This window comes from Schistocerca americana, chromosome 1 (genome assembly GCF_021461395.2).
Source record: "Schistocerca americana isolate TAMUIC-IGC-003095 chromosome 1, iqSchAmer2.1, whole genome shotgun sequence".
In the NCBI taxonomy this organism is placed as follows: Eukaryota; Metazoa; Arthropoda; class Insecta; order Orthoptera; family Acrididae; genus Schistocerca; species Schistocerca americana.
Genome location: NC_060119.1, coordinates 351,905,607 through 352,049,785, shown reverse-complemented (window position 1 = coordinate 352,049,785; position 144,179 = coordinate 351,905,607). Strand labels below are relative to the sequence as shown.

The following is a 144,179-nucleotide window of genomic DNA, read 5'->3' as shown; positions in this document are numbered from 1 at the left end:
AGCACATTCTCCAGATCTCTCACCAATTGAAAACGTCTGGTCAATGGTGGCCGAGCAACTGGCTCGTCACAATACGCCAGTCACTACTCTTGATGAACTGCTGTATCGTGCATGGGCAGCTGTACCTGTACACGCCATCCAAGCTCTGTTTGACTCAATGCTCAGGAGTATCAGATCCGTTATTGAGGCCAGAGGTGACTATTCTGGGTACTGATTTCTCAAGATCTATGCACCAAAATTGCGTGAAAATGTAATCACATGTCAATTCTACTATAATAAATTTGTCCAATGAATATCCGTTTATCATCTTCATTTGTTCTTGGTGTAGCAATTTTAATTACTGGTAGTGTATATCAGTCCCGATGATGGGGGAGGGATGGGGGGGGGGGGGGTAACGAGGTTGTGACAGGAAAGGCGTATGGTTGCCCCTTAAAACTAACCATCCCAAATCTGTTAATAAGCTTGCTGCTTGGTGAATGTGCGTAGGAGCGAAAAAGAGGCGCAAGAAAATGACGATGGTCATCATACGACTCAATGCCAAAAGCGGGCTGAGGGTATTTCGGGTAATAAGGATGCCAAGTTTTCAGTTATACACAAGCAGAGAGGCGGGCTGCACAGGCACAGCCATGCTGGGCCTGTGACGCGGTGCGAGACGTAATTAAGCACGCTCACTCGCCTTAGCCGGCGCGGCGGCGCGGTACAAGCGTGGCTGCGCGTGCGCGGCTCATTCGCCGGTACGAGGGCCTCGAGCGCCTTTATGGTCTATTCTTCTTCTCCGCGCTGCTCTTTATGATCTTTGTGATTCTAATTATCCGTTTGTTGTCTAACACGGCCGTAAAGTCCAGAGAGGCAATAGGCCGGCCGCTCACACGGGGCACGCACAAAGGCCCGTCGTCCCACTCTGTCCCGGTAGTTACACGCCGCGCCTCGGGCCAGCGTTGTGCGCTTATCTGGCAGCCATTGCGCGGTGACTTAGACCTGCACCGCCGCGGACCCGTACGTAGCTGTGCCGTCCCTCATACCGGAGCTCGTTATTCTGTGCATCAACTACACTGTCCGATTCGACCGGTGATTACAGCCGGAGGGCAATGGAACTAAATCACAGATTAAGCCATCTGGCGTTCTGGGCACCTCTCTTACCAGCCACTTATCAATTACGCACGAACTTCACTGAACTACTGCTGCACACCTCTTCTGGCAACAGATATCAATCTTTTTTTATGTGATCCAATTTCCATTGGGCAGACAGAAGGTGAAATAGCGCTTACTTCCCGTAGTACGAGATACGTTCAAAGTGTTCGGTGACTTGCAACGAGAAACAGCAGAGCCAAAGAAAATCAGCGTATTCATGCAGAATAAAATTTCCAAAATACTCTTGTAGCAACATTTATGAAGGTTTCAGAGCATGCACTCAGGAGACGTCGACATCTTGCATCGATATTTTCGGTTGACTACGACACTACTGCCCATTAAAATTGCTACACCAAGAAGAAATGCAGATGATAAACGGGTATTCATTGGACAAATATATTATACTAAAACTGACGTATGATTACATTTTCACGCAGTTTGGGTGCATAGATCCTGAGAAATCAGTACCCACAACAACCACCTCTGGCCGTAATAACGGCCTTGATACACCTGGGCATTGAGCCAAACAGAGCTTGGATGGCGTGTACAGGTACAGCTGCCCATGCAGCTTCAACACGATACCACAGTTCATCGAGAGTAGTGACTGGCGTATTGTGACGAGCCAGTTGCTCAGCCACCGTTGACCAGACGTTTTCAGTTGGTGTGAGATCTGGAGAATGTGCTGGCCAGGGCAGCAGTCGAACATTTTCTGTATCAAGAAAGGCCCGTACAGGGCCTGCAACATGCGGTCGCGCATTATCCTGCTGGAACGTAGGGTTTCTCAGGGATGGAATAAAGGATAGAGCCACGGGTCGTAACACATCTGAAATGTAACGTCCACTGTTCAAAGAGCCGTCAATGCGAACAAGAGGTGACCGAGACGTGTAACCAATGGCACCCCACACCATCACGCCGGGTGATACGCCAGTATGGCGATGACGAATACACGCTTCCAATATGCATTCACCGCGATGTCGCCAAACACGGATGCGACCATCATGATGCTGTAAACAGAACCTGGATTCATCCGAAAAAATGACGTTTTGCCATTCGTGCACCCAGGTTCGTCGTTGAGTACTCCATCGAAAGCGCTCCTGTCTCTGATGCAGCGTCAGGGGTAACCGCAGCCGTGGTCTCCGAGCTGATAGTCCATGCTGCTGCAAACGTCGTCGAACTGTTCGTGCAGATGGTTGTTGTCTTGGAAACGTCCGCATCTGTTTACTCAGGGATCGAGATGTGGCTGCACGATCCGTTACAGCCATGCGCATAAGATGCCTGTCATCTCGACTGCTAGTGATACGAGGTCTTTGGGATCCAGCACGGTGTTACGTATTACCCTCCTCAACCCACCAGTTCCATATTCTGCTAACAGTCATTGGATCTCGACCAACGCGAGCAGCAATGTTGCGATACGATAAACCGCAATCGCGCTAGGCTGAAATCCGACCTTTATCAAGTCGGAAACATGATGGTACGCATTTCTCCTCCTTACACGAGGCATCACAACAACGTTTCACCAGGCAACGCCAGTCAACTGCTGTTTGTGTTTGAGAAACCGGTTGGAAACTTTCCTCATGTCAGCACGTTGTAGGGGTCACCACCGGCGCCAACCTTGTGTGAATGCTCTGAAAAGCTAATCATTTGCATAATCCAGCATCTTCTTCCTGTCGGTTAAATTTCGGGTCTGTAGCACGTCATCTTGGTGGTGTAGCAATTTTAATAGCCAGTAGTGTATTTAGCCATCTTCAGGAGAGTTTTGCACTGAAGATCGTCGTACACTTCGCTGTCTTTGAGCTAGAAATTAGCGCAGAGACACGTGTGCGTAGGTTTTCTCTTCATGACAGTCATCAGTCGAGTTTAGCGCCCTGTGTCTAGCACTGCTGCAGCTGAGGCGCCCATACGCATGCACCAAGGTGTCGACTTACGGGCCCGTGGAGTTATAATTCACTTGTCAAAATAATAAAATTAACCGTAAAATGTATTCGTAATTCCAAATATGGACAACCATCAGCTGTATAATGGAAAGACGACAATGAAAATTTCTGCCGGGTTTCGAACCCGGATTTCTCGCTTATCGCGTGCGGTAGCCTTACCACTAGGTCGTCCGACTATGCTCCACAGTCAGACTCGAACTTCCGTAAGTCGTCAACCTTGTATCTACAACCTGCGCTCGTACGTCGTTTTACAAGAGTAGTACCGTATAGACCGCTACAATAATTTTGTTTTATGATGATCATTTCTATAGACAGCGTTAGCGAATACAGGTTATTTTATGTGCAGCTCTTGGTGCTAGATATGCCAAGGGGCCCGGGTTCGATTCCCGGCTGGGTCGGAGATTTTCTCCTCTCAGGGACTGCGTGTTGTGTTGTCCTCATTATCATAATCACCAGTGGAAGGCAACGGGAAACCACCACTGGAATCACTTCCCTAGACGCTCATGCGGTGGACCTCTCTGACGAGGCTTCCCCCATGACAAGACCTGCCGTAAGGCAGAACACAGAATTTTTTTGGTGCTAGATAAATATGACTTTCTTTGAATGTTGGAGCAATACCTCCACCAAACATACCGAAGGGTCATTGCATTTTTGCGGTGAGCCTGAAGACTGATTCAGTATAGCGAGGTTGGAGCGAGCCCAGTGGACGTGAGGCGATTGGTCACCAGTAACGTCACAACAGGCAGCTGGAAATACGAAGACCAGGTTATCGCCAATACGGCTGTCAGTTACCACTTGACAGTGCTGGAGAGATACTCAGATGGAAGCTCATAAGAATTTAACCGTTTGACGCGACTGGAAGCTAGAGAAAATATCATTATTTCTTATCGGATCGAAACTATATATTCAACATCCAGGCGTTGATTCCACACGTCTCTTAACGTTCAGTAAGTATGCGAAATGTGTATGTTTTGTTATTCTGTCGAGAGAACGAAAGAAACTTGCAACACCAAATCTGGGCAGTTTAGCAGCATAGCTTAGCCAAAGAAGGCCTGCAGCACGCGGAGTCAGAGGGGAGGGAATATTGTAGTTAAACCAACTGCACTTGCCAGTGTTATAGACTTCTTGCCAAACGCATTTACATTTTGGACATTCCAGAATGGATCTTTCATTCTGCAGCGGAATCTTGGTCTCTACATACAGTTTGGTGATGGGCCGGACTGTTACTGCAGAAGTACATAATCAACACCTAGTAGCTCTCGGTAACACGGCTGCAGGCAGTTAATTTGAGTCTATCGACTGTCTCATCGGCTGTTCGTGAGTTCATTTCGGCAGCAACCACTCATAGTGTGATCTGGCAACCCGTCCCAATATTTTGTAATTACCTCGAAATCCTCATGGGTAGCAGCAGCAGCAGCAACCATTAGACGTCCACTGCTAGATTAAGGCACTGTATAGACTTCTTCGTGCATAACTGTCACCTCCTAATCACATCTAAATTGTTGCCTCATATTTTCCATTATTTCTTCAACTGATTCATTTCTTACCCCCTGGAATTGAGCTGAGAATTCTTTAGGTCCATCTACCTATCCAACCATCTGGCTACATGTCCAAACCACCTCCATTCTGTTTGCATTACAACCATACCACTCCAGGTGTTCCTTGATCCAATTTATTAGTTTGCTTGTTCTGGTACCGCGCGCCGCGGAATTTGAATCCCCGCCGGACGTCATGGACGTCGAAGACCCCTAGAAGTCTCTGCACCATCGCGCCGTAAGCTGTGGCGGCGCTCGCATCCTGGCCCGCTTTTAGTGTGAGGGCGCCACAGTAGAACACGTGGTTACAGCGGCCAACAGCGGCGCCCCCCGATAGAGTATTTAAGAGCCGGCCTCTCGCTCAACCAGCGAGTTTAATCGTTGCATGAGTCTCGACACATCGCCTCGACAACAGACAGCGTGTTTATCGTTCTTTGTTTTCATTAATAGTGGTCGTGTTGGATTCGTTTGGTTGTCTCTGTCACACCGTTACTTCTTGCGTGTTGTCGTCGTAAGATCTCTCTCCATCGTCCGTCGTTGTTTCGTGTCCGTCTTTTCAGTTCGTTTGTTTGTGCACAGGCCGCTCTCCGTTTCGTCCCGCCGCGCTTTCTCGGCTACCGCGCGACCGTTCCGGTCGCGGTCACAACAGGTTACGACACTTGTCTCTCATAGTAATTTTCAAACCCATCTTCTAACTGACCACTGGCCAATCGTCAGTTTTTGAATATTTTTCGCGTCAAAAGTCCAGGTCCCACTGCGACAAAAGAAAATGGCAGTACATAGTAGGTTTCAAATTACCTATTCAGAGACACAAGAAGTTTAGTTTTAAAAATCCTATTTAGATGATAAACAGCATACTAGCGCACTTTTAAACTTCTCTTTATTTCTTTTCCTGTCTCTTCAAACGTTATCTTCAGCTGTCCTAAATGCGAAAACACATCAACAGATCCTGTGAATTTATTGTTATTCTGTGCTATTTTATTTTCAGTATCATAGACGTATATTTTAGTCTTATTATAGTTAATTTTCAAGAGTAATTTCAAACTCTCTCAATTCAGTTCTTCGCTCCGTGGTTCAAGTTCATCTGTATTAGGTATATCTGTACAATGTTAACAGCAGAATGTGGATGATTCAAATATATTGCATTAATGTGTTCTTTCTTTCTTTCACTGGTGTCATGTCCCGCGCTGACGCAGAATCGGCATTGTTAGGAACGGATTTGGCAAGGTTAATGGAAAGGGGTGGCCCGATGGCCTTCCTACCGCCACCCCGTACCCCCTGTGACGGAATTAGTGTACCCCTGCTGTCTGCGACTAGTGTAAATCGTGGAATAGTGCGAACGTGTTCAGATGTCTGCGAGTCGTGTAACTGAGGGGGAACGTGGGCACCAGCCCGGTATTCACCTAAAGGGATGTGGAAAACCGCCTAAAGACGACATCCAGGCTGGCCGGCACACCGACCGACGTCGGTAATCCGCCGGGCGGCTTCGTATCGGCGTCGGTGCGCCTACCCGAGTCCAGTAAGCAGCGCATTGGCGCTCTCGGCTAACCTGGTGGGTCATATTGCATTTATGTGTATTCCTTCTTTTTCCCAGTTACAGCCGTAATAATGACCATACAATACAGTGATGTGCAGCATTGAAGGGAAGAAATTAAGTTCCACACGATATGTCAGTTCCAAGTAACATAGCTCGGGGTTCGAGTCCCGGTTCCGCCCAAATTTCCGTTGTCATCATTCTTCGAACTTTCAAATTCGATGGCTTCTTTCATTTCGGTAATCCAGAAACCTTTCTTTCTCGTAGTGACTAATGTCTCGTCGAATGCAATTCGATGTCCATTTTCTAACGCTTGTTCTGCCGCGGTTGATGTCTCGGCGTACCGTAGGCATGCGGCGTTGCTCTGCAATGCGCTCTGCATGCCCAACAGAAAAGCAGTCACTTTCACGGACGGGTTTTTTGAGTCCTATATCCGGCTTCACAAACCAGACGAGTAATTTAAAGGCAGTCATATTTATGTATCATGAGAAGTTGCAGATAAAATAATCTTTATCTGCTACTAGTTTCATTTGAAATGATAATCATCAGAAACATAAAACGGGTAGAGCACAACCTAAATGTTATCACTGTTTCAGTGACGTCAAAAAATAATAGAAAGCGAGTCATCATTGACGATAGTACGTCTTTTTACATTTTTTTTATTGACGTCACAATAAGAGTGGTACCATATATACCAACTGGTGTCCACAATTAAAGCAACAAATCGCTATTTCCCCGTCCTGTGTCTAATTGACGATGTAATCATACAAACTGTCAACGGATGTTGGTACGATCATATTCTGAACAAGAGATGGCATTCCGGTCAACGGACAACCACGCCAACAATGAGGTCAGGACAACTATCAAACGGAGTGGTGTTTGCCGGGTAGTCACACATCCACAATCGCTGTATGACAATCACAGACGGTGCAGTATGGCACAGAGAAGATGTCTACCAGACTCTCTGCGGGGAGTACCATAGAAAAAATGGAAGCAAGAGAGTCGCAAACTGATATGGTCGATGGCTTAATGTGAACTGTTCTGTGTTTGTTGAATGTGGCAACAGGTTATAAAGACCGAAAGTGTATCCCAAAGACGAGAGCAGGGCTGACCACGTGTGCATCAGAGAGAGAGGACCTTTATTTGGCCTTAGTACTGCACGGCAACTGGCATCAGACCTCGCAGCGTCCACTGCGTGTGTTGTATCGAGGCAAACGGTGTACAGAAGGCTTCGGCAGAGTGACCTGCTGTATGTATACCTATGAGGCATCTTCACATAATGGAATGTCTAGAGTGAAGTCGTCAACATGCTACCTACACGGTCGAATAGTGGGAAAGCGATTCTCGACAGATTGTCATCTGGGGGTGACGTGGAACACGATTTATGGACCCAAACATTGTGGAAAGGGACATATCGAGGAGGATCCCTAATTGCGTGGGCAGTGATTGCGTTGACCACACGAACACCTCTTTATGAAACTGTACAGGGGTGTCGGGAAGATTTAACTGCTGTCATATATCGAGACGAGATCTTGGGACTTCATGTGCGGTTGTTGCTAGGTGTTGTCGCTCCATACTTTGTATTGATGGACTATAACGCTCGACCACACAGAGCACGGGTGGTCGATGTTTTCTTGGAAACGTAAGATATTACACGTATGCCGTGGCCTGCTGGCCCTCCCGATACGAATCGCGCAGAGCATGTCTGGGATGCACTAGCGACACAAATTGCGTCACGTCAGCATCCACCAATTACTCTCCAACACTTGCGAGCAGCTCTGCAAGAAGAATGGACATTATTGCCTCTAAATGAGATTGATGACATCATTCACAGCACGTCCTGTCATCGGCAGGCCTGTACTTATGCTAGAGGTGATTAGACCTCATACTGAGCACATTAACCAGTTGTCGAAAAGTGTGTGAAAATCCATTAAGCTGAAAAAAACGAACATTTTTGTATGTCGTTCGGCATGTTGCTTTGTTTACGTTCTGTATTCTTTACATTGTTTCTATTTACTACCAACTGTTTATACTGCTTTGTGGCAAAATAAAGGCAAACTTGAAATATTTCCGTTTATTGCTTTAATTGTGGACACCAGTGTAGAAAGAACTCCTACAGCATAGTACAAGAGGTAACTCAAAGAAATATGCAATGAGATGAACAGAAATGACACTTTTATTTAAAGACGATAGTTACGCTGGACAACCGAGCTATATGATGAGCTCCTGAACATTACAAAAGATGAGACATTGTTCTTAATAAGATGTGAGGTCACCACGGCCGGCAATGCATTCTCTGCAACGTGCTTCCACGCTCTGCACTAGGTTGGTAAGGATGAAATGATAATTAAATTAAGACCCTAAGCTGTCGACAGGCGCCGGCTGGAGTGGCCGAGCGGTTCTAGGCGCTACGGTCTGGAACCGTACGACCACTACGGTCGCAGGTTCTAACCCTGCCTCGGGCATGGATGTGTGTGATGTCCTTAGGTGAGTTAGGTTTAATTAGTTCTAAGTTCTAGGGGACTGATGACCTCAGAATTTAAGTCCAATAGTCCTCAGAGCCATTTGAACCACTGTGTCGACAGGCGTTAATATACATCAACGGGGACAGTTGAAATGTGTGCCCCGACCGGGACTCGAACCCGGGATCTCCTGCTTACATGACCGACGCACTGTCCATTTGAGCCACCGAGGGCACAGAGGATAGTGCAACTGCAGGGATTTATCCCTCGCGCGCTCCCCGTGAGACCGACATTCCCAACTTAATGCCCACACACTACATTCGTAGTGCCTCTGCCCATTACACTCATTACTCGCGCAGATAATCTTACCGAGTCCCGTAAGAGTTCGGGCAAAGCGTGTGCATCCAGTACAGAAGAAGGAGGTCAATGGCCGGTTAGCCTTAACTCTATGAAGATGGTATCTGTTCTTTCGGACGTGTCCGAAAGAACAGAGACCATCTTCATATAGGTTGGTAAGGAGTTCTTGTGGTACGGCGTTCAATTCCTCCAGCATCGAGGTTAGCAAATGCTGGATGGTCGATGGCTCATGTGGACGCGCTGCAATACGTGTTCGCTGGAGTTTAAGCCAGGGCAACGGGCAGACCAGTCCATTCGTCGAATATCCTCTCGTTCCAAGAACTCATCCACCCGCTCTGTCCGACAGGGTCGCCCATTATCAACCATCAAAATGAAACCGTAGCAGAAATCAGCCCCGAAAAGACGCACACTCGGGAGGAGTACAGTTCAAATGGTTCAAATGGTTGTAAGCACTATGGGACTTAACATCTGAGATCACATCCGTCTTCTAGACTTAGAACTACTTAAACCTAACTAACGTATTGACATCACACACATCCATGCCCGAGGCGGGATTCGAACCTGCGACCACAGCAGCAGCGTGGTTCCGGATTGAAGCACCTAGAACCGCTCGGTCACAGCGGGCGGCGAGGAGTACAGTGTCACGATAGCGTTCACCGGTAAGATCTGTAGGTCAGAACGCCCACACTATAACACGTGGGCCACAAAAACGACCATTTTCGACAACGCTGGACGTACCCTCACACGGCGAGTGGTGGGAACGCGTAAAGCACCCAGGAACATGTGTGTCTTTCCAGGGCTGCATTCACCTCTGACTTCATTTGCATGGATATCAGTGTGCGACCGCAGTGAACAGTGCAGGTGAGGGAACTCTTGGAACGAGAGGTCATTCAGCGATTGGACTGGCCTGCCCTTTCAGTCGACTTGTACCCCAATGAATACGTGTGGAATGTGTTGTGGAGGCGCACGTTCACATGCACCAACGGCCATGCTTAGCAACTTTGTGGTCAGCATGAGAGCACGTAGCAGAGCATGCGTTGCCGTCTGTAGTGATCACACACCCTATTAAGAATCATGTCCCATATTTTATGATGTCCAAAGAACCATCGTCAATCGCGGTGGGTTCAGAGTAATTACTGTCTTTGAGTAAAAGACTCGTTTCTGTTCGTCTCCTTGTACACACATCAAAAAAAAGTTTTACATCTCCTCGGTTCCCAGTACTCCTGAAGATAGACCGTTTCTGTGGATGTTGTATCACAGACACAGTCCCATTGACTGTTCAGAGACGTCACTAAACCCGCCCAAAGATGTAAACAACCATGCATGAGCAGCGCCTATTAGACGGAGAGGGTCCGACAGCTGACCAGTTCCAGTCATTCCACCAGGAAGCAGGTACACGGCTCGTGTTGTCTGTAGTTCAACCATGCTTAGACGGTCAGTACAGCGGTTCGATCGCGTCCGCATTGTTACTTTGTTCCAGGAAGGCACAAGGGAAGAGTCCAGGCGTCTCGGAGTGAACCAAAACTATGTTGTCCGGACATGGAGGAGATACAGGGAGACACAAACTGTCGATGACAAACCCCGCTCAAACCGCCCAAGGGCTCCTACTGCAGTGGATGACCGCAACCTACGGATTATGGCTCGGAGGAACCCTGACAGCAACGCCACCATGTTGAATAATGCTTTTCGTGCAGCCATAGAACGTCGTGTAATGACTCAAACTGTGCGCAATAGACTGCATGATAAGCAACTTCACTCCCGACGTCCATGGCGGGGTCCATCTTTGCAACCATGACACCATGCAGCGCGGTACAGATGGGTCCAACAACACGCAGAATGGACAACTCAGGATTGGCATCACGTTCTCTTCACCGATGAGTGTCGCATATGCCTTGAACCAGAGAATCGTCGGAGACGTGTTTGGCGGCAACACGGTCAGGCTGAACGCCTTAGACACACTGTCCAGCGAGTGCAGCAAGGTGGAGATTCCCTGCTGTTTTGGGGTGGCATTATATGGAGCCGACGTACGCCGCTGGTGGTCATGGAAGGTGGGCGACGTAACGGCTGTATGATACATGAATGCCATTCTCCGACCGATAGAGCAACCATATCGGCAGCATATTGGCGAGGCATTCGTCTTCATGGACACCACCATCGCGCACATCTTGTGAATGACTTTCTTCAGCATAATGACATCGCTCGACTAGAGTGCCCAGAATGTTCTCCAGACATGAACCCTATCGCACATGCCTGCAATAGATTGAAAAGGGCTGTTTACGGACGACATGATCCACCAAGCACTCTGAGATATCTACGCCGAATCGCGGTTGAGGAGTGCCTTGATGAACTTGTGGACATTATGTCATGACGAATACAGGCATGCATCAATGCAAGAGGACGAGCTACTGGGTATTAGAGGTACCGGTGTGTACAGCAATCTGGACCACCACCTCTGAAGGTCTCGCTATATGGTGGTACGACATGCAATGTGTGGTTTTCATGAGCAACAAAAAGGGCGGAAATGATGTTTATGTTGATCGCTATTCCAATTTTCTGTACAGGTTCCGGAACTCTCGGAGCCGAGGTGATGCAAAACTTTTTTCGTTGTGGGTATATTTGTTTCAGTTACCGTCTGTACAATACGGTAGCAGTCATTTATATGTATGGCCCAAGTTTAATCGAACTATGCCGGCCGAAGTGGCCGTGCGGTTAAAGGCGCTGCAGTCTGGAACCGCAAGACCGCTACGGTCGCAGGTTCGAATCCTGCCTCGGGCATGGATGTTTGTGATGTCCTTAGGTTAGTTAGGTTTAACTAGTTCTAAGTTCTAGGGGACTAATGACCTCAGCAGTTGAGTCCCATAGTGCTCAGAGCCATTTTTTTAATCGAACTATGTTATTTTGCAGTGACACATTTTGCGGAAGTCACTTTCAAAAAATGGCTGCAATGGCTCTAAACACTATGGAATTGACATCTGAGGTCATCAGTCCTCTATAATTCGAAGTACTTAAACCTAACTAATCCGGCCGGGGTGGCCGTGCGGTTCTAGGCGCTTCAGTCTGGAACCGCGTGACCGCTACGGTCGCAGGTTCGAATCCTGCCTCGGGCATGGATGTGCGTGATGTCCTTAGAGTAGTTAGGTTTAAGTAGTTCTAAGTTCTAGGGGACTGATGACCACAGATGTTAAGTCCCATAGTGCTCAGAGCCATTTGAGCCTAACTAACCTAAGGACATCTCACACATCCATGCCAGAGGCAGGTTTCGAACCTGCGACCGTAGCAGCAGCGCGGTTCCCAAGTGAAGCGCCTAGAACCGCTCGCCACAACGGCCGGCGGAAGAACTATACTTGAATTTACACTTCCTAGTGCGTCCTTTTAAGTCGGTATGTCACTGACGGTACGTCTGTTCCGGCTTTTTCTTAAGGCGATAGAACTGAAATATGGCTACCGCGGCCCGAATCTGCTGATCGTAATACTGACTTAATGCACGTACTACTTATCATGGCAGGGTGCGTAGGGAGATGACGCAGAAGAGTTTTTGAACTAAGCGAAAGACGGGCGTTCCCGCGACGGACAGGAAAGAGCGCACACACACGCACAGACAGCCTAGTCAACAAGTAGCCAGGCCTGTAAATCTAGGGAAGTCGTGCCCTCGCTGTTTTGCTCGCCTTAAGTGGCAAGATTTCCCGTCGCGCAACGCGACATGTTATTCATGTGGAAAGAATGGCGATGTCCAGGCAGTTTGCTTCCAACAGCGGGAGAACACTACAGGTTGTAGCAGTAACTCAAGTCAAGTTGTGCCATCATCTCGTCGCAGTGCTGTGTGACGCCATTCCAACAAACTATTTGTAACACTACAAATTGCTGGCCGTCGTGTTGACTTTCAATTGGACAAAGGTGCTTCTGTAATTTTGCTTAATCGTGGCACGTAAGAACACTTAGGCTTACTACGCCTGTCAGAATCTTGAACGCACTTCACGGCATACAAGTGCCGTTCTGTTGGAACTACCTTGACGATATTGTCGTCTCAGATCCTACGCCAGAAGAACACATTATCAATTCGCGTACTCTTTTTCGAGTGTTGTCAGACGCAGGACTCAACTGTCGTCTCGAAAAGTGTGACTTTTTTCAGACATAACAACAATACTTATGTCATGTGATAAACAGTCATGGTGTGCACCCACTCCCGTCTCATTTGCTTGCAATCCTTGACCTGCCTGCTTCTCGCAATGCATCTGAACTGCAGTCAGTGCTAGGCAAGTTGACATACTACATTCGTTTCATTCCGAACGCTTCACAGGTGGCGCCCCCATTGCATCGCTTGTGTCGGAACATTGTGCCGCCTTTCGTGTGGACCGAAGAGTGTCAGGACGCCTTTCAGAAACTCAAAAATGCTTTGCTCAGTGAGAGATGTTTAGTACTTTTGATCCTGCAAAACCAGTTATTTTGCAATTAGATTCTTCCTCTTATGGAATCGGCGCTGTGCTTTCGCACAGAACTGGTGCACAAGAGGGACATATTGCTTTTGCCTCAAAGTCGTTAACTCAAACTCAGAGCAATTATTCATAAATTGAAAAAGAAGCTCTCGCTATTGTGTATGGTGTGACAAAATTCCATCACTATCTGTTTGGTCGCAAATTCTATTTAGTGGCAGATCACAAGTTTTGCAGTCCTTGTTTCGTCCGTCAAAGCCGGTTCCTACAAATAATGCTCAAAAATTGCAACGTTGGGCTTTGCTTCTATCCCAGTATCAGTACGATATTGTGTACAGACCTACAGCAAAGCATGGCTACGCTGAAGCCCTTTCTCGCCTTCCGATCGGCCCCGACTCTTTTTGAGTCCTCTGACCCTACTTGTTGCCCGAGCCATGCGCAGGACTCTCAATTACTGCAATCTTTTCCACTGAATTACAGAAAAATTGCACAGACCACGGAAGCGGACACTAATCTGAAGATTTTGTTGCATTACATTCACACTTCTTGGCCTCGCCCATTGAACAGTATTCAGAACTCAGTAGTGCACCGATACTTTGTTAGTCGGCATAACTTTTCAGTACAATAAGGTGTGATCTTAGTACAATCTGACAGAGGACAATCGCGTGTGCTCATTCCCACAGTGTTGAAAAGGATGTGTTACAATTGCTTCACCAAGGACATTGGGGAAAAGTTCGCACTAAACAGTCAGCGCGCCGCCACTGTAACTTGCAGGGCATGGACACCCACATTGAACTGATGATGTCACAGTGTCGCTCCGCTCCGCCACAGACATTTCCAGTTTCGCCTAATTGCGATGCCTATGAATTCTACCACGTCACGCAACACCATTCAAGCGTTGTCATGTTTTTGCATTGTAGGATTGCCTGAAGTTGCTGTTACGGACACGCATCTCAGTTCCTCACATGACTTTGAACAGTTTTGCAAACCAAATACACTCCTGGAAATGGAAAAAAGAACACATTGACACCGGTGTGTCAGACCCACCATACTTGCTCCGGACACTGCGAGAGGGCTGTACAAGCAATGATCACACGCACGGCACAGCGGACACACCAGGAACCGCGGAGTTGGCCGTCGAATAGCGCTAGCTGCGCAGCATTTGTGCACCGCCGCCGTCAGTGTCAGCCAGTTTGCCGTGGCATACGGAGCTCCATCGCAGTCTTTAACACTGGTAGCATGCCGCGACAGCGTGGACGTGAACCGTATGTGCAGTTGACGGACTTTGAGCGAGGGCGTATAGTGGGCATGCGGGAGGCCGGGTGGACGTACCGCCGAATTGCTCAACACGTGGGGCGTGAGGTCTCCACAGTACATCGATGTTGTCGCCAGTGGTCGGCGAAAGGTGCACGTGCCCGTCGACCTGGGACCGGACCGCAGCGACGCACGGATGCACGCCAAGACCGTAGGATCCTACGCAGTGCCGTAGGGGACCGCACCGCCACTTCCCAGCAAATTAGGGACACTGTTGCTCCTGGGGTATCGGCGAGGACCATTCGCAACCGTCTCCACGAAGCTGGGCTACGGTCCCGCACACCGTTAGGCCATCTTCCGCTCACGCCCCAACATCGTGCAGCCCGCCTCCAGTGGTGTCGCGACAGGCGTGAATGGAGGGACGAATGGAGACGTGTCGTCTTCAGCGATGAGAGTCGCTTCTGCCTTGGTGCCAATGATGGTCGTATGCGTGTTTGGCGCCGTGCAGGTGAGCGCCACAATCAGGACTGCATACGACCGAGGCACACAGGGCCAACACCCGGCATCATGGTGTGGGGAGCGATCTCCTACACTGGCCGTACACCACTGGTGATCGTCGAGGGGACACTGAATAGTGCACGGTACATCCAAACCGTCATCGAACCCATCGTTCTACCATTCCTAGACCGGCAAGGGAACTTGCTGTTCCAACAGGACAATGCACGTCCGCATGTATCCCGTGCCACCCAACGTGCTCTAGAAGGTGTAAGTCAACTACCCTGGCCAGCAAGATCTCCGGATCTGTCCCCCATTGAGCATGTTTGGGACTGGATGAAGCGTCGTCTCACGCGGTCTGCACGTCCAGCACGAACGCTGGTCCAACTAAGGCGCCAGGTGGAAATGGCATGGCAAGCCGTTCCACAGGACTACATCCAGCATCTCTACGATCGTCTCCATGGGAGAATAGCAGCCTGCATTGCTGCGAAAGGTGGATATACACTGTACTAGTGCCGACATTGTGCATGCTCTGTTGCCTGTGTCTATGTGCCTGTGGTTCTGTCAGCGTGATCATGTGATGTATCTGACCCCAGGAATGTGTCAATAAAGTTTCCCCTTCCTGGGACAATGAATTCACGGTGTTCTTATTTCAATTTCCAGGAGTGTAGCATTCGCAATCTAACAAGTGCTCTGTTTCACCCGCGGTCCAACGAGAAGCGGAACGATTTGTTTCAAACTTTAAATAACAGATGGCTAAGCTTCGCACCTCCCACACACGGGAACAGACGCTGAAACTCTTTCTCGCCTCTTATCGCTCCCTCCCACGCGACGGACCGTTACCGGCGGAACTTCTGCATGGCCGCCGCCACCGGACGCTGCTTCACTTGCTCCACCAACCGCAGCATTCGGCGCCGCCGATGGTCCGCAAGTATCGCTTTGCACCGCATGATCTTGTTCTTAACAGGGTTTTTGGCCGTCGTCAGCGCTGGGTGCGAGGCGAGACCCAGAAACGCGCTGGCACATACTTGTATTTAATTGCGGGTCCCGATGGTTTGCAGCGCCGTAACCAAATTGGCATTTGCCCCGTGATTCTGCTGCTTCTCTTCCCCCTGATAAACGACCTCATGGGACCACGCGGCCTTCGCAGCCGTCCGCTGCTGCCACCGCGACACCCCAGGACGAGCCAATGGACGTCGCGCCCTCGCCTCCGCCAACGCCGCTCTCCGACCTGATGGACCTGAGCCCGCCATCGCCGTCGCAGTCATCGCCCCAGGAGACGCCCTCAGAACTGGGCGTGTATCCTGAGGAGTGTTTTCAGGAGGATGTTGCTTTGCTCTCGCAAGCCAGATGGCGGGGTACGGCCGGGAGTACGCCGTTCTCCACAGCTAAGGCTCCCGGTTCATCTCTACGTCCAGCTTCCTGCCCTCCCCCCCTCCCCCTCCCGCCCTGATTGTCGTTCGCAGTAGACGACAACGGAGCGGCGTTTCTGGCTAAGGGGGGGGGGGGGGGGTAGGGGGGGAGAAAGTGCTGGCGTACGCCTTGGCCAGATCGCTGTTCGGCAATAGGAAACATTGTATAGCAGGCTCTGAATTAGGCGCGCTATGACAAAAGAAGACCAAGACACGCCCCAGGATACGAACCGATAACGCCGCCATGGCAGCGTTCATTTAAGACGACGACGACCGAGCTACCTGAATCTCGTAATCTCAGTACCTCAGTACGTCGCATCGGGACCCAGTTCGCACTGCACCTCACTACGTGGCACTGTATTCTAGGCTCCCACCGTGGTAGTCGTCACCTCGCATCTTACCTAGCAATGAGGGAACGTTAGTCATTATATACAGGGTGGTCCATTGATAGTGACCAGGCCAAATATCTCACGAAATAAGCATCAAAGGAAAAACCTACAACGAACGAAACTCGTCTAGCTTCAAGGGGGAAGCCAGATGACGCTATGATTGGTCCGCTAGATGGCGCTGCCATAGGTCAAGCGGATATCAACAACATTTTTTAAAATAGGAACCCCCATTTTTTTATTACATATTCGTGTAATACGTAAAGAAATATGAATGTTTTAGTTGGACCACTTTTTCGCTTTGTGATAGATGGCGCTGTAATAGTCACAAACATATGGCTCACAATTATAGGCGAACAGTTGGTAACAGGTAGGTTTTTTAAATTAAAATACAGAACGTAGGTACGTTTGAACATTTTATTTCGGTTTTTCCAATGTGATTCATGTACCTTTGTGAACTTATCATTTCTGAGAACGCATGCTGTTACAGCGTGATTACCTGTAAATACCACATTAATGCAATAAATGCTCAAAATGATGTCCGTCAACCTCAGTGCATCTGGCAATACGTGTAACGACATTCCTCTCAACATCGACTAGTTCGCCTTTCGTAATGTTCGCACATGCATTGACAACGCGCTGACGCATGTTGTCAGGCGTTGTCGGTGGATCACGACAGCAAATATCCCTCAACTTTCCCCACAGAAGGAAATCCGGGGACGTCAGATCCGGTGAACGTGCGGGCCATGGTATGGTGCATCGACGGCCAATCCACCTGTCATGAAATATGCTATTCAATACCGCATCAACCGGACGCGAGCTATGTGCCGGACATCCATAATGTTGGAAGTACTTCGCCAGTCTGTCATACAGTGAAACATCTTGTAGTAACATCGGTAGAACATTATGTAGGAACACAGCATACATTGCACAATTTAGATTGCCATCGATAAAATGGGGGCCAATTATCCTTCCTCCCATAATGCCATACCATACATTAACCCGCCAAGGTCGCTCATGTTCCACTTGTCGCAGCCATCGTGGATTTTCCGATGCCCAGTTGTGCATATTACGCCGGATTACGTTACTGTTGTTGGTGAATGATGCTTCGTCGGTAAACAGAACGCGTGCAAAAAATCTGTCATTGTCCCGAAATTTCTCTTGTGCCCAGTGGCAGAACTGTACAAGACGTTCAAAGTCGTCGCCATGCAATTCCTGGTGCATAGGAATATGGTACGGATGCAATCGATGTTGATGTAGCATTCTCAACACCGACGTTTTTGAGATTCTCGATTCTTTGTTGATTTGTCTGCTACTGATGTGCGGATTAGCCGCGACAGCAGCTAAAACACCTACTTGGGCATCACCATTTGTTGACATGTGGCTGAACACTTCCTGTTTCCTTAAATAACGTAACTATCCGGTGAACGGTCCGGACACTTGGATGATGTCGTTCAGGATACCGAGCAGCATACATAGCACACGCCCATTGGGCATTTTGATCACATACATCAACACGATATCGACCTTTTCCGCAATTGGTAACGGTCCATTTTAACATGGGTAATGTATCACGAAGCAAATACCGTCCGCACCGGCGGGTTGTTACGTGATACAACGTACTTATACGTTTGTGACTATTACAGCGCCATCTATCACAAAGCGAAAAAAGTGGTCCAACCAAAACATTCATATTTCTTTACGTACTTCACTTTTTTTTCACTAGCTGCTTATATTTTATGACCCACCGTCTAATTTCTTATGGTGGGTCGTATATTGCCACTTAGCCGCTGTGACTGGGTCCGGAGTCCGCAGTGACTGAAAGTAACACCACACCGGTTCCCGTCCCCACTCACACCGTCGCCCGTGTCCCGCCACGTGGAGGCGGGCTCTGTTTAGATCCATTTGATATCTTTTTTTTTTGTGCAGCATTAGAAAAACTTATGACTAATACAATATGTAATAAAAATGGGGTTCCTATTTAAAAAAACGCAGTTGATATCCGTTTGACCTATGGCAGCGCCATCTAGCGGGCCAACCATACCGCCATCTGGTTTCCCCCTTCAAGCTAGACGAGTTTCGTTCTTTGTAGTTTTTTCGTTTGACGCTTATTTCGTGAGATATTTGGCGCGGTCACGATCAATGGACCACCCTGTATAGTTTGGATATAGACACAGACAAGATTCAAGAGTTAGTACATGTTATTTGATTTCTGTTAACCACAGAACTTCAGACTGGACGTCATTGAAGACAAGTACCCAATTGGTCCCTACATTACGTTTACTTGGCAGCGTGACTAGTTGCCACAGTCAGTCTCCTCACACCACACCGGTGTTACTTATGTTTTAATGTTTGACTTTTTGAAGAACATTACGTCTTATATTTTAATGTATGACTTGAGCAACTATCTCTTAAATCACTGTACATCTTGGACGATATGTTCTTCATGTAAGTACTATTTGTTTTACACTCGTTTACATTAATATAAACATTTATTAGATAAGATATTTAATCTGAAATATTCACTTTAGGTAATTACCTTACCTTCTGATGAAGCCACCCTTAGAGGTGACGAAACCTGGTCAAGGTATATAGAAAAACGTCAGCCATTTTCAGAGTTGTTCCTGTAATAAAGTTTATTTTAACCAAGTCTGCATTATGTGTTGTAATGAGAGGAAACCGGCCACCCACCTATCATACCACCCTCTCCTCATCTATCCAGGAACCACAAAACATTACAAGAGGGCACAGCCACAATGCCTTCACCAAAAAAGACGAATTAAATATTCTAGAATTCGAATGTAGAACTAATGCCAACATGAGGAACTTAGTAGTAGGTCCATGGTGTAGCGAAGCAGCTTAAATCACTTAATAAAGGCAAGGCCTCTCATCCAGATTGTATACCAGCCAGGTCCTCTTCAGAGAATGACAACGTAGACGCTTTGCCGTTTTTGAGAAAACGATGGTCAAAGTTTTTGATGTACTTTGTGTGTCTTTTACCGAGTATACAGTTCAGTCGAAGTTGTGGCACAGTGGCTAGCGCCGCATCTTTACACTGTGGAGCCCTGTTTCGAAGACAAATTATTATTTTTATTTTTGTTTTTCATTTATCTATGCATGTCCGTAGTAGAGTACTACACGAATGGTTTCCGATTTATATTAAAACAACGTTGTCCTTATTCATCCACCAATTGTATGCCTTGTGAAAGAATGAAAAAATAAATTTATGAATGATAAAATTATTTGTAATTGTTGTAGGTGAAATTCTTTGATTCATAATAAACTGCAAGTGCCAGTTCTCGGAAAAGTGATCCGTTACATGTGATTTGCCGCGAAATTATTGCCAACGGGTGGAATCTTCAACAATGTTAATGAGATTCATGCTAAGAAATGTCACTGTGACAAACCTGCCTTCACGTTATGTTCGAAATTTCTACGTTTCGCATGTTTCTACGATCGGTATCAACCAAGGGACTGCATCAAATCTTTTTGAAAAATAAACATAGAAAAAAGGTAAGAACTGAAACCAGAATGAAACATAAGAATATGAGAATTTAAAAAGATTATAATCTCTGAAAATGCCATACATACGTATATTGTATAGTAAGTGTATGACTTTGAGGAACACAGTTGTTATTTTTAAATTAATTTAACGCCCTTGTGTCCCCTAAATTGGTAAGAAACAATGGCGTAGTAACCTTCTAAGGACATGGGTAGACAAATGAAAAAATAAAATAGATAATAACAATAATCGGGTTTCGAACGCGGCGCGCAAAAGTGACAGGGGCGACGCTGCCGACTGTATCATCATTCTACTGCGATTACCACGCTCTGAAAGTAAGCTAAATCACGTCGAAAATTTTGACCATCGTTTTCTCGGAAATCGAGTGCGTGTGTGACGGATGGCACACATGACCCAGTGTAAGCCTGAGTTAGTGTTTGAATGTGGATCCACCCCCATTATATCCGGAGTGGTGTCTAGAGTGGGGCCACGAGGCGTTACGTCCGGACAGGGTTCAAAGGTGGATACACCACGTGTTATATCAGGAAATGTGTCTAGAGGAGGATCTGCAAAGCGCTACGTCTGGGATAGGGTTCGAGGGTGGATCCACCGGCGAGAGGACTTGCTAAGGTTTATGGGAGCCATCCACGACGCTCCTATAGGCCTTTTCTTTCTTTCTTTTTTTTTATTTAGTCATCAGTCTTCTGGTTGGTTTGATGCGGCCCGCCACAAATTCCTCTCCTGTGCTAACCTCTTCATCTCAGAGTAGCACCTGCAACTTACAGTACGTCCTTAATTATTTCCTGGATTTATTCCAATCTCTGTGTTCCTCTACAGTTTTTCCCCTCTACAGCTCCCTCTAGTACCATGGAAGTCATTCCCTCATGGCTTAACAGATGTCCTATCATCCTGTCGCTTCTCCTTATCAGTGTTTTCCACATATTCCTTTCCTCTCCGATTCTTCGCAGAACCTCCACATTGCTTACCTTATCAGTCCACCTAATTTTCAACATTCGTCTGTAGCACCACATCTCAAATTCTTCGATTCTCTTCTGTTCCGGTTTTTAAACAGTCCATGTTTCACTACCGTGCGATGCTGTACTCCAGACGTACGTACATTCTCAGAAATTTCTTCCTCAAATTAAAGCCGATATTTGATATTAGCAGAGTTCTCTTGCCCAGGAATGCTCTTTTTGTCATTACTAGTCTGCTTTTGATGTCCTCCTTGTTCCGTCTGTCATTGGTTATTTTACTGCCTAGGTAACAGAATGCCTTAAAATCATCTACTTCGTGACCATCAATCCTGATGTTAAGTTTCTCACTGTTCTCATTTTTACTACTCTTCATTACCTTCGTCTTTCTTCGATTTACTCTCAGTCCATACCCTGTACTCATTAGACTGTTCATTCCGTTCAGCAGATCATGTAATTCTTCTTCACCTTCACTTAGGATAGCAAAGTCATCAGCGAGTCGTATCATTGATATCCTTTCATCTTGAATTTTAATTCCACTCCTGAACCTTTCTTTTATTTCCATCATTGCTTCCTCGATGTACATATTGAACAGTATGGCCGAAAGGCTACATCCTTGTCTTACACCCTTTTTAACACAAGCACTTCATTCTTGGTCGCCCGCTCTTATTATTCCCTCTTGGCTGTTGTACATGTTGTACATGACCCGTCTCTCCCTATAGCTTACCCCTACTTTTTTCAGTACAGGGTTATTACAAATGATTGAAGCGATTTCACAGCTCTACAATAACTTTATTATTTGAGATATTTTCACAATGCTTTGCACACACATACAAAAACTCAAACAGTTTTTTAGGCATTCACAAATGTTCGATATGTGCCCCTTTAGTGATTCGGCAGACATCAAGTTCCTCCCATACTCGGCGCAGCATGTCCCCATCAATGAGTTCCAAAGCATCGTTGATGCGAGCTCGCAGTTCTGGCACGTTTCTTGGTAGAGGAGGTTTAAGCACTGAATCTTTCACATAACCCCACAGAAAGAAATCGTATGGGGTTAAGTCGGAGGAGCGTGGAGGCCATGGCATGAATTGCTGATCATGATCTCCACCACTACCGATCCATCGGTTTTCCAATCTCCTGTTTAAGAAATGCCGAACATCATGATGGAAGTGCGGCGGAGCACCATCCTGCTGAAAAATGAAAATAGCTCCCTGCTTGCTTTATTCGTCGACTTCCGCGGGCTACGCGTGAAACTTGCCCGCACGCGTTCAACCGTTTCTTCGCTCACTGCAGGCCGACCCGTTGATTTCCCCTTACAGAGGCATCCAGAAGCATTAAACTGCGCATACCATCGCCGAATGGAGTTAGCAGTTGGTGGATCTTTGTTGAACTTCGTCCTGAAGTGTCGTTGCACTGTTATGACTGACTGATGTGAATGCATTTCAAGCACGACATACGCTTTCTCGGCTCCTGTCGCCATTTTGTCTCACTGCGCTCTCGAGCGCTCTGGCGGCAGAAACTTGAAGTGCGGCTTCAGCCGAACAAAACTTTATGAGTTTTTCTACGTATCTGTAGTGTGTCGTGACCATATGTCAATGAATGGAGCTACAGTGAATTTATGAAATCGCTTCAATCATTTGTAATAGCCCCGTATTTCGAACTTCTTGCACCATTTTACATTGTCGAACGCTTTTCCCAGGTCGACAAATACTATGAACGTGTCTTGATTTTTCTTTAGTCTTGCTTCCATTATTAACCGCAACGTCAGAATTGCCTCTCTCGTGCCTTTACCTTTCCTAAAGCCAAACTGATCGTCATCTAGCGCATCCTCAATTTTCTTTTCCATTCTTCTGTGTATTACTCTTGTAAGCAACTTGGATGCAGGAGCTGTTAAGTTGATTGTGCGATAATTCTCGCACTTGTCAGCCCTTGCCGTCTTCGGAATTGTGTAGATGATGCTTTTCCGAAAGTCAAATGGTATGTCGCCAGACTCAAATTCTACACACCAACGTGAATAGTCGTTTTGTTACCACTTCTCCGATTGATTTTAGAAATTCTGATGGAACATTTTCTATCCCTTCTGCCTTATTTGATCGTAAGTCCTCCAAAGCTCTTTTAAATTCTGATTCTAATACTGGATCCTCTATCTCTTCTAAATTGACTCCTGTTTCTTCTTCTATAACATCAGACAAATCTTCTCCCTCATAGAAGCTTTCAACGTATTCTTTCCACCTATCCGCTCTCTCCTCTGCATTTAAAAGTAGAATTCCCGTTTCACTCTTAATGTTATCACCCTTGCTTTCTTTAATGTCACCAAAGGTTGATTTGACTTTCCTGTATGCTGAGTCTCTCCTTCCGACAATCATTTCTTTTTCGATGTCTTCACATTTTTCCTGCAGCCATTTCGTCTTAGCTTCCCTGCACTTCCTATTTATTTCATTCCTCAGCGACTTGGATTTCTGTATTCCTGAGTTTCCCGCAATCCTTCTTTCATCGATCAATTGAAGTATTTCTTCTGTTACCCATGGTTTCTTCGCAGTTACTTTCTTTGTACCTATGTTTTCCTTCCCAACTTCTGTGATGGCCCTTTTTAGAAATGTCCATTCCTCTTCAACTGTACTGCCTACTGAGCTATTCCTTATTGCTGTATCTATAGCTTTAGAGAACTTCAGCCGTATCTCGTCATTCCTTAGTACTTCCGTGTCGCACTTCTTCGCGTATTGATTCTTCCTGACTAATGTCTATAGACACAGACATACAGAAAACAGAGCAAATTCACTGCATCTGTGTAATTTATGGTTGTAAGCGACTGGATGCATTCGAGTACAGTGCTATACTACACTGTCCGACTAATGTGCTCTTCTATCTTGCACATAAGAATAATGCTCACGAAGGACTGTCTCCCTCCATCCAACGGACATCTAACACACAAAATAACGGAATTGGGTTGATCAAGTGTCGTCATCGTGGCTCTTTAAGACTATAAAAGGAGGTGTAATGGGCGCAGAAGGATGCCTTGGTTTGTTGTTATTACTGGAGACTCTAGCCAATCTTGTTACAAATATTGTACTTTAACTTGCATCGAAGATGTTACGCTCCTCAGCGGGACGAATTTAAATGTGCTCACATCCCCTACAGAACCGTTTTGCGAAGGGTATTTCGCTATTTTCAGGGCTGTATCATTATCGAAAATAATGTATAATTGGTTGAAATCGAAACTTTGTGCTTGGTAATGTGCATGCAGAATCTCCATGTGTATGTGAGTAGAGCAGCGGCGGACGGTTAAGTTCGCATGCGGAACTTGCTAAATGTTCCTCTATAATTACGCTCCGGGGAGACGCACTTTGTAGGTAGAGAGAAGAGAAACTCTTACCGTCCGCGATGCTAAGTGCAGTCGACACAATGTCAACTAACGAATAATTTATTACTAGGATAAAAAAATATCCGCAATCTACAGCCTGTAGATATCCTGAGAGGATTGTGGGAACATATCAGAGCTGGAAGGTATAAACAAAAGTAGCGAAGCTCAACTTGTAAGCAATAAGAGCATATACTAATGGGAAAAATGTGAGAGCAGCAACAGAAATCAGCTCTCAACACATGTCAGCTCCCTGTTACAGATCTCTACAGTGTGGAGTGGAAGTCAAGTGCACAAGTAGAACTGTGTCAGATTTTGAGGCTCCATCAAGTGCGTCGCTAAATGAGTCTGCAGACAAGCTCTCAACGTGAAGCCAATCCTAAGTGGTCAATTCTGCATGTTGTTGGGCCCATCTGTACCGCGCTACATGGTGTCGTGGTTGCAAAGATGGACCTCGCCGTGGACGTCGGGAGTGAAGATGCGCAACATGCAGCCTATTGTGCACAGTTTGAGTCGTAAGACGTCCTGTGGCTGCACGAAAAGCATTATTCAACATGGTGGCGTTGCTGTCGGGGTCATAATCCGTAGGTATTGGTCGTCCACTGCAGTATTAGGCCTTGGGCGGCCTAAGCGAGGCATGTCATCGACAGTTCCTGTCTCTCTGTATCTCCTCTATGTCCGAACAACATCGCTTTGGTTCACCCCGAGACGCCTGCACACTTCCCTTGTTGAGAGCCCTTTGTAGCACAAAGTAACAATGCGGACGCGATCTATCCGCGGTATTGACCGTCTAGGCATGGTTGAATTACAGACAACACGAACCAAGTACCTCCTTCCCGGTGGAATGACTGGAACTGATCGGCTGTCGCCGGCCGGTGTGACCGAGCGGTTCTAGGTGCTTCAGTCTGGAAACGCGCGACCGCTACGGTCGCAGGTTCGAATCCTGCCTTGGGCATGGATGTGTGTGATGTCCTTAGGTTAGTTATGGACTCAGAAGTTAAGTTCCATAGTGCTCAGAGCCATTTGAACCATTTGATCGGCTGTCGGACCCCCTCCGTCTAATAGGCGCCGCTCACGCATGGTTGTTTACCTCTTTAGCGACATCTCTCAACCGTTAAAGGGACTGTGTCTGTGAAACAATATCGACAGTCAACGTCTATCGTCAGGAGTTCTGGGAACCGGGGTGATGCAAAACTAATGATGTGTGTATAAAATCTGTCAATTTCCCAACATCATTCTAGTTGGTTTATAAGCAGTCCGGGAAACGGATATACACCAACGATACCTTCATAGCGAGGAACTGTTCGGTCACTTCGTAGGACACCTGAATAGTGTAGAATGAAGTTGTTTTATCATCTTAAAGCTTGGCGCCATAGTGATTGGGGTAGAAAACGTGCACAATGGTTGTATGTCAGATGATGGACATATATTTCTTGCATTAGAGTATTAAGACCATTGCATTCCACATGACTAATACTTTGGAAACCATTTGGCTTTAACAATATAGCGTTTTTAAATGGAGAACCTTGTAGCCCTAGGAGTAAGTGCGTTTATGCTCTGTGATCACTTCCCTCTTGCCTGTACCGTATTGGTACTGTCTCAACACACTGGAATAGTACTGCAGAATTGATAGCACAGCTGATTTACATATAATGTTTCCTCTGTTTGCAGCTCCATCATGCATAAACCAATCATTTCTTATTAACCGTCTGTTATATCACCACAACTCTCTCATATCTTCTATACACCGATAAGGGGTACTAATCTCTTCGGCATTCACCCATCTGGAGAGATCTTGTGCACTTGGAAGAGGGCGCCGTAAGTAAGACTGGTGCGGAACAGTCTTTGCTGAATAGCTGAATAGCAGTTACGGACTCAGCTTGCACTGTTCCTTCATGAGACATGGAATGTAGTGGTTATAGTACCCATCTACTTCTCGCCAAGTGCAAATTAAATTGTTGCAGGGAGGAATGGTCAAAGGCAATGTAGGGAGATCTTTCAATCTCCGACTCTGTGACCCCCATCCACATAGGGGAAGGTGGCCAGTCGTAATCGTAAATTGCACACTATGATACTTTGGTGTATATGACCGAATGGACGTACTGTGCAGTCATCTACCTGCATTCGCAGTCAAGTTTATGATACTTGCAAAGTAGTGGAGTGGTGGTTTAGAGATGATACAGAAACTGGAAAGCATTCTGCTGTGTCATTGGCTGGTATTGAAATCACGGAAAAACTAGTAAAACAGCTACAACTGATCACACTATGAACTGTGGTGCTTATTATAGTACATCATTCGTTATTTACAGTGTCTTTTCCATCCCATCCGTCCACTGGTACTCTGGTGATTACCACATAATGATTGACTGACACCACTTGTTTGAGGTGGAGAGAGCCTTGATGGAAATGGATATCTGCTACTTGTCACTGTGGAATATTGGAATAAATGTAGGGATCATCACCCTCAGACAGCTGTTTGGAGACATTCCTCAATATTAACAGAATCTTCCGTCGGTTCTTGGTAGAACTACATTATAATAACAAATGAAAAGCACCAGTTTGCTTTTGTTCTACAATATTGTAGAACAAAAGCAAACTGGTACATTCCTCAATGTCACAGACTCGTCCTTTTTCAATATATTGCGATGCCTGCCACATTTTTTTTATTTTTACCAATAAAATAACAGTACCCCTTTTTATTTCTACTCCCTGCACATGTTCTTAACAGTACCTTCCAGTGATGGTCAACACTGGAACAATGATCATGCACATATCTAATATGAGGGTGTAGCGCTCTTGGCGTCTTCGAGAGGCATACCTTGATACTGTATCTGTTAACAGTTGCTGTAACACAAGAATCATTTATTGCGAGTGATAGCCGGCTGGGTATGATCTTTCCTGCACAGGTGACAAACTTTAGACATACATGAAATGAATGTAATGCCATCGTGAATGACAATTTTTGGTTTGAACTCGTGAAATACTCTCAAACCACACCGATTTTGCTCATAAAACTAATAGAAATCGACTGTGTCTATTCTCATGGAATCGTGACTGTTTTTATTATTATCGTAACATCGTAACGACTGTATGATTAAAAGTATGTATTACTGTAAGTCCTGTGTTATGTGAAACGTCATAACCTCTAATTATAAAGTATCCACCATTCGAATTATAGCTCGTTGTGGATGGCCAAATTGCTAATGAAACTACCACACAAGAACCTGCTGCTATTGCAAATGATGGTCTGCTGGATGTGGTCTTCTTCAGGTATGGGTGAAAAACTTTACGCACAGTTCTGTAGAGGCGAGTTAACGAGCAAATATGTCAGATTTCAGCATGCAGATAGTATTTGCTTTCGATGTAGCATTGGAATCTTATAGGGTTCTCTACTAGCGGACATTAGGAGGGTCTATTACAAGCCGTGCTCTCACGATTTGTTTTTTACATTTTATAAACACCAGCCCGATATACCATTACACTGGCAAAACAGAACCTGCCATAGAGTACAAGACAACAATGTCCTCTTGAATTAGAGCTTGTTGTTGCTGAACGGGTAATGACAGTGTTCTTTGCAATATGTGAATAGGCAATGGGAAAGACTGTATTCTGTAATGTTATTTCAGGTGTCTGGATTGTTTGTAATACCCACGTGCATGTTAGTTTGTTTACAGACACTGATTTGAACTCCAGGGACGCGCTCAAACCACGTTATTTTGTCCATCAAACTGAAAAAAATCGGTTAACATAAATGTTTTGTTCAGAATCTAAATTCTCACTTTTCCTTTACTCTGATGAGAGTTTCGAAATAACAAGGACATTCTGCAGTGATCGGTAGTTTTTGCAGCAAAAGAGTAGAAGTTTTTTCGATTTTACTCATGGTGGACATGTATAGGAGATGTGAGATAAGTTAGTTAATACATCTGTCAGGTGTATCACTGTAGAGCTCCGATCTCTGCAGTTTGGTCATCTGTAATCGGTGGCAGTGCTGCAGTTTTTTTTTTTTTCTTTTTTCGTGTCTTCGGACCTCACAAAACAACAGGAGGTAGGAAGAGAGAGAGAGAGATGTTAATTTTATCCTACAGTTGAACATAAACAAAGACTGTGTAAATGTCATTCTGTGTTGATAATTGAGTTGTCTGAAAAGAATGTAACGCTCTTGTGCGCAACAATTTATAATTTGATCTTGAGGAATTGTCTCAAACTATACCGATTTCGCCCGTAAAACTAAAAGAAAATAAATTACACCTATGGAAACAAGACTGTTTTTTATTGTCATCATGATTGTGTTTTTTTAATAGGTGCTCGCTTGTCTGAGGTGTGTTGACGTTAAATACAATTGTTACACTGAAATATTTCGCAGAGACAGGTGAGCGCCATTGGAAGCAATCCGTCGTGGAAGGGGAAGTGCTGCCAGAGCTGCACTTTTAGACAAACAACACACAGTCGTCTTTGTTCGGGACAACCATCATTTATCTCGCTTTGTTCTGTGGCCCTCTGAGGCTGCCCCCAGCCACGTGCTCAACTGGAGATGATCCTTCAGGCTATGGCTGATCGAAGATTGTGCTCTCAGCTATGACAATTCGCGGTGCATGGTGGATGGCAGTAACGAGCTGCAGCAGACATTAGAAAAAGCGTTCTGAAGAGTTCCCCAGAACTTCGTTGTTGTTCCAGAGGGAACAGTCTTTCCGACAAATACGTTTAAAACCTTGCAGGAAGGGTCCTGAGCCGGCATCTGTGACCGAGCGGTTCTAGGCGCTTCAGTTTGGAACGGGGTGACCGCTACGGTCGCAGGTGAATCCTGCCTCGGGCATGGATGCGTGTGATGTCCTTAGGTTAGTTAGGTTTAAGTAATTCTAAGTTCTAGGGGACTGATGACCTTAGATGTTAAGTCCCATAGTGCTCAGAGCTATTTGAACCATGTGAAGCGTGCTGCTCTTGAGCCTTTTGACCATCAGTGACTAACTACTGCAGACTGGAGACTGTATATTACTGCCAACAGACAGATCTCTTTGCGGACCATGAAAGACAAGATAGAACAGGCCTGTATCATTACCTACAGTGGAGAGGGAGGGATGGTAGGAGGTGAGGTAAGACTGGCTCTAAGCTGATTAGTCTGCGGCCGCACATCCAGGAGAAGACACATCCAGCTGCTTCCCCTCTCTCCCGATGCGATTTTTTGGGTTACTTTTTGGGGTAGTTGTGTTATTACAATGATTTTTCTCAATTCCCAGTACATGTGTTGCATTGTGACCTGTTGTTTACGAGTGATGGTTTTTTTTTTCACGATAATTTCGATGTGTTATTAGAACATTTTCCATCAGTTGTGGTGGCATGTATTGGCCTTTCTAACACTTCAGTGGCGGTTTACTGCTCTACTCCATCTTGGTATGTATCATTGTACAAGCTACACAGCAACTATACTAAGATGTCTCGTGAGAGCAGTGGAATAGGACAAAGCTGTCGAGGAATAAAGAGAGCACCGTTTTTGAATTTGGAGCACAAGGGTGTTTGTCGAGCATTGTAGCGGGAGGCGCCGGTAGCGAACTCAGATGTAAAACAGCAAGACACTCACGCTGTAGATAAAAAGTGGTGGCTGCGAGGGAGTGATGTGTTCTCCTGCACTGTGGATTGACCGGCCATTTTAGAAACATGAACAGCTACAGTACAGGCAATAATCTCTATGAGTTGTGAAATGTATCTTCAGTCCATCCCATTGCATCACCAGTATTCCGCCGGCCGCTGGTGGCCGAGCGGTTCTGGCGCTACAGTCTGGAACCGCGCGACCGCTACGGTTGCAGGTTCGAATCCTGCCTCGGGCATGGATGTGTGTGTTGTCCTTAGGTTAGTTAGGTTTAAGTAGTTCTAAGTTCTAGGGGACTTATGACCTCAGCAGTTGAGTCCCATAGTGCTCAGAGCCATTTGAATCATTTGAACCAGTATTCCCCGCTATGCTCGTCCATTATCACGTCCTTCCATTCCTCATGTAGGAGGCTATAGACACAGTCCTCAGCTGTGTGCTTACATGTAATACACTTATTAAACTCGTCTCTGTCCAACACCAACATCGCGTCAGGTGATCACATTTCCCATCAAAAGTGAAGATAGTTCCTTCCACTCCGGCTTTCTCGTGCCAGTTTACAAGTGGAACAGAGAGATTTATTTCGACTTGTAGGTAAAGGAATCTTTCCATACAGAGTTTATTTGGAACACATCTGCTACTAGTTTCGAGTGGTATTGTGAATCTTTTTTCCCAGCAGGATAGAACCAGTTGTATGACATTGCCAATTTTTGAACTGTGCTATTTTAGGCGCTCCGTTTGTTGCACTGTACATACCGGTGTGTAATTAGGCGCGATTTTTATGATTAATTACATAATTAGGACCGATCTTTACTTCAGTTTCTCACCCAAAATAAATAGACTAACCCAACCTTCCTCTCCTACAGCTTTGCTGTGTAGGGGGGTGCAATTGCGCTGTCCACCCAGAAAGACCGAGGCTCATGTCCCGGAAAGGGCATCAGCCATTTTTGAATTTCGCACCCGTTCCCGGGGTGGGGGTGGGGGTGGGGGGCGAGAGAGAGGTCAGCAAAGCCGAGGGCAAAGGAATTCCACCACTTTTAAAATACCCACCATTTTTTAATTTCCCTCCAAAACTCGAAATTCCTGCCAATAGGGTAGGTGGGAGAGTGAGAGGGTAGGGAAGGGAGAAGGGGTTGGTACCCACGTACTGGCTAGAGAAAACCATGATATCATCCGGAGGTGGAGGTTGTCAATTGACCCATCAATTAATTTGCATGTTGTTGTTGTTGTTGTTGTTGTTGTGGTCTTCAGTCCTGAGACTGGTTTGATGCAGCTCTCCATGCTACTCTGTCCTGTGCAAGCTTCTTCATCTCCCAGTACCTACTGCAACCTACAATCTTCTGAATCTGCTTAGTGTATTCATCTCAAGGTCTCCCTCTACGATTTTTAACCTCCATGCTGCCCTCCAATGCTAAATTTGTGATCCCTTGATGCCTCAGAACATGTCCTACCAACCGACCCCTTCTTCTAGTCAAGTTGGGCCACAGACTTCTCTTCTCCCCAATCCTATTCAATACTTCCTCATTAGTTATGTGATCTACCCACCTAATCTTCAACATTCTTCTGTAGCACCACATTTCGAAAGCTTCTATTCTCTTCTTGTCCAAACTATTTATTGTCCATGTTTCACTTCCATATATCACTACACTCCATACAAATACTTTCAGAAACGACTTCCTGACTCTTAAATATATACTCGATGTTAACAAATTTCTCTTCTTCAGAAACGCTTTCCTTGCCATTGCCAGTCTACATTTTATATCCTCTCTACTTCGACCATCATCAGTTATTTTGCTCCCCAAATAGCAAAACTCCTTCACTACTTTAAGTGTCTCATTTCCTAATCTAATTCCCTCAGCATCACCCGACTTAATTCGACTACATTCCATTATCCTCGTTTTGCTTTTGTTGATGTTCATCTTATATCCTCCTTTCAAGACGCTGTCCATTCCGTTCAACTGCTCTTCCAAGTCCTTTGCTGTCTCTGACAGAATTACAATGTCATCGGGGAACCTCAAAGTTTTTGTTTCTTCTCCCTGGAGTTTAATACCTACTCCGAATTTTTCTTTTGTTTCCTGTACTGCTTGCTCAATATACAGATTGAATAATATCGGGGAGAGGCTACAACCCTGTCTCACTCCCTTCCCAACCACTGCTTCCCTTTCATGCCCCTCGACTCTTATAACTGCCATCTGCTTTCTGTACGAATTGTAAATAGCCTTTCGCTCCCTGTAGTTTACCCCTGCCACCTTTAGAATTTGAATGAGAGTATTCCAGTCAGCATTGTCAAAAGCTTTCTCTAAGTCTACAAATGCTAGAAACGTAGGTTTGCCTTTCCTTAATCTTTCTTCTAAGATAAGTCGTAAGGTCAGTATTGCCTCACGTGTTTCAACATTTCTACGGAATCCAAACTGATCTTCCCCGAGGTCGGCTTCTACCAGTTTTTTCATTCGTCTGTAATTAATTCGCGTTAGTATTTTGCAGCCGTGACTTATTAAACTGATAGTTCGGTAATTTTCACATCTGTCAACACCTGCTTTCTTTGGGATTGGAATTATTATATTCCTCTTGAAGTCTGAGGGTATTTCACTTGTCTAGTACATCTTGCTCACCAGATGGTAGAGTTTTGTCAGGACTGGCTCTCCCAAGTCCGTCAGTAGTTCTAATGGAATGTTGTCTACTCCCGGGGCCTTGTTTCGACTCAGGTCTTTCAGTGCTGTGTCAAACTCTTCACGTAGTATCGTATCTCCCATTTCATCTTCATCTACATCCTCTTCCATTTCCATAATATTGTCCTCAAGTACATCGCCCTTGTATAGACCCTCTATATACTCCTTCCATCTGTCTGCTTTCCCTTCTTTGCTTAGAACTGGGTTTCCATCTGAGCTCTTGATATTCATATAAGTGGCTCTCTTTTCTCCAAAGGTCTCTTAAATTTTCCTGTAGGCTGTATCTATCTTACCCCTAGTGAGATAAGCCTCTACATCCTTACATTTGTCCTCTAGCCATGCCTGCTTAGCCATTTTGCACTTCCTGTCGATCTCACTTTTGAGACGTTTGTATTCCTTTTTGCCTGCTTCAGTTACTGCATTTTTATATTTTCTCCTTTCATCAGTTAAATTCAATATTTCTTCTGTTACCCAAGGATTTCTACTAGCCCTCGTCTTTTTACCTACTTGATCCTCTGCTGCCTTCACTACTTCATCCCTCAGAGCTACCCATTGTTCTTCTACTGTATTTCTTTCCCCCATTCCTGTCAATTGTTTCCTTATGCTCTCCCTGAAACTCTGTACAACCTCTGGTTCTTTCAGTTTATCCAGGTCCCATCTTTTTAAACTCCCACCTTTTTCCAATTTCTTCAGTTTTAATCTACCAATAGATTGTGGTCAGAGTCCACATCTGCCCCTGGAAACGTCTTACAATTTAAAACCTGGTTCTTAAACCTCTGTCTTACCATTATATAATCTATCTGATACCTTTAGTAGTTAATGTGCGTATCAATTTGATATTCGAAATCTTGATTTCATTAATCAATAAAGTGTTCAGACATTTGAATTAAATTATCCCATTAGTCTGAAAGATACTACACTACTTAAACTGCTTCACGTTGTCTGAAAGTCAAAAAACTGCAGAAAATGTTTTAAATTAGCTTGCTTTTGTTTAAATAAATATTATAAAGTCTCATTTATGTGCTATATATTTCTACGAGTATCTACAAAAGTGCTTCGTATTAAAGTGTTGCTGTACGAGCTATAACTGTTTTCGAACCTGACACTGTGCTGGAAATATTAACTAATTTCATTATAAAGTATTGTTTTTATTAAAATAGTCAGCTAGTAAACGCTGTACACGATGGACGGCAGGAAACTTTATAGAGCTGGGGAGTGACTGATGTCGTTATCAAGTTCTCGTCTGAGTCCATCGTATATCTGAGTTCTGAACATAAAGAAAGATAAAACTATCAACAGTTACTCTGAATTCATTGGCCCGATTTAGACTGGTCACATACTATTACTGTTGCTTAAGGATCCTAAGTTCAAATCCCGTTTGCTGTTTCATTCTCTCTCTTTAATACAGTGCTGTGTCACGAAACTAAGTTCAAAGTCAGAATGCTTTAACCCTATACACACGATCACGGCCAGTTAATCTTGTAAAAGTGGTAACACTAATACTGCATCACAGTACAACCGTAAAGAGTATTATAAGCACGGATTTAGAAGGCACTGCTCTTCCGAAACTCGGTTGGCCATTTTCTCACATGATATCCTGCGAACCATAGATGATGGGGAATAAGTAGATTTCATATTCCCAGATTTTTGAAAAGTGTTTGACACAGTGCACACAGCAGATTGTTAACCGAGGTCTAAGCATACGGAAAGGGCTTCCACATATGATATATGATGGACGTTGGGTGTTAATCGGAGGCAAAGTTATCGCCAACAGTGCCCCAGAGAAGTGTAATAGGACCGCTACTGTTCTTCATATACATAAAGGTACTGTAGTATATGGAGAAATTTCGTCGTCGAGTGAGTGCAGGAAGATACAGGATGACTTGGACATGATTTATATTTGGCGTAGTAAATAGCAGCAGGCTCTAAATCTGAAAAAATTATAAGTTAACGCAGATGAGTAGGAAAAACAATCATGTAATGTTCGAATGCAGTATTAGTGGTGTACTGCTTGACACAGGTACATTGATTAAATATCTACGTGTAAAGGTGCAAAGCGACAGGAAACGAAACGACCACGTAACGTCGGTCGTGGGAGAGGCGAATGGTCGACTTCGGTTTATTGCGAGAATTCTAAGAAGTGTCGCTCATCTACAAAACAGACCGTGTGGGTAACATTTCTGTAATCCATTCCTGAAATGAAATGAAATTATCGTATGGCATTTATTAGCCGGGATATCCCCTTCGGGGTTCGACTGCTGTATTCCAAGTCTTTTTACTTGACGCCACTTCGGCGACTTGCGTGTCAGTGATGATGAAAATGATGATGAACGACACACACAACACCCAGTCCCCAGCCGGGAGTCGAACCCGGGCCCCCTTGCGTGGTAAGCGGTAACACTACTGCAGCAATACGGAGGCGGACATCCATTCCTGAGTACTGCTCTCAAGTGTTTGAGAGCCATCCAGATCGGATTAAAGGAAGGCCTCGAAAGAATTCAGAGACGTCTTGCTCGCTTTTTAGCGGTAGGTTCGCTAAACAATCGAGTACTACGGAAATGCTCCGTGAACACAAAAGGGAATCCCTGGAGGGAAGAAGACGTTCTTTCCGGGAAACACGATTGAGAAAGTTCACAGAATCGGCATTTGTCGCTGACTGCGGAACGATTCTCCTGCTACCAAAGTAAATGAGGACTGCGAAGACGAGGTCTGAGATATCAGGACTCTTATGGAAGCATATAGAGAGTTGTTTCTCCCTCTCTTCATTTTCGAGTGGAACAGGAAAGGGAATGACTAGCAGCTGTACAAGGTACCCTTCGCCATGCATCCGGTGGTGAATTGCAGAGTATGTATGCAGATGTGTGTCAACAAAAGACTAAATAGTAATTTCTGACTACTAGTAGTTTCTTTCAAAATATTCAGTTTAGGGTCCTCTGCCACTTGTAAAATTTTAATCCTAAAAATACCCCGTGTAACGGGTAAAAAAAAAGTATCAACAATAAAGTTAATTGTGACTCACAGGTAGGTACTACTGTTTTTGTGAGTTTTTAATAAAACGAGGGAAAACTTATAGCCTGTGTGCTTCTGTCCTCGCTCTAGTCTCCCATCTCTCACACTTATGGCTGTGGAATAGTTTTACTGTCTGTCTCAGCTATAGATGCTCTTACACGTTCAAGCATCCATTTCCTTCGTGTTAGTGTCCACAGCCACCAAAACTAGTTTGAAAGAAGCAACGATTCCACTTGGGAGTGTAGCCTTACAGAAATGCTTTGACACTACCGACATAGTACGAAAATTTGTCTCAGATATGTGCGCATAAAGCAACGTATTTGTACTTTAAAGTTCACCTAGGAATGCAGTTTCAGTATAGCGAAACCGTTTGCAATAATAAAGAAATCGCCAATTACAGCTGTCTTTGCGATTCATTTTACTTCCATCCATTACGAAGCTTAACGGCTGTAGCTGCCCACGTTACGAAGTTTTACATGTAGTATGTTTTCAAATTTTTATTTGCAGCAGTATATGTGACCTTCTAGCAGAGTTATACAAGGTGTTTGAAAAAAAAGCATCTTGTATTCCTATCGGAGGCAGTATGGGTCAAAAGTAGAAAAAATGTAGGTTGTTGGAGATTCGCAGTCCACAGTTTTGTTTGTTTGTTTGTTTCTTTTCTTCTTTCAGATCCTCTAGAACTCACAAGAGATGGCATAGTAAATTGCCACCAACCTGCATCTGGGGGCAGATGCAAATCGTCGAGCAATCTTGGAAGTGAGGCATGAGCATCGGTTCAGTACCAATGTACAGGCGTGAGTTGTCGGCGACGGACTCATAGGGCTACACACTTCGGCTAATAGATTAACCTGTGCTGTGTGTCACCGATTACTGATCGGTGAATTACCAGCGATATTGGAGAACGTTACCCTTGCAGAAACGCAACGACCGTTTCATGAGCAATAGATTGGTCGAGGTGATCCAAAAGCATAGACTTCCCGTTCATCGGACCTGCACCCATTGTATTTCTGGCTTTGAGGACAGCTAGAGACACTGTTGTATATCCAGTCTATCAACATGTTCAGACGTTACAGAAGCGAGTGACCAGTGCATATGATGCTGTGGCGATGACTCGAGGTGTATTTGAAAGAGCTCGCGATCCGCTATGAAGAAGGGCTGAAGGGTCTGTCTGGATGCAGTACCGTCTGGTGTCTTCTTCTACGTAACAGACATGTGGAAATGAGAGGACGGATTAGCCCATACCTCAACAGCCATTGGTTCCTGGACATATCATTACAGAAACTTTTCTTCTAATTTTTACCAACACTACCTCCTGTAGGAAAACATGAAACCATATTTGATCATTATGTGCAAATGATCATTATAATGGCCATTGGGTCAAAACTAATCAGTACCAATTACGATAATTGAAACTTAAGGGCCGGGTGATGTGGCCGTGCGGTTCTAGGCGCTTCAGTCTGGAACCGCGTGACCGTTACGGTCGCAAGTTCGAATCCTGCCTCGGGTATCGATGTGTGTGATGTCCTTAGGTTGGTTACGTTTAAGTAGTTCTAAGTTCTATGGGACTGATGCGCTCAGATATTAAGTCCCATAGTGCCCAGAGCCATTTCTGGAAATTGCTTTCTAAATCACGTTAACAAAAAATGGTTCAAATGGCTCTGAGCACTATGGGACTTAACTTCTGAGGTCATCAGTCCCCTAGAACTTAGAACTACTTAAACCTAACTAACCTAAGGACATCACACACATCCATGCCCGAGGCAGTATTCGAACCTGCGACCGTAGCGGTAGCGCGGTTCCAGACTGTAGTCACGTTAACAGAATGTCTAAAAACAACACCAAGGCTTTTCATTCCCAACCTTACGCCTAACTGCTCCTTCTCATAGATTACACATAGACGGAAGGTTATCAAGTTGGCAATGATGCGTCTACCACCGATAGGTCAAATCAGCTACTTCGCGAACTAGTCGTACAGGATCCCTCCTACCTACGCAGTCCCTAGTTTTCTTCTTTGCCGACGGCAGACTCGTTTCTCTAGAGAGTAAATGATGCCCTGTTAGGCCAGAATAACGGTTACTTGCCGTGCACCAGCAGGCAGCTCCTTTCAAGCACAACCGGAAGAGGCCGTGTACGTCTGCCGTTAGGCACCCCATTAGCAGGGCGAGCAAATGCTGCACGCCACTATATCTACTGTAGAATAGAAACGTCAGTACTATCTGCTAGTTATAGGTTTACCTAGTCATAGCATTCACAATTACTTCTCAAGCAATGCACGAGATTATGTAAACTGAAGGTGGAGAGGGAGGAGAAAGAAAAGGAAAGGAACTGATGATATAAGCTGCATCGGGACCTTAAGCAGAATCAGCGGCGACCAGTGAAAATGTGCCGAACCGGGACCCGAACCCGAGATGTCATGCTTTCTGAGCAGCTCCATTCATTAACATCCGCGCCACCGAGATACAGTGTTTATTGCAAATGCGCAGACTATCTCGGTACGTTGCCCCGCCGACCCACACTCCATCTAGCGCCACCTATCGGCAGTTCCTGTCCATGTCCTCCATGCTCGCTAATTTTAGATTCCCACAGGAGGTGGGACGTAAATGTGCATCCATACGGAAGGTTATCGATTCACTGCCCATCGAGGCGAAAGAATTATATGAACGTGTGGCGTCTCTTCTTTCGGACATGTCCGAAAGAACTGATACCACGCATTCACACAACATACACTACTGGCCATTAAAATTGCTACACCACGAAGATGATGTGCTACAGACGCGAAATTTAACCGACAGGAAGAAGTGCTGTGATATGCAAATGATTAGCTTTTCAGAGCATTCACACAAGCTTGGCGCCGGTGGCGAAACCTACACCGTGCTGACATGACGAAAGTTTCCAACCGATTTCTCATACAAAAACAGCAGTTGACCGGCGTTGCCTGGTGAAACGTTGTTGTGATGCCTCGTGTAAGGAGGAAAAATGCGTACCACCACGTTTCCGACTTTGATAAAGGTCGGGTTGTAGCCTATCGCGATTGCGGTTTATCGTATCGCGACATTGCCTCTCGCGTTGGTCGAGATCCAATGACTGTTAGCAGAATATGGAATCGCTGGGTTCAGGAGGGTAGTACGGAACGCCGTGCTGGATCCCAACGGCCTCGTATCACTAGCTGTCGAGATGACAGGCATCTTATCAGCGTGGCTGTAACGGATAGTGCAGCCACGTCTCGATCCCTGAGTCAACAGATGGGGACGTTTGCAAGACAACAACCATCTGCACGAACAGTTCGACGACGTTTGCAGCAGCATGGACTATCATTCGGAGACCGTAGCTGCGGTTACCCTTGACGCTGCATCACAGATAGGAGCGCCTGCGATGGTGTACTCAACTACGAACCTGGGTGCACGAATGGCAAAACGTCATTTCTTCGGATGAATCCAGGTTCTGTTTACCGCATCATGATGGTCGCATCCATGTTTGGCGGCTTCGCGGTGAACGCACATTGGAAGCGTGTATTCGTCATCGCCATACTGGCGTATCACCCGGCGTGATGGTATGGGGTCCGATTGGTTACACGTCTCGGTCACCTCTTGTTCGCACTGACGACGCTTTGAACAGTGGACGTTACATTTCGGATGTGTTACGACCCGTGGCTCTACACTTTATTCGATCCCTGCGAAACCCTACGTTTCCGCAGGATAATGCACGACCGCACGTTGCAGGCCCTGTACGGGCCTTTCTGGATACAGAAAATGTTCGACTGTTGCCCTGGCCAGCACATTCTCTAGATCTCTCACCAACTGAAAACGTCTGGTCAATGGTGGCCGAGCAACTGGCTCGTCACAATACGCCAGTCACTACTCTCGATGAACTGTGGTATCGCGTGTTGAAGCTGCATGGGCAGATGTACCTGTACACCCCATCCAAGCTCTGTTTGATTCAATGCCCAGGCGTATCAAGGCCGTTATGACGGCCAGAGGTGCTTGTTCTGGATAATGATTTCTCAGGATCTATGCACCCAAATTGCGTGAAAATGTAAAAATGGTTCAAATGGCTCTGAGCACTATGGGACTCAACTGCTGTGGTCATAAGTCTCCTAGAACTTAGAACTACTTAAACCTAACTAACCTAAGGACATCACACACATCCATGCCCGAGGCAGGATTCGAACCTGCGACCGTAGCGGTCGCGCGGTTCCAGACAGTAGCGCCTTTAACCGCTCGGCCACTCCAGCCGGCGTGAAAATGTATTCACATGTCAGTTCTAGTACAATATATTTGTCCAATGAATACCCGTTTGTCATTTGCATTTCTTCTTGGTGTAGCAATTTTAATGGTCATTAGTGTACAAGAATTGTAAAAGCCGCGACACACGAAACGAGAGTTCTCAAAACGTATCTGTTTACGCTCGTATCGGGATCTTCGGCCGATGGTCGTTTTCGTTTAGCAGTTTGTATGAAGAAGAAATGCACTAAACAACTGTCGTCCGAAGATACTGAGACGAGCGGCTACAGGCAACACGTCAAGAATTGGCCGCGAGAACTTCAAAAAGTTTGTGGCTATCAAAACATTTGCACATTTTTCACGAACAAAACACTGAGTATATAAAAGCTTATACGAAGAAGCGTACTTACATGAGGTGGAATATAACACTGAATGTATAAAGTCAAGCACTCACGAGGAAACAATGGGACCCCCATGTCACGTTAGGAGACATTGCCATTTTTTCCTACTATTTGTTTACGAAAGTAGTAATTTCCTGAAATATGTGTCAGTAGAGTGCCAGATTAACGGACGTTGGTTAGGCACATCGACCTACATTATGGTGTAATTGTAATAAGGGGTTCTGCCAGACGCTAGGGTAGTAAGTAATGGATCCTTATATACTAGAGGAAGAGACAGCTTTGCCCACAGCTCAAATTTTTCCAGTGGTGAAAATTGTGGTCTCTAGAGATTCGAAGAGTTCCACTTCAAATGAGGAGATGTAGCAGGAAATCAGTCACTTTTTCTTTCCTAGGTAGCTACTATGTTTGTGTTTTAACTTAAATATGCAAGATTTTTCAGCAGCAGTCCTGTGTTACAGTATATGACTAAAAACTACTCATTGATGAATTTGGTCAGGTTTTAAAGTGTTTCACTCATGTGTTACTGTCCGATCTATGTAATTTTAAGTTCTCGAATACACTGACGTGGATTATTGTGGATTAATGCGTTTAAATAATCTTCTTCACATCCTGAAAGTCTTCCTGAACGTGGAGAGTCGCCAATGCCAAACCAATCCTCCTCAAAACGAGAACAATATCTTCTTGTCGTGTTCTGTCCAACGGCATTATCCCCATACGCGGTGCCAATGTTTCTCTGTCTGCCCCTCTATTGAACTCAGACAGAAGAGTATGCCGGAAATGCCCCGACTGCTCCACTTGACACACTATTTTGTACCGTCCACAGCTCTAATCACTATCTGCAAGTGACAAAATGACAATAACTATGTGAGCTCCAAAAATAACAGTGAACTACAAATAAAAGATGACAATCGATAAATAAACTCATAGCAACCGGAATGCCAGACTGCAAAACAAAGGTACAATGAACTTATGCACCATCCTAATTAACGAAAATTAAAGAACTCTTTGGAGAAAAGAGAAGCACCTGTGTGAATATTAAGAGCTCAGATGGAAAATCGGTCTAAGCAAAGAAGGGAAAGCTAAAAGGTGGAAGGGGTATATAGAGGGTCTACACAAGATAGATAAATTTGAAAGCAATAGGGTAAGTGTACCATAGAGTGCGCAGTCCCAAACAGAGCGCAGCTTGTGTTCCTGACAGTTGGTTAAATTGATCAGCTACCCACTGACGCAATAGGCTGTTTTCCTATGTTAAAAATATGGTTCGAACTGTTATTCTGAATGATTATAACATTTAAATAGCATTTGCGGTCAATATTACCACGAAGTATCTGTTATTTTTATGTAATTGAAGCTTAAAAATCATTAAATATCAAGATCTGGTCACGTGCTGGAAAACTCTGTTATTGACTATTGTTCCGGTGACATCACAGGCTAGGGGTAAGACGAAGCTATACTTGCGTAATAGGAGAGTTAGCCGAAGTTTCGAGGTTTTTACGTTCTTTCACTGCGAACAGTTTAGCTATTTAGTGAAGGAAAGCACAGTTACAACTTTTAAGTGACAACAGAAAGGAATTTTGTGAACGCTGATAGTGGACGACTTGCGAAAGCTGATAGTGTATGCTTCACCCATTTAGAGCGGCGATATGTGCAACGACGGACTTCTTTTCACTGTTCCCATCATTAAACTCGCTCAAAACTAAGGAATTGTAGAACTTTCGCAAATGGGTCTGTATATTATAACTAGATTGTCGACGATCAGTCATGAGCTACGACGCAAAGCATGATAAAATTATTCTTAAGTAAACTTACTGCTCATTTCCTGTGTGGAGTGGACTCAGCAGAGGAACTGCTGCCGTCAGCCGATCCGTAGCTCGATGTGTTCAGCCAGAGGGTTAGCTGCTCTCTGTAATAAATAAACTGAGAGAATAAATCGACGGGTGTCATGAGACGTACGCCCGAACAAATGTAACGAACAAAATGAGACCAAAAAATCCGTTGACACGACGGACAGGGCATTAGTGTGTGGTGAAAGAGGTCCAATGTTCGAAACACAGAAGGGTCATACATTTTTAAAAGTTTTACATGAAATACGAAAACAGCGTTAGCAAGAACTGATTGCTACACCACGAAGATGACGTGCTACAGATGCAAAATTTAACCGACAGGAAGAAGATGCTGTGATATGCAAATGATTAGCTTTTCAGAGCATTCACACAAGTTTGGCGCCAGTGGCAACACCTACAACGTGCTGACATGAGGAAAGTTCCCAACCGATTTCTCATACACAAACAGCAGTTGACCGGCGTTGCCTGGTGAAACGTTGTTGTGATGCCTCGTGTGAGGAGGAGAAATGCGTACCATCACGTTTCCGACTTTGATAATGGTCGTATTGTAGCCTATCGTGATTGCGGTTTATCGTATCGCGACATTTCTGCTCGCGTTGGTCGAGATCCAATGACTGTTAGCAGAATATGGAATCGCTGGGTTCAGGAGGGTAATACGGAACGCCGCGATAGATCCCAACAGCCTCGTATCACTAGCAGTCGAGATGAAAGGCATCTTATTCGCATGGCTGTTACGGATTGTGCAGCCACGTCTCAATCCCTGAGTCAGAAGATGGGGACGTTTGCAAGACAACAACCATCTGCACGAACAGTTCGACGACGTTTGCAGCAGCATTGACTATCAGCTCGGAGACCATGGATGCGGTTACCCTTGACGCTGCATCACAGACAGGAGCGCCTGTGATGGTGTACTCAACGACGAACCTGGGTGCACAAATGGCAATTTTTTCGGATGAATCCAGGTTCTGTTTACAGCTTCATGATGATCGCATCCGTGTTTGGCAACATCGTGGTTAACGCACATTGGAAGCGTGTATTCGTCATCGCCATACTGGCGTATCACCCTGTGTGACGGTATGAGGTGCCATTGGTTACATGTTTCGGTCATCTCTTGTTCGCATTGACGGCACTTTGAACAGTGGATGTTACATTCAGATGTGTTATGACCCGTGGCTCTACCCTTCATTCGATCCCTGTGAAACCCTACATTTCAGCGGGATAATGCACTCTCTGATGGATTTCCATATGAGAAGTGGCCAAAGAGAAAACCTGACCTATCTCAGCTTTGTACAGATGGTCAAAAGGTTGTCATCCTAGGTAAATTGTAAAACAAATCTCAATCAAATGCTCTAATAAATCAAGCCACAAAGAATATTAATCACACAAATCATAAAAAACTAGGATGGGTAGGCCTACAGCACATGAAGTAGTACTGGGTAGAACAACACAAATCGCCAAGTAACAAATGACTAAAAACACCATGGAAAAATAAGACTAAGACATGTAAAGACAGTTGAATAATAGATTCAGTACAGGGACCTTCAGAATCAAATAAACAGAGAAACTATGAAAGCTAAGTACACAATTTCAGAAGGCAGATGCCAAGAGGTCGAATAATCCTTGAAACAGGACTGGACAGGAAATTTTGAGGTGGTATAGTTTGTCTGTAAACTAAAGAGCAACCAGTGCTCACAGAGGGTGACACCGTCTTTTCCATAAGAATGCTACAACTACTGTAAAGGATGACTAAGAATGAGTTTTCACTTTGTAGTATGGAACTGTGTGTAGAGATTTACATAGAATCTGTCCATATGGATTTCTTGTGGTAGGATTATTAGTAACTAATATCTTTATTCCATATCATATTGACACTCTTTGTGGAAAAGAAACACTCCCCAGGTGAGTCTGCATACTGTGTTGTCAGTTATTCATAAAGCACACTGCGGAAGGGTTGGTATAACTTTGTGAAACACCTTGCATTGGTTCTTGTGATGTAGTGGGGCGAGGACTTGTCTGCCCACTGTTCAGTTTGCAGACATATGAAGGAGGGAAGTGCACAACCACAATCCAGCATCTCATTACCTCCAACCTGTTTCACTCCCGGAACACGATTTATTCCTTAACATGGCTCTGCTGCACTTAGACATGGTACACACATTTAATGTTTGCTCTTAACCCATTTCATTAAAAAAAATAAGCATTCTTTTTATACCATTAAAACACTATTTTAATAATCTGCTATTATTAGAAGACCTTTTTTGTAGGAAATTTAATGTAGTTTAATTTCTTACAAGGAAACTGAAAACTGCAGTTTTGAATTATTCAAGAAAAATATTCAAATACCCTTTAAACAACTCCCACCTGCATGCTGACATCCCTTCAATCAGAATTTTTAGTATGTTGTTCATGGCCCTCCAATCTACCATTGTACAAAAACTTGTGACTACACACATTCTTTCCACTTTTACTTACGGTCTTTGTTGTCTGTGTGTGTGTGTGTGTGTGTGTTTGTTGGGATTTTAGCTCTGAATATCCAAACACCACCACTGTAATACTAATGGTCAGAAATGAATATTTCATTTTTATTGACAAAAACATTTTACATCTTACAGGAACACTACCAGTTACAACTAAACCCATACTCCCTCAAATATCTCCATTTTCTGCAATGTAATGAGACAGGCAGTTAGGGCACTGCAAACCACTTTCCACACAGTTCCTATAAGGGGTTTCCTAGATTACCGACTTCATGTGCCCTTATAGAAAAAAATCCACCACTGAAAAATCTCAGAAAAAAATGCATCATGCAAACATCATTGACAATTACGTTTTATGTTTAACATGTTCATGTGGTTTCTACCAGTGGTGGCTCATGATGACTATCAATTATGTCACCAGCAATACAGTGACTGTTGTATTACCTGTCAGCCAGGCACAATGAACAGCTGTGAATACAATTTTGTGTGTCCCTTCCATGAGAGAGTCGTCTAAACAAATGAAATCACATAATTTCAATATTATGAAAAGGATAGATCACTGTTCAACATATAGTGGAGACGATGAGTCAGAGAAAGGCACAACAAAGAGACTGCTAGACATCTGAGATTTTAGTCAAAAGGCCTTTTTCTAAAGTGGACCACACACATCCATTCACACAAGCACAACTTACAAATACAGTCTCTCTCTCTGGTCACTGAGACCCTCTATGTGCAACTGCACACTCCACAACAAAGAGACTGCTAGACATCTGAGATTTTAGTCAAAAGGCCTTTTTCTAAAGTGGACCACACACATCCATTCACACAAGCACAACTTACAAATACAGTCTCTCTCTCTGGTCACTGAGACCCTCTATGTGCAACTGCACACTCCACTCCTCTATTTCTCTCTTTTTATGCTCTGCTTTCTCCCAGCCCCCCCCCCCCCCCCCTGCTCTACTGCAGTCTAACCTGAAATATTCATTGTCATCCATTGGTTCATTATTACAAAATATTCAGTTAAAAATTATATATGGCCTGTATAGTTTTCCCTCAAATGTTTTGGAGCACCTAGTGCTGTGATTTCTGCCTAAAGAACAGACACTGAAGACATGGTGAAAAAATCATGCACTAAACATGGTGGATGTGCAAAAAAAATTACAATTCTGTAATTATGCCACTACTGTTATGTTTCCATGGGTGTATCCACATTAATAATTCTATAGAAACAACAGATAATTTGAAATAACATAACTGGATCACTACCAGAACTCAAATAACAGAAAATGTAATAGAATATAAATGGGCCACAGGCCAAATTGACTCATCTAAGAAAAGCTTTGTCTTTTAAAAAATCTTTTGTCTCCATACAATTCAACCACTTGCAGTCTGTGCGAATATGCAAGGGAATGAATTGCATAATTTGGATACAGCCAAATAAATGAAGCTACAGTGCCTAACAAATTGCAGTGGAAGAGGAAACAGAGGCAATACAAAATCAAAGAAAAAATGCAAGAACAACTGGTGTAGAAGGGAGAATGGACAAAAACAAAGCTCCCACACATGGAACTCCAATGATACTCTTCACATTTATTTACAATAATTCTAATGAAGCTCCTAATTTGTAATGTCTCCTGAAGCTATCTGTTTTGGGAATGCTCTTACCAACCCACATATCTGGGGAGGTCACATAATTCACACCTACAAATTCATTTCTGTCAGTATTTCTATCCCACTTTCCAACAGTTCCTCTGCATAATCAAATGGACTAACACACCTAGAAGAAAGGATATCACACAGAAATGACTTAACCACAGCCTGGAAGATGTTTCCTGAATGAACATCTCACTCTGCAGAGGCTTGTAATTAATTTGAGACTTCCTGGCAGATTAAATCGTATGGAAAACCAGTCATGTATGCAGTTTTAGTTTGCCAGAAAGTTTCAAAACACATGTAAAGGATAAAGTTATAATGGGACTTAGAGTCAGCTGTGGAGCAGCAGGACAGAATCAAGTGAAAGCAAAAGTTGGATTGTGTTCACCAGCAGCCTGCATGGTCAGCAGCTTTACAACTGTCTCTGTGCAACAGAGAACAGGTGCCAATGCTGGGCCAACTTCAGAGGGGGATTACGATGACTGGGTCATCGCCCCAACCCAGAACATGCAGTGAAAAGCACAAATACAGACTTTACTGTGAAATATGCATGGAGCAGCAGTAAATAAACATGGCTGAACCAACTCACTGTCATTGAACAGGTGAACACTGATGTGATGTTGAGCCTGTTTTGTCCAGCGCCACAAGATGATATGGACACATCTGCTATCAGCAGGATACAAAGTGCTGCCTGCGACACAAACATCTGGGTGAGAGAACAACCCCACACTTTGCCACTGTCCCAGGAGTACAACACGAGGGTCAAACCATACCTGACCTCACCGGGGTTTCAACAGAAGACCTCTACACATTGAGCAGCATGGTGGCCACTCCCTATCCATGAGGAAGCCACAACCTGCATTGGCTGCCACTGTCAACTCAGCTCCCAACATGTTAGCTGTGCCAGTTCCTGCAGAGCTCTCCCGCAGCTTACTGTACACCTACTCTGGCTGCCACAGTGCTGGAATATTGCGAGGAAACACTGGAATGCACCAGGCTGTACTCAGAAGACTGTGTAAGCTGAATACAGTAATAAACAACTGTTTTTTGATAGCTGCTGGTTTTTCTGCAGCTTCCCCACTTGTGACTCCTGTCTCCCAAACCATCTACGAACCCCACAACACTCACAGAAGACTTGAACACAACTTGACTTGCAAGAACTATTCATGTTTCCTTTCTGCCCCATTATATGGTGTGTGCCTCAAATCGATGAAGATACTGATCAGAAGGAGGGTAAATTTTGATTAGAAATTGGTGCACAAAGGCAGAGTTAGACACTCCATACAACAATTATGAGTTGTTAGGCTTAGGGACACTACAAACTTTCATTTCTGTTGAGACTGATCTTTTAAACTACCAGTCACTTTTCAGTTTTTGAATTTGCTAACATGACACATAATGTGTGCTTTGTCTTGTACACAATTCTACATTTTGTCCACTTTAGTTTCGAGAAAAGTACATTTTTGGCTCTGCAGTAACTTTATCTTCTCTTTTGGGGTAACTATTAAAGCTTAACCTTCTTTCACTGCCACATGCACCAACCATCTAGTCATCTGACACAGTTATCAGTTTCTATCTTCCTTTACCCTGTATCATAATCCTAATTTTTTTCTCTTCAGTAAGCTTCTTTGAAAGATGTAATTACTTTATGCCAACTACAATTCTTCAATATAGAATTTGTCTCTCAAGGACTTCTTAATATTCTACAATGTGGCACCGAATGTTAGATTATTTCTGATGTCAAAGGAATTTTTGGAATTCACCACTCATTGATACATTGCCACAGCTTCGAGTACTTCTCTAACAGATCAGAACTGCTTTTTGGGGCCACATGCATTCCCAAACTGAAACTGCCTTTTTTTCAGGTTTTTAACGAAAAAAAATAAATAATGGTGTGCAAACAATATTCCTACAGTAATTCTGTTAAAAGTAAAATTGCTCTTTGTTGATAAGTATTTTTTCCCCTGTTTGCAGAAACAAAAGTAAGTGGTCATTTTTTTGCAAGATGCAGTGTTACATTATGAAGAAACATGACAATAGTTACCAGAAAATAGAAACTGACAATGAAATATTACCATAAAGCAATTTGCTACCTACTCATATCTGATGATACCCTCTCCCTCCTTCTAGCCCCCTCTCCTCCCCCCCCCCCCCCCCCCCCCAACACACAAACGTATTTTTTTTTTCTTTTGTCCACTATTCACTAACTTTGCTCTAGACTAGCTTTCTTAATCTTTTCAATAACTGGAACTCTTTGCAACATTCACTTTTATTATTTGTTACTATAGTATGTTTTTAATTACACATTTTTCAAATGATATGCAACAAATATGGCAATTATTTCAAATTATTATTTTCTTCAAAGAGTAATTTGAAAACTAATCCAAAATTTCTTAAACTAACTTAAATTTAAAATAACACAATGAAACAAGATTTTTAAAATTAAATTTTAATGAGCTGAGTCATGCTGGATCTAATTTTCACAGATATAATTGATATACTCAAGAGAATTGCCATGACAGGTTCCATAACTAGCCTGTTTCAGTATTTATTTTTGGCAACGTATAATCTGAGAACATTATTTCACACACATTTTCAGTTGAAATTGTAAGGGCACCAATAGAGCCTTTCTTCAAAAACTTAGAAACCTCATGTTCTCAACACATAATAAGAGACAACCTATGAGGTTTTAATCCATAATGTATTTTGATATTTAATATGCTATTCATTTAGAGAATACAGATTAAAAGCTTAGTTCAAACCCTATTGAATAGAATTCTATCTTATTTCAAACTCTTTGTCTCCAAAAATGTCTTTTATTGTTGCAAAGCAATCAAACATACGTGGGTATCCACAAATTATCAGATATCCCATTTTTTTCTTGAAAGGGTTGTTTTTTCATGAGCAGTAAATACAATTATTTGTTTGCTTTGAAGGATTAGATCAAGTTCATTGATCTCTGTAAAAATGCACTTAAGAAGGAAACATTTAGCAGCCAATTTCTATCAAATAATCAGCCCTTCAATTTGAAACTGTATTCTAAATGGAAAGCATGTAATTCATACCTCAGCCAAAAAATACAGGTTAGTATTATTCCTAAGGATAACCAACAGGCCTCAGTATGTAAAAGAAGATATTTCCTAGTATAGTATTTTGAATAAATGATAGTTTAGCGGCCAGGACTTTATTAAGTTAATGATATTGATAACCTCATCAAGAACATTCTCGTTTATTTTTTTAGTTCTTAAAGCAAGTGATTGCCTATAGATTATGCTGTTGTATTTTGGTGATATTTTAATAAGCTATACACCACTGTTAATTATGCAACTCAGAGCCTTCGTCTCATGACATTTTAATCTCTTCAAGAAAACTATTTTACACAACCCAATATTTCCGATGTAGTAGTACATGTTGGTAGAGATTAGCATAAAAGAAGACTCTTCAATAACATATTTTTGTGCAGATGCTTAACTATTACAATCAATAACCCAAGTGAAACTGCACTGTTAGTTTCATCCATTTGTAATGAAAATCTGCTCAAGACAAATATTAAGTTCATTCTTTTTACTGGACACTAAATCTCTGATGTGCTGTAATCAATAAGTGGAAGTGAGGGTTAGTAGTTATTTATATTTATATTTTTATTTTTTAGTTTCATACACGTTCCATGGAACAAAGTTTAGGAAACACAGCATTAAACAGTGGTTTGGACAGCTAATCATTCGTGTCAGATCCACAAGTAATAACAAGGCCTTTCATCTCTTTTCATTAAGAAACATGGATAATTAGGTTTTTTTCTAAGAATATAGTGACAAACTATAATAATTCACATGACTTTTCACTTAATTTCAGTAATTTCTCTGAGAGCAGAACAAGCACAAAAGTAAAAATTGTGTGATTACCAGGAACTGCAGATTAATAAAAAATTATAATTTCTTAATCATTGTAGACTTTTATGAATAAAGAGCATTTGGAAATTGTACATTGCAGTTACAATCAACAACAAACACTGACTGAAATTTACAAGCTGTGAGCATGTAGCAAATTACACAGCACGTGAATGCACTCTACTCTTACATACAGAGTCAATGTCTCACCCACAGAACAAACATTGTAAACCAGATTACCATAACATTTTCTCCCTATACGTCAGCAAATATCTATTTGTTCAATTTATGCCAAATATATTGTATGCAGTACCATTTATTTTAAACTATAAACAGTAATCGTAACCATTTTGATAATCAAGCAAACATTGTATAACACAACCTCTATATCTCAAAAGAAAAAAAAAAGTTAACCAGTAAAAGAAAAGATTTGTTGAGTGAAAACTCTTCTTAAGGTTTATAACACTGCAGAACAGTATGTGCTTATAATAATTGTAATTCAAAATATATTAAAAATGTCAGCTTTCAGTAGCATATATTTTAATTTTAAACAACTTGAAGTGGATCTTTATCAGCAACTGATACTAATACTTGAACTTTGCCATCAAGAAGTTTATTAGCTAATATGTCAGCAAAATATGTCAGGAAACCCCTTTCAGAATTGCTGTGCTCACACAGTATCACATGATGACCATCATGCACAGCATCCAGTACCTGAAACACCAGCACATAATTTCACAAAATACATGTTTACAAAGTTACATTTTACTTACATCACTGAAAAATTACAACATCGAAAAATCAGTGAGTGTTGGACTGCTCTGAATGTGCAATAATTCCTGAGATACTGCTTGCTCAGCAACAGTCTTAGAGAATGTTTGGAAGCCTCTAAATGTGAAAGTTGACTTTTATCTTTTAAATAAGCTGCAACTGGTGCAAACTCACTTGGAAGAAAAACAACAAAAGTTTCCTTTTATCATGGCTATGTGCTGATAAGCATAAAGACTGTCGTATCCAACGTTTGCCCTGTTGCCTTCTCAATCATTGCACTCTCTCAAACTTATTTCCAACTCTTACATTATTATCTGAAGAGAACAGCAAAAATACACATTCTCAACAAAGTAAAATCCTCTCCACACCACTACATAACACATGCATCTTTTATAAATCAGTTTCTGTATCAGAAACCTGAATGGAATGATCTTCCTCAAAATATCATACAAATTGAATTCCTTTCAAACTTCAGAAGACAGTTAATATTCCCTCCTTTATCGCAATAGCTATCTCTTCCATATACTTGTCTGCTGCTCACTCTTGTCAAACCCCTTTCCCCCACCAGTTCTCCCTCTGCATTGTCCTATACGGATAATCTGTTCTTTCTTAACAGTTAATGCAAATGTCATTTCAATCTTCTCCTTTTTCACTATCCCTTCCGTTCCTGATAATACTAAACATGACTTCAAATTTGCTAAACTATTCAATATTATTGTCATTTTTAAGGTCCTTTACTATTATAATTAATGCCATTTATGATTATTGTTATTTTTATTACTATTATTGTTGTTATTATTATTATTCTTTCCTGTCTCAGAAGTTAAGTCTGGTTAAAAATGGAAAGTGACGCGGACCTTGATCAAGCGCGACTTCCTTTTAACTGTACGGTATATGTTACATTGCATTTAGGGACTTTCGGGTAATTGAACATGTATCAATAATTACAGATTTCTGTAGTTGTATATATATGTTTGGATGTACCTGTATTGCGTTGATGTACTGGTGGATATTGTGTGGTATGACTCCTGTAGTTGAGAGTACAATTGGTATAATGTCAACTTTATCCTGATGCCAAATGTCCTTGACTTCCACAGCCATTTGGATGTATTTTTCAATTTTTTCTCCTTTTTTCTTCTGTATATTTGTCGTACTGGGTATGGATATTTCGATTAGTTGTGTTAATTTCTTCTTTTTATTGGTGAGTATGATGTCAGGTTTGTTATGGTGTTGTTTTATCTGTTATAATGATTCTGTTCCAGTATAATTGTCATGTCTTTTGGGGGACTCTGTATTTGCTAGTATAGTACATCCACTTGTGATGTGACTTACTGTTTCTATTTGTTGTTTGCAAAGTCTGCATTTATCTGTTGTGGTATTGGGATCTTTAATAATACGCTTGCGGTTATATCTGGTGTTTATTGTTTGATCCTGTATTGCAATCATGAATCCTTCCATCTCACTGTATATACTGCCTTTTCTTAGTCATGTGTTGGATGCGTCTTGATCGATGTGTGGCTGTGTTAGATGATACGGGTGCTTGCCACGTAGTGTTTTCATTTTCCAATTTACTTTCTTCGGATCTGTTGATGTTATGTGATCTAAAGGGTTGTAGAAGTGGTTATGAAATTGCGATGGTGTAGCTGATGTATTTATATGAGTGATTGCTTTGTGTATTTTGCTAGTTTCTGCTCGTTCCATAAAGAATTTTCTTAAATTGTCTACCTGTCCATAATGTAGGTTTTTTATGTCGATAAATCCCCTTCCTCCATCCTTTCTGCTTAATGTGAATCTTTCTGTTGCTGAATGCATGTGATGTATTCTATATTTGTGGCATTGTGATCGTGTAAGTGTATTGAGTGCTTCTAGGTCTGTGTTACTCCATTTCACTACTCCAAATGAGTAGATCAATATTGGTATAGCATAAGTATTTATAGCTTTTGTCTTGTTTCTTGCTGTCAATTCTGTTTTTAGTATTTTTGTTAGTCTTTGTCTATATTTTTCTTTTAGTTCTTCTTTAATATTTGTATTATCTATTCCTATTTTTTTGTTTGTATCCTAGATATTTATAGGCATCTGTTTTTTCAATCGCTTCTATACAGCCGCTGTGGTTATCCAATATGTAATCATCTTGTTTAGTGTGTTTTCCCTTGATTATGCTATTGCTATGCTATTGTTATTATTATTATTATTATTATTATTATTATTATCAGCATTGGTAATCATAATTAGTCTCATAATAATTTCTCAGATGTATATAGCTGAACCACAAGTATACACAGAAAGTTACAACGTTTTGTAATAATTTTTGGTATGTACTGGTTCTGATTCAATGTACAAAATGGCCTCGAGTCCCTAATGTGGTCAGTCCTAATTCACAATAAATAAATAGCTACATATATTTAGTTATCCTACATAAGTTTGTTACTGCATCACACGCATTCAACACACTACATCTGCAATGGGAATAAAGTTTTATTTTGCATCTGTACAATTTACCTCATGATGAGACATCTCACCAGTCAGATAGAGGTCTGCCTTAACTCCTCTCAATACAGAAGCTCCAGAACCAGCACAAATAGCAATAGTGGATACCAATGAATCTGGAGAAAAAATGAATGTCAAAAAATTAATACCTTCACAATTCACAATTGCTTTTACTATTATTTGTGACATAAAATGGGGCGTTCCTTCACCAGAGTGACTATTATTTACTGCACCACAGTTTTTCACAACAAAATGATAAAAAAGGTACCTAACTGTACAATATGAATCATTCCTCTTTCATCCATCTATCCACCCATCCACACATCCATCCTACTATTATCAAAGGTTTAATTACACATTAAAAATAAATAAATCATTCATTCACTTTCATTTCCTTCCTTACACTGTTCCCATTCAATCTTCATCACAACAACTGCATAACTGGCCTGAAGAAAGAGTATCTTCATTTATGCCTAATAACGTTGCTTTATTACACAGTTTCTTGTGAAACTCATCCAATAAGCAAGGCCAATATGAACATGTGACCATCTAAGTGTTATGTAAACATAATTAATGAGCAATCCATCACTAAGACAATATTGGGAGGAAACCATGTCGTAGACTTCTCTCAGATGAAAAAAATCTCACTAAGAGATATACCGTAAGTCTCAGGGTATCATTTACTACATAATTCACAGGCAACAGTTCCAAATGAAAGAATGAAAGATGGTTGTGTAAGAATAACTCAAAAACCAATTATATATATCACATTTTCAATAAATTTGGTAATTTATGAGAGGTAGGCAGAAAAATCCACATCATTCTGCAATCAAACATTAAGATTTGGGTGAGATGACAGTGTGCAACATAAACCATCAATCAGTAATCAACTTCACCACCAGCTCATTAGTTCTTACACCGTGTTTCGCTACCAAGAAAATAAGGGAGGGGGAGGGGGGGGGGGAGAAGGGTAACATACAAGGGGGAAAAATGTTACATTTTTGTGTTACCATCAACTAGATTACAGAGTGGGCCACATCAGTGAAGAGCAGCTTATCAGTGTATACAAGTCTAATTTCTTAATCAAAAATATTGTAGTAGAATTGAAAAATAAAAATTTTACATCTGCATCACTACAGAAACTGCTTAATCTTTAGAGAGTGAGATAAATTAACAGTAAAATATTGTGGTCATCAGTCACTTGAAAACACTGAAGGCCAAGACATGTTTGAAAACCTGAGTGTACTGAAGCCGAGAAACAAGATAATGGAACAAGACAACTGAAATATAAGCCAAGTAACTCACTCAATCTATTATACATAGCTCTGATTTTCACTGCTGTCAGTCACATGGCAGTTGATTGTAGTGTAACTAGAATTAGCATATCAACATCTGATTGTCTGGAATCAGTTTAAATCAGATCAAATGTGCATTAACGCATAATGTATCTCATGCTATACTGACAAAATTATTTAATTGGATCATACTATACTGAGGAGTGAAGAGTCTCACAAATCTATGAAAATCATTGTCTATTATGATAATCAAGATTACAAGATGGAAACAATGAACAAAAAGGGGAAAATCAAGTACTGAAAGACCGATCTTTCACAGATGTATATATATAACAGATCAAAAGATCACACTAACTTTCAAGCTTTCACCTTAATAAATGCACTCTCTCTTCCACCCCCACCCCCCTTTCCACCCCCCTCCTCTCCCCCTCCCCCCAATATACTGCCAAAATTATTATTTTTTACTGAAGCCTCCATGAACTCTCATGTAATGTCAATTGAACGTGCACAGTGTTACCTGGTACTAATTGCTGCATATAAGTCAAAATAGTTAAGTAACAATTAAACTTTCTAAATGGTTCAGTTACGTCGTTCTCTCCATGTAGTATCATAAATTTCTTCATACTCAATTTTATTTAATCATTTGTGATGGAGAACAAATATTTCGCATATTTTGTCTTCAAAATAAAAATATCTTATATTTAAAAAAGAAATTACTATTAACATGCACTTAAACAACAGGTGGGTGTAGTCAAAGTTATTGGTTCATTTTATTAAGATAAAAGAGTGCCTAGGAGGTGTTAAATTCTTCAAGAGTAACTTGACTCACATGGTAATTCATGGACCATGAAATAGCAGATACCACAGATATGGACACAAAGCAATAAAAGTGACTCCGAAAGCACAGAATAAAAAGGAACAGAGAAAGAAGATCACAGAGAGCCACACATTTACTTAAAAGAGTGCCGAGTAAAAGAAGGTAAAGTAGTAAACTAAAAACAGAAGTTGAAAGTTATACATGCAGTGAATTTCAATGGGGGGTTTGCCTGGCTTGTTTAGACTCTTCTTAATTTGTGTACACAAAAGAATAATTGTCAAATTTAAGTATTGAAAGCTGTAATACTTTGCTATTCACTTTAAAAAGTAATTAGATCTCAATCACATAGCATCAAAAAACGATGATACAAAAAATGTAGAGTTCTTATACATTAATTATGCATCTAATTTACAGAATGTACCATTATTCTTCCCAACAGCAAGAGCAAGACGAAGATGTGGAATTTTGACATGTTTCTTTACAGTCTCAACAATTTCTGTCAATGGTTGTGGTGATTTAAGATAGCACATACGACCCATTCCACATTCTGGAATTGTAACCTGAAATGAACAATTAACTTGTAAGAAAATCATAAGTGTCCCTCTCTACAAACAGAAGATTAAAATATATTCTGCATACAACTGCATGACAGCAAAATAAGAATAGTACTGGACATAAATTTCCTTTGTGCTCTTTTTGTGCATATTAAGATGAGGGCACATTATATTCACAAAATCCTCTAATTGTTGATTGCAGACTAACTCTACAGTTAGCACTGTCTAATCAGTTTTTACCTCAGAATAATTAAAAGGGTGGCACCTTCATTAATAACTATACAGGATAAATTGCTGTCTGATCCATATTATGCATTTTTTTATTTATGAGGGTTGCCCAGAAAGAATACATCATTTTTTTTTTCAGCTGAAAACAATGCTATAAATGCAAAATGTTATGTACGTATTATTTAAAGTCTCCTGAGTGAGCACATCGAGTTTCTGTCACTTCCAACAGATAGTGTAGCTGCAGGACAGTTTCAAAATGGATTCTGTAGGTGATGTACGTTGCAAGCAATGTGCCGTCAATGAATTTCTCACTGCGGAGAAAGAAATTAAGGTGAATATTCACAAATGCTTGTGCAAAGTCTATGGAGCATCTGCTGTTGACAGAAGTACAGATAGTCACTGGGCACGGTGGGTGAGGTCTTCAGGAGGGAATTCAGCAGATCACGATTTGCAGTGTTCGGGGAGACCATCCACAGCTGTCATATCTGACATGTTGCAGCGAGCTGATGTTGTCATTCAAGAGAACAGACAAATTATGACTCAGCACTTGGTGCTGCATCTGTCAATCAGACAAATTATGACTCAGCACTTGGTGCTGCATCTGTCAATCAGCAGAGGAAGTTTACAAAGCAAAGCACTGGCTCCGCAAGGACAAGGATTGGTACCTACAGAGCATACATGCCCTTGTTTTGCGCTGGAGGAAGGCCATAGAACAGGATGAAGATTGCGTGGAAAAATAGGCTGTGTAGATAAGACACCATTCTCATTATGTAATTCTCATTATGTTCAATAAAGAAGTGTTGAAGAAAAAAATACAGTGCATTACTTTCTGGGCAAACTTCATATATTTTAGATTTTTACACTTGAAAATGCCAATTAAAAACTTACTTAGTCCTCTACCCAGCCATCAGATGTGCTTCAACTGAAATGAGCATTAACCATATACTGATTGCAGACAAATACTGATAATCATTAGATATAACAAAACCTTTCTCTAAGTTCTTTTGTTACTACAAAGAAGAAACTGGCAATCTAACAAAATATTATAAAGAGCACTTTTAAACAAAGATATTGCCAAAAAAAAAGTTATTTATGGGATCAAAAGTAAAAACAGACTATCTTTACATGCTGCCTGCTCGAAACAAGACAAAAGCTATGTAGAAACAACAGACACGTAACACCACTACCAAAAATGCCAATATCAAGTTATGTCAAGATGAACAGGAAACAACAGACCCAATGAAAGTAGCAAATACCTTCAACAAATATTTTACAAATGTAAGTTGGCTCTTTAAAATTAACCCAAGTAACCAAAATGCAGCAGCACTGCCATCTAAGATTACCAGTTCTACTATATCGTTGTACATGCGGACAACCAGTGAAGAAGAAATTCTGACTGTCACAAAAACCTCAAAAATGAAATAGTCCTTTGGGAAGAAATAATGTACCTGGTAAAATAATAAAAGGATGTAGTGAACTCATTGTAAATCTGCTGAGAGATTTATGCAGTCCACAGGAAGAGATGATATATCTGATAAAATAATAAAAGGGTGTAGTGAACTTGTAAATCTGCTGAGACTTTTAAGCAAAAGGTCACTGGCATCATGGACTTTCCCTTCTTGTCCAAAAACCGCAAAATTGAAACCAGTTTCCAAAAGAAGAAACACAGAAGAAGTTGGCAATTACAAGCAAATTGCCCTATTGTCTAGCTTTTTCACAAATTTTAGAAAAAGTCTTCCAAAAAAGACTTACAGGTTTTAAGCAAAAAAAAATAAAAAATAATAATAATAATAAAAATACTGGTTTAGGAAGAACCACTCAGGTAACACTACTATCTGTTAATTCCTAAGTGGTGAATATATTACTGGTGTATGCCTTTACTTATCAAAGGCATTCGATACTGTAGATCGTGAGGTGCTACTACAGAAATTAAAGCAACAAGGCATCAGAGGAACACCTAATAATTGGTCAGGTTGTACCTTTGTGGACATAAAGAAACTGTGAAAATACAACACAATGAATACAAAAGAAGTACAAACTATTACTCAGCTTACCAAGAGATGAAATATAGTGTTCCCCAATAATCAGTGCTGTTCCTTCAATAGGTATATGTCCTACAGACAAATACACATTGTCAAAATGCTTATCATTCTGCAGATGGTGTAAGCTCTCTCGCCGGCCACGGTGGTCTCGCGGTTCTAGGCGCGCAGTCCAGAACCGTGCGACTGCTACGGTCGCAGGTTCGAATCCTGCCTCGGGCATGGATGTGTGTGATGTCCTTAGGTTAGTTAGGTTTAAGTAGTTCTAAGTTCTAGGGGACCGATGACCACAGCAGTTGAGTCCCATAGTGCTCAGAGCCATTTCAACCATTTTTTTTTTTGTAAGCTTTCTCATCGGTGCAAAAACAGAAAAATTACTACAAGAAAACATAAAAAGACATTGGGCAGCACAGCAGTATGGTTCACAGACAATAATCTAATAATAAATGAAGGAGAAACTGTGGCATTGGACTCCTATAACGCCAAGGAAAAGTCCCACAAACTATAAACACCCAGTTGTCAACCAAAGATGTAAATAGAGTTTCTCGATCACTGGATCCAGGATAATGTCAGGTGGGGAACTCATATTGACAACTTCATCAAAAAATTGAGCACATACTGCTATGTGATGAGGAACCTCAAAAGTTGCTGCTGCAGCAAAGGCTGCCTAAAAGTGTTTACTATGCAAATGTCCAGTCACTTCTGAAGTACACATTCATTTTATAATGAGCTTCTCCAAACAGCATGAAGTTATTCAGAATGCAAAAAAGAATCATAAGATTTATAGAAGGTGCTAAACACAGAAAATCTGGCAATTCACTCTTCAAAAAACTGCAAATTCATCCACCTCCATGCCTGCATATATAAGAAACTGTAGTATTCATATAGCAGTATGCGACTGAAAATCCCACATTCTTCCTCAAAAATAAAGATGTGCACACCCACACTAAAAGGCAAAAAATAAATGTCTGTATTCACCGAAAAGAAACTAAGCTCTGCCAAACTGGAGTTCTTCATCTTGGAAAAAAAGACATTTGGAAAATACCAAATAACATACAAGCAGTAAGCAGCATAGCAGGATTCATTATAACCACGGAAGCAATATTATTAATTATGTACCAATAATCTGTATTGTAACCACAAGTACTTAATGATGTATTATAATTATAGAAATAGTATTGTGTTAACTGTGTTCACATCTTATTACACATTCTAAGTACCTACAGGATCTTGTGGACAAATAAAATTAATACATAAATCTCTTCTATAATTTTATATCACCCTCATTGTAGAGCAGAAAGGTGTTAAAAAGAAACTTCAGAATCCCTGTGAATTAGGGTATAATCACTTTAATTACTGCATTAATGCTAACTAGTTTCCATTGAACCACAGCATGCCACAGTTATAATAACCCCAACTGAGTTCATATTTCTGTTAACAAGGCTGAAGCGTTTTTATTTAAATAATCACAACAACAACAACAAAAATAAAATGAGGTACAAACCTTTGTATTGGCTGAAATTTTAAACACATTCATAACCTTTGGTAACATGGAAGGTGAAATCTTCAAAGATAACTTCCCATCACCACAAGAAACAACTTCTCTGAAAAAGGATACAAAATATAATGTCAAAAATAAACAGCAACATGAATATAATTGAGGAGGCAGCAGCTTTTTTTTTTTCAACATAACAACAATCTGCTAAATTACTAGAGTAACTCAGCTGGCATAAGCACAAATCGTATTAAGCACAATAGTGATAGATTACTAATGTAGCATACAGGCTATGTTTATAAAAGTTGCTTCTCTTTTGTAATATATACGTCAAATTGTTCCACACTCCTAGAAGTACTCTGTCTTGAAAAGATCTACATAACACAATGAATGAATCAATGAAATATAAAAGAGAAATTTTACTGTTAAGGCTGTTGGCAATGCCCTGTCTTCAAGGTCTTCATAACATTATCTTTCAACACAATAACACAAGAGTGCATGTTGCTCGTGCTTTCCTTATCTACTTCTTTATAGAGAGTGTTCAAATGTTGCCCTGACCAGTGCATTCTCTAGGTCTCTTACTGACTGGTCTGGATAGACTGCGTCAAAAATTACAAAATTACATTTACAAATAATAGGTAACAATACAAAAAATTAGCAGATTAAGCATTTTAGTATTTATACATTTAAAATGCTATTGATGGCTGGGTCCTCTGACAGTTGCACTAGTTTTGGAGACATTTCGATAAATCCATTGACTTTGTTCACAGTAAAAAAATTCCTGGATGGAGTAGACAGTGGCAGGACCTATACTTCTATGGGTAGTGATCTGAATGTTCTCAGGGCAATATTCAGAAAGCTGCCTCTTGTTTTGGACAATCTATTTGTAGGTACATTTATGCTCTCCTTGTTGCGGGTGATGTGGTCATGTATGTCAAGCCTCCTGCTAAAGAAATCTAGATTTTATTTAAAGTGAGGTATATGACTCATGACATTAGACACACACACACACACACACACACACACACACACACACACACACACACACACACACACACACACACGTGTGCAGTGAGGTCTTGCCAAGAGCATTTGCTGTCCACCAAAAACCCCCGAAGTTTCACAACCACTACCCAGTTTACGTAATCTTTGTCGCTGAGGCTACATATCAATTTTTGTGTTTTTTCTTCATTGAATTTCATTTTATTTGTAACAAACCATTCTTTTGTCATGTCAAATGAAGCATATGCTTCTTCTTGAACCTTTCTGGCACTGATGCCTTTTGAGTATAAAGTTGTGTCATACGCATGTAGCAAGGACTGTCCATGAGTACTCAAGTCATTTACAAAAAGTAGGAACAGGAGGGGCCCCCTTACCGATCCCTGGGGCATGCCGTATCCAACTTCTGTTCACATGATAGCACTCCTTGAACTGATGTGATATGCCTTCTGTTTTCCAATTAATATTTGAGGGTTGCCAGAACAGTGCCTCCAGCTCCATCCTGACTGAGCTTTTTCAGAAGGATCTTATGAGGAATGCTGTCAAACACCTTAGTAAGGTCATAAAATGTCACTGCTATATATTCTTTTTCTTCAGAACTGTGCTTTATCCTAGTAACCAGGTCTAGTGCCGCTGCTTGTTTGATTTGCCTTTCTGGAAACCATACTGTGCATATGAGAAGAGTTCATCAATTTCAAATTAATTTGAGATTCGGCCTTTCACTGTAGTCTCAATGAATTTAGCAAAGAGTGGAATTATTGAGACTTGTTTGAAGCTTGCTACCTTGTCTGGATCATAATTTTAATAAACTAATACTATCCATGCACATTTCAGAGTCAGGAAATACACCTGCAGAGAGAGGGTTATTAATTACCATAGTTACTGGTTCAACAACATCATGAATAATTTTCTTGTGGACATTAGTGGGCTTCCCATATATATCCTGACTGCCAGAAGGCTTATAAAATTTTACAATCCTTAGTATTTCATTATTTTGTAATTTCCTCCAGTTCATCGTGGTTCAGATTCTTTATCTGCTGTTGACCACATACAGTGGAATAGGCTTTATAATGATGTCAAAATACAGAACATTTACTATATTAGTTAGTGTTTACATTACAAGTACAAATTATTTATGCTACATTAATAAATTGTACAGTATTTCTATCATAGGCTTAAAACTCAATTCCTATCTTACAAGTATCCAAGAATTCTGTAACTGTAGTATTGATTGTCTATTATCTATTTGTGCAGTTTACTTTTAAAATCATTGAAAGGTGTATTGAGTACAGCATGTGGTAATTTGTCAATTTTTTCCTGTGTTCATTGATCAGGTACCAGGCCGCCTTGCACAGGCTGTGGGTTCTTTCTGTGAACCTATCAACGCTTTTCTTCTCAGCTTGTTCTACATCCTTTCTATAAAGTCTTTTTCCTGTAAATATTTGCTGTAAAACATTTCCTTTGCATTGGGATCTGCTGCTGTTTTGAAGTGATCATGTAATAGGAGTAAAATGCATTTTAATTTTTTCAATTCACTAGTATACCATGTTCTTTCTTTCACCATATTTTACCTGTGGCTTGACATGTTCACAGGGTATTTTTTGGTCTTCTGTGGATCAAATAGACAATTTTCGTTTTGATTATCTGCAAGAACTCTATATATGCATCAGTTGCTGCCATTTCATGTAATCCAGGCTACCACTCTACTACATATAATGCTGTCTGAAAAGCACTTAATGTTTCCTTATTTATGATCCAGTTTACGAATACATAATTAGAATTCTGGGAAACAGTTGGCTGATTATTTGCTTTTTCTGTATACATTTCCACGACAGCCATTATGATTGATGAACTCCTGTATAGATCTCAAATGTCAGATATGTGTGTAACTGTAATTCAAATAGACTCGATAGCTGGCCGGGTTACAGCCATTGTTACTACCAAAAGTGGCAGCTGTGTGTGCTGTACATCCTCAAATCACCTATAAATTCAATCATGTATTCCTCCTACTATATGTACACACACAATAATAACTGATACTATGTCGTGACATTTAGGAGATTTGACTGGAGAATGTAGGACATCACATCATATTTAATTCTAAAAGTCAGATAATATCACATTCAGTTCAGTAGGGTGGTGATGATTATGTGTTTAAGGGACTAAAGTATTGGGTCATCAGTCCCTCCTTATCATGTGAAGCACATTTCGAAGGGTGAAAAGCAAAAACAATGGGAACTTGGCTGCTTGAACTATATAGGCAACTCAAAGAGTTTAAAGGGGTGTGATAGTACTAGTACCGCAGTAGGTAAAAGAAAAGTGGGGAGGGTGTGGGGGGGTGGGGGTGGGGGTGGGGGGGACGAAAGGCACAACAAGGTGAGAGGGTAAGGAAGTAATCTGCAGTCGCTTGATGGGCACCCACCAGAGGGGGGAGCTCTCACCTTCACAACCACCCCTAACACTGGAAGTGGATGATTTATAGTAAAATCCAGTCCCCCTCAGGAAATGCAACACTTTGGCAGTCGCTGTCATGTCATCTGAAAGCGTCTGAGGTAGTGAAAGCATGCCGAAGATTGGCCAGCAGGGTGCACTCAACAAGAACATGCACTATCGTTAATAGACTACCGCACCTGCAGCAAGGGGGATCCTCCCGATGCAAAAGGAACTTGTGGGTGAGTCTAATATGGTCAATGCATAGTCGGCACAACACACTGGCATCTTTCTGAGAGACCTGGAAAAATGTATGCGACATTTTAGTCGACTCTTTAATTGCTCTAAACTTGTAGCCTGCCATTCCAATTCCCAGAGCCTCAAAATATGGCACCGGAGCTATCATCTTAAGTCTAGTTCAGGTCTGTACACTGGATCTTTTCTGGACTGTCCTATATATATATATATATATATATTCTGGGGCATAAAGTTCATATCAGTCACATCTGTCATTTTTGGTGTTGCAGTTTTTATAAGTGTTGGAGCAGTACAGTCATAATTCAGATCAATCTCAACAAACATTTTGTAGAACTGTACCAGACTGGAATTGGCTACGCACCAGCTGCAATGTACAACAGCTTTTTATGAGTACTTTGAAAGCTTCTGCCAGAAGGTTCCATAGGTATGTAAATCAGATGAGTTTTGTGACAAGTAAAATTTGCAAGTGTTGCCTGTGTAAGATTGCTCTCCAATGCCACTACCAATAGCTGCTGGTTATATATCGAGGAATGTTACCTACTGAAATGATCCTGGAAGATACTGAAGGCCTCCTTGTATGGTTAGTAACAGGTGGTAAACCATTTAAAGGCCATCTTAAGTAGTTGTCGATGGTTACACTATGAGGTTACATGGGCAACACTCATCTAATGACAGGAAGGGGAGTACGGTTGCTACTCTTTACAAGTCAGCATTCTTTCTCCAGCATTCTTTCTCTCAGAACAAACTCCATTTAAAAGTATCTTTGTTTGTGTATCCATCATAGCCCAAGTGAAAACAAGATACACAAGAATGTAAAAGTATGGTCAGCAAAATTTGTGTTGAGCACATGAGTGCTAACATACTATGAATATGGCCACAATTGTTTCTAGTCTAATAACACACAAATATGAAATTTATTCTATTGTAAACTTCATAATGGAGCACAACAGGTGATATCTTTAAACGATAAACCCAGTATTTGTCTGATTATAACAAAAGAAAAATTAAGCTACCACAAGTAGATGGTTTTCTTAAAATTGTCTATTAAAAAGAAAGAATTCTGCTCCTTAGAGAGGGGCTTTAAGTAATATTGTTCATTAAAGATGGGGCAAAACTACAACTTCCACTTGGAAAGATTCTAAGAATATGAGTTGTATTGAAGTCTTTGCAGTGGATTCCAGCATTCACAAATAGCTGAATGATGTTTCCCTCCAACAATGAATAGCCTTGTTCATCAGTGAGATACAAAAGTCCACTAAAGGCAAAGGTCCAGGTTCAAGTATCAGTCTGACACACAGTTTAAATCAGTCAACAGGCTTTATAGAAGCATATACATCAATGCAGAGTTAAAGAGCTGGGGCGACCATCAACCCCTAGAACACTATCGTTCATCTTCGATGTTATGATCTTTGCCTCTGCTCTCATGGCCTTTGTGTCCATACACCATTATGAGTTGTTCAATATTACTGTGCTTTTATGTTTCACTAGTTTTTGATAATGAATCACTCGTTGGTGATTTCCATCTTTTACCATATCATCGTTAGGACCACAATTACTATGTTTGTGACCCTGGCAACACTCACAAACATCATTTTTGACACCTACAATGAGGATTTGCGCTTTGTCACAGACTCACAGTGCAATTATCTTTTGTTGGACCCTTATATTTGCCAGTTTTATAGCTTGCCACATCTGGATGCAGTATACTGGAAATGTGATTAGTGTGTATTTTCTCGACCTCAGAGTGTACAGGTCTGGACTTGCCTACATTTCATTGAATGTTATTCTGTTGTTTAATTACTTCTGCAAGTACAATTTATTAATTAAGAATCCAACGTACAATGTGTCGAACTCTGTGCTACCCCATTACATTGCGTGGCGAGACTGTGGGTCTGAAATTTGTTGTCTTCCACATACTACCATTAAACTGAGTTACCTCACAATGTACAACTACTGTTCTACATGCTTCAGCACTGCCACTGGTACCTTTACACTACTTGCCTTTTAATGATACTGCCCCCTCTCTGGCTCCGTATGTTCCGACTTCTACATTTTAGCATTCTGCAGCTAAGGTTGTACCTTCCATGAGAGTCAACCACACTTCTGCACCTCCCGCGTCACACGTCCTCAGTCCCCCCCCCTCCCCCCCCCCCCCCCCCCCCCCCCCCCCCCCACACACACATGGGCTTCAGGTGATACATCACATCGCATCAGTCTTCTGCATGTTAATGCAATGCTACCTTCTATGATCATGCTCATCACCATCACACCAGCCTACATCATTCTCATGCCTAATATGTAGTGAAGGCAACCCCGGGCAGTTCCTCACTGAGACACCTGCAACTGCCCAATCAAGATTTCATCATTGCTAATGGTGTACCACCTTCACTGGTCACTGCAGGTCTACATCATATGTCAACACCTACACAAATGGTTTCATCTGGCAGGTTTCCTAAATTTGCCCCAGGGGCTTCAGCTAGAAGTACGCGGGTGGCGACCGCGGGGACCCGAGCTGAGTCTGACATTGCTTCCACTTACTTGTGTCAGACTCCTTCTTTCTCCTTCCCTGTCAGCCTCCCTTGGCCAACCCTTGCTTTTTCAACCCCAACAGTATTAGGTTTCGAGGCCCGAGGGCGTCTATCCAATTTTCTTATTCCTTCTTATAACCCAACTCCTGAGGGGAGCCCACCCCTTAAGAAAAGCCAGCAGTCCTGTGAGCTGTGAGGGTAACACCGCAGGTTGGATGGGAGGCCAGCACCCTCTCTCTGTAAAAAATTAAACACGCTTTCAAGACTAAAAGTAAGCCTCGGAACATTACTGACAAAAATGGACGACGTCAATGGCAAAGAAACGGTATACGATTTGGAACGTGGAATGTAAGGAGTCTGTATAAGACAGGAGCTGCAATCAGTGTGGTCAAGGAAATTCAGAGGTACGAACTAGACCTAGTTGCACTGCAAGAAATCCGGTGGAATGATGCTGGGAGCATTGATGTTGAAAACTGTACAATTCTGTATGGAGCCTGTGAATGAGGTCATCTGTTAGGCACTGCGTCAGTAAGACGTTGGCCACTAATGTTTCAGAATTCGTTTCAGTCAACCCAAGAGTATCTGTTCTACCACTGTAAGTAAAGCATATTAAGGCAACTTTTGTGAACTGTCATGCTCCCACGGAGGAGAGCAAATGTGAAGTGAAAGACGAGTTCTATGCACAGCTAGAGGCAGTGATGGACGCTATACCAAATGGACACCTGAGGATCCTCCTTGGTGATATGAATGCCAAGGTTGGGAAAGAACAAATATTCCAAGACACAACAGGTAGGCACAGTCTACACAACCTAAGCAATGACAATGGAGTTAGGTTCATCAGCTTCGCTACATCATTAGGGTTGTTCATCTCCAGCACAAACTTCCAGCGGAAAAACATACATAAAGGAACCTGGGTATCACCAGATGGGAGAACTGTAAATCAAATAGACCATGTTGCCGTTGATCTCAGAGCCAAGAGATGGGTGTTAGACGTTAAGACAGCGCGGGGTGCCGAAGGTGGGAGTGATCATTTCCTGATCAGAGGCCATTTAAACATACAGTGTAAAGGAAGAATGGGGCCTAAGTTAAAAAGAGTGGAAAGGTACCATGTGGAGAAACTAAAAGATGAGGCAACGAAGACCAGATACCAGTTGCAACTTAATAACCGCTTTGAAGCACTCAGTGAAGTGGACGCGAATCAGGACCTCGAACTTATGTGGGGAAACATCCAGAGCTCAGTTAGGGATACAGCAAAGGAAACAGTCATGGGAAACCCAGTGGGCAAGAAGATCTGGTTTGGAAAGGAATGTGCAGATGCCCTGGAAAGGAGAAAGGAAGCCAGGAACAAATGGCTGAAGGGGACAAATCTGGCACAGGCCAAAGCACAATTTGAGGAGGTCCGAAAGACTACACAAGCAATTCTGAGAAGAGCAAAGAGGAAATACATAAGGAATATCATCACTGAAGCAGAAACAGACTTCAGAGGACAAAAGACGAGGGAAATGTTTCTGAGGGTGAAGTACCTCTGCAAAGGTCACCAGGCCAAGCAGAAATTTGTCAAAGATTTCTGTGATAAGATCCTGATGAACGATAGGGACATAGCTGAGAGATGGAAAGAGTACTTTTGACAGCTGCTAAACTGTGATGAACCCGAACTGCAGTTTGATTTCCAGTACCCAATTACAGCCGATGCAGACTATCCCCCACCTACCCTGGATGCGATAAAAACCAGAATCAGACACCTTAAACAGAATAAGAGTCCAGGTGAGGATGGAATACAGGCTGAAATGATCCTGGCAGGAGGAGAGAAACTTGCAGAAAAAATACACTGACTGATACAGGCAATATGGACCAAAGAAGAACTACCAGGAGAATGGAAAACAGCTCTGATTTGTCCAATACATAAGAAGGGTGACAAACTGGAATGTGACAACTATCGAGGAATCGCCCTGCTTAACGTCTGCTATAAGATCCTGTCCAATTGCCTCATACATAGAATTCAGCCAGTGGCAGAAGCGGTGATTGGGGAGTACCAGGGAGGTTTCCGGCCAGGACAGTCAACAGTAGATCACATCTTCAGTCTCCGGCAGCTCACTGAGAAACTGGGTGAATATGGTAAAGATTTGCATGTTTTATTCGTTGCTTTTAAGAAGGCCTATGATTGCATACATCGCAAGAGCCTGCTCAACTGTTTAAGGGAGTTTGGCATAGCAGAGAAACTCATCAATCTTATAAAGATCTGTCTGAACGAAACACACGCAAAGGTGAAGATGGGAAATCACGTAACTGAGGAATTTGAAATTGTGACAGGAATCAGGCAAGGAGATGGGTTGTCCCCTATCCTGTTCAACTTTGCCCTCGAGAAGATCGTACGCAAGACCTTCCAAGAGAACGAAGGGATTGAAATCGAAGGAAAGAGACTGGCATACTTAGCCTATGCAGACGACATGTGTTTACTCTCTAGGTCGGAAGAGGAGTTGGAGCAAATGACCAAAGCACTAAAGGAGGCTGCCAGCAAATTTGGGCTAAACATAAATGAAGCTAAGACAGAGTACCTCGTTATGACACATGGTCATTGTCAGACTGCTGATCATCTACAATCACTGCAGGTTGGGGACCATTCCTACAAGAGAGTGCAAGAGTTCAAATACCTAGGGGCACTTTTCACTGAAAACTCGTCATGGGAAGCAGAGATCAATGCCAGAATACAAGCAGGAAACTGATCTTACCACAGCCTAGCACAACTGCTTTGGTCCAAATCTCTCTCCAGACAGTTCAAGATTCAACTGTACAAAACCCTGATCCAGCCTGTTGTTCTATATGGCTGTGAGACATGGAGTATCCAGAAACAGGACTTCAATAAGCTCCTTGTCTTTGAGAGAAAAGTGCTTTGGAAGATCTTCGGTCTGGTTCTGGATGCAGATACAGGGAAATGGAGGATCAGATACAACCAAGAGCTTGAGGAACTATACCAGCAGCCCAACATAGCAGGAGCTGTCAAAGCCAAACGAATGCAGTGGGCCGGCCATGTGGCCCGGATGGAGGATCACAGATGGCCTCGGAAGCTCCTGGATTTCACACCTACAGGAAAGAGACCGCCAGGGAGACCCAAGAAGCGTTGGAGGGATGGACTCCATGAAGATTTAAAACAAATGTCAATAGATGTGGACGAATGGCAGATAGCAGCAATGGACAGAATACAGTGGAGGAGGAAGCTTGTAGATGCGTGCGGTCGACTGGGCCTGATCACATAGTAGTAGTAGTAGTAGTAGTAGTAGTAGGTTTCCTACATTGCCTCTATTACTGAAGGACAATCACTGTAGATGGTTTGTCCTGGCAGGAAATATCTTTGACCTTCATGGGATTATGGATGAATACTCCTATTTTATTTGCCCAGTTAGTCATTTCCATGAGCACACAGGCCTTATCACTGACTTGCTGCTCTCCACAGCTGCCCATCACAAAGACTCTGTGGCTAAAATTACTGTCATTCAACATTTGTCACATCACCCTTCCACGGTCATGTATCATGCCATACAAGACGAGAAATGAGGACCTAGGACCACGTCTCAACTTTGACGGCACTTCTGCATGTCAACAGACATTGTGGACTGTCAAATTCCTGTATGAATTGCAATTACAATTATTGTCACATGCTTCTGATCTACAGGAAAATAAGTTATGCCTTGCAGATCAAGCATATAGAATCTTGCAGCACAGACAAATTCTCACTAGCCCAAACGGTCATTTGGATGATAATGCTGGCACTACGGGCCAACTCCCTCCCCCCTCCCCTCCCCCTCTGCCCCAATCCACTTCCTTTAGTTGATAGAGCCTACATGGGAGTACACACAATTGCCTGGAATGATACACAGCCACCAGGTGGTAACTTTCATGCACTACCTGCACCAACTCCCCAATCACTTCCAACCTCTATTGAGGAAGCAGCCAAACAACGCGACACACTTCTCTCTGGAGAATCCAACAGAAGGCATGTACACAGCATGGCTTACTTCCCACCCCGTGCACCCCCTCTGCTGGTTCCATGTTGCATTAGGAGATGCTGCTCAGAACAGGTGCCCACCCTGCACTGTAAACTCTGTGCATGGACCAGTTTAGGTGCACTGGCCCATCCCCCTCCTACATCACACCTCGTCAAGCAACAGTCGATGAATGCCTTCTCATCTCGCAGTGGTTGTCTTTACTTTATAGACCACATGTCAGTGCTCTAGTTTCTTATCAATAGTGCTCTGGAGGCTAGTGTTATACCTACAGCACTGATCCCTCCTCGCATATTCCCTACACAAACTGGCACTGCGCACACCAAACATCTCACACATCAAAGTCCTCAGTGCTAAGGATCTCCAGGCCCACCTAATATCTAAACTGTGCTTCCTATGTCATTCCACATTGCTGATGTTGATAAACTGGAGTTTGGAAATTATTTCCTTTGACATATAGGATTTCTACCCAACATAAAGTTAGCTTCACCACTACACAATGCATATGGCACACTAATTCTGAGCTAGTTCAGCACTGCTTCTTTCATGCTGCCTATTGAGATCCCCTCCTACACTCCCTTTCCAAGTGCTGTATGTTTTCACCCCAGCTCACCATTTCACTAGTTGAGCTTTTGCTCAAGTGCTCTGCTGTCGATGCTCTTTAAGTGCACAGGCCCTCACTATGTCAACAGTTTGAAGCTGTATCTGCACAGCTCGCACAGGCTCTTCACATAGCACACCAGCTCTCCAACACAATTTCCTCACAACTGGGCAATGTGGCTGCTATCAAGTGATATTTGTCTCTTCAGTGTCTCATCCCAGTCTACTGTACCCTTGTGCTGACAGTGATGCTCCTCAGAAGGGTTGCAATAACATGATTGTGACAATGATCTCTAATGGCACATGCCACAGGATTAATAAAACGGAGGATCCACCTGTACATCTTAATAAGGCCTTAATCCAAAAAAGTTACAACATGCCAAGGCAATTGTCAGCAAACTACTCAACAATAGGATTATTTGCACTTCGGACAGCAATTGGTCTTCCCCCATACATACTGTGTGGTATTGACAAATTTCACATCACTGCTTACCATCCACAGAAGAAAGATGGGTTATTTCTTCTATGCAGATCCTGAACTCTCGAACTATCATGGATAACTACCAGTCCCTCACATCCAAGACTGCCCAATTGCTTAAATGCGTACAGGTATCCTGGACTGCCACAAGGCTTACCACCACATACCTGTGTTCACTGAAATATTTCAAAAATTCCACTGATTACTCCCTTTCTGCTTTATGAGTACTGCCCCATGCTTTATGGCCTCAATAATGCAACCGAAACATGGCAGAGGTTTATCAGCTCTCTCTGTTCAACTTGACATTCACATATGCTTGTTGTGATGACCTTTTGATTCTTTCATCTATCACCGAGGAGCATAAACAGCACCTGTCACAGGTCCAAGTGACACTGCACCACAACAGTGTCAAAATCAATCATGCAAAGTCACCTTCCTGGGTTATACTGTTTTGTTGGATGGTATGCAAGTGACATCTGATCACGCCGTATTCATTTGCAACTTAACTTTACCTACAGACTACTGTGAACTATGTAGCGTCCACAGTACCACAAATTTCTATCGCCACGACCTCCCACAGGTTGCCATATCCGGGCACCACTTACCAACTTCCTCATTTGTAAGATTATTTCAGTCACTAGGAAGGTGCCTTCAATGAATGATACAATCGCAGTTCTCAAGTCACCCAATTTGTCACGCGTTCTCAAATTGTGCTCAGTGCTCAAATCTTGGTTACTGCGGCCACAAGAGACATATTGATTGTGGGCAGTACTGCAGCAGCATATCAGCATCACAACTGAGCCTCTTATGTTCTTTTCTAAGAAATTTCCACTCTCTCAGTGCAAAAGGTCAACGTTTCACCACAAACTTCTCACGGTCTGCGAGACAATCAAACACTTCCATGACAATATTGAAGGGTGCGAATTCACCATCTTTACAGATTACTGCCTGCTGGCTGACACATCTGTAACCCTGGAAAGAATGTTTCTCCTCAATGGCTTTGGCACATGGAGCTCATCTGCCAGTATTACACAAATGTATAATATGTACAAGTGTTCGATAATGTCATTGCAGATTATTTGTCCTGTGTAAATGTTATCTCAACTCCCATGGACATGAATGAGCTGGTACACCTACAGACATGATTCTGAGCTCGCCGTAATGCTGATAGACACAAAACACTCTGTAACACTTGACATCACCTCCTCCCAGGTTCCTCCATACATATTATGGATGACACCTCGATCAAAGCTACCACAAAACTAATCACTGAACATTTCATCATAAAAACTGATTGTTGCACTCGGCCACACAATTTTATCCCGCGTCAGAGGAGTCATGTGGAATGGCATACTGAGGCCCCTCTTGGACAATTCAGCATCCCCAAGGGTCGTCTACGTCATGCCCATATTGACACAGTGGAACCACTAGTACCCTCAGATGATTTTTACCACATTCTGTCTCTCATCAATCAAGTCATGAAATGGGTTAAAGCTGTTCCCCTCCCAACCATACGTCCAAAAAAGTTGCCCATGTTTTCATTAACTCCCATACTGCCCACTTTGGCTGCCAGTCCTCAATTACAACTGACCAGGGCCACAAATTTGAGTCTTCACTCTTCTCAAAACTTTGCAAGCTGTGTAGTATAGACAAATTTCACATCACTGCTTACCATCCACAGAGAAATGGTCTCACAGAATGTTCACACCATACACTTAAGGCAGCACTCATGTGCCTAGTGGTTCCTGCCTGGAAGCGATACCGTGTGCCTTTTAGGAATATGCACAGCTTACAAGGAGATCTCCAGGCATCATTCACAGACATCTTGTGCGGTGAGCCCCATATCCTAAGGATGATTGATGAGCTTCCAGCATTAGTTGATCATATACGCCCACACATCACACACACCTGTATGCCACCTCCACATCCACATTCTCTATCCCATGTTTCTGTCCTTAAGGAACTGACTACTAGTGATTATGTGATGCTCCATGACGTCTCTGTTTTAGCATCATCACAGGTTCCTTATTCGGCCTCCTCAGAAGTCCTCACTCACAGATGGAACACCTTTGGCAACATACTTAACAGCAAATGTGAGACGAACTTGGTGAATCAACTGAAACCTGCCTTGTCATTCACCAAAAACTTTACTCAGGCGGCATCGGTCATCCAGCTGGACCCACTCGATGACCCCTCCCAGCCTTCTGTGGCCTCAGATTCGTCTTTCCATGATCCAATGTACAATTTTTGTGCTGACACTGAGTCACTTCCCCTCAAGTTTTCCATCTTGCCACCCAGTGTTTCAAGTGATATGTGTGACTATAGTGTAGTACTGTGTGGGCCTCTGCACATCCAAATACCACTGTTTTCACTGTTGACATCACAGGTGTCAACCTGATGACCTCTGTATCGAGGTCAAGAATGGCATAGCCTTCATCTTTACCATTTCACCACTGCCTCAAGATGATGCCTCCACCATGCACATATGGCTCCTGAACTGTTTTCAGCTTCCTCCCAGCACCAACCAAGATCTTAATATGGAGAAGATATCCTCCAACAGTCGACACACTATCATTATTCCTCTCTAACCTCTGATTCTCCAATTATGGACATCACTTCAGCCAATGACCTCTCGTGCTCCCCAGTGGGATGTCTACTCAACTTGAGTGGATGCAAATTATTGTCAATGGCATAGCCTGCTCTGCACCTCCCCCAAGCTCTGCATTTCCTGGGAAGGGAGGGGTCACTCTGTAGTGGCTATCAACCACTAGAAAACTATTGTTCATCTTTGATGTCATAGTCTTTGGCTCTTCTCTCATTGTGTTCGTGTCTGCACACTATTATGAGTTATTCAATTGTATTATGCTTCTGCATTTAATTAAAGTTTTTGATAACAATTCGCTTGTTGCCATTTACAACCTTTACCATATCATTGTTAGGATTGGAATTACCTTAGAGTAATTTCAGAAGCAATTAATAGGTTGTAGTGAACCACTGTCTCTCATTTCACTTCCACCAGCAGTTTAGGCTAGCAAGATATGCAGAAAAGTCTGTATGTAATGAGAAAGGCAGGGTAGAGGACTTGCTTCCAGTACCTTATTATCATCATCATCATCATCATCATCATCTGACCACACACTGCTGTTGAACTGTCTCCAGAAGCTTAGTTTCGAGATTTATCAGTATGTAGAAAAGATGGATTTTACCTCAGATCTGGGATATTTGCAAGAAGAGCTCAATCACCTACAGAAAGCTTTTTACATTGTAAAGGCTACTTCAAATAGCAGATTTGGTACACATTTCAACCTACTCTTGTGAAACAGAGCGCGGCCAGAGAATACAGATGGTCTGAAAAGGTTGGTCAGTTTGTTACATGATGACAGTATTTTATCAAAGATTAGAATAATTACTCACAAGAACAAATAAAATATGCTTTATGCTCTGTGGCATTCGTATATCCCCTCCAAAGATCTGAGAAGAACCACAACAAGGAAGAAATTTATGAGATTTATCTCTCTGTGGGAAATGATGTATTAGCCCAGTAGCTGGAACATAAGCAGATGAGCACTGTTGATCACAAGAAAAAGGATGGCTTCAAAGAAATGCCCAGATCCTCACTACTGTTTCCTCCTCCTGAGACTGTGTTAATAAAGAAGCTACCCACATATTCATAAGTGATAATTAACAGAAAAATAGGATATAATGTTAGCAAGGAATGGAATCCAGCAATGGCCATGCTACTACAACAAAGACTATGGGAACAGCAAATCAAGAGGCCTCTTTTTAAGTCTTCAGATTTGACTGCCCACTTAAAAATCTATTTTTATTAGCTTTCTTCAAAGTGCTTAATGATAGGTTTAAAAGTCATTCTATGTACATGATCAGTTACACTGGCCATGACAGTTATCTCTTTGGTTCTTCCACCAACAGTTAATACTATCACTTGAAGATAACACGCTGTTGTTTCATCAGAAATATTGCAGAAGCTTTGTGATATCATCTAACGTGGGACCCAAGAGTCTCACCTACACCTCTATTCCACATCGAAGTTTTGAGCTGGACTGTGAGCCTCGACTGTATAACTCAGTTGGTAAGAGCATTCCCAGCAATAGCAAGAGTGCAGACTGGTATTTGAGTGTTAGCGAAGCATAGTTTTAGGTTGCCAGGAAATTTCATAAAATTATAAAAACAACTGCCAATTTAAAAAATTCCTTCTGATCATTGCACTGTTCTAAGATGAGGCAACAGAAGCACAAAATGGCGGAGGCATTAATTAAAAAATCCTAACAAAATCCTTTAAAGAGGCTGTAGCTATGTCAAGGAATAGGACAAGAGCTATTTCATATGATGATAATGATAACCCTGAAATCAAGCCACATGGACCACATCCTGTTAATTGGCTGATGCTTCATTTTATCTGTCAATGGCATTACTGAGCATCAGTATACAAGAACATGAGAGAAATACACCACCCTCCTGGACTTAGCATTGGCTTTCCCGAACTATAGCAGGTAGTACATCAATTGACTTTGTGAGGTTCACTGAACTCCGCTCCAATCCTTCCACGAAGGGAACATCTTTGGTTGTGCCACCAATCAAATATGGGTCTTTGGTGTGGCTGTGAAACAAGGTAACTGCTTAGCTTCAGAGAGAGGCAGACTCCATTTCTTATGCAGTTTTGAAATTACAGACATTCATTTCTATCCTTGTTGATGATGGACAATCGCACACACATTTTCTGAAATATGTCACTTCACTCTATTCTGTCAGTGAACAAGCTTCAGCAAGTAGCCTTTATTGTGGAGTCAATTTTCATTCATTCATTCATTCATTTCATTGTTGCCCTTATGGACAGTGTTTGAACTCGAAAATCACATGATGACACAATTTTCACTTCTTTCCTTTCTTCCTCTTCTTTTTCCAAAATCTCTTCATCCTTTGGCTGTGCTCCTGTTTCCTTTGCTCTGTCCATAATGTTCCTTTCTTCTTTCTCTCCTTTACAATAAATTTTGCACTCCTAACTTTGTTTCTGAAGTATTTCCTGTCTCCTATCATTTGCCTGTTGATCCCTATCTGCCTTAAGTCTTCGTCGTCTATTTCATGATACCAATTTGTTTTCTTGCTTGAGCTGTTTACTACATCAAAAATTTTCTTTGTAAGTCGGTTGTTGTCCATTCTCTGTATGTGCCCATAGAAAGTTAATCTGCGTTTTCTGATCGCGTCTGTTAGTCTGTCAGTGTGCTGGTAGGTCACTTCATCCATATGCCATCTCTGTGAATTGGTCCAAATATTTTTCTGAGAATTTTGCGTTCTATTTTTTCTGTGTCTATGATGCCTGATGCTCCAATTGTGGTTGTTTCTGACGCGTACAATGCTTCTGGTAATACAACTGTTTTGTAGTGCCTAAGTTTGGCCTGCCTCGATATGCTTTTCTTATTATAATGTGACCATGTGAGTTTGTATGCCTTCTGGAGTTTCTTCGTTCGTTCCATGTTAGCCGCCTTGTTTGATCCTCCCATTTGTATGTACTCCCCTAAATACTTAAATTTTTCGACTCTTTCTACGGATCCATATACCGTATGCATGGTGTGTACATTGTTGATCTGTCGTTCCATATATTGTGTCTTCTCGTAAGATACCTGCAGACCTGTTTTGGCAGCTATTTCATGCAAGCATTCCAGTGCTTCCTTTGCCTCCTGTGTATTATTGCTGAGTATGGCTATATCATCTGCAAATGCCAGACATTTTATGATTGTTTTGGTTTCACGTGTTCTTCCCAGCTGTATTCCTTTAACTTGTTCCTCCCACTGCTTGATAATTTTGTCTAACACCATGTTGAACAGGATTGGTGAGAGCCCGTCTCCTTGTCGGACACCTGTGTGTATGTGGAAGGGTTCCAAAATTTCTCCCATGAACTTAATCTTGGAGGTAGTGTCTGTAAGCGTCTGTTGTATAAGTGCCCTGGTTTTTCTGTCGATACCATATTCTTCCAGTACGTCAAAGAGTGTCTGTCTGTCTATGGAATCATATGCTTTTTTAAAGTCCACAAAGGTAACTACAGTGTTTCTTGCCTGTCTGACTTTCAAAAGTGTTCTCAAGTTCCAGATCTGTTCGATGCATGATCTCCCTTTTCTGAAGCCTGCCTGGTATTCCCCAATTTGCAGATCTGCTTGTGGTTCTAGTCTGTTTAATAGCACCTTAGAGAAAATTTTGTATGTAACTGGTACTAGCGAAATGCCTCTGTAATTGTTTGGATCTGACTTATCACCCTTTTTATGTAACGGATGGATCAATGCACATTTCCATTCCTCTGGCACTTTCTCTGTGATCCAAATTTCGGAGATAATCTTATGGATTTTTTTGGTGATGTTTTCATCTTGGAGTTTCCAGATCTCGGCGATAATACCATCTTCTCCGGCAGCTCTGTTATTTTTCATTTGTTTTATGATTTCCTCTATCTCTTCTATTGTGGGTGGATCAGAATCGGCATTAGATGTGGTCTTTTGGAATGTTAATTTTCCTGTAGGTTTTTTGCAATTAAGATGTTTATCAAAGTAATGTTTGAGAATTTTACAGTTTTCTTTTGTGTTTGTTTCCAGGGATCCATCTGTTCTTCGGAAGCAGAGGCTAGGGGGTTGATAGCCCTTAATATTTTCTTTGAAAGTTCTGTAAAAATTTCTTGTGTTATTTCTTTTGAAATCTTCCTCAATTTCTTTTAGTCTGTTATTGTCATATGCTCGTTTTTCCCTTCTGATTTCCTTCGATGCTAGTTTCTGAACTTCGTGAAATTCTTTCCATGTTTCTGAATTTCTGTAGCTACTGAACTTGTCCCATGCTTGCTTTCTTCTCTCAATGGCTTCATCACACTTTGCGTTCCACCACCTATGTTTGCGTTTTCTAGGTGGTTGTCCCCAGCACATAGTCTTCTGAACTGCCTTCGCCAGATCTGTCCATGTGTCTATTGAGTGCCTATTAATTTCTTCAACGATTTTATCCCTGTTTATCTTCAAGTATTCCGGATCAGGTTTGACTATTTTGTTTTGTGCTGTCTGTTTCAGTCTTGGGATTGGCCTAATCTTAACTTGTAGCAAATAATGATCAGACTCGAAGACTCCTTTACGTGTTCTGACATTTAGAATTTCCCGCGAATTTTTCTTGGATATGGCCACATGATCAATCTGAAATTCTCCCCACACTGTGTTGGGTGCTTTCCATGTTGTAAGTTTTCGTCTTGGTTTTTGAAATTGTGTTGACATGATTTTGAGGTTAAAGTTTTGACAATATTTTATGAGGTGTTCCCCATTTCTGTTCGTGCGAATATGTGCTGAGTATGGGCCTGTTATTTCTCTGAATTTTCTCTCCTTACCAAGCTGCGCATTGAAATCACCCATTACAATTTTCACATGTCTTTCTGGTACGTTGTTAGTTACTTCCTCCATGTCTTCCCAGAAGTCTTCAATTTCTTGTGGCTTCTTTCTGTTATGGTCATTTGTAGGTGCATGTGCGTTGATAATTGTGTATGCTTTATTACCTGATTTGAAGGACAGTGTCGAGATACGTTCTGATATTGAATTGAAGTCTATGATGTTATCCATGACTGATTTGTGTACTGCAAACCCTGTACCAAACAATAATGGTGTTCCTCTTCTGACAGCAGGTTTACCTTTGTAAATCCTGTAATGTTCTGTGTCGAAATGGTTTTCATCTACGAAGCGCGTCTCTTGGATGGCAAGAATTTTGATGTGAAATTTATCTAGCATGTCTGTCAGTTGTTTTAGTTTTCCAAGTTTGAACAGAGTGTTTGCATTGAGAGTGCCAAGGTAGTGCTTGCGAAGAGGTTTTGAGAAGCTCCGACTCTTCTCCTCATGATGTTCCTGGTCCCCCAGAATCCGATGACCAGGAAAGTCCAGTCCGTTGACTGGGGCCTGGGGTAGCGGATTTCTTTCCATTTGTTCCATCATGATTACTTCAAGTTGAAGTTGGTTGTGGTGACCTTCAACAAGATCACGGTAATTGCAGACTTGATTGTTGAGATCAAGCGATATTTCACTGCCGCACCAACTAGGTAAACAGACGCAGACCACTAGTCGCTGGATACCAGAACAGACACTAATGGATTTCTTGATGTTGTGTGTTTGGTCCGCGAGAGCTATTTTATTTCGTTCAAGTCCGCCGGCAAGCCGGTGAGGACCCCCCTATCCGCCACCTGGGATGCGCCACGTCGGAGTAGCACCTCTCCGCCTGCTACGACACCGTAGTAGGTTCGTGGAGTCAATTTTCATTTATACAGTATTTTCATTTTTCAGCATTGCCTCAGTAAATTGAGAAATAATGCAACCTATGTGAACACTTAATCAAAATCTGTAATATCAAAGATCATAAAAAACTTCCAAACATCATTGATCCTCTTACTTGAATGAATGAAAAAGGAAGGTAGATTGGGATTCAAAGGCCTGCCAATAGTGGGATTATTAGAGGCAGAGCACAAACTCAGATTGGCCAAGGAAGGGGCAAGAAATCAAACTGTGGCCTTTTCAGAGGAAAAGTTCTGGCAGCCTTCTTAATATATTAAGAGAAGTCACAAAAAAACTAAATTTAGATGACTGGGTGGGTTATTGAACCCCATCAAAGATAGGTAAGGGCAATAGAAGTGACATAATCCTCAGCACATAATGCAAAGATTACACTAAGCAGAATATGAAAGCAAGATGAACACTGAGTCTTCCCATGCTTCCTAGTCATAATGTGTGTGTCTTTCACCTTTTCTATTTCTCTAGAACTTTATTGCACTCAGGTAAATATACCTTATTCCTATATTTATTTGGCTGAAATAATAAAAATGTTTCAGTAGCCATGTTAATACTGTATTGCAAGGGGAAGGAGGAAGATACAGCCTCTACACATAGTTGTTAGAGATCAAATATTTATTTTACTAACTGGAATGATGTAATACAAATTATACAACAGGGCAAGACCATCACCAAGGAAAATGGTAAAATCATGAGGGCTAGATGCACAAAAAAAAAGAGCTGCAGTGAATGGTAAATAATTGTAATTTGGTGAGGGTAAACCCCATTCAAATGCACGCCCTCAACAAAGAACATGATTCAACATTCACAGTCTTTGCAATTTTTCAACAGGTAAGAGATACTTCTCTCTCATCTGGATAGAAAATTCATTGAGGCTGTAGGGTACTCAGATGACTTGATAATAATATCAAACTCTACATTCCTGCACTGTGAAAAAGCAGTTATTTCACATGGAGGCATGGCAACAATGAAACACATTGGAAAATTTAATCAGCAAAATGCTGTCTTACATGGTGATGTATCCAAGTGGATTTGTATACGACAGGATATTGAACTACAAGAACAATATGCAAAACTAAAATATAGCATTGTTTAGTAAAACTGTGCTGTTTGTGACTTTAATCACTGGTAAAATAAAGTCATTTTATTTTCATAAAGTAGACTTTGAAAGTTAAAATTGTTCAAGTTTTCTATCATTTAGTAATAACCAACTAGAGCCAGAAGAACTGGTGAATGTCATAGTATTCATAACGTAGACTAAATTCCATTTGATCATGTTTCTCTGATATTCTTATGATCAAGATGTTGATAAATTATCCAGTTATTGGAAATGTAATACAGTTTGACATCGGCAGTGTTTCAACAAAACTCATGCCAGACAAAATGAGTAAAAATGTGCTTATGAAATGTGCATTTAAGTTATATTGCAAATAATTACTAGCATATAAAATACGGAAACTGGCTTGTTGGGTTGAGGAGGACCAGGTGAACTGAATGAAGGAGAAGATGTTGAGTTTATACAGGAATGTGGATTGTGTTCTCACCCTCAAACCACATCATGAACATGTCATCAAAGATTGTGAGTCAGGTGAGAGGTTTTGGATTCTGGATTGTTATGAAGGATTCTTCTAGATGGCCCATGAACAGGGTGGCACAGGGTGTTGCCAATTGGGTGCTAATTGCTGTACCACATATCTGCTTGTGGTAATGCCTTCAAAAAGGAAAAACAATTGTGGGTGAAAATATAGTTGGTCATGATGACCAGGAAGAAGGTTGTACATTTGAAGTCAGTCGGGCACTGGGAAAAGTAAGGCTAAATAGGAGGAAGGCCTTGGGCATTCGGGATGTTAGTGTAGAGGGAGTTGTCATTGACAGTGATGAACTGGGTGCTAGGTGCTAAGGGAACAGGAACTGTGGAGAGTCAGTGGAGGAAATGGTTAGTTTATTTCATACAGGAGGATAAGTTACAGGTAACAGTCTGAAAGTGTTGATCTATGAGATTCTCTAGGTGAGGTCAAAATAACCAGCCACAATGGAGTATCCTGGGTGGTTGGGTTTATGGAATTTATGAATCCCATTAAAGGTAGGAAGAGGAGGAGTGGTAGGGCTGAGAAGAAAGATAGACTCAAGAGAGGGGTTCTAGGACAAGCCTAAGGATCTGAGGAGAGCTGGAGATAATGATGGATTTCTGTGATGAGGTCACTGTGGCAGGGTTTGTAGGTGGACAAATCTGATACCTAGCAGAGACCTTACATGGTGTAATCTGTGCAGTTCAAAACCACAGTGGTCAAGCCTTTGTTGGTAGATAGTATTATGAAGGCAGGTATCAGTTATTAGGTGGTGCATTGCAGTTCTTTCTGCAGATGTACGGTTTGTTTCCATATTGAGGGATTTGGGGGAGGATGGTGAGGCTATGTTCAAGGATATCCCACAAAGTTAATAGGGGATGATTTGAGGGCAATGGGAGTCAATCATGGTTGTCTGGATGAGTGAACTGAATCAGGCAGGGTTTGGTATTGCATTTGGATGGAGTCTGATTGGTAGGGTTGGTGGCAAAAAAGTGTTTCTGTTATAGAGGCCTGGAGGAGGAGAGAAGATTTTTAACAAGCTGAGCTTCATTGATTTGAGTAGGTGAAAAAGTAAGGCCTTTGGAAGGAACTACTACTTCTATAGAACCGAGGCTTTTGGAGAACAGGTTCACAACCGTCTTTCAGAACTGTTTATGTTCTGGATTCTGGGCAGTGTAGGAGAGAGTATCTGAGGGTGTGGTAAACACAGTAGGTCAGCAAGGCAGGGTTTGTTTGTTAGAGGAGATGTGGGGATGGTTTGATGGAGACTCTTGTGAAGGTGACGGACAGTGGCAGTCCAAGGTGGGAATAGGAAGTGAACTCATTGGAGAGTTTTTTGACAGAGTGTTGTGCATGCTGCTCTCTTTGCCAGAGAGCAAAACTTTTAATCTGGGAGATTGGTTACAGGAGTTTGGGACTGCAGAGCAGGAGAATTTTACAGATAGGGAGGAGGAATTGCAAGGATGTCTGTGTGAGGAGTACAAGAAATGCGTGAATATAATGTTCCCATTATCACAGATTATGATTTTCTTCACAAACAGCATGTTACTGCAAGCAACTTACACATTTTCTGCTGAACAATGGTCACCCAGATTGCCATCTTGTGACGACCTTGCAGCATTATCTTCCAGAGATTCATCAGGAGACTCTGGCTTCTGAAAAGTTAGTTCTGCTAAATAGGAACTTCCTCCAGAAGAAGCTGATGGTATCAGTGGATAAACAGTTTTGTGGTCTGTAAAACAGTAAAGTCGTTCATTGTGTCAAACACTGAAAGAAGTAATGACAGAATTCTTATTTGTATTCATACATACCTGATGCTGTTTGCCTACAGTTGTGTGATCAATGTTGTCATTGACAGGTCATTAATTGTGTTTACCAATGATATAAAAGAGTTTGCAGCCAATAAGTGAGATACACAATGGCATCATATTTCATGACATTCTAACTCTGATGTTCTAACTCTGAATTCACCTCTCAAGAAAGCTCTGTGTCTGATATGAAAGAGCTACTTAATTTTCCATGCCAGATGATGTCTGTTTTGTTTCATCCATTTATTCACTCCTTCCACATTGTGTTTACAGCAGCAGAGTTGGTGCAGCCTATGGGAAGCTGGTCTCCCACATCAGTATTTTCTGTCATAAAATTTTTAACACATCTGTTTACACAACCTGCTGCCATGCACTGGTTTCCAAATCCATTCTGCAATCCATGGTGAGTATATGCTATGACAACTCCTTCTTTTACTATTAATTCAATTACAAATGTTGTTGAGGAATCATAAAATATATCATGCAGAGCACTGGCACAATATTCAGTAATATTTTTGGAACATTTTGCTAACAGGAAACTGAGTTCAGTCTCATATGTCTTAGGTACAAAGTATTAACCACAACTACCAGTATGATCTTTGTCTACCCCTATAATTATAAACTTGGCTGCAGTAACTCTTTCTGGGTATGGGGCTCTGAACAAAATTTTTCTCTCCCTACATTACTTTTATCTCTTTTCTTAACCTTCCTTTTTCCTGAATTACACTTTTCATACTCAATGATAAAACCATTTCTTCAAAAAGCTGAAGCTATTTTCTTTATGACATTGACAGGGATGTCTTTGTTTAAGGAACTGGCAAGTAGATAAGCTTTTTTCCAGAACCTATATTATCAACGGACTAACATAACTTTAAAGTAAATACCCAAATTACACAATAAAAATTAAACAACAGACAATCATAACACTACATTAAAGTTTTAAGAAGTCAATTAAGCATGTGCATACCTTGAGACACTTCGGAACTATGTACTGTAGTCAGATCATGTACATATTGAAGTTGTTACTTCCTTGAGAAAGTGAAAGTACTCAAGCCTCTTAAACCATTATAAGCTACTCAAATTGTGTAAAGAGCTGCTTTAGTGTATGATACACAAATGACAATTTTTTAATGTTTATTCATATGGTGCCATTAGAGCCCTTGATAAGCAACATTTATACATTTCTGGATGACTCCTTTTTGCCTAGAAACTCAAAATCGTTTCCTGTCTGCCTATATTCTTTCCACAAACCAGATGCTGTCCAACTTTTCTTCTTCTTGGAAGGCTGTGAAGGTGTCAATAAGGTATCTGTATGCTGTTCAGTTTGAAAACATTTTCACTCCTATCTTACCAGTCTTTTCCAATCTCTAAGAACTGCTTGTCTCAAACTCAGTTTTACTGTCAATAATTTCAATAATTCTATAAAAATGTCAATATAAATAAAAACTTTACTTCCTGATTACCTCCATCAGCTGTTCATTATTCTGATTAAATTCTTCCTCTTAATATACACTGACAACAGAATCCCATGGAGCTAGACCTCAGGAATCCTTCTGGAGGTATGTTCTCTAATAGGTGACATTGAGAGTGCCAATAACGTAGTTGAGGTGATAAGCTGTACAAAAGGTCTGTTTACAAAGTACAATAGAAAAACACATCCACATTCAATAACGACACAGAACACACTGAAGTCTTTGCTCCATCCAAAGATACACTTCTCTTTGCTCCCTGCAATGCATGTTGCTATTGATATCCCCACAGAGCTCCCCTCCCCCCTCATAGTATAGAATGCTGGAGGAGGGATGTGAGTTGCACTCTCATTTGAGTGTGTTGTGGCTGGCTGTGTTACAGGGCACTGAACCATTTGTCAGAGTTGTGTTGTTTGTGATGCTGGTGCTGTAGAGCTGGTAGAGAAGCAGGTGGTGCGGGAGATGCCTGGTGCGCCTATACCAGCACACAGGTGGCGTATCTGAGGGTGGAGAGAGAAGCGGTGTAGGGGTCATCTCTGCAGCAGGACCCTTCTCATCATGGAGCAGCAGTGTATGCGGTGGACATGAGAGGACCCTCAGGCAGGTGATGGTGAAAATGACAGCTGTTCAAAGGTGAGATGATATAGAAGTGTAGTCGATATTACTCGAGAGGATATACGAATGATCAAGGTGTCAAATGCATGCAATGCCACACATAGGCATGTTGTCATTGCAAGCTGTGAGGTAGAGATCATTATGGATGAGTATGATGGCGGTGTCACCTGGGCTGAAGTCCCTGACATCATATCAAATGGTGACGGCTTGTAAAGTCCTGCATGTTACCATCTGAGTATCGGGTAGTGATAGATAGTCATCTTCATCATTCATGCCATCAAGGCCCAGAATGTCAAACATGTCAGTGTCTCTTACAGACTCTGAAGGGGCCTCTGCACAGTGGTCATAGTGCCAGCTGGATCATGTCATTCCATAGTACATGTGTTTGCAGTCTGCGAGATCTTTATGTACGAAGACCCTAGGTACTGAATGAGGGGCATGGGTGTCATGTGGGTATGTCATATGTGGTACTTCACTTTCTGGACTAAGTCAGGTAGGTCTACCAGTTCAAGGTCTTGTGTGGGTAGGACGAAGTCAGCGGGGAGAACTAGTCATCTGTGAATACAGTATGTCAGTGAGGTGCTCTTTGATGGCTGTTCTGATGTCAAGTAGTACACAAGGTAGTGCTTCAGTCCACATTCTGCCACTAGATAAGAGCTGCTTTGAGGGTCTGATGCAACCAATTGACCAATTCATAGCTGTGAGGCTGATTTTCTGTAGTGTGATTACACTTAATTCCACAGAGGTTACAAAGTGCAGTGAAGAGTGCCAATCTGAATTGGTGGCCCTGGTAAGGTAATCATATCTGGTGTGCTGAACCTTGCAATCCAAGTTGCTGAAAAGGCACAGGTGATAGACCCTGCCATGAGGTCTTTGAGTGGTACCACTTCTACCCACCATGAGGCTCTGTCTATCACTGACAGGAGATATTTGAACCCCTCCATCTCTGGGAGGATGCCAAAGAGGTCTACGTATACATGGCAGAAGTGAGCTTTGGGAATTTCAAATTGGCCTAACTGTGGTTGTGCATGTCTTCTAACTTTAGTGGATAAGCACAGTGCAGATGCCTGTGTCCAGGTGTGGCTGTCCTGCTTGATATTAGGCCACACGAAGCATTTGTTATGAGATGGATTGTGAGTCTGACACTTGGGTGGGAGAGATTGTGGGGTTGATCAAAGATTTCTTGTCACATTGTTAGTGGCAGCAATGGCCGGATCACGTTAAGGGAGACATCACAAAGGATTGGTGTATCAGTTTGTGGGATGGTGTGTCATTCGATACATAGGCTGGTGGTGCCCTTCCGTATCAGTTCTGTAATGCTCACACCATTGCATTGGTTAATGGGTAGTTGCTCATAGTCAAAGTAGTACTGACCCACAATACGTAGTCAGCAAGTCAGCAATGAGACTGTGTGCTCCAAGTAGGTGATGTACATCCATCATGTACTGGGTGATAAGGTCCAGGTGTTGGTAGCAACTGGGCATGACATCTACTGATGGGTGGCATATAGCATTGTTGAGTTTTTTATGGTCTGTAAATACTTTTAACACGACAGTCAGTGTTATCTTCATGTAAGAATTCCAGAGCCTCATAAATGGCGAGGAATTCTCAATCCAAAGTCAATCATTTCATTTAAGATGGTGGACATTTTCGCAAAAAGAGAAATCATTAGCTGTTGTAGAACAGCACCAATGGTGGTGTTGCTTGCATCAGTGGTGACAACTGAGTCTCTGGAATGGGGTGAGCTATGTGACTGTGTGTGCAAGGCAATCTTTTGCGAGCTCAGATGTGTCCTTCATTTCAATGGTTCACTAAATCTTCCTTTGTCCATGTTTGTTAGAATCTGCTACTGCATCAGTTACAAGTGCTTGTAATGTTGCTGCTTGTGGCAGGTGTCCCCTGTAAAAGTTCAAAATTCCAGGAAAGCAACAGAGTTTGTGATAATTCTGAGGAAGTGGAAGCTGTCTTATGGTGTTGGTCTGCCTGGTGTCAGTTTGATACCAGCAGTGCTAGCTATGTGGCTGAGGAAGATAACTTTCATTTTCTGTAGTTGACATTTAGTCTCACTGATCACTAAACCAGCATCGTTAAGAGCAGTGAGAACCTGTTCAAAGTACCAGTCATGGTCTTCAGACATAGTCAAGAAGATGAAAACATCACCTAGATAGGCACAGCACTAATCTAAACAGAAAATAATCCCATCAACGAAGCACTGCCATGTCTGGGCAGCATTTTTTAAAATATACTGCGAGAAAAGGTATTTAAAGAGCCTGAATGGCATGGTAATCCCAGTTTTTGGAAATTTGTCTTTCTGAACAGGAATTTATAGATACACCATTTTACAACCGATTACACTGGTATTGAATGTGTAAAGACTTGTATATTGGGTACTGGGCAACTGTGATGCACTGTGTAAGTGTCAAGGGATGCTGTAGTCACTGAAAAGTTGTAAAGCTTCATCTTTTCTTGGTATTACTTTGATTGGTGACACCCAAAGGACCCTCAGATGCACAAACAATGCCTGCTTCTAACATTTCCCTCAGATTCACAAACAATGCTTGCTTCTAACATTTTGTCAATTACCACCTTAGTTAGCTGGGGCTAGCTCGTGTGCTATGTGATGTACGGGTGGCCCTGTGGTTGTTATGATACAATGCACCATCCCATGACGTATCACACATACATGCGCCTTCATGGTGGACCGTGATGTGCCACATGGAGTTGTAGTGCTGATGTTTTGCCAAAAGCATTATGGAGCTGAAGTTGGGTCCACTGCCCACCTAAAACTGCATTCTTGAATTGAGGTAGAAGATATGCAGTCAGTCTCACAGGTGCACAGTCAAAGAGGCATGTATTTGGGTCACCTGTAGAGGCTATCAATGGCTGAGTGTCTTTGTGCAGGCCAGTGTGCCTATGTTTTAAGTTTGGGAACCAACATGGGTGTGGAGCAAGAGGTGGGGACGTGGCGGTACCTGCAGCACTGCCAAACTGGACACGGTATCAGAGCGGTGTTGCAACCATGAGGCGTTGGCAGTATTCAGTATTGTGTTGGCCACTGCGTGAGTGGTGCCATGCACAGTCTGCTTGTCAGTAACTAAGTTCAGTGTGGTGTTGTCACTGTCAGTTGTCTCTGCTCCACTAGGAAAGGGTCAGGTGGTAGCATGTGGCAGTGGGGCAATGGTACTGTGCTTTTGTAATTTATATGGTGCCATCCTGTCCACTAGGTTCAAAAGGTTCAACTTCATGTAATATGATTGTCAGTTGTAGTTGTGGCAGAAGTTTACAATCCAGAGTGCCCACATGATAGCATCCAGCGCAAAGTTAGCATCTCGCGTAGATGCGAGGTATTGCCAAGGCTGTGATGGCATTCTGCCACCCAACTGTTCATCATTGATGGCCTGTTTTATCTTCCACTTGGGTGTCCTGGAGAGCCATTGTAACTGTGCCATTTTGACTGTGGCATACTTGTTACGGAAAGGTGGTGCCAAGATGATGCCACTGATTAAGTCCGCAAGTTCTGACAGATAACAAATAAGGGTGATGAATCAGGTGTCATCGTCAATGAAATAAATACTTACTCTGTGGTGGCGAACCATAGTTCGGGTGTGAGTTGAGTTTTGAGGTAAATGGGGGCTGTGGTGGGGCATCTTTTTCAAAATCCAGAAATAAGATGTCTGTTGCTGCCATTGTGGTGGTGTAATATGTGGTGTTGATTGGTAGTATTTCACACTTAGCTGAAGTACATTTGTGTTTTCTCACAAGTTGGTGTGCCACACATTGATTGCATCACTCATACACTTCACATGCATTCATTCCAGGTACATTATTTCATGGATCTGGCACAGCTGTGGTGGCAACAAAAGATAGCTGTATTGTTAAAACACGCTATGGCGGTTCTTTCAAAAACTTGTGCAACACATTTCGCATTTCACACTGCGGTCACCACTGAAGGAGTGTTCCTTATCACGTGACAGAGATTGTCCCAATAACATAGTTTAAACAATTAGTCCTACAAAAGACGTATTTACAAAGTGCGATACAAAGACACATCCACCTTCAATCATGACACAGGATGCACTGAAGTCTTTGCTTCATCCAAAGATAATCCAGTGCTGTGCAATGCTACTGATATCTCCACACTTCCATTCACAGCAGTAATTTTGTATGAATGTAAAATCCAGAGGACAGGAGTTTATAAAATGCTCTTTTTAAATTAAATTGATCAACATAATGAGTGATGAGGACAGGGGAAAGTACCATTGAACTCCAAAAAAATTATTTAAAAGAGAAAATAAATTTTAAGTTAAATGACTGTTTCTGCATAAAAAATTTATTACAATATCTTAAAAGAATGGAATTCTATGTAATGATTACCAGTTGGCCATAACTGAAAGGAAATGCTAAGAGCATTACTTTACTTTGTATAAAGTTTAAAAGTATTGTCTGGCAGGATGAATGAGTCATGATTCAAAAAAGTGTAGCTACAGCAATACTTTGGAGCTACAATGAGACAGAACTAAAAATGAATAACTCATGCAAATGATATGACCTGTTTCACTGATAAGACAGCCCCAAATACAATTTATTACTAAACTCCACTATGTAAAGAAGTATTTACATGACTCAATCTAAAAGATGGTTCTGTATTATAATCAGATTTGGCCAACAGAATAAGTTAAACAAATAACAAAGCAACATAATAACTAACAGTTAAATGGCTCAATTATTGAGAGAGTCTAAAGGAAATATTACAACATAAAATTGAAATTTGGATTTGGAGGATAAACTGACATAAAAACAATTTCAGTGAAAGATCCAAACCATTTTGCCACCATTTATGTATTAACCATGTACAGAAGTTATGACTATAAATTTCAGCCATTGTTATTAATAAATTTTGTGGGTACTGTCTACAGATTATGATATAATATCACACTGACTGACATATGAGAGTCCTTGCATTATTTGCACACTATCTATATACCAACAAATTACATCAAGCAGATTATTTAATCATTTACTAACATCTTACAGATTGTAATGACAGCTGATAAAAAAACTGCAATTGAATTACTAGAAATTAAGTAATCATAACCACAAATAAGATGGCAAGTGACATAATGGGAAATGACCAGAACAATAAATGGGTACATTAGCTTTCAGACTTAATCTAGTTTATTTCTGAGTCAAAATCTACAAATGACTAATATATGCATGTTCACAATGAAACAAACAGCTGTCATGAATAGGCCTCTTGAGAGTTATCCAGCCATTAGTTGTTTCCAAATGTAATAATTGTAATTACAATAAAATGGACATACTTAGCTGCTTACAGGCATTGACATACGTCAACGGGGACAGATGAATATGTGTGCCCGGACCGGGTCTTGAACCCGGGATCTCCTGCTTACATGGCAGACGCTCTATCCATCTGAGCCACCGAGGACACAGAGGATAGCACGATTGCAGGGATTTATCTCTGGCACGCCTCCTGCGAAACCCACATTCTCAACGTATTGTCCCACACTACATTTGTAATGCCCCCGCCCATTATACTTATTACTCGCGGCGCATTGCCGATTCCCATAAAAAGTTCGGGCACTGTTTGTGCAATCGCACAGAAGAAGAAGATGGTCAAGTGGCCGGTGAGCCTTAACTATATAGATGGATAGAGCATCTTCCACATACGCAGGAGATCCCGGGTTCAAGTCCCGGTCGGGGCACACATTTTCATCTGTCCCCGTTGACGTATCTCAATGCCTGTAAGCAACAACGGGTGTTCATTTCATTGTAATTTCATTCTAACGAGCTGCATGGTCACCAATGGTATCTGTTCTTTCGGACATGTCTGAAAGAACAGATACCATCTTAGTATAGATGTAATAATTGTGTTTCAACAAATTAAAATTATATGAAAGTTATCAACATACCAAAAGCACTGGCTAACCAGTCATTAACTCCTCCTCTCACTGCATCAAAACTGGTATGTGGTGAATACAAAGCAATCCTATTTTCCAAGCAAGCAGCAACAAGACGCTCCTGTGAAAAGTTATGAAATATGTGTACGCTATTTATGATGACTGCAAACAATATTAGGGTTACAAAGAAAATCATGTTCAAGAGCACACAATAAAGATTCTAAAATACAGAAACTGCAGGATCATACAATCCCAACAGTAAAACAAAACACGCACACACATATTCAGAAAATAGTTGATATGTAATAAGATTGTCATTACCCTAGTCTCTTATACAGGCAGAGAAAACACACTAATCCGAGCTAATGATGAAGGAAGTATTCTAATTGGTGAAATTCCAGATTAAAGAAATATTTATTCTGATAGACAAAAAGATAACAAAATTTATTTTGATGCATGAAAGCAAATTTATTCGTAATTGACCAATACTGTAATTACCCATCTCATCATATGAGCAGAAGGCTGCAGACATATTTCACTTGTCACATTCACAGAAAAAGCCTTCCTGTGATATGATTAACAAAAAAACAGAAAAAACCCTCAAGTGCACCTACTTCATTCTCATCAATCTGTTCTACTAAAAGTGGACTCTGCATCAATGTCAGCCCCATTTGAGGGTCTCACCTTCATCCCTAAGATGACAATTTCTTTATCTGTTCTTTAAAGTGAAGACATTTTTGTTATGCCTAACCTACAGACCCAAACCAACCAAGTTCAACATTGAACTGAGCCTTACCAAATCCATTTCTTGATTTGTTTTATTCTCTCACTAGCATCTTCCAATATACCCCATGCCATAAGTACACTGAACAAAAAATTAGTCACCCCCCCCCCCCCCCCCCACCCGCCGCCAGTGTCACACTAATACCATGTAACAGTGCCTCTAGCTTTGATAATGGCCTCAATTCAGTGAGGAGGAGAGACCACAAGTTGCTTCAGGTATGCCATACCCAGCTGAAGCCCTCCATTTATGATAAGATTCAGTATAGCCACCAGACTGCAGGGATGTTGATTGCTATATTTCACCTGCTGTTCTGTATAGTACCAGACATTTTCTACGGGATTACAACTTTGCAGGTAAGTCCAGGTGTGATAGGGAGACTCAGTGTTTGTCAAACCAGTTTGTCAAACCTGTGAATGTGGCTGCTGTCATCTAGGAAGATGAGAGTGTCCACAGCACACTTGTCATGAAGATATAGAAGACAATTTTTGATCATTTAGAATAATGAAACAAACATCCTGGTTCATTTTCATGGTAATCTGAATAAGCGCACTTATCTCACAACTTCAGACAACCACCTCTAGCCTGAACTACACCCTCTACACTCTGCAGGTTAAAGCCTTCATTGGGCCATCAGTGCACTCAGCACCTTGCATCATTTGAAAAGTAAAACTGCAACCCATCAGAATACAGTGTGCTATTGTCCCATTTCTGTAGTGCTTGGGCAATGAAAACATGCAGCTTTGTATACCTTTGCAAAAATGGCTTTGCCTGAATCTAAATGGTCATTGTTTGTAGTTTCAGTCACAATGTTCGCTCAAAAACTTGTTGAGGTGGCTTGAATTCACTGATAGCAGCAACTCCTATAAAGATTGTCATTGACAAAACAAGACACTCATCTCTGGTGCCTGCTGGGTAGGATCTTACAGTATTTAGATGGCTGTAAATAATACATTGTTTCTTGTGAACAAGTTGGACAGTTCACAATGACACAACAACAAATTGGCAACTTCATTCATGGTTTGGTCATGAAGACATCAAAACACAATAGCTTTTTTCCTCCATTCAGTCATGTCTCCACATCAATCCATCTTATTTCCGTATCACTGACTAGCTTTACTCATGTACCATCTTGCATCTTTTCCACCTTCCATGTTGTTGTTGTTGTTGTTGTTGATGTGGTCTTCAGTCCTGAGACTGGTTTGATGCAGCTCCCCATGCTACTCTATCCTGTGCAAGCTTCTTCATCTCCCAGTACTTACTGCAACCTACATCCTTCTGAATCTGCTTAGTGCATTCATCCCTTGGTCTCCCTCTACGATTTTTACACTCCATGCTGCCCTCCAATACTAAATTGGTGATCCCTTGATGCCGCAGAATATGTCCTACCAACCGATCTCTTCTTCTAGTCTGTGCCACAAATTTCTCTTCTCCCCAATTCTATTCAATACCTCCTCATTAGTTATCTACCCATCTTATCTTCAGCATTCTTCTGTAGCACCACATTTTGAAAGCTTCTATTCTCATTTTGTCTAAACTATTTATTGTCCACATTTCACTCCATACAAACACTTTCAGAAATGACTTCCTGACACTTAAATCTATACTCGATGTTAACAAATTTCTCTTCTTCAGAAACACTTTCCTCACCATTGCCAGTCTATGTTTTATATCCTTTCTACCTCTATCATCATCAGTTATTTTGCTCCCCAAATAGCAAAACTCCTTTACTACTTTAAGTGTCTCATTTCCTAATCTAATTCCCTCAGCATCACCGACATAATTCGACTACATTCCATTATCCTCGTTTTGCTTTTGATGATGTTCATCTTATATCCTCCTTTCAAGACACTGTCCATTCCGTTCAACTGCTCTTCCAAGTCCTTTGCTGTCTCTGACAGAATTACAATGTCACTGGCGAACCTCAAAGGTTTTTTTTTTTTTTTTTTTTTTTTTTCTTCTCCATGGATTTTAAGACCTACTTTGAATTTTTCTTTTGTTTCCTTTACTGCTTGCTCAATATACAGATTGAATAACATTGGGGAGAAGCTACAACCCTGTCTCACTCCCTTCCCAACCACTACTTCCCTTTCATGCCCCTCGACTCTTATAACTGCCATCTGGTTTCTGTACAAATTGTAAATAGCCTTTCGCTCCCAGTATTTTACCCCTGCCACCTTTAGCATTTGAAAGAGAGCATTCCATAGCAGGTATAAATTTTACTGTAAGTTTTTAATTTAATATTAACTAGTAATTCAATGAGTAGCCTCAATCTGAGATTACATAATGTCACAGATAAGGATCAAATGGGCTCTGAGCACTATGGGACTTAACAGCTGTGGTCATCAGTCCCCTAGAACTTAGAACTACTTAAACCTAAATAACCTAAGGACATCACACACATCCATGCCCGAGGCAGGATTCGAACCTGCGCCCGTAGCAGTCGCGCGATTCCGGACTCCGCGCCTAGAACCGCGAGACCACTGCGGCCGGCGATAAGGATCAAATGTACATTCAAATCTTGGCACTTAGCTCTACAAGGGCTCATTGCAAGCCCCTGTTATAAAAATTATTTGCGTTTACAAATATGTGTTGATGATAAGAGCTAATCTTGGAAACTTGTGTACTAATATCAATTACAATACCTACAACAATCACAACTGTGGACACTCCACACAGATCAAGGAAAAACAGCTCATACTCTAATATGTGAGCCATTTTGGTGTCATTCTTTATAATACACTACCATCAGACATAAAGAGGTTGAAGAAGGTAATGGTTTTTAAAGCAGAGTTAAAATCATTTCTTGTTGTGACATCTTTCTTTAGTGTAAATGGGTGTTCACTTACACAAATATTAGGCCTTCATTTATTGTCAACTACTCTTTACTCTTTTATCAGATGTACCATCCACACTGAATTTGTTTTTGCACAAGAATGTTTCTGTTGTTCATTTCCAGTCTTCTCTGTTTGAGACGCAGTGCAGTACATCTCTTCTGAGAAGAGATTGGTTGCAAGACCCATGAATGATATAGTACTGGCAGCTGTTCATGTGTTTGTGTGTTTTTATTTTTCAGCAGTGTCAAATAATGCATTCATGTGTTTTCATTTTGTTCAGAAGTGTGCTATAACAAAGTTACATGTTCTTGTTGCAGCATTGTTTATACTTTTTGTGCATACTGTAATCTCCTTTTAGGCTATGTATATATGGTTTTCTTTACTAATAATGTATCAAGTGAAATGGCTAAGCAATGGACTTGCATTCAGGAGGAGTGAGGTTCTACCCCATCTTGCCATCCTGACATGGGTTTTCCGTGGTTTTTCCTGGCTGCTGAGTTGAATGCTGGAATAGTTTCATTGGTAAGGCCATGGTAAACTTCCTATTCTCACCCAATCCTATACTGCTTTGTATGTGTTTATAGACATATATTTTTTCTGTGATATATTTGACATGTTGTGCTGAGTGGTCTAATTGTAAGGATGAATAAATAAAGAATACCTCCTCATAACCCCACCTGCAGTACTAATGGGTGGAATGCATCACTCAGAAGTGCTACTGCTGGGCCTGATCCCAGATAGAGGAGGAAGTTTGGCACCTAAAGAAGCTATAAAAGAGCCAGGCCATATGTCAAGGCACCTCTGAGGCTGACTACCTCAGTTGTAACCCTGTTGACTCCTCTGCATTTACCTCCAACATAGATCATTTGATTAACAATGATGACAAGTTCACTCATCAATGCATGATTGTCAAAGACAATGTCCGAGAACCAACAGATTCTTGGGAGTTCACACCAATACAGAAAGATGGAAAAGTAAGAAGTGTCACACTTAGCTACTTCCAACATTAACTCACTCCTCAAAACCAGAGAACTGAAACACCTTACCGATATCCTGTCCAAACAGAAAATCATTATAACAGCATTACAAGAGGATGTAGATGAAGATGAAATTGGAGATACGATACTGTGTGAAGAGTTTGACAGAGCACTGAAAGACCTGAGTCGAAACAAGACCCCAGGAGTAGACAACATTCCATTAGAACTACTGACAGCCTTGGGAGAGCCAGTCCTGACAAAACTCTACCATCTGGTGAGCAAGATGTATGAGACAGGCGAAATTCCCTCAGACTTCAAGAAGAATATAATAATTCCAATCCCAAAGAAAGCAAGTGTTGACAGATGTGAAAATTACCGAACTATCAGTTTAATAAGTCACAGCTGCAAAATACTAACGCGAATTCTTTACAGACAAATGGAAAAACTGGTAGAAGCCGACCTCAGCGAAGATCAGTTTGGATTCCACAGAAATGTTGGAACACGTGAGGCAATACTGACCTTACGACTAATCTTAGAAGAAAGATTACGGAAACGCAAACCTACGTTTCTAGCATTTGTAGGCTTAGAGAAAGCTTTTTACAATGTTGACTAGAATACTCTCTTTCGAATTCTGAAGGTGGCAGGGGTAAAATACAAGGAGTGAAAGGCTATTTACAATTTTTACAGAAACCAGATAGCAGTTATAAGAGTCGAGGGGCATGAAAGGGAAGCAGTGGTTGGGAAGGGAGTGAGACAGGGTTGTAGCCTCTCCCCGATGTTATTCAATCTGTATATTGAGCAAGCAGAAAAGGAAACAAAGGAAAAGTTCGGAGTAGGTATTAAAATCCATGGAGAAGAAATAAAAACTTTGAGGTTCACCGATGACATTGTAATTCTGTCAGAGACAGCAAAGGACTTGGAAGAGCAGTTGAACGGAATGGACACTGTCTTGAAATGAGGGTATAAGATGAACATCAACAAAAGCAAAATGAGGATAATGGAATGTAGTCGAATTAAGTCAGGTGATGCTGAGGGAATTAGATTAGGAAATGAGACACTTAAAGTAGTAAAGGAGTTTTGCTATTTGGGGAGCAAAATAACTGATGATGGTCGAAGTAGAGAGGATATAAAATGTAGACTGGCAATGGCAAGGAAAGCGTTTCTGAAGAAGAGAAATTTGTTAACATCAAGTATTGATTTAAGCATCAGGAAGTCGTTTCTGAAAGTATTTGTATGGAGTGTAGCCATGTATGGAAGTGTAACATGGACGATAAATAGTTTAGTCAAGAAGAGAATAGAAGCTTTCGAAATATGGTGCTACAGAAGAATGCTGAAGATTAGATGGGCAGATCACATAACTAATGAGGAGGTATTGAATAGAATTGGGGAGAAGAAGAATTTGTGGCACAACTTGACTAGAAGAAGTGATCTGTTGGTAGGAGATTTTCTTAGGCATCAAGGGATCACAAATTTAGCATTGGAGGGCAGGGTGGAGGGTAAAAATCGTAGAGGGAGACCAAGAAATGAATATACTAGGCATATTCAGAAGGATGCAGGCTGCAGTAGGTGCTGGGAGATGAAGAAGCTTGCACAGGATAGAGTAGCATGGGGGGCTGCATCAAACCAGTCTCAGGACTGAAGACCACAACAACAACAACAACAACAAGAGACTAGATACAGAGACGAAGAAGCATTCAAATGAGAAGTGTTTCAGATTCCCAAGGGAAAGCCTGGCAAGAGGGCAATCAAGAATGCACATCAACTTGACACATGCTTTATACCAATAAACAAATACTGGGAGCCAGCACGGTATTCCACTTCAAAAACAGTAAGCTCTCCACATTTACTTCAAGGGAAGAAAATAAGATTTACACTATGGTCAAAGCACATGCTCCCATAAATGAGGCTAACAGATCAGGTCCACAGAGGGTAGAAGAATTTTGGGAAGATGTGGAGGAGACATTATACTACATTCCAACCATCAATGTTACAACACTTCTTGGAGACTTCAACACTGAACTCACCGAGAAAATTCAGTAACATCACTGGGAACTATCCAGCCTGCAATATGGCTAACTGGAATGTCAAATGACTAGCAGAAATTTGTAAGAGTTTTGATCTGATAACAAAATCAACAGCATTTAAAGAACTTCTACAAAAAGTTGGTGTCTGACCAATCTTGTAGTAATATTGAGACATGCAGAGAAGGAAATTCAAAATCTCAAAACCCTCAGATGTACAACTTAGAGTATGACCATTTTCTTTCCAAAGTTAAGATCAAAATTCTACTAAGAGCCCATCAAACTAAAAACACTACCTGTATAGTGAAGTTTGATAGAGAGAAACTTAGAACTACCAAAGAGTTTAAGATGAACTTGAATCAGAAGGACTACCAAGGATGGGAACACTTAAAAGATGCATTCATTGGTAGTATCAAGGAAGCTGTTGGACTGGAGAAGAGGAGGAGTCATTCATGCTGGCTGGCGGAAGAAGATACAGTATTTGAACAGCTCTGGAAAATGTGGGTTGATTGGTTTTCTCAAAAAAAGCTGAAAAATCAAAACAACTTCCAAGAAGAGAGGAAAAACAATCCCAAAACTATGAGAAATCTCAAGAGAAAATGTGAAAAGGAATACTTGACTGAAATAGAAGAGAACTACTGAAAGGACAATCCATGAGATCTCTGTAGAACATTCAAGACTAACTTAAGTAGATATGATCCTCCAAACCACAGCTTTAAGAACAAAGAAGAAAAGGGAGTATATGGAGACATGGAAAACCACCAGATCTTGGCTCTTATTGAAGAGCTCCTGAACTGTGAAGCACCAACTGACACATTCAGCAATAATAAGAAAGGACCAAAGCCCGACTCAGACCCAACAACTGTAGAAGAGGTTATGAGCATCATACATACCTTGAGGAATAATAAAGTTTCTGGGGAAGATAGCATCAGTGCAGAAGTCTTGAAGTATGTGAATGAGAATATGGTCATTTAACTGACACATACTATAAATAAATTTAAGGAAGAACAGCAGCTTCCAGAAGGACAGACACTAATACACCCTATACCCAAAAACGAAGATAGGCTGGAGCCTGGGAACTACAGAGGAATTTTGCTAATACAAGAGACCTGTAAGGTGTTCTCAAACTCATTTCTGTACAGAGTGGAAAAACAACTAAATACAAACTGGTGAGTACTAGAGGCTTCAGAAAGGGGAGATAAGGCACAGAACAAATTTTGAATGTAAAACCGGTAATTGCTATCAAAAACAGAGGAGCAACAATTTCAAACTTGTACTCATAATTTCACAAAAACTTATATTTCCACTAAACTGATGGACAATATTCCAAATTTTAAAGGAGATAAGTTTGGAAATGGAAGTCCAGTGTATTGATTAAACATGCTTTAAGCAGCACAACATTCTAGGTGAAGTTCAGAGGAAAGCTTGTAGAGGCCTTCCAGATTAAAACCAGAGTGAGACAGGGAGACGGATACTTCTTTTTGCTCCTTAACTACATACTTGATAAAGTGATTAGGGAGTGGTGACGAGAAATGAAAGGAGTGGGTGAAATTTGACTGGGGTGCAAGAAAAAAGGAACCTGGGTAGACTGTCTCACATTTGCAAAAAATATTGTGATATCGTTGGAATCATTTACAGAGACAGTTAACCAAACCATGTAACTACAGAGATAAGTCACTAAAGAAGACCTACAGATCTCTGTTGAGAAGATACACTATAAAGCAAACATCAAGGCAGCTCCTAGGCTGATGACAATATGAGGAAGCAAAATTCAGAAGCTACAGACAGTTAGAAATCTGAGACAGTAGATAGAAACAGGGTGACAGAAAAGGAAGCAATGGAAGCATGAATAAACATAATGAATTTAGCATACAAATTAACTGTGAACATCTACAATAAGAAGAATATTTTTATCAATGTAAAACTGAGACTTTACCGGATAGTGATCTGCCCTAAAGCATTATACACAGCAGAGTCTCTGAACCAAGTAATAACAGGAATACTTAAGGATTCTCAGGAGGATATTGGGTCCTTGAAGGACAGAAGATGGTCAGCTTCGAAGATGAGCAAACCGAGGACTCTATACCAAGGTGGAGAGAATCTCTGACATCATTGGGAAAAAAAGAGCATGTTCTTCAGAACATCCTTCCAAAGGACTTGGGGGGGGGGGGGGGGTTGTTGTTGTTGTTGTTGTTGTTGTTGTTGTTGTTGTAGTTGTGGTTGTAGTTGTTGACTTCAGTCCTGAGACTGGTTTGATGCAGCTCTCCATGCTACTATATCATGTGCAAGCTTCTTCATCTCCCAGTACTTACTGCAACCTACATCCTTCTGAATCTGCTTAGTGTATTCATCTCTTGGTCTCCCTCTATGATTTTTACCCTCCACGCTGCCCTCCAATGCTAAATTTGTGATCCTTTGATGCCTCAGAACATGTCCTACCGACTGGTCCCTTAACATATTAGAATAAAGTAAAGATTCCAATGAAGCAACAGTCTTAGGTTCAACTTTCACTACTGGAGGAATGTATTAGTGATTTCACTGAACAAGGAGTCTAAGGAAAGGTTGAGTCCTCTGTCTCTATACCTCATTCATCGGCTGATACAGAGAAAATGGAGTGGAATTTTAGACTCTGTGAAGAGTTAGCAAGACCTAAGGACAAGTTTACAAGAAAAAAAAGCTTAATGAAAATGTGGGTGCCCAATAGTGTTACTAGAAGAACTTTTTCTGGAACATGGGACAAATTTCAATTAACAATTTCTGAAATTCAAACAAAACAGGAATGTACATCCTATATTCTAAACTCTGTGATGACACTAAAAAGATAGTGGCTCTGAGCACTATGGGACTTAACATCTATGGTCATCAGTCCCCTTAAAAAGATAGATTTTGCTGAGTGGTGAAAACACTCTTGATGAATTACCTTTTGGGAATGTTTCCAAGAAAAAATTAAAAATAAATTATGGTTGTTAAATAGTCAAGAGATACCAGCAATGGAGTTTGTTGTTGTTGTTGTTGTTGTTGTTGTTGTCTTCAATCCAAACTTGTCCTATCAACCTACTCCTTTTTTTTAGTCAACTGTGCCACAAATTTCTTTTCTTCTCAGTTCTATTCAGAATCTCCTTATCAGTTATGTGATCTTCCCATCTAATGTTCAGCATTCTTCTGCACTGCCAATATTTCACAAGCTTCTATTCTCTTCTTGCTTGCACTGCTTGTCATCCACATTTTAATTCTGTACAAGGCTACACTCCAGACAGGTACCCCCAGAAAACATTCCCTAACAGTTAAATCTATATTAGATGTTAACAAATTCATCTTTTTCAGAAATGCTTTCCGTATTACAGCCAGTCTGCATTTTATATCCTCTCTACTTTGACCATCATCAGTTATTTAGCTGTCCAAAAAACTTATCTACTACTATTAGGCCTCATTTCCTCAGCATCACCTGATTTAATATGACTACATCCAATTAACACTGTTTTCTTTTTGTTGATGTTCATCTTATATCTTCCTCTCAAAACAGCTTCCATTCCACTGAACTGTTCTTCCAGATCCCTTTGCTGTCTCTAACGAAGTTATAATGTCATCAGTAAACCTCAAAGTTTTTATTCCTTCTCCTTGAACTTTGATTTATTCTCCAAATTTTTCTTTGGTTTCCTTACCTGCTTGCTCAATGTAGAGACTAAACAACATTGGGGATAAGCTATAATCCTGTCTCACTCCCTTCTCAATTATCGTTTCCCTTTCACGTCCTTCAGCTATTGTAACTGCAGTCTGGTTACAGTAAACATTGTAAATAACCTTTCACCCCCTATATTTTATATCCACTACCTTCATAATTTTAAGGAGTGTATTCCAGTCAACACTGTCAGAACCTTTCTCTAAGTATACAAATGCTATAAACAAAGGTTGCCTTTCTTCAATCTATCTTCTAAGATAATTCAAATGATGGAAAATTCAGGACGGAATGTAGCAATATTATGAACAGGATAGTTGCTACTCCCCATATAGTGGAGATGCTGAGTCACAGATAGGCACAATAAAAAGACTGTCACACAATAAGCTTTCAGTCAACAAGGCATTTGTCAAAAGCAAATGCAACTCACACACACATACCACAGTCTCTGGCAGCTGAAGCCATACTACCAGTCTTGCTTCAGCTGCCAGAGACTGGTCATGTGGGGGAGGGGAAGGGGCAGGACACACACTCGCAGGTATGTGTTATCTGTTTTTGACTTGCTTCTATAACCTTGCACTTGTCCTCTATCCATTACTGTTAAGGCAGTTTGCACTTTCTGTCACTCTCATTTTGTAAATAGGCTGTTTAGGTTTTTTATTGGTAACGCCACTTAGTGCTCTGTATGAAAATCACTGGCTGTGCTGTGTGCAGTCAGTGGCTAGTTTGCATTGTTGTCTGCCATTGTAGTGTTGGGCAACTGGATGTTAACAGCGCATAGCGTTGCGCAGTTGGAAGTGATCCGCCAGCAGTGGTAGATGTGGGGAAGTGAGATGGCGGATTTCTGAGAGCGGATGATCTGGATATGCGACCATCAGAAACAGTACATTTGTAAGACTGGATGTCATGAACTGTTATATATATTATTACTTTTGAACACTATTAAGGTAAATACATTGCTTGTTCTCTATCAAAATCTTTCATTTGCTAACTATGCCTATCAGTAGTTAGTGCCTTCAGTAGTTTGACTCTTTTATTTAGCTGGCAGTAGTGGCGCTCGCTGTATTGCAGTAGTTCGAGTAACGAAGATTTTTGTGAGGTAAGTGATTTGTGAAAGGTATAGGTTAATGTTAGTCAGGGCCATTTTTTTGTAGGGGTTATTAAAAGTCAGATTGCGTTGCGCTAAAAATATTGTGTGTCAGTTTAAGCACAGTCATGTATAATTGTTGAAAGGGGACTTTTCATATGCCCTATCCTCTTGTGTTATTCTGCTATGTGTTTGTGTACACTTGTGTATTTGTGTTTTTCCTGTCTTTGTGTGTTTAGCTGATGAGAGTTATGTTGTAGAATTTTTCTAATACTATGTTATTTACTTTGTAAAGATGTTTAGACATTATTTATCTGTTCTGTTTTGTTGCTCATATGTGAAGTTGATGTTTCAAAAGTTATTCTGATCTTTATGTATGTACTTATGTCATAATTTTTGTAACACTGATGTGCATGTTTATTTCCATTCTTTTGTAAAGCCTGTTTTACTACGAATGTTATCTGTATTGTTATGTTCTTTAATGATGTATTTTGTACCTTTGTTACTGTAATCTTATGTTATAATTGTATAGACACCAGTTCTTCAAATTAAGTATCATTTCACTGCACACGTTTCTGTTGGTCATAATATATGCACAGTATGTGAAAAGTTGGGACTGTTAGTGCTTGCACGTGTGTTGATAATTCAGCAAGGGACTGGTTAACAGCATTGCTGGTTCTTAGAACGTTTCAAAACAAAAAAAAAAAACAAAACAAAAATTGTGAGTGCACAAGTGGTGGTTCATGGACTTGCTATATTGTCCGCAAGACTCTTCAATGGTGATTGTGCACCTGCACAGTCGCAACAGATGGCTGCTGGCTGTCTCTGCAAGGACTGAAGTGGGTCTGCACCTCTGGTGGCCCACTAATACCGTAACCTCTACCAGGAATACAGTGGGTCTGCTCTGTGACGACCTACCTACCAATATTCTTGAAAACTTCGACTGACTCTGCTGTGGGTTTGCTCTGTTGTGGCCCATTACCTGTCTGCATTTCAAGAGTCAGCACTGTCTTTCCGTTGGAAGGACAACACTACTTCTTCAAGACTGCATGGAAATCCACTACTTCCATGTGCATTTTCTTTTACTGCTCAGACTTTGAGAAAAACACTGCAATTTTTCTGTGATGAATGATCAGGACTGTCTTTATGGACTGTGAGAAAATTTTAGCTTTCGACTAACATTGTATCAATAAGTGTGTACATTTGATTTCTTTGTTATTGTAATTATGATTATGAAAAAATTTTTCAAATCTGTGTTGGCCACTGTCCAAAACAATTTGTAAAATTTTTTGTGGGGAGCATTGGGGCTATGTAAATAGGCTGTTTAGGTTTTTTATTGGTAACGCCACGTAGCGCTCTGTATGAAAATCACTGACTGTGCTGTGTGCAGTCAGTGGATAGTTTGCATTGTTGTCTGCCATTGTAGTGTTGGGCAGCTGGATGTTAACAGCGCATAGCGTTGCGCAGTTGGAGATGAGCCGCCAGCAGTGGTAGATGTGGGGAAGTGAGATGGCGGATTTCTGAGAGCGGATGATCTGGACGTGTGTCCATCAGAAACAGTACATTTGTAAGACTGGATGTCATGAACTGCTATATATATTATGACTTTTGAACACTGTTAAGGTAAATACATTGCTTGTTTTCTATCAAAATCTTTCATTTGCTAACTATGCCTATCAGTAGTTAGTGCCTTCAGTAGTTTGAATCTTTTATTTTGCTGGCAGTAGTGGCGCTCGCTGTATTGCAGTAGTTCGAGTAACGAAGATTTTTGTGAGGTAAGTGATTTGTGAAAGGTATAGGTTAATGTTAGTCAGGGCCATTCTTTTGTAGGGATTATTAAAAGTCAGACTGCGATGCACTAAAAATATTGTGTGTCAGTTTAAGCACAGTCATGTATAATTGTTCAAAGGGGACGTTTCAATTTTTTAGATTTCTGCTTCTCTTCTGCTTGCTTCTATTCATTTCCTGTTTTCAACTTTGAGAGTATTAACTTGGCATTTTTAAATGGTAATTTTTGTTGCATTGCAATAGGATAATGTCAATCATACCCTTTGGTTTTTTTTTTTTTTTTTTTTTTTTTTCTAGAACCAGATTTTTAATTTTGATTGTCAACCACACTTGGTAAATGAATGAAAATATTTTTTGTGGATAACTCATTGGATATTCCATATTTAATCATAAGAAGGATGAAATTTCATATAACTTAAACAATAGGGACTATTGTATTTTTATTAGTAGCACAAAATTATATAATTTGCATGCACTACTGAAATATGCTTCAAATTAAGGTGTCAAAGTAATCTGTCTTAAAAACATTGAGTGGTTACCTATCAATCATTTGAGATACAATAAGCTCTTTCTGCTTATTGTCAAATGTAGTTATTGTAGCATGATAATTCTAAAACTCACTAAATCAGTTATAACAAAAAATTATAGAATCTTGCCCTCTCTTGGATAAATTTCTGAGTAGGCCCATGAGTTAATCATTCAGTTTTTTCAGTTCTGCTGGAAGCCTATGAAAAGTGCACACTTTTCTGTACAGTGGTTGAGGAAATATTACCCAACTGCATATGATCCTTCCACCTATAGTGCTCACAGAATGAATGTTGCAGTTTCTTCTGAAAGAATCATCTGAATGACTCACTACTGTCAACAACGGTGCGCTGTATGTACAGGAATGCAGAGTTTTAACCCCGAGACACTTGAACAATGAAGTTTACAAAATGACAATAAAATTTTCCTTTTACAACAGCTCAGTGTGTGCTTTGCATTTAGTTATAGTTAAGCATTAATCTATTTTCTGAAAGTCATGTGCTAGTATTGTTGGCTACCCATTACCTACATCACCTATATTATGTTCCATGTCTTTCATATTAACTACAAAGAGAACATCTGCATATTTCATGGCAGATTATTAATAGATATCAAGAAAAGCAATGGACTCAGAATAGAATCTTGTGGCATCCCCTACATTACATTATCCAAGTCCAAGTCAAAGCTCTTCCTTGTGTGTGGACACTCACATGAACTATCTGTTTCCAAATAGGCTACAAAGTAAACCACTGTAAGGGTTTCCCTAACCCCAGTGTGTTCAGACTCATGCTTAAGTACTGTAAAGTCCACACAATCAAATGCTTCTTTTAAGTCAAAGACAATACCTACAGTCCTCAATATGTCATCCTGTCCTGCTTGTGCCTCACACACAAAAGAATTAATAGCATTTTCTGTAGACACTTGTGTCAAACAGCGTCCAACAGCAAATTATGTGTACTTAGATTTGCCACTAATCTCCTACACACCGTTTTCTGAAAAACTTCCGAAAACACTTGCAGCAAAAAAATTGACCAGTAATTGACCACATCATCTCTTTCATTCATTTTATAAATTTGTTTCACTAGTGAGTATTGCAATCAATCAGGAAACTGACTACACCAGTATGACCCATTTCAAGGTTCCCAGAATGAGATTTTCACTCTGCAGCGGAGTGTGCGCTGATATGAAACTTCCTGGCAGATTAAAACTGTGTGCCCGACCGAGACTTGAACGGCAAAGGTCCCGAGTTTGAGTCTCGGTCGGGCACACAGTTTTAATCTGCCAGGAAGTTTCATATCAGCGCACACTCCGCTGCAGGGTGAAAATCTCATTCTGGAAACATCTCCCAGGCTGTGGCTAAGCCATGTCCCCGCAATATCCTTTCTTTCAGGAGTGCTAGTTCTGCAAGGTTCGCAGGAGAGATTCTGTAAAGTTTGGAAGGTAGGAGATGAGGTACTGGCAGAAGTAAAGCTGTGAGTACCGGGCGTGAGTCGTGCTTCGGTAGCTCAGTTGGTAGAGCACTTGCCCGCGAAAGGCAAAGGTCCCGAGTTCGAGTCTCGGTCGGGCACACAGTTTTAATCTGCCAGGAAGTTTCATTTCAAGGTTGTCAGGAAATTGCCTACACCAATAAGATCCATTTCAAAGTTGATTAGGCTCACTAACAGTTACATTCAGACACAAGAAAGGTGTAATATTTTGAGTACCCATATTATGCCTTGATACCTCTTTCATAATTGGCGATATAGTTTTAATTTTGTTCTGACAGCTTTCTAGTCTCATGTTTAATACATTATTTAAACCTTTCTGATGAGGTTCCTCAGCACTTTGCAGTATTGTTGGTAGTAAAATTCTATTACCAAGCTCTGTCTGTCATATTGTGATACAATCCTGTTTTCTTCTACATGATACTTTAATGCCGTTAGTTACCTAAACTAATTGGTTATTAATACTGCATAAGCACCCACACGGTTTTGGCAAGAAAATGCTATTAAAGAAAGAGTTAAATGTTTGAAGAAGTGTACTACATTTGTTGTTCAAGTAGTCTGTATTGTAAACTTCTTGCCAAGTTAGTCCTTTGTGATTGGCTTTAAACACCTGCATTGCAGGTGGACTCACATCTCTAAATCTTTCGGTTACCAGTACTTCTTTGGGGTATGACTCTGCCTGGCTTTAAATGTCTACATTGCAAGTGGACTCGTACCTCTAAATCTTTCAGTTACTACTTTGGGGTATGACTCGGCCTTTATTCCTATTAAATAGCTTGCACGTTATGCTAACAAACAACTTCCATCTGCAGTTACTACGCTCTTTTTTCAACTTCACTTACAATATGGAATTATTATTTGGGGAAACTCTAGCAGTAGTATTAAAAAAAATTGCACTGCAAAGAAAGGCCATTGATACAATCCTGAATAAAAAACAGACTCATGCAGAACTGTCTCCAATAACCTTAAAAGATTGACATTCCCATTCACATACATATACACAACAATAATGTCATTAATCAGAGTCAATATACTACTAGAAAAAATGCAGATGTTACTTCACATAACAGAGGAAATAAACTCCAGCTGACAAGTATACTGCACAAACTAAGAGCTATTGAAAGAGTGTTTCTGTACTCAAGTGTACAACTGATAAAGTGTCTTCCTAAGAGTATGCAGAACAGCATTGATGAAAAGACATCCAGAAACCTCATGAACATTATTTAATGAAAGAAAAATTTTGTAGTGTAGAGGCATATATGAGTAAATAATGGGAAATATTTTCATTACCTGCATGTGTATTTGTAATCACCTGAATGTACTGTACACATCATGTGCTTTTGTATGACTGTTCTGTAGTCACTGGATGAAAGAATATCTGATGATCAGTAAGACCTAAATACAGATTTGGAGAAAAATGTATGCAGCATTATCAGCATGTTTGTCGCTTTACTACTTGTTCTTCTTCTTCCTAAGTGTTTGTTCCACATGCTGACAGGATGTACATGTTTGGCTCTCTGATGCCACATACATGTCAGTTTGATGTTTAATATTGTAATACTAAGGCTATGTATTCTAAGATGTTGGATTAAGTTGACTTGTCCTATATTACAAGTACACATAATGTAATCAAACTGGACCCAATTTAAAAAAAAAAAAAAAAATCAATTTCATTCTTGAAGTGGGATGACACTTAGATGGCATCCACCATAACTTCTTGATAGGCTACCAAAATTAACAATTCTTATGGAGACAGAAAAACATGACACTCCAGTGAATATTGTGGATGAGTTGCAAAATTAGATTAGCAATGAGTTTGACAGGATTCATGATGCATCTGGAATGCTATTGGTGCAAGAGTAAAGTAGTCTACACAACACTAATGGGGATTTTACTGAAATGGGTGGAACGCATTTGTCATATGAATTATTGCAGCTTTTGAATCGGACAATTTCAGTGTAGTGAAAAATAACATTCATTGAATTAGCAGAGAAATATGGGTGCCAAAATATAGAAATATGGATTTATTTGGTGACTTTTTTCTGATTCAAGGTGTAACTACTGACTGCGCATTTGAAACATATAAAATGTTGACAGGTTTGGTAAGTGAAATTGGATACTGTTTACAAAGAAAAGAAGTAAACAAGTGAAGTCTTCAGTTACATCTTAAAATTGGAAACAACAAAAAACTAGAATCCAGACATACAATTTTATGTAAATCGGTAAAAGTCGGGAAACAGAGCCACTAATCTTTTGTGTCCACTCGCTGCTCCCTTGGCAATCAAACAGCAAACTGCAAAACAGCACCATTGTAGCCATTGTTGAAGGCAATGTTTCATACAACTGTCCCATATTCAGAAAGTTTGTGCTAAAATGAGTGATGAATCAGTTTCTGTCCCATTGTGGGTTCCATTTAAGACACCTTCCAGAAAAAGGTAGCTTACTACCCACACTAAGAGTATGAAGCACAAAGAACACATACAAAGGCTATGTTGTGTGAGGAAGATGGGGCATTTCTTTCCACATCACTCCTCTTCCTACAGCAGTTTGTACTCAGAGTGGAAGTTACCTCCTTTGTGCCCTGCATTCTCTTAGAGAGCTAGAAAAAGTTTACAGATAGTACTTGTTTACCAACTTACAGTTATGGAATATTTCTACACAATGACTGAATATGTTCAAAACTTCCAAGCCACTCATCATATTTTAAATACTATATGCTACAATTATTTACCTTCCATGTCCTTTTAGTAACAGACTTCAAGGGCCTAAAAATTGGTGGATGATAAGAAATAATCATCCCCACATTCTTTTCTAATGCTTCTTGCATTACAGCTTCAGTTAAATCATTTGTAAGCAAAATCTTCTCAACTGTTCTCGAAGTATAAGGCTGAATGAGTAGTCCTACATTATCCCACGTCTCAGCCAGTGATAATTCAGCAAATGAATTTAACTGTGAAATTACTTCATCCAAGGGCACACCAGCAGTACCGTGTTCATCCATGCTCAATTTTCTTCGAGGAATAATGTCACTATTAACAATGTTGTTACGACTACAAAGATAATGAAACTTCTTGATTCTGAAATTATAGTTAACAATCTTTCTTGTTAGCAACCTCACTGCAGCTCTTATTTGGAAGATGTACAGATGCATCTAATGTACACAGTTTCCAAAGTAATTTAAACTGTAGGCTGTACTTTCATGTGAGAATAAACTTCTTATGTCAGCAACAATCTGTAACAGAAGAAGAACATCTAAAATGTATCCCTGGCAGTAAATCATTATTACAACAGTCGAAAAAGAGGTTATTACTAATGCAAAGGAAATGAGAGGCAGAAGGAACATATCATCATGGTCAAAAATAAGGTGTCTTTTATTGCAGGGAAACTGAAATTATATCAACAGAACAAAAAAAAAGGTTTTTAAATAGTATTTCATTTTAACTTTCTCTTGCAAACTATCATAGAAAACTAGTGAAGATTATGAGTCTGAAAACTAGTGTAGGGCTTAATTCATTACAACATTCCTAATTATTGTCCTTCATAAAATTAATATATTCAACTGCCAGTAAAATGGACCTGTCTGGAGGTTGTTTTGAATTTCACTCGGCAAGGGCTTACAAGAAGAGGTACATCATGGAGAAAACAGTGAAAAAGCTTCTCTAATGTATACAGAGTGAAATACTCAATCTTGAAAACTGAGGGAAACTTGGTATGTTACTGTACAATTTTCTGTCAACATTAACATCATTAGAGACATAGAGCTTATTCGGGTGAACTAGGATTTGATTCAGTCTTTTTGAATGACCAGTGCCAAGGTGATACATATTATGACATTTCAGCAGCCAAAAATCTTCTTTGCAGGAATCAACACACTTGTGTAAAACCCAGTTCACTCTATTCATCCCTGAGACCCAGGAAGCAGAAGATACCTGCTCCCTGGTTGATGCCATATTCCATAACCACCAGAACACATTCGACACAGTTCTGCACTGCCATCCGATGAACCAAATATGAGGGTACAGAATATCAGACCAGAGACCAGCTGTGTGACAGAACTGAAGAGTTTATAGCAAACAGAACACAACATGTCACTCTTAACAGATATAAACCTTCAAATATTGCTCATCAGTCTGGGATCCAAAGCAATTGGGACTGATAGAGGAAATAGAGAAGATCCTAAGAAGAGCAGTACGTGTCATTACACATTCATCTAGCATAAAAGCATCACAGAAACGTTCTGCTAATTTCAGGGCCAGGCACTCCAAGAGAGCAGTTCTGCATCATGGTGTAGCTTACTGTTAAAGTTCTGAGAGGGTATGTTCCCAGAAGAGACAACCAATATATTACTTCCTCCAACATATATCTTATGACAAGACTATGAAAGTAAAATTAGAGATATTTGAGCTCACAAGAGGCTTTCCAGCAGTTTTTCTTCCTGTGAGTAATTCATGGCCAGAATAGGAAAATGGGGAACTGATAGTAGTACATAAAGTACCCTCCACCAAAGACCATAAGATGGCTTGTGCAGCATGGATCCAGAAGCAGATGGTGATTTAGTGACCCAATCTAACTCACAGTGGTCTGACTGGAATCTGACATGCACTCTTTTTAAATGAGAGTCCAATCTTTTGGACCCATCACTCAGCACTGTTTTGATGCAATGCATTTCTTATTTGTACCAACTCTTAGATTTGGTGAAGGCAAAATTGAGAGTAGCAAGTGTAATTCCTCTTGCATCAAATTTTAGCTATCCTGAAAGTAGAAATTGCACCTTATACGGGAAAGAAGAAATTGAAAAGGGCACTGGAGCATTAAAATGAAGAAGAATCTGAATTAAAATAAAATTTCCATCATATAAGTGATTACTTTGTTGTCAAAATTTTAAGTATTACTCATCGTTTGCTTTCCTCATTAAATAATCAGATCTCATCAACTCTGCATCACATGTCATCACACATCCATCATCAAGAGTTTTCACTATAAGCCCTATTACTTTTATAGGTTTTACTTCCAGATGTTTGCATGTTACTGTATTAAAGAAGCCTGACTGCTTTGATATGACCCTTCATGAATTCCTCTCCTAGCCAACTATTTCATCTCAAAGTAGCATCTACACCTAACATTCTCAGTTATTTGTTGGATGTATTTCAACCTCTCTTTTCCCCCTCTACAGCTTCCTCTTGTACCCCAGAAGTTATTCCTTGGTGTCTTAACACATTTCCTATCATTCTGTCCCTTCTTGTCAAAGTTTTCCACATGCTCTTTTTCCATAGGCTCCTCTCCTTGCTGATTCTGCAGAGAACATCATTTTTTATCATTCCACCTATTTTCCACCATTCTTCTGTAGCACAACATCCCAAATGCTTCAGTTCTTTACTAGCCAGTTTTTCCACAGTCCATGATTTACTTCCATACAATGTTATGTTCTAAGCGTACATTCTCAAAAATTTCTTCCTCAGATTAAGGCCAATGATTGATACTAGTAGACTTCTTTTGGCCAGGATTCTTTGCTGTGATAGTTTGATTTTTAGGTCGTTGTTGCTTCATCTGTTGTGTGTCATTTTGCTTCCAAGGTAGAGGAATTCCTTCACTTCGTCTATTTTGTACTGCCAAATTTTAACGTTAAGCTTATCACTAACCTCATTTTGGCTACTCCTCATTGCTTTTGTTGTCTTTAGTTTACTCTCAGTCCATACCATGTGCTCATTACACTGTTTATTTCATTCAAAACATCCTGCAATTCTTCCTCGCTTTCACTGAGAATAGCAGTTTCATCAATGAATCTTATCATTGAGACCCTTTCACTCAGAATTTTAATCCCAGACTTGAAACTTTCTTTTACTTTTGTCATTGTTTATTCACTGTATAGATTTAATAGTAGACTACAACCCTGTCTTACACACTTTCTAACCTAAACACTTTGTTCATGGTCCTCCATGCTTATTGCTTCCTCTTTGTCCTTGTACGTATCCTACATCACGTATCCTTCTGTAAGGTTTACAACTATTTTCCTCAGAATTTTGAACATTATGCACCAGTTTACATTGCCAAATGTTTTATATAGGTTGGCAAATCATTGAAATGTGTCTTGACGTTCCTTAAGTGTAGCTTCCCTTACCAAGTGCAAAGTCAGAACTGTCTCTCTAGTATCTTTACTTTTCCTAAAGCCAAACTGACCTCACCTAACAGCTCTTCAGTTTTGTCTTGCATTCTTCTTTACATTATTCTTGTTAGCAGCACAGATGGATAAGCTGTTCGGTTGACTGTGTGATAGTTCTCACAGTTATCTGCCCTTGGTATCTTCATGTCTGTGTGGATGTTGTTTTTCCAAGAGGCTGATGGTATGCCTCAAGACTCATAGATTCTACAAACCAACTTGAGCAGTTATTTGATTGCCAATTCCATCAATAATTTTACAAATTTGAAATGAATATTACTTGTGCCTAGCACCTTGTTTTTTACGAGTCATCCAAAGGTATTTTAAGCTCTAACTCCAGTGGTGAATCGCCTATGTCTTCCATATGGTTACCATTTATTCTTTTATCATGTCATCAGACAATTCCTCTTCCTCATAGAGGTCTTCAACATACTCATTCTGCTTTTCCACACACTCCTCTACATTTAACACTAGAATATATCATGCACTCTTAATGCTGAAACATTTGCCTTTAATTTCACTGAATGTTGTTTTGAACTTTCTGCATGCTGAATCAGTTCTTTTGACAACCATTTCTTTTCAATTTCAGACAGTGCAAAATCCAGGATATAATACAATATTATGAAGTAAGAGAGAGAGAGAGAGAGAGAGAGAGAGAGAGAGAGAGAGAGAGTGTGTGTGTGTGTGTGTGTGTGTGTGTGTGTGCAGGCGCGCGTGCGTGCGAGCACGAGCGCGCACGCACATGCATATAAAAAACCACCATCTCTGGCTGCTAAGGGCAGCCACTGGTAATAACAATCTATCTTTTTCATAATATTGTCTTTTTCAGTTTCTTCGTAATTATCCTGCAGCCATTTCACTGTGGCTACCTTATTTATTTTTTTCTAAAAGACTATTCCTGAACATTATTATATTTTCTTTATTTGTCAATCAATTGAAGTATTTCTTGTGTTAACCAAGTTAACTTCAATATTTCCTTCCTTGTACCTATAATAAATTGTCTTTCCAACTTCTGTGGTTGCCCTGTTTACTGGTTGTAGCAGAAAATCATATCCACCACATTACTTGTGGAGAACAGGCTTCTGTTGCTCACAAATGGCAGAAAGAGAAAAGTACTGAAACATTTGTATGTGCAAACAGCACAATACCAGTCAACACAAAAGTAAAGTCATCTGTGTAAGTACAAAAGATACCGTAATACATACCCAAAATTGTAATTTACTGCATAATAACACATATAAAATTACAGTACAACAGAAGTTGAACACATAAATGACTGCAGACTACCTAATGCTCAGACTGAAGTGTTGTTAGAAGATTATGATACAGATAGACATCAAAACACACCATTGAACCTATTGGTGGATCAGTAACACAATGACTGTGTTCAAATCCACAACAAAAAGTCTTCCAGTCCCTTCTACAAACAAGTGTTCAGATTTCTGGAAATGTGCTCTTCTGGACCCATGTTTACTAATTTCGTTTCTATGAGTTCTACCACCTCACAAAATAGCTGACACCTTTTTTACATTTTATATAGTTCAGAATAGTATTCATAATAATTTCAGTGTGCTTTTGCAATGCTAACCCCAAGTATTCAAATAATTTATAGAAAGATTGGTTGATAACCAGTCGCATACTTAGGCACAGGCCAAATGGAATCAATCTCTAATGACCTCCTTACATCAAAATGTTAAAATTCTAACTTCCTGATTTTCTTTTATTAATGCATGAAGAGGAAGGGCAATGTATCAGTGTGCATGGAGCAGTAACATATTGGTGTACTAGTTATGGAGGCAGAAGTGGCATATAATGATCTATACGATTTCCAGAAAACACCAAATGGAAAAACTTGCAGTGTGTAAAATACCATTGCTAGAGATGGAAAAAATTAAATGTATGTCAAATAAACATCAAGAACACCTCATTTTAATCTGAGGAATTGCAGTTGTCATCACATTAACTCTGTGATAACAATAATGAAAATTCCTGGATGAAGCAATGCATACAATAAGTGAAAGACAGCCACTCACCTGTGATGGATTGATGCTTGGATGTACTGTGGTTTGTGTGTGAATGTCTGTGCTTTTTCTAGAAAAAGGGCTACCACCCAAAAGTTAGTGTGAATGCTGTTTTCTGTTAAGTATCTTCTAACTGCTGGTAATAAACAACTTTTTTAGAATATAAGAGTAGAACTAACACAACAGTTGCTATGCCTCTCAGATGATGATGATGATGGTGACAACTGTGTATAGTTGTTCCCAATTTATCAGCTATAAATATACGAAGTTTCAATGTCTTCTGTATTATGTTTCATAGGAGGATTTCTAAAATATTATGCATTAAGGATCACTTGGAATCTATACCACAAGGAATATCCTCATGGAGATTTTCCTGATCAATGAGGCAATGAAACATGAGATTGACATGGCAGTGACAGGTGCAACAATATATGATTTTACATAACTTTGTGTCACAGAATGTTAGGAGGTAGACTGTTTCACAAATCAGCATCATTAAAAAAAATTCCCATATTTGTAGCTTCTATAACTTTATTGTTTTACTTAAAAAAGTTATTATGTATTGGAAACTTCCATCCTTTGCTGAAGAGAGAGGATTGGTGGAGAGTAGTATCTGCCCAGTTGTAGGAGTTTTTTTACTTTTATGAGTTAGGTACATGATGAAAACCCAAGAGAGGATAGTCAAAACCTCCCTAAACCCTGCTCTCCTCAAATATAAGAAAGTGCAATAGTTATACTGTAACTCCACCAGCTAATGAATAAAAATTATGCTTCCCATTGCCACATGAATATTAGAAATTCTGGAATCATTGACTGTTCCATACAACATATAGTCTACAAATATTGCATCGTGTGGCAATTTTCCTTAAAAATTTAACACTAGAAGCAGAATTTTCAGATCGCTGAAAAATCGCTGGAATGAAGATGTTTTGCTATTTCTCTGCCTGTGCAATTGCAGATCTTTCTATTAGTCATTTACGAAAGTGTAAAGTGAATGAAGTTATCTGTGAGATCCATATATTTTCCCAAACACTTTTATTATGGAACATTACTCAATGTATGAACTGAATAAAGTAGATGATACATTGTGGAACAGATATTCCCCATATACCACAGCAGTTACAGAGGTTATGAAAAGGAACAAAAAGGCAAACTAAGAAATTCACGCAGTAGTTCTCATTTCTTATCTTTCAGGAACTGATCCTGATATTAGAAATACTGCAATATGTGTTAAATAATTGGTTGCAGATTCACTAAGAAACAAAAATTCAGTGAGAGGCTTGTAAAAATTGTTTATTCACTGCTCACATCAGCCTCATTTACTTTTTCTTTTCCAGTTTTTTTTTCCATGAATTTGTTCGAGCTTTCAGTTCAATAAAATTAATTATCTTCCTTTGTAAACTTATTTATTTGCTACTGCTTTCATACTCTGCTCACTGTAAACATCTGCTCTGCAATAGATAACTTCATAAAACTGGTATTCTACTTTGTCACCCCCAAACAACGACCTTACTTTTCTTGCCACTAGCCAACCAACAAATAACAGTGTGTTATGTCAAAGTCATTCCTTGGAGCTTTTTAACATCTTTTTCTAGAACATTATCTTTTCATCTGTTCTTTGTAACAGTAGGGCTGCACGATCATTAGCATAAGGTCTCAATTATTTTTCCCCATTATGTTCTGATTTTAACAGTAACTGCTTGTTAGCACAAATCTCTTGTTCTTTGCAGATGCCAAGTTGCTCATATAATTCAGTATTTCTGCGTGTCATATACAGATGATCTGTGTACAGAAGAAATGGCAGATTTCTAAAACAGGAAAACCTTACATTGAGCTACTAGCAGCCACATCAACTACTCAACCATAAAGCCTGGGTGAACGCAGTTAAAAACTAAAGTCATTAAGGTGCAGACAGGTTGTATTGAATGTGATGCTGATACACTGAATGCACTGAAAATCATTTCAATGAAATTTAACCATCATATTGGCATATTGTTGCTAAGGATCTTATCCTATTCACAATAAGTGATTGTTTCATTAGGACAATATTCTACCATAAAATATTATGGTTCTCTGAAATTTTGGGCTTCACTGGTTGTAATATTGCTCTTCAACTCACGTCAACACTAATCAAAAACTTTGTTGAGTATGGAAAGTATTAATGTCTCAAAACCTGAGAACACTGTATGAGAATGAGTCAATATTATTTCTCTTTCATTTCCATGACTCAGTACTCCACTCATCCTACAGAATCAGAGCCATTTCCAGATCACACACTTGTTATACATTTATTCCATATGTCAGGGGGTGTCAGTACAACATCTGGAAGCTTATTGCTGAGTCACAGTAGACTAACAATTATCAACAGGCTTCAGGCTACAGAAAAGACCTCCCAGATTCCTCTCCCATACATTCATGATAGATCAGTGTAATTTTATAGCCAATAAAGCTTGTAAGAATGACACTGATGATGATGCTGAAGTCCCACACTCATTGACAGAGCATAGGGGAACGATGCGGGAGACCCGCACCACCATATTGGGCAAGGTCCTAGTGGAGGTGGTTTGCCATTGTCTTCCTCCAACCGTAATGGGGATGATGATGATGATGATGATGATGATGATGATGATGAAGATAACACAAGACCACCCAGTCATCTCGAGGCAGGTGAAAATCCCTGACCCCGCCGGGAATCAAACCTGATACCCGCACTCAGGAAGCGAGAATGCTACCGCGAGACCATGAGCTGCCAATACAATGACATCATGACTTCAGAAACATATCTCCAGAAAAAGGACAACCTATCTCTCAGGAAGCCTTCTGCAATATGGCCGCACATCAGTTATTTTAGTAGTATAAGTATTTAAATTCCGACATAGTGATACATGTAGAAGGATTTTAATGATAAAGGTTACATTTTGTTTTTAAACTGTTTCGTAATTTCCTTAATGGCTGCTTTCTTTTTGTTTGTTTTTTTTTTTTATTCAGAGTTAATATGTCATTACAGATATGGATTCTTTCAAATTCAATAGTTCTTTATATTAATTTCTTCTCTCCTGACCTAAAAAAGCATTAGACAGTTCACACTTCTTAAATTGTTGTCTGCAACATAATGGGAGACATAGGGAGCATTAGTATAGTCCTTACTTAATACTGGGTGTAGAAAAATTTTAAGTAGGCTTCTGTCTACCTTCTAGCATCTGCCAGTTCAAGTTTTTAGCATTTCTGTGATGCTCTTCCACGAGCCTAACCTGTCACAATTCATGCTACCCTTCTTTATCTTCCAAACAGCAGTTAACTTGGAAGCACCAGTATATTTATTAACAAAATATGATCACATCAAACAAAACGCATGACTAGATTAAGGATTTCTTGGTGGGGATGCAGCATATTATCTAGGATGGAAAAACAACACGAGCAGAAGTAACTCCATGCATGCCCCAAAGAAGTGTTTAGGTCTCTTGATTTTTATGTTGTATATTAATGACCTGGCAAACAATATTAATAGTAGCCTGCAGCTGTCTACAAAGAAGTGTTACCTACACAAATATCAAGATTTCCATAAATTTCAAAGTGGTGCAAAGTTTGGCAACTTGCTTTAGTGTTTGGAAAAACTGTGCAGAAAAGTAGTATCCTACAACATCTAAGAGACACAATTGAAATCAGTAAACTCATATACATATTTGAGTACCACAGCCTGTAGGGATATGGAATGTAATGAGCATATAGGTTCCCTCACAGGATTGGCAAGATAGCAGACTTTGGTTCACGGGCAGTATACTGGAAAAATGCAGTCAGTTTACAAAGAGACTAATTGCAAATCACTTAACCTCAAAATATTGCTCAAATATGGGGAGAGAAAGGCAGCATAAACAGGCGTAACTTCAGTTAAGTTATGGGAAAGAATCATGGAGGTGATGAAGAACCTGGTCTGGTAGATGTTTGAAGATAAAAATACTAACCATTCGATGAAATCATTGTTACAAACTTTCAAGTGAGGAATATCCTACAACCCTGTATGTGCACTATTGTTTCTGTGGGAACTTCAGTGACAAGATAAGATCAATTAAGGCACACACAGAAAATAAAGCAGTCATTCTTACTATGCTCCATATACGAATAGAATGGAAGGAAACCCTAACATGACAAGTATAATGCTTTTCTAATTGAATTTAAATGCATATTCGAATCGGCCTTTCCTAAAAGGACTGTTGAATTCAAACGTGAAACCTATTCTAATAAAAACTAATGATTCATACCATACTCATAATTCCAGTACGAAGATGGACCTCCATTATGAATTAAAAACCCTTAGTATTTTACAAAAAGTAGTCCATTACATGAGCTGCAAGGTGTTCAATGCCCTCCCACCATCACTGAAATCACATGTCCACAAGCTTCCCAAATTTAAACAACCGCTCAAAAACAACCTAATACACAATTCCTTTTATTTGGTTGAAGAACATTTCAAATGTGTTAACTCTAATTGATTTTTTTCTTTTAATTAAATCTGATGTTCTCTTATGCATTATGATAGTTGGTACCATTGCTAACATTACTATGTCTTTTTTGTAGCTATTAAGATCTGCCTTTATTTTAACTTTTTTTAAGTGTAATTTTGTCAATACCTATTAATGTGTGTTTCATTTTATACCTATACCCCCTCTTGCAAGATGGTTTTTTGTGTGTCCCTTTTGTAATAATCTGACATCCTACAGCCAAGCGAATCTCTCACTGTATTGGATTTACAGGATCTCAATAAATAAATAACATGTGGTACTTTTGTCTGCCAGGTCAGTATCTGAAAGCTGATTGGCACGGAAATTTATTAGCGTGTTTGCTTCACACGGCAAGGTTAGGACCTTCAGGCCCTCTCTCATATCGGACTGACTTCCTCAGTGAGTAAATATGACAATTTGAGTGGTAAGCGAATAATATAAAAAACAATAATAATAATAATAATAACGAAGATTATATGTATAGTAATGAATATATATAATTTAAGAAATGTCAGTTTTATCAACGTCGAGAAATTTTCTTTTATGTTCTTCTCAAATGTGAGTAATATCTAGTATGGAAAGCCTGTACAGTGATATGAAGAAATCGGGTTTTGATGTTCACAACACATAATGTAAATGTGGACAAGAGTAGACACAAGCCACATATTTCTACACCTCCTGTGCCCAACAACCACCACTGAGGATGATATCGTTCATACCACTATGAATGCCTAGGAGGTTGCGATTTTCTGGCCGGTTGTGATATTGTATTTTCCCAGTCTACTTGCTCTGTTTCCTGGCTTGAGTGACAGCCTGTGTATTCGTATGTTTCTGACTTGAGAATAAATAAATGTACTTCATAAACAGTAATGGACATAATACTCTTTTCCTAGTGCACACCTCGAAGTAACTTCTACAGCTGTCAATGAATCTTTATCCAAAACTTTGTACTTCTTCCTTCACAGCAAAAATTGCTTAATCCAGTAATAAATTTAGTTTGATGCCTCATGTCATAGTACTTTTATTAGTAAGTGTTGGTGTGGTGCTGGGCCAAATGCTTTTCAGAAGACAAGGAAAATTGCATCCACCTGACTGCTTTGATATACGACTCCCAGAGTTCATGTTAGATGACATGGATGGAAGAGGTCATCCTGCAAGAGGTACTCCATTATACGGGAACTCATAATATCTCTTAAGATTCTACTAGAGATGTATATCAATAAGATGGTAGTTTTGTATGCAGACAGGAGGGATCTGTGCCTACTTCCACACATTGGGCACAGTTTCCTGTGCAAGAGCTATACATTTTAGTGCAGTTAAGAGAGGGCTTAACTCAGCTGCAAGTTTAGTATATTATCTGATTAGGTATTCATTGAAGCCATGAAGCCTTTCAGTTGCTCTTCAGTGCCACTGAAAATATTTTTTTAAATAGTATGATAATTAACCCAGAACAGTACTCCTGGATCTTCCTTTGCAAAGGAATATTTGAAAATTTTGCTTTTGTCTTGCTACCCTCAAATGTGGTTCCTGTGTCAACATGAGTGTCTGGACAAATCAGTAACTCTTGATGCCACCAGCACCCTTGGCATGTGAATTTCATTGGGTTTGTTACATGTCTTTTGATAAAATTCTATATGGCAGTCTCTGAAGTTTCATTCACTGTCCTTATGATAACCAAATGCATCTCATTTAGCATCTCTGTGTCTATAGCTCTCTGGACTGTTCTTCAATTACAGTGTTTATTTAAAAGGTTCTTTTCACAGACTATACTACCTCCCATAATGGAGTGTTCTGCTAGATACATCTCTCTTAACGGGTGGCCAACAATTTGTCCAGATTTCAGTTACAGTTCCTCTAGATGCTTCCGCCTAGAGCTAAATGCCTCCATGAGATATGACACTACTGTCTCCTTTATCTAGTTTGCTGCACATGTAAGCCTAAATTTGTTTTAGTTGCCCTTTGTAGTTTGGTAATCATTTTTGCTATGAGTCCTGATACGGTCATTTTCAAAGATGTCAAGTCCATTTGTTATCATTAAATATAATTCTGTCATGAGTGAGCTTCTAAACTATTTCTTCTGAGTAATTTCAAAGAAAGTGTCAAGTGTTGTTTCATAGGCTGTCCTACCAGAAACACCAGTTACAAAACTGTAATTTTCCCAATTGACCGTTGGAATGATTAAGGCTTCCTCTGATGATGACAGTATGACTGAGGAACATATGTACTAGCAAGCTGAAGATTCCTTTAAAGTTTATGGTAATGTCTGAAGGTGAGTGGTTGTGGACTGAAGGCCCAGTTACAGGTAGTTGCCCACCCTTGATACTGAGTCTTCCTTAAATGCTCTATCATGCAGCTTCATTTTATTAAACCCAATTTCTCTGTAACACTATCTGAAAGAAAGTAACACAACCAATGCTACTTTAAATCCCAACTGTAAGATGTCACTGCTACACTTTGCCTAGAACAAACCTGTTTGCAAAGCTTGCTACACAAACAGGCAAATATGTGTCAAAGCAGAGAGGTGGAATCTGACACTTTCACCGACTCTATTTTTGTCATAATGTAACTGCAGGAGGCACACCTTCCAAGACCAATTATAATTACTCTTGTGGTAGCTCATGTCAGTTCATAAAAGTAATATTAATTTTTAACTAAGTGAAATATTTGGGAAAACCTCATTCCAAATTTACACTCTAAACAAAAAACAAAATCTTTATTATATATACATAAAAAAGAAAACAGAGACAATATGTGTACTAGCAGTTACTGTCTTCACAGAAATGATGAAACTTATGCATGTGCTTCAAACTGTTTTATCTGTCTGTCACTGTGCATTAGCAGCAACGGAATGTCTAGGTCAAGAGTTAGCAGAACTGTTCATCTGTTTAATAATCACTGCAGTTCCAAATTTTTATTTCTCCATCATCACTTGCAGATGCTAATAAACCAGGAAACGTAGGATTCCATGAAACACTGTTAACATCTTGTGTGTGGGCTCCATAGCATGTGTGCAATAAAGAGAAAGTCGGGGCATTTCTATCAGAACCAGGAGATTCCTTAAAAATTCTAATATTGTCGTCACCACACGCTGTTACAATGAGGTCTGTTGTCCCACACCAGTCAATATCATAAATTGTACGATTATGATAACCTGACAATGTGCACACGCATTTCCACACAGCATCCGTTCCTGGTGTCACAATTCCCTCAGAATTACCTGGGAGGTATTCATTCCAAATTTTTACCGTTAGATCAGCACTACATGTTGCAAGTCGTGAGCCCGTGGGATTAAAAGCCAAACCCCAAACAGTTGACTCATGAGAACTCAAAGTAGCTGCACAAATCCAATCATTGTCATCGGGGTCTTCCCTAAAAATTTTCACAGTGTTATCGTAACTGGCGGAAGCCAATATATCAAGATGTGGATGCCACAACACTTTCTTAACATCTTGCGTATGTGCATTCAAGACAGCTGCACATTCATACTCATCATCTTCTGCAACTTCCCACACCCACACGCTTTTATCTCTGCTGCATGTTGCAAGTAGCTGTCCCGATTTTGACCAGGAAACACTTTTTACTTCGTTTTCATGACCTTCCAACGTTGCATTACATTCAAACTCTCCTGATTTTTTATCCCAAATAGCCACAGTAGCGTCGAAACTTGCTGACGCTAGGTAGTTTCCACAAGGAGACCATGCTACTTGACGGATAGTCCTTTGATGACCGTCAGTTAAAACTGCTTTAGTAATCCATTTATCGCCTTCTCTACCCCAGATTCGAATTGTTTTATCTTCTCCACAACTTGCCAGAAATGATCCTTGGGGATGCCAGCTAACATTCCATACCCGTCCTTGATGACCAAGTAAAGTTTGCACAGATTCCATGCGTACCATTGTGTCTGTAACGAAATATTTCACACCGCTGTGCTGAATGTGCAATGTTAGATCGTAAAGCAAAAAGGTCACATCTGAAATTTATTACCTTTATTTTCTACGCTTTTTTCACTCTTGTATTACCCTCTCCGCGGACGTAACACTCGTCATACAATGCCACACCACTAACTCCACTTGCTAAAGGATGTAAACAAAACCTACTAGTATTTAGTATTTACATCTGCGACCAGCGATGTACACATTCGCTTGATAGAAGTAGTTCGTTTGAGCAGATGCCAGCTGGCTCGTGCGCATGCGCAAAGCTGAAGTCGCGTATGAGCAGTGCCTTCTCCCGCTTCTGGCTACTTGAAGCGTGGCTGTTTGCGGTACGAGCAGTTGCAGCAAGTAGCCAGATGCAACCTGGAAAAATTTTTCCGGCGCGCCCAAGCTGCCAGATTCGCGCATGCGCAGACAAGCTGAGTTATAGATGGAGAGGGGTTTCTTCTCCACGTAACCCGTGTATATGCTTCGTGATATTGAAGCTCTCTTCGTTTACAGCTCCCACGTCAAATGAAAACAAAACAGATTTCTGTGGCCGGTAGCTATCAAGTGAATTAATATACAGTCTCATAATCATGAAAGACCAAAATAAGTTAGTAGTTTCAATTTCCTGATTTTGTATTATTTCCACATTATTAGCAATCAAGCATTAATGTCTTAATGAAGCTATTTCTGTCAGTTTTGAAGAGAAATTTGCTTCTATTTATTTTTCCGCTGAGGCAGTTATTTTATTTGAAACGAAGTGTTTCATTCCGCACTATTGGTTACTTTTACCTTTATTTTCTACGTTTTTTTCACTATTGCATTACCCTCTCCTCGTACGTAAAACTCGTCATACAATGTCACACCACAAACTAACGCATGTAAACAAAATCTACTATTTAGTGTTTACACCTGCGACGAGCGAGGTACACATTCGCTCGATAGAAGTGTCTCAACTTAGTAGTTTGTACAGAGGCGTTCCAGAATTTCCCAGTAACCATGAAAAATATGGTACTTCGACGTTGCTTCCTAAAATTGGAAAAACAAATACCGTCAAGATTGTTGGGAAAAGTCGAAAGAGTTAACTTGAGGAAAGTGCGTACACACTGCAAAGCTACAAGCACTGCATTGACTCGCGACACACCTTCCGAAAGACGAAAAGCGAATTTCGGAAACAGCTTTTCGCTGTGGTGTTTCCACGTAAGGTAGGAAGCGGATTTGCTAGACCAGTTAAATATATGGCGCCTGGAAAACAACTATTAACAGTTCCTGTTTTGGCCAGCAAAATCGCTATTTCTCTTCAGTTAGACGACGTGTAGACGGCTTCAGTCTAATATTTCTACTGATCCTTCACTGTACAAAGAACCACTCTGTCCATATCAGCCCAAAATTTTTAAATCACGGCATAACTTGACAGCCCAAACAAATTTCAAGACCGGTTGCATTTACACGGTAGCGAAAATCGATTGCGGTATTGGAAAATCGGCAACTATAACTAGAAGCGGATTGCCAGAATCGATTTTAAAGTGTTTACATGACCAATCAAAAGCGGTATGACATTGAGAATCAGTTTACGAAATTCAGTTTTGGGACCCCATCTGACAATGGTGCATTTACACTACTGGCCATTACAATTGCTACACCAAGAAGAAATGCAGATGATAAACGAGTATTGATTAGACAAATATATTATACTAGAACTGCAGATGATAAACGAGTATTCATTAGACAAATATATTATACTAGAACTGACATGTGATTACATTTTCACGTAATTTGGGTGCATAGATCCTGAGAAATCAGTACCCAGAACAACCACCTCTGGCCATAATAACGGCATTGATACGCCTGGGCGTTGAGTCAAACAGAGCTTGGATGGCGTGTACAGGTACAGCTGTCCATGCAGCTTCAACACGATACCACAATTCATCAAGAGTAGTGACTGGCATATTGTGACGAGCCAGTTGCTCGACCACCATTGACCAGACGTTTTCAATTGGTGAGAAATCTGGAGAATGTGCTGGCCAGGGCAGCAGTCGAATATTTTCTGTATCCAGAAAAGCTCGTACAGGACCTGCAACATGTGGTCATGCATTGTCCTGCTGAAATGTAGGGTTTCGCAGGGATCGAATGAAAGGTAGAGCCACGGGTCATAATACATCTGAAATGTAACGTCCACTGTTCAAAGTGCCGTCAACGAGAACAAGAGGTGACCGAGATGTGTAACCAATGGCACCACATACCATCACGCCGGGTGATACGCCAGTATGGCGATGACGAATACACGCTTCCAATGTGCGTTCACAGCGATGTCACCAAACATGGATGCGAACAGCATGATGCTGTAAATTAGAACCTGGATTAATCCGAAAAAATGACGTTTTGCCATTCGTGCACCCAGATTCGTCGTTGAGTACACCATTGCAGGCGCTCCTGTGTGTGTGATGCAGTGTCAAGGGTAACTGCAGCTATGGTCTCCGAGCTGATAGTACATGCTACTGCAAACGTCGTCGTACTGTTCGTGCAGATGGTTGTTGTCTTGTAAACGTCCCCATCTGTTGACTCAGGGATCGAGACGTGGCTGCACGATCCGTTACAGCCATGCGGATAAGATGCCTGTCATTTCGACTGCTAGTGATACGAGGCCGTTGGGATCCAGCACGGCGTTCCGTATTACCCTCTTGAACCCACCGATTCCATATTCTGGTAACAGTCATTTGATCTCGACCAACGCGAGCAGCAATGTCGCGATACGATAAACCGCAATCGCGATAGTCTACAATCCGACCTTTATCAAAGTCTGAAACGTTATGGTAAGCATTTCTCCTCCTTACACCAGGCATCACAACAACGTTTCACAAGGCAACGCCGGTCAACTGCTACTTGTGTGTGAGAAATCGGTTGGAAACTTTCCCCATATCAGCACGTTGTAGGTGTCGCCACCGCCGCCAACCCTGTATGAATGCTCTGAAAAGCAAATCATTTGCATATCACAGCATCTTCTTCCTGTCGGTTAAATTTCGCAACTGTAGCACGTCGTCTTCGTTGTGTAGCAATTTTAATGCCCAGTTGTGTAGTTTGGTTGAACAAGGCAGAGCTATAGCCACAGGGCATTGTAACTGCAACAGCTTGGCAGCTTGCAATTGATATGAAGTGCATCTTCTATATTACTATTTTGTGCAATAGTTGTAGGTACAAGTATCTGTATTTTACGTAAAATCAGTTGAAGCAATAGATGCACATGCTGTTTCTAGGCTGACACACCAATGAATATCTGTTGCTCGACCAGATCAGCACTTAATGCCAGAAATTATTTGGTGAGAGGTTCAGTGACGCACACATGTAATTCACGTCACTTCTTTCTTCAGTTCTGCTAGTATTTTGCGAAGGGTAACACCAGTTCTTTACTTTAAAATTCGACTGCCTAAAAAAAACTATTTATGAACAGAATCCAGCTAAACTGTAATGATTCCATGATATCTTCATTACAAAAACCGTCATCTATTTCATCCCTTTTATTTAAAACATCGATATATCTGTAATAAACACAAAACATGTGGCTATATTTGTATATACATTACGAGAGGTACTGTCGCTGGGTTCCTTTCAGAGTTATGCTTTGGCTGAAGCACCTACTTGAGGCCATATTGGTTTTCGTCAAGCTCGCATTTTGTGTGTTTTATATTGTAAGCGTATTATAACTTATGTCTTATAAATAAATGCTGTTCCAAAACACTAGTACACTGAGAATCTCTCGAAGAGCTGCCATTTATTGATATTAAATAGGAAATAATAAATTATTACACAGAAAGAAGTAACGCAATGCTGCTAGTAACTGTAGTGTTGTTGACAGCGGCAAAACGAGCGAAATACGAGATCGAATTACAAAGATGTCTTATTATTCCCCTCCACAGTCCTGAGGGCATCTGGGACTTGTTGCTGTCAATAATTTACTAATGAGACATGAAACATGGAAATTTGAGTGAACATTCAAAACATATTGGTTATCTAGTAAAGACGAACCACCACTCAACGTCAGAACACGAAAGATGAAAATGAGTGACAGTGAGAAAAAATTATAAGGGGACTTATTCTCACTGTCAGCCACCTATAAATTATAAAAAAATTACAGGCTATTTAGGTTTATTTTAGGAGACTTCTTTTCCAAACTAATACGTCTTCAATTTAAGCATTTATGCAGGCGATACATATTCTGGAACCGGTACTGGTGCAGATGTATTTCTGCTGGTATTTCAGTTACTTTCATCCGCATAGGAAGAAGTTTACTTTCGTGGCAGTAAATTATAGTTTTTCACGCATATTAGAACATACTTCACAACCACCACATTTATTTAACAGTGAGGGAGCTTCTCCTTAATTATTTTCTACAATACATACCTCTATGTAAGGAACCAGTATGTAGCTGACAGGCTCCCAGTATGAAACAAAGACAATACGGCAACAGTTGTAGTTTTTCGCACAATTTAGAATACTCTTCAAACAGCCAGCGCACTTATTTAGCGTGGGGGAGGCTGCTTAAGTATTTTTCGTGCTATATGTTCACGGTACATAAATAAAGAGTGTGAAATGTGCAGGTTGTCTATTTCAAAGAAAGAAAATACCGCAACAGTTTCCAAATTTGCATTGAATGAACGAGCTGAACATATAAAGAGCTTCTGCTTTAATTGGTCTGCTAATATGGCTGCAGCAGTCATGATGATACCTTGACAACAGAGACCTCTATCGATAGCATATACATTACGAGAGTAATGTGTCTGCGCTCCTTTCAAAGTTATACTTTAGCTGAAGCACCTACTTAAGGCCATATTGGATTCCATCCAGCTCGTAATTGGTGTGTTTTATATTATAACCACATTATAACTTACATGCTATAAATAAATGCTTTTCCAAGACACTAGTACATTAAGAATCTCTCGAAAAGTTACAATTTATCGATATTATATGTCATATAATGAATTATTGGCGTTTTAGGAGACGAATGAAACAGATGTGGATGTGTTTGAATTGCAAATGTAGATGTTTTGGCTCGAGCCTTGCCATCTCCGCACATTTTATTATTCACCTTCACGGTTCTGACAGCTTCTGTGACTTGTCACTGTCAATAATTTACAAATTAAGCTTGAAACATGGAAACACGTTGATTATCTGTTAAAAACGAACAACCACTTATCGTCAGGACAAAAACATAAAAAATACTGATACATGTTATAAAGAATTAAAAGGTGACTTTGTCTGTCAGCCGCCTGTGAAGTATAACAAACAATTTACATGAAAATTATTTTATGAGACTTCTTTTCCTAACAACAACGTATTCAAATTAAGCACATTTGCAGATTAAATATATTCTGGTACTGTTGTAGGCATATTTCTGCTAGTGTTTCAGTTACTTTCAAGAGGAAAGGAAGACATTTTCTTTCCTGACAGTGAATTGTAATTTTTCGGAAAATTAGAACATACTTCATACAACCAGCGCATTTATTTAGCAGTGATGGAGCTTCTCCTTAAGTACTTCTTGTACTACATACCACCATCTAAATAACTACTACAGGTACGTAGTTGACAGGGTCTCACTTTCAAAGAAAGAAAATACAACAAGAGTTGTAGTTTTTCGTACAAATTAGAACAAACTTCTCACAACCAGTACACTTTAAGTACTTTTGATACTATATACCGCAATGTAACTAACAACTATAAAGTGAGCAGGTTGTCACTTTCAAAGACAGAAAAGACAGTAATACTTTCGAAACTTGCAATAAATCAAGCATCCAAACATATAAAGAACTTCTACTTTAATTTGTCTCCTTGAATGTCTGCTGCAGTCACGACAACAGAGACAGCTATCCATGCCTTCAAGAAAGCCAAAGTATATCTTTGAAAGGAGCACCTCTGGCCAAGCAGGGTAGCTGCGCCGTCTGAAGTGCCTTGCCACAGTTCGTGCAGCTCCCCCAGGCAGAGGTTCACGTCCTCCCTTGGCCATGGGTGTGTGTGATGCCCTAAGCGTAAGATAGTTTGAGTTAGATTAAGTAGTATGAAAGTCTAGTGACCAATGTGTTCAGCAGTTTGGTCAAAAGGAACTTATCACATAATCCCAAAATTTCCACAGTACCTCTTGTGAGGTATAAACAAATATAAAAATGTAGTTCATCTAGCTTGTGTTTGGTGTCTTTTATATTATAACCAAATTACTGTATAATTAATATCCTATAAATAAATGTTTTTCCAAAACATTGGTACATTGAGAATCTCTCGAAGAGCTACAATTATTCAATATTAAATATGAGATAAAATGGTTCACTCTGCAGCAGACTATGAGCTGCCCTCTCTCTCTCTCTCTCAATGACCACAATAAAGTAGTACATCACTTAGGGAACACACAAACCATAACAGTAAATTACACATTGTACCACAAAAAACTGTTTACTTCACAGCGTTAGAAATATAGCTCATTTATAGATGTATGTGAAAGATGACCATAATATGCATAAAAGACGACTTCTAAAACAATGTTGCAAGGACATCCACCAAAATATATGAAAACTCTGGAGGTCGTCAAATTGATTACTGAATGGAAATTTGTGTGGAATCAACAAACATAGGAAAATACTTCACTCTTTCTCTCACTAATACAAGGTATCCCACCCCCCCCCCCCCCCCAGATCTCTCATACAAAGAATTATTCAGCTTTGCTTCTCAATATGTTCAACAATCCTTATAATTTTAAGTCCACTTTAGAAGCTGCGATTTCTCAAACCGTTGCAAGAGTATATCAACTGATTACAAAAGAAGATGTGGAATTTTTCATGTGAAAGTTTTGCGAAATCGAGACTGTTAATATTATCAATTTGGTAAAATTTATGTAGTGAAACCCCAGCTTGCCATTTTCGCAGTTTATATATGAGATATCTACACAATATGCACCAAAATTTTATTGAGAGAATCTCCATCACCTAATGAATGTTTTTGCTGAATTTACTTTGCAGTTTCTTTTTATAATGAGAATTCTGTTAAATACAGTGCGAGAGTGGAAAGGATATGCAACAAATAAATCTCATACCACAATATTTATTTTCCATTCACATACGTTAACTCACAGCCAAATTATCACCTTCCAACCTAACCTAGACCTACTGTTTGTAGTGCACGATCTAATATTTTAACTTTGAAAGTATTTCACATAACAGTGCATGATTTCTAACTGCAGTTGTGATTTTTAGTGCAACCCTATAAACAAGCAAATGACATAAAACACGTGCTGCACTATACAATTAGAAACAAAGACCATGCGCTGTTGACTGTATGGTGTAGACCAACATATTTACACAATGCCTACATACTCTGGACTGTACTGGTTACCTTTTTTGTAGGGAAGCGAGCGCTCAGTTGCTGTGGAGGGGGCTGAATGGGCGGGACTTGTTCCAGGTCTGAGAGTTGTCGCTAAGATTCCCCACTGTGGCTTCACTCCTTTCAGAGATATGCATGGTGTATCAGAAAGAACATAAAAATCATAACTTTTATATTATTTGAGATACTGTGCCAACAATGTACTGTTGGAAAGAGCAAACTCTCGAGTTTTATATGGTTCCCACTAGGTAGCAGCAGTGTCTGCCGACTTCAGTTCTAGTAAAAAAGATGTCAGGACAACAGAAAGCCTTTTGTGGTCTATGTTTTGCACAGTGTGGATCCTCCTACAGCACAGAGCAGTAGACGATGGCATGAACAATTACGAGAAACAAGTTGTTTGTGTAAAGGCAAACCGCTGGACTGTACCTGAGTGTCTGACACAAATGTGTAACGCATCCACCACAGTTCCACGAGAAGTCCACAGAAATCCATTCGCAGTGCAGCTCGACAACTCAACATACCCGCAATGCCCATCGACGTTTACACATGAAATCATACAAAAATCAGCTATTGCGTGCTCTTCATGAAGATGACAAACAACAATATGTGGATTTCTGTAATTTTGTTCTTGGCAATGTGGTGGATGACAGTTTTCTTCCACACTTAATGTTCAGCGATGAGGCAACATTCCATTCAAATGAAAAGGTGAACCATCATAATGTTAGAATATGGGGTACAGGACAACCACATGAAGTTGTACAACATCAGAGCGAATCTCCAAAATTTTATGTGTTTTGTGCAGTTTCATGGGAAAATATGTATGGTCCATTATTCTTTGCCAAGAACACTGTTACACGGACCACATATCTCAATAAGCTTGAGAACTTTCTTCCCCACAGTTGGAGACTGATTCGAACGACTTCATTTACCAACAGGATGGAGCACTCCCAGATTGGAATCTGAAAGTGAGGAAATTTTTAAATCAAAAAATTACTGAACGATGGATTGATTGCATTGGGCCAAATGATTCACCCTTATATAACTGGCCTCCAAGATCACTAGCCTGACTGCATGTGATTATTTCTTGCGGAGTTTATAAAAGACTCTGTTTATATGCCTCCATTACCAACAATAATGAATGAACTAAGACACTGCATAACAGCAGCTGTGGAAGCTGTAAATCAAGACATGTTCACTGGAGTGTGGGAACAATTTGAATTTCGAATTGACAATACCATGCACTTCAGGGGGGACAAATTGAATTCCTCTGAAAAGGTATGAAAACAAGCTTTTTGAGTTTCTTGTTAAACAAAAAACAAAATTCATTGTATATTTTCATTAGTTTCAGAAATACAGACATGTCAAATTGGATGATTCTTTTTGATAAACATGTACTTTGGTTGAAGCACATTTGTGAGACCATATTGGATTTTGTCAAGCTCATGTTTGGCGTGTTTCATACTATAACCATACTCTAATCAATACCCTATAAATAAATGCTGCCCTGAAACATTAGTACATTCAGAATCTCTCAAAAAGGTACAATTAATTGATATTAAATATCAGATAATGAGAATTAGCATTGCAATCTTTGAGTGACATATGGCACAAAACAGTGTGATGAACTGCAGTTGATTATAGTAGTGCAATTGGAAACGTCAGCAGAGACAGGCAAGTGTAGTGATGTGTTGTTTTGGTTTGAGTCTTGCCATCTGAAATAATTTTACTATTCACCTTCACTTTTATGGGGATTTCTGGAACTTGTTGTTGTCAATAATTAACAAATTAAACATGAAACAAGAAAATGCAATGGTACATGTGAGAAAGAATTAAAAGGTGACTTAGTCTCACTGTTAGCCACCTATAAATTATAAAAAAATTTCAGGCTATTTAGCCTTATTTTGGGGGACTTATTTTCCAAACTAAATTGCCTTCAACTTAAGCACTTATGCTGGTGATATATATTCTGATACTGGTGTAAATGTATTTCTCCTGGCATTTCAGTTACTTTCAACAGCATATTACAAAGTTTACCTTCCAGGCAGTAAATTATGTTTTTTTGCGCAGATTAGAACATAGTTCACACAACAACCACATTTATTTAACAGTGAGAAAGCTTCTCCTTAAGTACTTTCTACAATACATATCACTATGTAAAGGCCTAGTATGTCGTTGACAGGTTCTCAATTTTAAAGAAAGACAATAATAACGACAGTTGTAATTTTGCGCACAAATTAGAATACTTTTCATATAACCAACACACTTACATAGCATTGGGAAAGCTTCTTACATACTTTTAGTGCAATATACTGCTACATAAATAACGAGTACGAAGTGGGCATGTTGTCACTTTCAAACAAGGAGAAGACAACAGCAGTTTCCAAATTTAAAATGAATGAACGATCTGAACATATAAAAAGCCTCTGTTTTAATTCGTCTTATAATATGGCTGCCGCAGTTACGACGATACTTTGACAACAGAGACATCTATCGATGCCTTCCGGAAAGTAAAGTGTGTATACATATATATATATATATATATATATATATATATATATATATATATATATATATATATATACGAAGTGGCCGCAGCCACAATACCCAAGGACGTTAAATACCTCTCGTGAGGTACATACAGATAAAAGCACATCATAAGAACTTCTTCAATGGTGACAAAAATCTATATACATATAAAAGATCATCACTTGAGAACGGTTTGACTGATTTGGAAGATTTTTGTCGTGTTTGTAACTGTCAGGACAAGGTTTACATGAAAGAAAATTTTTGGAAAATCTGCCATAAAAGCGTGTCCAGTCTCCAGTTAATCTTTCACTCCCAGTGACGAATAATAGATCGCAAGGCCAGTCGTTCGCAAGGCGTGAAACAAGTGATGTGTTTCTCCCAAGGGCAGTTGTACGTGGCAAGTTGGAGATTCGGCAAACTTTTGGTGCTATTCGTTTTCTTTCCGGATGGAAAGACAAAAAATATCATTCATCACCAAGCATCACAACGAATGTATTAAAAACCACAGCAAATTATTGTCAAAACATGAACCCTAATTTATTTCATTTCAACACATTCATGACCTCTCTGAAACTGTTTTGTTCCAATTCACACAAATTCAAGAAAAAATTAGATTGGATGAATTCCTTCTTGACGAACTGACTGACTGACTGATTGACTGACAAGCAATGCACAGTCTAAACCAATGGAGGTACAGACATGTTATACAACAAACAAAAAAATGGCTCTGAGCACAATGGGACTTAACATCTGTGGTCATCAGTCACCTAGAACTTAGAACTACTTAAACCTAACTAACCTAAGGACATCACACACATCCATGCCCGAGGCAGGATTCGTACTGCGACCATAGGGGTCACATGCTTCCAGACTGACGCGCCTGGAACCGCACGGCCACACTGGTCAGCATACAACAAACACTTTTTGTTGAACCAGATATGAGAGAGAATGTGCTAAACTGTGTTGTGCAAATGTACAGTTACGTTCTCCTTTTCATAGTCATTTTTAACAGAAAACAGGAAAGTTGTGTTTATGACTAACTTTATAGTCCTACGTCTTTGTAGATCAAAATAATGTTATTAAAGCTACTAACGGATCTGGCAGCTGGAAAGGTCTCTCTCATACTCCATGTAATAATGATTCCAACCAATTTACTCATTCATTTTGATTTCTAATCACAGTGAAGGTTCTATTCGTAACAAGAATAAATAAGGTGAGAGAGAGGGGGAAGGAGGGGATGGACAGAGAGGGGAGGGGACGAAGTGGACACAAGGAACAGAAATGAAGATATTGACAGAGGGATGAGGGAGAGGATAGAGAAAGTATGGGGTAAGAGGTGTAGTGGGAGTGGGGGAGAAGATGATAGACAGTGATAGGGGGAGGTATCTCTGTAATACTTGATTGTTGTTCGAACCTACTAGTAACAAGTCCAGCAGCCCTCTCTGAATTGCTTCGATCTCTTCCTTGAATCTGACCTGGTACGGATCCCAAATAGTCACAGAATACTCAAGAATAAGGCACGCTAGTGTCCTATATGTGGTCTCCTTCCAGAGGAATCCACACATGCCTAAAATTCTTTGAATAAACCGATTTCGGTCATTTGAATCCACTACTACAACCTTTACATGCTTATTCCATTTCATATCGCTTTGCAACATTACAGATAGATATTAAATTGATGTAACTTTGTCAAACAGCACACTACTAATGCTGTATTCGAACATTATAAGTTTGTTTTTCCTACTCATCTGCATTAACTTACGTTTTTATACATTTAGAGCCAGCTGCGATTCATCACACCAACTAGATATTTTGTCTAAGTCATTTTGTACCCTCCTACAGTCAATACACCTTCCTGTACACCATAGAATCATTAGCAAACATCGCTAGATTTCTGTGTGCCCTGACCGTCAGGTCATTAATATATGTAGAAAATAACAGTGGTCCTATCACACTTCCCTGGGGCACTCATGACGACACACTGAGCTGAGTTACATGGTTTCTGTGATGCCTATGAGTGAAGAGTTGTTTAAAAGTGTAAGTTTCCCACTTTTCGTGTAAGTGGTTCTGCTGAAGTTTCCTATTGTTCCCAGATGTATAAACATGACACCATAATAAAGGGTGGCTCAGTTAAAAGTAGTCTTTGAATGCGAATTCTATATTTCGACTTCTGAAATATAGTAAACAGCTACAGCAGTTGAAAGTTTTATGCAATAACCGTTTGTTAACATTCTCCTATCAGCATTTCAGTTTATTTCATTAGTGAATTTAGACATTTAGACGTTTCTCTTTGCGGTCTGCAAAATGACTTTCTCTATAGATGAAAGAATTGAAATGGTGGAAGCATACGTGAAAACAGGTTCTATTAAGAAAACTTGCAAAGTTTTCGGTTTCAAGTATCTGGATAGAGGACTACTAGCAAAGAGAGCAATACAGAGTCTGTATTAAAATTGCCGCAGCTAAGGAACTGTGTAAGGAGTGATATGACAAAGAATTCTTTCAATTCACACACCAGAAGCTACTGCAGACATTCGCCGAAGAATCATTCAGAACCCAAAGAAGTTTACATGTAAATTGGCCCAAGAGGCGCATGTAAGTTGGAGGAGTTGCCAGCGGATATTGAAAAGTCTTAATCTGAAGCCATGTGCAACAATTATGGGAGGAGGACACTCGTAATTGTTGTAGATTATCGCATGTGGCCGTTGAATAACATCAACTATGTTTTGTTAGACCCTTTCCATTATATCATGAGTAGTGAAGCATGGCTTCATCTGTCTGGTCATGTGAATTCACAGAACATGAGGTGCTGGGCAACAGAGAAACCTGACACTGGTATCAGCAACCACTCCATGACGAAAAAATCGGTGTTTGGTGCGATGTAACAGGAATGCTCATCGCTGGACCGATATTTTTTGACACTACCCTCAACATGAATGTATGTATGGAAATTTTTGATACATTTTGTGCTCAACTCCCTGAATATGGAGAACAAAACTGCATCTTCCGGCAAGATAGGGCAGCGTGGCACATGTCTAAGGTATCCCTGGAATGAGTCAATTATGCCTTCAGTGAGGAACTAACTGTCAGCAAACGTTTGTGGCCACCACGTTCGCTGACAACATATGATTTTTTCCTGTGGAGACAAGGGGAAAGTCTGTGAAACAAATCAACACACAATAAACGAGCTGAAAGACAGTATCAGCCGTGTAGTTGCTGCCATCGAAAGAAACGTTACTCCAGGTGTATCTGAATATGCTCACATGTGCACAACTGTGTGTTAATGTTGCAGGGAGTCACTTTCAACATCTTATATAAACATGTTTTTCACTTTATTTTACACTGTTAATAAATGGTAACTCCATTACAGGTCTTCGCTTCTGTAATTTCACTGCATTTCCTTTTTACTTACATGGGCTACTTTCATCAGCACAACCCTATAATAGCCTGTTGGAGGTTTTTATCACCATACAACTCTCGTCCCATTTGCTATTATACAAGTAATAAAGACTTGGAGTATCCTGATTATCTCAGAAAATTCCTTCATGGTTGTGCCCAGAATCAAAATGAGACGTCCAACAGCCTCGTAATTTGTTAACTTGTGTGCCTAAGGATGTATTTGTTGGGATAAAAACTGAAAAGGGGAATCAATGACATTATTTCATTTATAATGATCATCTGGGTAGATTAAAGGGCATGGGTAAGGTTGACATTGTTCCTAATGTTAATACAGTCAAAGATCTTCAGTTTCTCAGAAAAGTGAGAGTAAGCAAGACTCAGTGTGCAGCTGAATTTAATATGGCTCTGAGCACTATGGGACTTAACATCAGAGGTCATCAGTCCCCTAGACCTAGAACTACTTAAACCTAACTAACCTAAGGACATCACACACATCCATGCCTGAGGCAGGATTGGAACCTGCGACCATAGCAGCAGCATGGATCCAGACAGAAGTGCCTAGAACCGGTCTGCTACAATGGCTGGCTGAATTTAATACAAAGAAAGCAATGGCAGCAAGAAGAAGGAATCTTCTATGAAGATGAACCAGAAAATGACCATGATTACTTTATTGGACGCTTTTGATAATAAAATAAGAGATATTTGTGAATTTCCATAACAAATTACTTTAATCGCATTTTCTAGTACTTGAAATTTTCCATGTTATACCTTTATCTCATAAATCACAAAACCAATTAAATTCAGATTTTCAAAAATGCTATAAAATAGCTAGAAGTTTCCAATGAACTAGAATCGTGACAAGAACTGGCTTTTTCTCTGAAGCAGGAGATTGATATGAAATTTTCCTCAATTAGAAATGCCTTAAGATTAAAAAGTTCATAAATATTACACCCACAAAAAGGAACACTGATTCTTGTTCAGTGAGCCAACAAGGCATGATGAAGACAGCTGTCCAAATTTCAATTTCTTAGGTATAACAGTTCCAGAGAAAAAAGATACAGAAAATTGGCAAATTTAACATTGGCAAGATGGGGTGTTCTGACTCGTCTTACATGATCTACAGAACGTTTCGTCAAGGGCTTATTATCAAAGAATGACAGAAGCATCCTCAGCAATGTTCCTTACGTCATCCTCAATTGAGGTTGCAGTCCAAACTGTTACATACACCTTGTAATCTCCCCCTCCTTGCTTCTCCCATTAAACAATGCCCAGTCCAAGTATTTAACAAGCAAAGCCTTTTATGAAGATTTGAGAGGAGTGAAGATTACAATAAACTTTCAAGTTTACTTAGCTTGTCATGTAATGATGGCTCCAGTTCTTCTCGTCTAGAGATCTGATTCTTGAAGCTGAAAATCTAACATCACATCCTCACAGTTGGTTTGAACTAAATAAATTGCAAGATTTTTGTTGCAGAATTTTTTACATAAATACATTTTTCACTGATTTTCTCATATTTTAGTATATCATACAGTATTTTGACTTTTCACATTAACAAAGCCGAAATTACATTGTTCACATGTATTACACAAAAATTCGTCTGGTCATATCAGAGGCAAGCTTACAACTCTCTCACTTTGCAAAAATAATAATATTCCAAAGGTTCTACAATTTTTCTTAATGAATGAATTCTTACTAGTTTACATTACATTATTATTTTCTATAATTATGTCATAAATGAATCCAGGAATAAACATAGTAAACACAACAGGATTGCATAATTAATAATAGAAATTATAAATGTCTAAGTAATTCGTAATTTCAAATGTTTCTAAAAAAATAACTTTATCTGTACATTTAGAACTAGTACTTATCGATTATAACATTTAAACTAAAATTTTTTACAAAGTAATTCCCTTTCATAAATTTTAACTGTAAATATAACATACTGTGTATAAATTTATACGAAAGTTTTCAGAAAAGCAACTGAAATTGAACCGTGGTACCACTAAATTCCTTAGAAACTAAAAATTTCAATCTCACCACAGTTATTTAAAGGAAATAGGAAGTCCGGGATGACTGGTGATAGGCAAGCTTGTGACTGTTTTACAATTTTAATTTGACTCAAAAGAGACTTTATTATAAACTTCAGTTCGGACATTTGCCCTCTTACTGATGCAATATATAAATCTTCACTTTAATTGAATTATAGAAACATGAATAAGAATCATATTTTGTATCCGCAACCAAAATCATTGATAGTAGGCACAGTGAATAATCAATCATAAACAACCGTTCTTGTTTAACCATATCTCAAAAGACTACTAACACTATACACTTCCAACCCAAAGTTACACAGTCACATAATACCACAACTTCATTAAAAAAAAAAACAAAGATCTTAAAGCTTAATAAAACAGAACTGCCCACTTAAAGGTCCACAGTGAAACATGCTTGTACTGAAAATGCAAAGTGGGCCAACCAAGGTCTCAAAACTGGCACACAGGAAAAACAATAAGTTGCACATTCATTAAAGATATACAATTGATTAACATGAGTGTTAAATAAGAATGCTTAGTAATAACGCAACCAGGAAAATAACTTACAGAAATGCTAATATTGACAAAGTGGCCTCACTTAACTTTAGAGAACAGCGTTAAGGCCCACAGCAGTATATGGAAGCAATAATGCCACAGCCGGCAGGCAATAAGAGCGTTCACTCCCTACAGCTTGTGCCCAGGCTCATTAGCAGGCGGTATATATTTGTATATAGTCCGTCTGGCCTCACAATGAGCTGTCCTGACAAGAATCCCTAACTGCACCGACACCAGGAAACGAGCAGACTTTATAAATGGCCTGCAGCACAAATAGATTGCAATGAAAACAAGGTAAATCACGGCCACATTGGAATATATAATAAGCATTCTCCCAAATTCTTATGGAGCAATACTCAAACATTGCTGGTCTCCCTGTAAATTAGCAGGAAACTTAGAGATCATTTTCAGTTGCCTTAAGGTGCTTTCAACATTAAATAAACATACCAAATCCCAATGGCAACAAGTTCCCAAGCGGTCAATATGTCCTATTGACACACACTCCACAGATGATGAGAAACGAAATGAGGAACATCAGCCTCCTTAAAATAGCCACTGTGGAACCAAGGTCAGAACCATCTCCGGCAGCTACCCATGCCACCATAAGTTTCAATAATCTTCTTAGTTAAACACAGAATAAAAGTCATACATAACTTGGAGCTTGCAAATTAAGAGCTGGAAAGCCATTCAGCATGAGACGATGAATCCACCACAATTTTGCACATCAAGGCAATGATCAGCACCGTACACCTGGTGTGACAAAAGACAAGGGCGGCGAGCACAGTGAGGCGCATGCATCCAGCTTGTTTTCAACACAAGATGGCTCATTGAACGCCAACCGGAGACTCTCCCATCACACATTCACCTGGAAAACCGCCGGAGGGGAGCGGTCAAAGATAGCAAGACAGCCGAATATCGATATCAGCGATGCAAGTATAACACCCTAGCGCCAGCCGCCATGGCTCAGAGATAATACTGAACTGTCCAAAATTCGAAAAATAATATTGGTATCGACAACTACTGTCCAGGAAAAGTAATGCTAGAGGAGGATGTCCCGTTGCAACCTCTTACGATTATTACACGATCTTCTTTTCCAAGATCTTGCCCCAATGAGCATGAATCACAAGTGACAACACAGAGCCCTGCACTAGGCATAAAAATATTAGTTACCTGGTAATCATTTCCAAAAGAGCTTTGGACCAGTTCTGACATTCCCCTCCCATGACTACCACCCAGCAACAAGCAACAAGATCTTTTTGATCATCTTACAGATTTTTGTGCTACACTACACCTTATATCACTTACCGTTACTGTCAGACTTCTTTGATGCTGTTTGAAATGTCTGTATACTTTTCTCCTCAGTACCCAAAAAACTGAAGCTAGTGGAGACAGCTAGACTTATTTTGGATTTGGAGGCCTTGACTGTAACCCAGTCTTGTGGTCTCGACCTGACATTACTACTGCAGACTGCAGCACGAAAAACTGCTAACTCGTCTTGCATCACTGCCAAATCAGTTCGAAGTTTCAAGATAAGCTGCTCTTTCTCCAGTATTGTGTAGCAGTAGTAACAATCACTGCATCTCCAGACGTGACCGGCACCATTCCTCTTGCAGACTGTATTACAGGTTCTCATGTGAAGATAGCGTTGACATTCCTCACACTGACTGCCATTTCTGAAGATTCTGGAGCGGCTTGGACATTTGTCCATTATGACAGTAAAAAAGAAAAGAAAAAGGAAAAAAAGAAGAAAAAAAACTTTGCTCAAAGAAAGGTAACATTCTAAGTGCTTCTAAAGCGAATTATCTGATAAAATGTTTTAATGCGATTTAGTGGCAATTGTGTTACGTTGCTGTAGCTTAATAGTGTTGCGCCGTCATTTTAATGAAGAAAGAAAATGAAAATCATTCACGATAAATTACCTTTTTTGCGAGAAAGAATTAAAATTATTTACGAAATATTGCGCCTACACGGCTAGTAAAATCAGATTATTAGATCTTAATTATCGACTCGTGTAGATTTTACGATAGATATGACTACTGCCACAGAAATGGAGATTAGGTTACTTCACAGCCACGACGCAAATCATAATAGCTGTCATTAGATTACATTAAAGTAACAGTTCTGTAAAATAACGAAGTTACGTAAAACTAGCACTTGCACAAATTTACTGATATTTCCTTAATACTGAATTTGACAACTTAGTTTTTATGTACGAAGATTTTGCGACGTAATTTCTCGGTATAAGACGCATTATCTTCTAGAAATAAGGACTGTAATATTGGTGTAGCTGTCAATGCACAAAAATTTAACTTCTGTAACTACGAATTTGTAAACAGCCACGTCTAAACTATTAATTGAAGGGTATGGGGAAATATAATGGTAACCCACATTAGCTATGAATGGAGATATCCAATTGGAAAAGATTAAAAAATATTTTATACGTAAGTTATTAATATTTTATTATTTATGCAACTGGTAGTCACTGTACTACGTCTTGAGCACACAAAAGAATGGAAAAAATACAAAGTTTGAGTCAATAATGCCCAAAACTATCATTTTCTATCTGTGGCAAACATATAATGAGGCATACCATTGTTTTCCTGCAACAAACACAGAACAGTTGAAAATTCTCACATTTCGTGTGCAGATGCATCTACTTATTCATCCTCACTTGTAGATGTCTCCTTAGTTTTAATGGCTTTGTAGATTTTGTGATAAATAGGTGGTATCCAGTTCAGTGCAGATAAGAGGTCTTGTTTCTTCTTACAGTCAATCGGAACTGACCTGGAATACTCCTTTTGAAGACTGGTTCCTTCTAAGGTTGTAGGGCGACCTCGTTTGTGTAAACTGAGCTTCTGCCAGTATTCTCCATGAAATGTATTTGATACGAACAAGATTCCTGGGTCATCTGCATCGAGGAGGAGCCGTACAGCATCTCGCAATAACATCTTGTGCCCTTCTACTGAGATATTCTTTTGACTAAATGTAGATCTCATGTCACTGATGCATACAAAATCTTCTGATGACATAACATGGACATAAAATGGTCGCTTTTGGCCACACTTCTTCAAGATGTCCACCAAGTCTTGAGGGACACAAACTAACTCCACATGTCGGCGAACATACTCCTTCACAACAGCAAAATCTTAATCGTTTGGCAACATGGAATGTCCAGGAAGTGGGAAGTGGTCGTAAATAGCGGCAAATCTTCCTTTTTGTTTTGACCAGAGCAGTTGTTTGAAATTGCAATCAACTTAATCCCTCATATACTGTGATCTTCAAAATACTTCAGTAAGCAGCTGCCTATATCATCTGAACCCCTTGATGCTACTGTTTCATCCCAAACCAAGAAATGACTGGTGACGAATTACAGGAATGAAAGCTGAAGTTATATGTCCACAGTTTCCTCTTGTAGAACATTGGACCTATAGAAAGTTTAGGAGTGTACAATGCCTGTTGTTGATCGAAAGTTATTAGATGATTTCTTTATCAGAAACTGCCTTCATATGAATCGCGTGTTGGGCAAGTATATGATTTTGGCAATTTCAATGAAATATTGAAATCTTGAATGAAAATGCGATGATACATATCAAAAGATATAGGCTTCACTTTGATATCAGGACAGTATTCATCTTTATAATGGTTATAGCAACTTTGTATGGAATATTCCATCGACACACAGAATTTTTCACCATTATCTTTTGTACTGTAGTGACTTTGTATTTTGGAATACCTTCTATATGTTTTTTGACTAATTGCACGTCTTCCTCTGAGTAGGCATGTAGTCTATTCATGTGTTTGCCTCTTCTACCTTCTGGTGGAGTAGTAGCCCCTGTTCGCAGACATCAGTGCTTCTGTCATCTTTTATAACACTGTATCACACAGTGTTGTTACGCCTGCTAATTTCATTGCTTGTATAGCTTCTTTTTATGGGTTCTAGCTGCATGGAACCAAACAAATAAACATTTTCTCAATTGAAGTCCCCAATGTTCTAGAATTACTTGTTTTAACTCTGTATAAGCTTCTCCCCAATCGATTCAAAACACTTTTTAGAACATTTGCAGGAAGCTCCAACTAAATTTCTCGCCTTCTTTTGTAGTGTATTAAAGTCCACTATTTCTTGCAAGTTTGTTGTGTTGTTGTTTGGTCCCTAGCTTTTTTCTTTTTCTCGATGTTTTCACTGTGACATCTTTAGTCCCAGGCTCAGTTCTGTTGCGATCCTCATCACTCTGTTTAAAAAAATATTTTTGTATGGATAGGGTGATATTAAAAAAATGTTGTTAACCAATAAAACAGTAGCCTCATCAATGACAAGATGAATAAAATGGTAACCTACAAATATGAGAATATTTCTTTTTGTAGATGTCCCATAATTTACTGAGGACAATGTAGTTGCATTAAAAGATGTGTTGACAATCTTCGTATCAAGATCTTGTAAAAAAGTTAAATATGGAAATAAAATACGTAGCCTAACTAGCTAGTACAAAGATAATGGTATCCATCAAATAACAACATGATGTCGAAAACAAAACTTACTTGACTTGCAGCAGAATTAATATCCATCTCCCCTTTTAAATTGAAATCTGGATCATTAGTGTCATAATCAAAACAGTCAGAATCACTGGAATCACCACACAATTCACTTAAAATTACAAAAGTATCGCAACTTCCCTCACTGCAATCTGATGTTGCCTCCATTCTGAATTTGTGGTTTACAATTGTTTTTCACCAGCATATGCGGCTTCCCACCGAATCAAATCAACATTGTGCTTCCATCTGTCATCAATAAGATGAACTTGTTACACCACCTATCATACGTCAGGGTTACCATTGTCTTACTGCACTTGGTTTGAAAAATTCAAATTTGAGGGTTACCATTGTCTTTTCCCATACCCTTCAATTTAGCTGATGCAGAGAGCAGTTCATTAACGAGACGTTCTTCAAGTGCAAGTGTAATCTATTCTGTGCAAGCTTCGTCACCACAGCTACTGCAGGTTACGTCCATTTGACCTTGCTTGCTGTATTCGAGCCTCAGTCTCCAATTCCCATCACCCCCAACACTCCCCTCCATTTTTTATTTGAACAAGGAGAGACTCTTCCGTGCCCTCACTAGTATGGTACCAGCCTTGCGAAACGGTTAATATTCTAATCGAGGAATCACAGGATGCGGGACTATGATGTTGTCTGATTGCAATCACCCATTAATACGACGATCTCGTCGAGGAGATAGTTGACAGACAGCGATTGAAGGGTAGCGGTTTTAAGGGCAGAGGGGAAGAAAGTGCCATGAAAAATGTAGTGAAGAAAAAAAAAGAAATACCCTACGACAGTAACGCTAGTTGGGCAGCTGATGGATTTGTGCCAG

The 144,179-nt window shown here is 40.6% G+C and overlaps 1 protein-coding gene across 5 annotated transcripts; it reads right to left on the bottom strand.

Moving 5' to 3' along the window:
• Positions 1–50,238: 50,238 nt before the first annotated feature.
• On the bottom strand, positions 50,239–123,783 carry LOC124599665 (probable cytosolic iron-sulfur protein assembly protein Ciao1). 5 transcript variants are annotated; one of them, XM_047136096.1, is made up of 8 exons: positions 123,732–123,761; positions 109,077–109,577; positions 91,182–91,290; positions 82,923–83,091; positions 60,198–60,297; positions 56,294–56,432; positions 53,773–53,876; positions 50,239–51,216 (listed from the first exon to the last, which is right to left on the bottom strand). In XM_047136096.1, the coding sequence occupies exons 2-8, from the start codon at positions 109,494–109,496 to the stop codon at positions 51,049–51,051; spliced, it is 1,209 nt and encodes a 402-aa protein (XP_046992052.1). In that variant the 5' UTR covers positions 109,497–109,577; positions 123,732–123,761; the 3' UTR covers positions 50,239–51,048. The 5 variants fall into 5 exon arrangements, with proteins under 5 accessions (XP_046992052.1, XP_046992051.1, XP_046992054.1 ...); XM_047136095.1 differs by lacking the exon at positions 123,732–123,761 and adding an exon at positions 123,007–123,168; XM_047136098.1 differs by lacking the exon at positions 123,732–123,761 and adding an exon at positions 123,007–123,170 and having other exon boundaries at positions 51,053–51,216; positions 53,793–53,876.
• Between the last annotated feature and the right edge of the window lie 20,396 nt (positions 123,784–144,179).

Excerpts from the sequence above, each read along its gene's own strand:
- LOC124599665 (XM_047136096.1), bottom strand. The coding sequence starts at position 109,496 with ATGCATCTGTACATCTTCCAAATAAGAGCTGCAGTGAGGTTGCTAACA. Across the intron at positions 60,298-82,922 it reads CATTGTTCAGCAGAAAATGT|AGAAGTTGTTTCTTGTGGTG; the intron begins GTAAGTTGCTTG and ends ATCCTTTTTCAG. Across the intron at positions 53,877-56,293 it reads TGCTGTTGGGAAGAATAATG|ATTCATTGGTATCCACTATT; the intron begins GTACATTCTGTA and ends TTTTTTCTCCAG.